The sequence below is a fragment of the Cnephaeus nilssonii genome, assembly GCF_951640355.1.
Source record: "Cnephaeus nilssonii genome assembly, chromosome: 13".
Taxonomy (NCBI): Eukaryota; Metazoa; Chordata; class Mammalia; order Chiroptera; family Vespertilionidae; genus Cnephaeus; species Cnephaeus nilssonii.
The window spans coordinates 32,440,247-32,584,425 of record NC_137084.1 but is presented as its reverse complement, the minus strand read 5'-3'; the positions used below and the strand labels follow the sequence as shown (position 1 = coordinate 32,584,425).

At 45.7% G+C, this 144,179-nt stretch overlaps 1 protein-coding gene across 3 annotated transcripts; it reads left to right on the top strand.

Moving 5' to 3' along the window:
• Positions 1-28,732: 28,732 nt before the first annotated feature.
• INSC (INSC spindle orientation adaptor protein) lies at positions 28,733-121,403 on the top strand (the record flags this gene model as incomplete). 3 transcript variants are annotated; one of them, XM_079789416.1, is made up of 12 exons in its annotated part: positions 28,733-28,803; positions 55,142-55,487; positions 56,472-56,524; positions 57,650-57,773; positions 71,254-71,367; positions 78,468-78,593; positions 96,470-96,641; positions 100,478-100,656; positions 110,082-110,148; positions 112,271-112,426; positions 114,288-114,364; positions 120,891-121,403. In XM_079789416.1, the coding sequence occupies 12 exons, from the start codon at positions 28,748-28,750 to the stop codon at positions 121,017-121,019; spliced, it is 1,599 nt and encodes a 532-aa protein (XP_079645542.1). In that variant the 3' UTR covers positions 121,020-121,403. The 3 variants fall into 3 exon arrangements, with proteins under 3 accessions (XP_079645542.1, XP_079645540.1, XP_079645541.1); XM_079789414.1 differs by having other exon boundaries at positions 28,748-28,803; positions 78,534-78,593; XM_079789415.1 differs by lacking the exon at positions 71,254-71,367 and having other exon boundaries at positions 28,748-28,803.
• Between the last annotated feature and the right edge of the window lie 22,776 nt (positions 121,404-144,179).

The following is a 144,179-nucleotide window of genomic DNA, read 5'->3' as shown; positions in this document are numbered from 1 at the left end:
CACTGTTACCTTATCCTCTCTGAACCTCACTTTTCTTGTATGTAAAATAAGGGGAGAACTAATTTCCCGCACTCATCTGTATTTTTTGAAGACAATGAAAGAGACTGAAGTCAGGGCTTCCTCCCTTGGAGGATGCAGAAAGTTCAGACACTGGTAGTCATGCTGCAAATATTAATTGAGCCCCTGTGATGTGCCAGGACCTGTGCAAAGCACGGGCTTACAGGTGAGTGGATAATCCCTGTCCTTAAGTAGCAATCAGACCCCTGTGACAAGACAGGCTTGTAAACAAAGAGTGGCCGGCCTGTCTGTGGGACAGGACCGTGGCAGGTCCTGGAGGTGTTGGTGTATCAGAAGAGGTGGTGTCATCTCCGACTGGGGTAATCAGAGAGGCCTTCCTAGAGGTGAACATTCTTGGTCTGGATCTTGAAACATAATAAGAAGTTGCCAGGAAGATAAGAGAAGGTCATTCTGGGCTCAGAGGCCAGCACATAGTAAGGCACAGAAGTGTTGCCTAGTGTGATAAGCTGGGGGATTGTAAACAGTTAGTATGAATGGAGCTTGTAGTGTGTGCGGTCAGTAGTGACGAGAAATGAGATAAAAGATGCTACAAAGTACTTTCAGTGGATGTCAGGCCTGGAAGGCTGTGCTGAGGTGTTTGGACTTTTTTTCATGATTGTTATGAGCAGCCACTGGGGTATTTTAAGCAGGTCGTGGTTGGATATGGGCTCAATCAGTCATTCAGCAAACATAAAAACAATACTCTCAACAATAAAGATTAAAAAAAAACATGAAAAAAATGAAGAATCCCCTTTAAAAAAAACCCTAAAAAACATAAAAACAAACCATTTATATGTTTCTTTTAATTTTGATATCAGACCAAATTGATGAAAATTTGCAAGACTGGTAAGAGAAATCCCTCTTTATCTATATCCCTTAATTACTTATAGAATACTCCATTTACTTTATTATTTTCATTGCCTTTCTCTCCAATGATTTAAAAATATATTAACTTTATTTTTTATATAATTGATATTTGTTGTTCATGCATTATTATATTTACTGTTTTTAGATGTACATATGTAAAATATTCATATTTCTGATTAATTGAAGAGTAAATTGGAGATGTGGTGCCTCTTTACCCCTGAATACTCAGTGTGCATTTCCTTAAAAGCATTTATTCTTACCACAGCACAATTCTGTCCCAACAATGTCTTTATAGCTCTCCCATCTCCCTCACCCCATTCAGGATCCAATCCACAGATTGCATTTAATTGTCATGTCTCTTCAGTTTCCTTTAATCCAAAGCAAATCTTCTGCTTTAGCTTTCATGACCTTTATGTTTTTGAATTGTACAGGCCAGTTATTATGTTGAGTGTCCCTCAATTGGGGTTTATCTGATGGTTCTGCATGATTAGATTCAAGCTATGCTTTTTGGGCAGGAATACCACTAAAGTGAGGTTATCATATCAGCAAGCACAGAATGTGGGCATCATCCCAATGCTGGCAACAGAAGCCTTCATCACTTGTTTAAGGTGATGCTCACCAGTTTCTCCACTGTGGAATTACTATTTTTCCCTTTGTATTTAACACATAATTTGTGGAAGGATACTTTGAGATTATGGAAATATTCTGTTCCTCATCAAAACTTTGCTCACTAATTTTAACATCATTGATACTTTTGGGTCCATAATTTCTTTTGTATTGATTAGTTGGAATTCTAGTGTAAGAAAGAACTTTTCCCTTTCCTTCCTTCCTTTCTTCCTTCCTTCCTTCCTTCCTTCCTTCCTTCCTTCCTTCCTTCCTTCCTTCCTTCCTTCCTTCCTTTTTTCTTTCTTTCTCTTTCTCTCCTTCCTTTCTTCCTATAGACTCACGTATTCTTAATTTATTTACTCAGTGTATTATAATCAATTAATATTTTTTATTTTGATGTTCAAATTGTCCCAGATTTGATAGTGGGAGGCTCTACCAACTGGCCTTTTTTTCTTAAAATTTTTTTTATTGACTTCAGAGAGGAAGGGAGAGGGAGAGAGAGATAGAAACATCCATAATGAGAATCATGGATTGGCTGCCTTGTGCATGCCCCCTATTGGGGCTTGAGCTTGTAACCCGGGCATGTGCCCTGACAGGGGATTGAACAGTGAACTCCTGGTTCATAGGTCAATACTCAGCCATTGAGCCACACTGGGGGAGTCCTAGATCCTCTGAAGACAGAGGCTTGGCCTGTTTCTCTTGACTTGTTCCCATGATTTTCTAAGCACTTGCTTACTATCTGCTATAGCAGGATGTCTCAGGCTCATTTTATTCTTTCCTTGCTCCAGCCCTGGAATTAGCCATAGATCCAAGAAGCCCTGGGTTCTTTTCGTGGAGAATGGTATTTAGAAACCAAGCTCTGGGGTTACATGTGTTCCTTGTTTTGGGTGTACCATTGCTTCTATGCCCTCTTAGCAAATGGAGCTGGTCATATATGTATATGTTCATATTTATTTCTATAATAAAAACACAACACATTATTATATGTTTTCAGAAAGCAAAAACCCCAAGAGACTGAGATAGAGAGTAATAGGGTAAAGGTAATTTAGATTGGGTAGTCAGGAAGGGCTTCTTGGAGAAGGTGACATTTAGAAAGACCTACAGTGTGGAATGGATGGATTGGAAGGAGAAAGAGCCTGGAGATTATTGTAATTATCCAGGAGATAATTATAAGGGCCTGAATTAAGACAGAATGGAGAGGAAGTAGAATCAGGTGTCTGACTGAATACAGAAAGTCAGGGAGACAATGGATTCAAGGAGACTTCCAGATCGACGTTTCAAAGGCCTCTCAAACTCAGCATGTCCAAACAGAATTTCTGCATTGTCCCTCAGCACTATCCTATTCATATGTGCTCCTCCTCGGGTATTTCATTTCTCACTGAATGGCTTTTTCATTTAAGCAGCTTCAAAAGTCAGAGAGAGATGGTGATCATCCTCAACACCTCTATCCCTCAAAAGCCCATATTCAATCCATCACCAAGTCTGATCAATGTTCTTTCTTTAAAATTTTTCAATTACAGTTGACATTTAATATTATATTAGTTTCAGGTATACATAGTGGTTAGACATTTATATAATTTACTAAGTGGTTTCCCCCATAAGTCTAGTACAGGTTGATGTTCTCTTGTAAATCTTCTCAAATCCATCACTTCTCCATCTTCATCAGCATCACTCTAGTTCAAAGCACCATTTTCATCTTTCTGGGGTACTGCAGGAGTCTCCTAACTGGTCCCCCTATATCCATGCTGCCTCTTTCCAGTTTGTTCTGTACTCTGTGTATTTCAAAGCACAACTTGATCATGTAATTTTCTTCCTTAAAATGCTTCAAGTGCTTCATATTGATCTTAACTCTTTAGTAAGTCCTGCAAGTGTGTCAGACCTGTGCTGTCATCGTGTATATTACCCTTCCCAGCTCTCCCCTGGCTCTCTCTTCATTCACACTGGCCTTGTCTCAGTCCCTTGGGCTTGTAATGTTCCCTTCTGCCATAGGCTTTTGCATTTGTGGTTTCTCTGCCTACAACACTCTTCTTTTATGTTTTTGCTTATGGAATTCCTCCTTATCTCTCAGATCACAGCTCAATTGTCACTTCTTGACCTCAATAGTTAGGTCAAATCCTATTTTATAAAGCTTTAAAACACCACATTCCTCCTTCAAGGCTTTATTATAGTTGCAAGTTAATATTTATTTGCAATTATCCTATGTAATAAAAAGGTAATATGCAATTAACCATCACTCCAACACACAAGATGGCTGCCCCCATGTGGACACAAGATGGCCGCCACAAGATGGCCAGCAGGGGAGGGCAGTTGTGGGCGATGAGGCCAGCAGGGAAGGGCAGTTGGGAGGGACCAGGCCGGTAGAGGAGGACAGTTGGGGGGGACTGGGCCTGTAGAGGAGGGCAGTTGGGGGGGACCAGGCCTGCAGGAGAGGGCAGTTGTGGGGGGGGGGACTGGGCCTTCAGGGGAGGGCAGTTAGGTGCAACCAGGCTGGCAAGGGAGGGAAGTTAGAGGCAATCGGGCCTGCAGGGGAGGGCAGTTAGGTGCAACCAGGCTGGCAAGGGAGGAAAGTTATGGGTGACTGGGCCAGCAGGGGAGGGCAGTTAGGGGTGACCAGGCCAGCAGGGGAGGGCAGTTAGGGGCAAACAGGCTGGCAGGGGAGCAGTTAGGCATTGATCAGGCTGGTAGAGGAGTGGTTAGGGGGTGATCAGGCTGGCAGGCAGAAGCGGTTAGGGGCAATCAGGCAGGCAGGCAGGTGAGTGGTTGGGAGCCAGCAGTCCTGGATTGTGAGAGGGATGTCCAACTGCCCATTTAGGCTCGATCCCACCGGGCAATCGGACATCTTTCGAGGGGTTCCAGATTGGAGAGGGTGCAGGCTGGGTTGAGGGACACCCTCTCCCCTTGCACGAATTTCGTGCACTGGGCTTCTAGTTATGTGATAATTAATGCTCGTTTTTCCTACTTGATATTGAACTCCATGAGGTCTGGGACCATATCTGGTTTTGCTTATTACTTTGTCCTAGCAAGGTAGCATGTTATTGATACATGCCACAGATATTTGTTGGATAAATGAATGAATGAACTTTTATCGGCTGAGCAATCAGATAAATGGTGGTGCCATTCAGTAGAATAAAAATTCTAAGGGAGTAATAGGAAGATAATTCATTTTAGAACATGTTACTTTTGAGGTGCCTCTCGGACACATGTTTGACCCCCAAAGTGCTTGCCATCTTCTGGGCAAACAAATTAGAATGTCATTCAAGAGCTTTAGGGGGACTGGTGGTAAGTGACATCTAATTCCTGGATGATTCTAAGGAGCTCCCTGAAGGAGATCGCTAAGTTACAGGGCACCCCTGAGCTATGGCTTCTTCACCATCCCCTCAGATTTGTAGAGGTTATAGGAGATCTGAGGGGCCTTCAGTGGTTTTGAATTGGCTCCTTGGCTGCTTGTATGAAGGATCTTTACAAACCCTTATGAAGGCTCCTTGGACCTCGAGAGTTACTTGCATTGCATAATTTCTATCAGTCAGGAGTTGTCAACCTCCTCCCCACCCCTACCCCACCCCACCCAATCTTCATCACTAGACATAAGCCTAAAAAGGAATTCAGAGAGAGGGTCTTAGTAAGCCCAGTGAGCCATTCTTGCAAAAATGCCATTATCAGTAAGACAAATCCTATTCAGTCACTCTGGCTCACTCACTCTTGCATTCCTAATTCACTCATTCAATTACCTATTTTGCCTCAGTCTCTTACCCATTTACCCACCTAGTACCCACCTTTTCATCCACAAACAGAAATTTTTGTTGGATTTATAGTGGGACTCAAGGCTGAGTCACCCTCACACCCCTCTCCCTTATACCTCTTTCATATGGTCCTCCTAACCCAGAGCCCAGGTGAGGAGACTATTGAGGTGGGGAGATGTCACTGTGCTGATTGAGTGCTAGGCCATGAGTGATTGCAGGGTGTTAACAGGAAGAGAGGGAGACTAGAAGCTGCCACACTGATTGCTCCTCTTATCTTGCCTTTTGCTTTCCTAGCTTCCTGTTCCCTCTTCTAGTGGTGATGAGAGCTGAGGAATTAGGCTCCTTGATCAGATAGGCACAAGGTGGTAGCTGCAGAGGGGCTTGGGGTGCAGGCCCAAAGAGCAAAGAGAAAACAGCTCCCTCTGAGCCCTATCATGAAAAAAAGGATACGTTTGTTTTCTTCATTTTCTACTAGGATTGCACTTTGAACCCTGTGGAATTTGCAGGGAGGCTGGGGGGAAGGGTGGGAGAATGGGATTTAAAAATGTGGCATTTAGAAACCAGTCAGTAGACTAATGCTGGCCCCGTCCCTCCAAAAGGGTTGTCATTTACAAAGAGCCCCCACCCCCCAAGAATGCATGCTGTCCATCTGTCACGACATCAGACAGGCTGGAATGGAGCAGACATAGGACAATGGCATCCACATCAGATAAGAGCATCTTGGAAAATTGCCCAAAGGTGCTAAAGATCTAAGTTACAGACTCATTCCCTCATTCCCTCCCTCCCTCATTCATTCAACAGCTATCTATATAGCACCTACTCTGTGCCATGCATTGTTCTAGGCACTGGAGATACAGCAGTGAGCAAAACTTGTGCCCTTGTAGAATTTGCTTTCTGGTGGGGGAAGATAGACAGTAAACAAGCTGATATACAGTGGTGCTGAGTGCTATAGAGAAATATAAAGAATGGTAAGGGGGTTTCAAGGGTGGGAGGGGGTTTGTACATTTATCCAGGGTCATGAGGGTCTCTCTGATTTGCAGATATTTAAACAGAGACCAGGAATAAGCAAAAGAGACATCTATGTTGATATTTGGGGCAGCGGGGGGTGGGGGTGGAGGGTGGGAGGAGAGCAATACAATAGAAGAAAAAAGGCAAAAGTCCTGAGGAAGGTTTGAGGAAGAGCATGAAGGCCAGTCAATATAACTGACGAGTGAAATGAGAGTCAAATGAGTTGAGGTCAATGCAAAAATGGGGGCCAGATCATGAAGGCTCTTGCAGGTTATTTGGAGAACTTTGGCTTTTAATTTGAGTAATATGGGTGGACACTGGAGGTTTTGCTTAATGTAGCTTCTTTTTTTTGCTTGACTAGTAGTGCTTTGAAGTTAATTAAAAGAAAACACGCAAGTTACAAAAACAGAAGAGCAACTTACCAAACCTGACCTAACTAGCACCCCTGAAATTTCCCTAAGGCCAGGTAGATTTCCTGTAAGTTGAGCCAACTATCTGGAAGAAAATGACTGAAACTGTCTGCATTTATTACCTGATGTAATAAAGCTTATTTTCATAAAAAATGCTCTGGCTGCTATGAAGGTAATAGATTGTTGAGGGGAGGGGAGAAGATAAGTTAGGAGCCTATTATAGTAATGTAGCTGAGAGATAGTGGCAGATGGAACCAAATTTCACTTATTTATTCATTTACCATCACTTTTTGTTCTACCCATTTCTATGCAACATTGCCTATGTATGACACCCTGCCTGTGTCACTATTCATCCACTGCCTCTGTCCTTCAGTGATCTGTCCAACTATCTTTACTGCCTTTGAACAAATCTTTCCCTGCTACATGTAGAGCATTGTGCCAGATGCTGGTTGATTTGGGCATATTTTCTGGGACTTTGGCCCTAGCAGGGGAGACAATAGGAGAACACCCAGTCAGTTACAAAACCTAGTAGTCCCTTGAAGGCACAAGATGAATGGTGTCAGCCCTTCAGTATTCTAGGTGCCCCGTGGTCTGGGGGTCAGAATAAGCTTCCAGAAAGAGGGTGAGTGGGGACAGCAAGCCAGTCTTGAAGAATGGCAGGGAACTTGTCTTGAAGCTTGAATATAAAGGGACATTTTTGGACTACAGGATGGTAATGCCAGAAGAGGTGGGGTGGGCTGGAAGCAGGGTCTTAACAATAGGCTAAGGAGTTCAGACCCGAGTGGAGAGACACTGGGGAAACATAATAGCTATTCAAGATGTTACAATGAGAGCTGTGTTTTAAAAGGCTGAAACTAACATTAGCACGAAGAGGGATAAGCTTGGAGCCAGGAGGCCAACAAGAAGACAATTGCTCATGTAAGCCGTCTTGGCCTTATTGCCAACAGGGGTCCTGAGTTGGTGGGATTGTTGGTGGCCCCCAGTTGCACACTGGGCCAGGATGCAATGACGTGGGAGTCTAATGGCTAGCACATGCAACAAGTTATTTGAGTGGCCGTCATCAGGACAAGCCACACATGTCTCCTGTAAAACTTGAAGCCGTCTTTGAGCAAAGAACACACAGCAGCCTGGGTTCTGGGCAGAGCAGAAAGGAGTTGGAGCTGGCCTCTGGTCATGAATGACTCTGCTAGGACCTTCTGGGGAAGGGGGTGGGCCATTGAATCATAGGAATATTAGAGTCAGATTAGGAGCTCATCTAAGCCAGACTTCTCCTCTTACAGAGGGGAAATTGGAATCCCAGCAAAAGGGCATAAATTGTCCAAAGCCAGATAGAGCAGTTGTGGCAGAGAAAGGTTAAGCATCTTATTTGTGCTCATGTTGGAGGAATTACTGTTTTATTTAATCATGTATTTACATATCTCTTTCAATGGAAGAGGAAATTCTAAGGAGAAAATGGTTTTTGTTGTCTACTTCTCTGTCATCTAGCTGGGGCCTGATGCAGAACAGATGCCCTGTTGACCCAGACCAAGGCTGATGTTAGACTGGTCTCCGAGTGGGCCAGAGGTGGGATCAGAAAGACTGCCTGTGGATGGAGCTAGAGCCCTGGCTCCTGATCCCTCATACAAATAATTTGTTTATACATTTCAGAATATTCATGGCCTGAGCTATGACCATTTCTTTTTTTTTTATTTAATAAATCTTTATTGTTCAGATTATTACAATTGTTCCTCTTTCCCCCCGCCCCATAGCTCCCCTCCACCCGGTTCCTACCCCACCCTCTGCCCTTACCGCCCCCCCCCCACTGTCCTCATCCATAGGTGTACGATTTTTGTCCAGTCTCTTCTCGCACCCCCAACCCCCTTCCCCCCAAGAATTGTCAGTCCACTCCTTTTCTATGCCCCTGATTCTATTACATTCACCAGTTTATTCTGTTCATCAGATTTTTTATTCACTTGATTTTTAGAATCACTTGTTGATAGATATGTATTTGTTGTTCATAATTTTTATCTTTACCTTTTTCTTTTTCTTCCTCTTCTTAAAGAATACCTTTCAGCATTTCATATAATGCTGGTTTGGTGGTGATGAACTCCTTTAGCTTTTTCTTATCTGGGAAGCTCTTTATCTGTCCTTTAATTCTGAATGATAGCTTTGCTGGGTAAGGTACTCTTGGTTGTAGTTTCTTGCTATTCATCACTTTTCTTGCCACTCCCATCTGGCCTGCATAGTTTCTGTTGAGAAAGCAGCTGACTATCGTATGGGTGCTCCCTTGAAGGTAACTAACTGTTTTTCTCTTGCTGCTTTTAATATTCTCTCTTTGTCTTTTGCTCTTGGCATTTTAATTATGATGTGTCTTGGTGTGGTCCTCTTTGGATTCCTTTTGTTTGGGGTTCTCTGCGCTTCCTGGACTTGTATGTCTATTTCTTTCACCAGGTGGGGGAAGTTTTTTGTCATTATTTCTTCAAATAGATTTTCAGTATCTTACTCTCTCTCTTCTTCTCGCACCCCCATAATTCGGATGTTGGTACGCTTGAAGTTGTCCCAGAGGCTCCTTACACTATCTTCAACTTTTTGGATTTTTTTTTCTTTTTTCTTTACTGGTTGGGTGTTTTTTGCTTCTTTGTATTTCAAATCTTTGACTTGATTCTTGTGATCCTCTAGTCTGCTGTTGGATCTCTGTATATTATTCTTTATTTCAGTCAGTGTATGCTTAATTTCTAGTTGGTCCTTTTTCATATCCTTGAGGGTCTCACTAAATTTATCGGCCTTTTCTAGGAAATTCTTGAAAAACCTTATAACCGTGGTTTTAAACTCTATATCCAGTCGTTTGCTTTCCTCCATTTCTTTCATTTGTGACCTGTTTCTTTGTCTCTGCATTTTGGCTGCTTCCCTGAGTTGATAGAGTGTCTTTGTGTGCTAGGTGTCCTATAGGACCCAGTGGCTCAGCCTCCCCAATTACCTGAGGTGGACACTCTTAGTGCACCCCTTTGTGGGCTGTGTGCACAGTCTTGTTGTAGTTAAGCCTTGATTGTTGTTGGTATCACTGGGGGGAATTGACCTCCAGGCTAATTGGCTGTGAGGATCAGCTGTGTCTACACTGGGAGAAGTTCTGTGCTGGAGACACCCTTATGAGACAAGACTTGCAAAAGCCTCTGTGCTCAGCTTGGATGGGGCGGAGTCTCAGGGTGGAGCAGACAGCATTGGCTTCCTGTTAGCCCTGCCCTAAGAGTCCACAAAGAGCTTAAGAAGCAATTACTGGATCTCAGTGTCCCATGGTAATTGCTGCAAGCACCTCTGAGAGAAAGTCGACCTCGAGTTTTGTCCGCTGCCAGACAGTCCAGTTTTTCCCTGAATGAGTCTGGGTCCCCAGAGTCTCGCCTGGAACTGGAGTTCAGTGCAGTCGGGAGCTTTTGTCTCCTTCCTGCTTGAGAAATCCAGACGCATACTCAGTTGCCAGTCCTCTCTGTGCGCGTGTCTCTGTACCTCTGCCTTCTGCAGATCCTCTGAGTCTCAGTGTGCTTTTCTCTTTCCTTCTAGTTGTAGAATTTCCACTCAGCCAGCCTTCCTGTGGTTCTGGATGATGTCCGTTTTGTCTTTTAGTTGTAGTTGTGAGATTGTTGTGCGAAGCAGCAGTTTAGGTGTTTATCTATGCCGTCATCTTGGTTTCCCCCCTCCCCCATCTCTTTCCTGAGCTATGACCATTTCTACCTCAATTATACTCACAGCCCTTGACAAAGGCTCACTAGGAGACATGAAAACAAATGAGTAAAGGAGGCTGTTGCCACAAAGGTGCCTGCTGAGAGGGAGAAGACACAGGGGTGGGTGAGGACTGGCATGTCCTGTACCTGAAGCCATAGCAGGAGATAAAGTCTCTGCCCGGTTTGAGAGAGAAGAGCAGCTCACAGAGGGTTTTACAGCCTCCAGATGAGCACCTGGGATGCATATTTTGAGCTTAAGTCCTATGCTTGGTCTGGCCTGAGGCTGGGCCCTCAGGGACCTCATCGGACCCACTTATTTGCTCCCCTGCTGTCCAGATGAGCTGAAGGCTGCTTCTTTAAGAACAGGTCCTGTTCTCTTCCCACTATCATGCAGTGCTCCATGACTTAACAGCAAGTTTTCACATGGAATTGTCCTTTGTCATGTCTCTGTCCTTGCATTCAGGATCCTAGTGGGGAGGGCTGAGATGGAGATATTTTCCTGAAAAGTCAAAGGGATTTGGGCTGTAGCTCCTGCCCAGCCCAGGCCCCGGGGTCTGTGTCAATACTGGATAGGTAATTGCTTCTCAAGCTCTTTGTCAACATGTTCTGTTTGTCTTGTGCTTTGGAGTTGGCAGAGGGATTTGTAGCATTATGGACTAGGCCAGGTTGTGGACAGAACCTGAGTGAGAGAGAGAGAGAGAGAAGGAGGATTTGGGTTCCAGTCTGGGTTCAGCCACAAATTTACTCTGTGAGTTGGGCAAGTCGTTGCTCTCTCTGAGCCATAGTTTCCTTTGTTATAAACCACAGGATTGGAAAAGAAATTCCTGAGAATTTGTCCTCTGTCTTCCTATAACGTTCTAGGTTCCTTGCTTACATTATGCTAATGGAATTTTGGTTAGGACTTTAACTTCCAGATTTCTGTTTTGGCTAAGGGCTCATTTTTCACTTTACCTGAAATTCCACCTTGATAGATTCATTTCTTTGGGTCTTTTCAGAGACTATTATTTCCGTAGACCATGTTCCCTAACAAAATCTCTCTTATTTTTATGACCTTATATAGGAATACAAAGCAGTGTCATCTCCATTAGTATATTTCAGTCTTTTAAAAAATATTTTTATTGATTTCAGAGAGGAAGGTAGAGGGAGAGAGAGATAGAAACATCAATTATGAGAAAGAATCATTGATGGCTGCCTCCTGCATGCCCCCTACTGGGGATTGAGCCCACAACCTGGGCATGTGCCTTAACTAGAAATCTCGAACAGTGACCTCCTGGTTCATAGATCGATGCTCAACCACTGAGCAACACTGGCCGGGCTATATTTCAGTCTTTATAACAACTGTGCCAGGTAATCAAAGATATATCCAGTCTGCATATGAATCACCCTTACATTCCAGGGACAAGTCCCGCTTGATCATTCAAACCGAATTCAAAAAAGCACATTGAAAGGATTATATGCCAAGTCTTCTTAATTAAACTTCCATTTCTCATTTTCAGAAACTTTTCCATCTGCTTGTCCTGGAGATGGGCTGGACTTTTCTCTCTGCAGAAGTGGGCTCTTAGAGCAACCCTGTTAGCAGTTTCTCTCTAGCTCAGACCAGTTAGATCTTTGCTCTGGGGCAAGAGGGAACCTCAGAGGCAGGAGTCTGTGGCAAGAAGGAGCTCTCCCCTCATACGCCAGACAGGAGCAAAGGTGGGCATCTCCTGCCCCTCACCCAATTCCCCTTCCCCTTCTGGTTTGGATGTGCACGTGCGTTCTGACTCTGTCTCCCTCTCACTGCCTCTCCTCTGTCATTAAGCAAGTGTCCTCATTTTCTTTGATCTATTTTGGGGCTCACTATTTAATTCTATATGTTTATTCCAGGATCAATATCACATTGTATTTACTGTTTGAAAATGTCATGTTCTAGCAGGAAAGTCCCCTTAATTTCTTTTCCTTTTTGAGGAATAATTTGTTTATATATTTTAGAATCAACTCATCTGGTTGCAGGAAAAAATCCTGTGGGGATTTGTCTGGGATTATATTGAATCTGCAGATGACTTTATTGTGGAATTAACGTTTTCTTGTCTAAATACATGCAATACTTCTTCATTTAATAATATTTTGTAATTTTCTCAATGAGGGACTTGCGCATGTAAAGATCCATTTTTATATACCTTACCTATATGTTTTGCTCTTATTACATTACATCCTCCCCTAAATTTCACTTTATGTTTGTGCTGGTGTCTAGGACTAGACTGTACTTGACTTTTGTATATTCATTTCTAGCCAACTTTCTAAGGCTTTTTATAAGTTAAAATAATTTATTTGTAGATACTTATGGGTTTTCTACATTGACAATGAGCGTGACTTGTTAGGTCATGCTACATGTTTATAAGAATTAAGGGAAGAAACCGTGTCTGGGAAGACATAGCCCCATGGAGACTTGGCTTGCCCAGTGGACTGCAGGTTTGTGCTGGTGGACTCAGGCCCGGGCAGGGTGTGTGGCTCAGTGGGCAAAGCTTCACTCACTTCCTTGGTTGTGAGCATTTGTGCCCAGGCAGATGTGGTAGCCCTGTGGAAAATCATATCAACTGCAAATAATGACAATTTTGTTTCTTTTCATTCTTATACATTTAATTTCTTTCTACACCAGCTAAGATCTGCAACACAATAATGAATAGACGTTGGGAGCTGAGCATTTTAATTTTATTTCTGATCTCACAGGAAATGCTTTCAACATGTCATCATTATGTATGTTGTTCTTGTTTCTCTCTCTCTCTCTCTCTCTCTCTCTCTCTCTCTCTCTCTCTCTCTCTCTCTAAATGCCCTTTAGTCCGTTTAAGGAAGGTCTCTTGTATTCCTAGTTTGCTAAAAGGTTTTGTTATAAATGGCTGTTGAATTTCATAAAATTATTTTTCTTCATCTATAGAAATGATCAAGTGTTTTATTCCTTAGTCTACTAATGTAGCAAGTTTCATTAATCTATTTTCTAATGTTAAAACAGCCATGTATTTTTTAGGCTAACTTATACCCAACTTGGCCATGCTGTACTATCCCTTTCATGTGTAGCTGAATTTTGTTTACTAATATTTTAATATATTTTCATCTATGCTCATACATGAGATTGGCCTATAAAGTTCCTTCTTTGTGTTCTTGCTTAGTTTCAATGTGAAAATTATGTCAGTCTCATAAAATGAATTAAAGTGTTTTTTCTTATTCTCTGGAAGAGGTTGGGTAAGTTTATTTTTCCTTTGAAAGATAGTAACTTACACTTTGTGCCTGGTGTTTTCTTCTAGGAAGATGTTAAATCACTGCTTAATTTATTCATTGGTTCTAGGTCTATTTCTTCATGAGTCAACTTGGGCAAATTGTCCTTTTCTAGGACTTATCTAGTTTATTTATGATTTCAATGATATTGCATAATATTACTTTATCTCTGCTGTATTTATAGGAATAGACTCCCTTTCACTGTTAAAATTATTGGTTTCCTTTCCTTTTATTCTGATTTAGAAGAGATTTATTTGTATTTTCAAAAACTAAGTTTAATTCTACTGATCATTTCATTTGTGTTTACACTTGTTTTGTTTTTGTTGTGTTTTGCTTAATATTTGCTCCTATCTTATTGTCTTATGCTATTTTCTTTGGAATTATTTTTCTCTTCTTATGTTGTTAGAAGTTAGACATTCTAATTTTCAGATTTTCTAATTTATGGCTATAATTTTTGCTATCAATTCTACTCATCTGTATAGGATATTATTTTTATGTGTATTTTCATAATTATTCAGGTTTATTTTCTAATTTCTGTTATAATATCTTCTTTGACCAATTATTTTTATGTTTAAGATATCCAAATGTATGGGGGTATTTATATTGGGGTAGAGATTGCAATCTGTAGAAAACCAATCATTTGAAATTTGTGGAAGCTTGCTTTGAGATGTAGGCACTAGCCATTAAAAAAAAAAATTCATTAATCCTTGAAAAGAATGTATAGTTCCAATAAGTTGAATGCAGTGTTCTACTCATAAATATTAAATCTAACTTAACTGTGTCACTCAAATCTCCTATATTCTTACCAATAATTTTTCTGCTTAACCTATTAATTAATGACAAAATGTGTTGAAATACCCATCTGTAATTCTAGATTTATTCATTTCTTGAAATTTTATCAGTTTTTACTTTGTACAGATTAAGACTATATTATTGTTATTAGGTACATCCTCATTATTATGTCTTCTTGATGAGCTGAACTTTTTATTTTTATGTAGTGAATCTCTTTATCTTTATAATACTTATTATCTTAAGTTTGTCTTATATATTTTTGAATACATTAGCACCAGAATTTTTTAGCTTTAACTTTAAGCTATTTTGCTTTGTGTCTTTTATTTTACAAGATTTCTTATAGCCAGCACATAGCACACTTTTTCTCTTCTCTAATGCATGCTTTGTAATCTTTGCTTACAATTGGCTAGGTTAGTTCATCTCCTCTTACTGTGATTACTATTATACATTGATACTCCCGCCTACACACTCATTTCTTTCCTCTTTTGTTTTTTTTCTTTATTACTTATTTCCCCCACACTCCTACATATTTGAAGGTTAATGTCTATTTCTTTCTTTATGTGTATTCTTTTCGTTGGTTTCCCTAGATATTGCAACCTTAAAAATAAACTAAGGTCTTGACCAGTGTGGCTCAGTTGGTTGAGCATCGGTCCCCAGTAGGGGGCATGCAGGAGGCAGTCAATTGATGTTTTGCTCTCACATCAATGTTTTTTTCTCTCCCTCTCCTTCTCCCTGCCTCTCGTTCTAAAAAAAATTAAATAAATAAAAACATATTAAAAAATAAAGTTAATTTTCCTCCTCCCAAAGTGAAAGAAATTTAGAACACTTTAACTTACTCTAGTCATCCTCTTCTAAATTTACTCACAATATTTTAGATTTATCTTATTTCATTATGCCACAAATGAGGTATTATAATTATTTCTTATAGTAAAGATTTGTTTGAATTTACTCACATAGTTACATGTAAGTATGCTTAGCATTCTTTCTTACATCTCATACCTTCCATTTGTTTTTCTGCCTGATATAAATCCTTTAGAATTCCCTTTACTGTGGGATTTTTACTTGTTTGAAGAAACCTTTATTTTATCCTTATTCTTGAAAGAGAGTTTCTCTTAGTATAGAATTTTAGGACAATCATTTCTGTAATAAAGTATTTTCTCACTGTCTGCTGACTTTCATCATTGCTATTAAGCAGTCACCTGTTGAACTAATTTCTCTCTTTGGTGTTCTTTAGTCTTGTGAGTTGTCTAAGGTGTGAATATCTATTGTATTTTTCCTGCTTAGGATTCATTGGTATTCTGTATTTTTTTAAAATTTAAATTCTTTATTGTTTAAAGTATTACATAAGTCTCCTCCCCCTCCTCCCCCATTGACCTCTCCCTGGTCACTCCCACCCCCTAGCACATGCCCTCACCCCCCTACTATCTGTGTCCATTGGGGTTATGCTCATATGCATGCATACAAGTCCTTTGGTTGACCTCTTACCTTCTCCCTTCCCCCACCCCCCTGCCTTCCATCTTCCCTCTTAGGTTGAATGGTCTGTTCAATGCTTCTATGTCTCTGGCTCTATATTTGTTCATCAGTTTATGTTGTTCATTATATTCCACAAATGAGTGAAATCATGTGACATTTATCTTTCTCTGAATGGCTTATTTCACTTAGCATAATGCTCTCCAGGTCCATCCATGCTGTTGCAAATGGTAAGAGTTCCTTCTTTTTTATAGCAGTGTAGTATTCCATTGTGTAGATGTACCACCATTTTTTAATCCACTCATCTGTTGATGGGCAGTTAGGCTGTTTCCAAATCTTAGCTATCGTAAATGTGCTGTTATGAAATATTCTTTTATACTAGTATATTCTTTCTGATTGGTATTTCTGATTTCTTGGGATATATTCCTAAAAGTTGGATTACTGAGTCAAATGGGAGTTCCATTTTTAATTTTTTGAGGAAATGCCATTTCTGTTCTCCACAGTCTGCATTCCCACCAGCAGTGCACGAGGATTCCTTTTTTTCCCACATCCTTGCCAGCACTTGTCGTTTGTTGATGATAGACATTCTGACAGGTATGAGATGGTACTTCATTGTCGTTTTGATTTGCATTTCTCAGATGATTAGTGACTTTGAGCATGTTTTCATATGTCTCTTGACCTTCTGTATGTCCTCTTTTGAAAAGTGTCTATTTAGGTCCTTTGGCTATTTTTTGATTGGATTGTTTATCTTCCTTTTGTTAGTTGTATGAGTTCCCTGTAAATTTTGGAGATTAAACCCTTACTAGAGGTAACATTGGCAAATATATTCTCCCATGCAGTGGATTTTCTTGTTGTTTTGTTGATGGTTTCTTTTGCTGTGCAGAAGCTTTTTATTTTGATGTAGTCCCCTTTGTTTATTTTCTCCTTAGTTTCCATTGTCCTAGGAGCTATATCAGTAAAGATATTGCTACGACGTATGTCTAATATTTTGCTGCCTATGGATTCTTCTAAGACTTTTATGGTTTCCTGTCTTACCTTTAAGTCCTTTATCCATTTTGAGTTTATGGTTTTCTGTATTTGTAAGTTGTTTTGTCTTTTAAAAATTCTTGGAAAAAATTCAGCCACTATTTCTTTATAATTTCCTCCTCTATTCTACCTCTTGTCTCCCTTTAGAAATCTGATTAAATACCTGTTAGACTATTTTACTCTCTATTCCTTAGATTTAATTCTCTCCTATTTTCTCTCTGTCTCTCTGGGCTGCTTGGATAACTTTTTTTGTTCTATTGTTTAATACAGCAATCCATTATTTAGCTGTGATCAATCTGTCCAATGAGTTTTTCATTTTAATTATTATATTCTTAATTTATAGAATATAATTTGGTTCTTTCTCAAATCTTCTTGGCTATATTTCATAGACGTTGTTCCTTGAAAATGTTTCCAAGATTCTCTTTTATTTCTTGAAACTGAAGTCTTTGAGTTTTTATTCCCTCTCACAGATAATGTGTGTTCAGGCCACAAACCTATATGAAGGTCATATTGCGATAATTCATTTTTAAGAGTGGTTTTTGTCCTTTTACCTAAGTTGGGACAAACAACTTTTGTTGTTTTGTACCTTCTGTATTGAAAATTTATTTCTCACTTACCCTTATACTGAGTTTCTGATCTTCTGGACTCCTATTTGATTTTTTCCCTATTCCCTAGGCCTTGTCCCTAGTCTGTCCTGCTCTATACACACATGAAACAGAAGCTTAGGGAATATAACATTCAGCAGATGTTCTTAGAATAAAAACTCCCTTCATTTATTGCTTATTATTCCTGGTTCCTGCTTTTGCTTTCCTTTCAGTCTCTTTAGATTTCATTTTCAATAGCTCAGTGATGCATTAAAAAACACACATTAAGATCATCTTTATCAATTCTTTAAAATTCTTCTTATGGGGGAAGTATTTTAGAATAATGGTCTATGATATTGCTGAATATAGAATATGCTTGTGAGCTTTCTTTATAGGAAGAAGAATCAATTGCCTAGTAAAAATCAGGTGCTAAAAAATAGTGGCATGGTGTGGAGTTCCTTAAAGAGAGGATAGAGTCTTTTCCCCCACTCAACTTACCAGCTGTATACCTTAGCAAATTATTGAATCTCTCTGCATCTTCATTTTAATGTCTTTAAAACTGGGTAATAGTAGTATTAATTATTTTGGATTTTTGAGAAATAAATGAATTTATTTATGTTAAGCCCTTAGAAGAGTGCTTGGTACACAGTGCCCAGAACCACATTTCACTGAATTTAAGATGCCACAGATTGTAAGCTTACCTGTTACTTCACAAAAAAGAGATTATGCTTCCAACTAAACTATGAAACAATGCCAAGATGTCATCAACTGAAACATACATCCCAATTGCAGATGTTAAAATATGAAAAAAATGCACCTTAGAAATACCTGTAATAAATTTTGGCTGTTATTATGAATGGATGCATAGGAACAGAGAAGGCACAGGCTGAGAAACAGAATCTTAGTCTCAGAAGTGATATGACTTCAAATGTTTGTAAGTATTTATTTCATCACACCCTCATCTTATCAACTTCTGGACCCTGGCTGTATTGTGCATGAACTAGTCGGTGTCCAGTAGACTGAACAGTGTCCAGTAATTGTCAGTAGACAAACACAATATTCCACCCTCTTCTCCAAGACTGTGGAAGAAGAGAAAAGGAACTTATATTTATTAAGATACCAGTATCTAGCATACTTATAGGTACCTTTAATATATCCTTTACTTTAATTCTTATAATTAGTCAGATTAATGAAAATTAGTTGCTGTAACAAGCAAACCCCCAAGCATCGGTGGCTTAGCACATTATGTTCATTTCTTGCTTACATCACAGACTGTTGTGGGTTGGGTGGCTCTACTCTAAACTGTGATTTGGGACTCAACTTCTTCCATCTTCTGGCCTTGCCATGGTGTGGCTTTTCAGTTGCTCTGGCATCATGCCGTAGGCAGAAAGGGGAAGAGAGAGGGACTAGGGAGAAAGCATGCTTTGTCTTATAATTTAAAATTGTTCAAGACCTCACAGTTTTATTTATTCCTAGGTAACTTTTTGAAGGGAGCAATTACTATAGGTTTAGGGTGATTGGGGAAGTCCTCTCAGATGAGGTAGGATTAAAGCTGAGTCCAGAAACACTGGTATCACCTGGAGATAGAAAAAGGGGATTGAGGAGATTTCAGTATGGATGTGCTGGGTGCAATGAATTATGGAAAAGCAAGGTGTTTTTGGAGAACCAAGGAATACTCTATTGGGGAATGATTAACATTTATTGAGCTCCTACTTTGTGCTGGATATAATGCAATGCACTGTTCAGATGCCACTGTGACATGTGGCACAGTGACATAAATGAGCCTTGATAAGATAGCAATCTGTAAAAGGACTGCTTGACCCATTCTGTGCCCCAGTTAATTAACTCAGATGGTTACTAGGATATGTTGACCATGTGGACCATGTTCCTGACACCAGGCTCCCACATAAAAGATTCTTTATCTGAGGATGTTATGGCAATGACAGTAGGCTTTGTTGAGATTGGTTGCGTTGTGTTCACACTTGAGGTTATTCCATTTGTATATACTGTGACCCTAGAGTGGGTTCTGGTTCTCTGTCTTTGGTTCCTTTTATTAATGAACTGGTGAGAACCCTTTGTCATTGTGGCCGAACCAAGGTTCTGGTTCCGTCTGGATTTTCCTTAGAATGCCCTATACTACTTAGGTCACAGAGGGTATGAGTAGGATGTTAATTATTTCTTCAGGGTCAGTGTTGCGATCACAGAAAAAGTTTTAGTATCAAATCTCTTCCATGGAAGGTTTTTTTCTTCCCATATATTAAATATATTTTGCTTTTTAATCCCCTAGTGGGTAGCAACTTTTTGGGCCTGATGTCTGGGTCGGAAATGGATCTTTTATTGGGCACAAAGATGGATATCATGATATTTCCTGTGTAGCACCATTAACTATCCTTCCAGGTCAAAGCAGCTTATTTTATTATCACTTGTTCTTGTAAGAATCATGCAAGATACATGATCTTACTGATTATATCCACAGCCTTGAGAATAGGTTCTATTCCTATTTTTACAGATGAGGAGGCTAAAGGTAGGAGAGGTCTAGAGGGAGACAGAACTGGGATTGGAATCTCAATCCTGAACTTTGGATTTCCATGATCTCATCATGCCATCTTCCAAATGTTATTGAGCAAACTGCAGCTTGGAGGATTTGAGAAGGAAATAAAATTGGAGATGAGAGTTGGATTATTATGGTTGTTAAAATAGCACTATCACCTACCTGCTCATGGCTCTAGAAATAAGAGAACATTATATTTGTGAAATGACAAAACATTGTACAGTTCTCTCTCCTGTGTTCACTTTCCCAAGGGTATGTGGACCCCCTCAACCTGGGTCTTCATCATGACTCAGAGAGTGAAATAGCTTGCCCAGTGACCTCTGGTCATGATTTATGAAACAGGATGTATCCAAATTTTCACCACGTTGGAGCTATTCAATTTTCTCTAATGGCCCTTATCTGAGAATTATGTCTATTCGTGGCAGCCACAACCAGTAAGTCATTAACTTAAAGTATACTTATTGTTAATTTTAGCACCCTGGGACCTGCGCCCAATGAGAGAGGGCTCTCACTTTTGCAAATCAAGGCTGATGGACATTTGAGCAGTTGGCTAACATTCACATGAGGAAAAGTTAGAAGTAAAAAGTGATAATTAAAAAGTTAAAGAGTAAAAAGCAGTTGACTAGCTGCACATAGTTCAGAATGGCCTCCTTCTGGCTGCCTCCCTACGGCTAGGCACTGTCCTCACCAGAAGAGAGATTGAACCAATCTTTATATCGAGCAGCCCTGTGTGCCAGGTACTTCCCTTATGTGATCTCACTGATCCGCACAGAGTGCCACGAGGAAGGAACCATCACTCCCATTTTACCCTTTATCAATCCTTTAAAATTCGTCTTGAACCTGAGCAGCCCTGAGGTCTGGGCAGGCCCCCTTCTCCCTGATACACAGTCCTTTTGGGCTGTCCAACCAGGGTTTTTAGTGCCTCAAGGGACAAGGCCTGGCTCTTTGAGGTCTGGTCTGCCAACTTGCTGGGCTCTGTCGCCTGGCAGCTGTGAGGGGCCACTGGGGCTTCCTCAAGGGAGCCAGAGCTGTCTATATTTCATGAGGTTCAGCCCATTCATCAGGGCTGGGTGACAGCTTGTGTCTCCCCCGGGAATGAGGGTTCTTAAAGTATCTGATTGCTGCAGGATGCTGGCCACCACACCTAGCAGTACTGAAATATCTCTGATGACTGTTGCCACCCCCCTATAAGTCAAACAGAGACCCCGAGTGGGGGTGAGAAGAGAGGCTTATTGTTGTTGCTTCCCAAATCCCATTTCAGTCCTCCTTGCCCCTCCAGGTCCCCACCTCTTCGGCCCCAGGCTTTTGTGGTTCCCCTTGGGGCTTATATCGTTCTCTTAAATAAACTGCTGATGCTGGTCTCATTCCCTGGAGTCCATCCACTCCACTGGTCACCATGCATGCTGAAATTCCACTTCGATCATTTCGTCCTCCCTCTCAAACACCTTCAGTGGCCCCCCTTACCATCCATAGCATAGAGTCCAAAGAACCAACCTTTCATGTGCAGGGCCATAGAGGCACCTTCTCTCCAGCCCCTGGGAGATATCTGGGTCTCTGGATGCCCACTACATTTTCTGGTCTCCTTGCCACGGCTCGAACTGCTCTCCTGGCACGGAATGTCCTTGTCCCATTTACATCTGGCAAAATCCCACCCTGCATGTAAGATCCAGATGTCACCTCCTCTAAGAAGTCTGCCTTCCTCCTCTAGCTGAAAGGGACCACTCGTTTTCCTGCATTCCCATGCCACTGGGGTAGTTTCCTCTAAACTCCACCCCCAGCCTAGCATGCTCCCCCCAGCCTTGTAGAATCTCTTCTGTACTCACGATCCTGTGCCTTTCACGTGCTCTTCCTGCTTCCTGCAATCTCTTCCCTCCGGTCCCCTCTCCTTCCTTCGCTTCCACATTCTTCCAAGTGGCAGCTTTGGGGTCAGGCCCTGAGAAACTTTCCCTGACGTCTTCTCCCCACCTTCCATTCTCACCTAGTACTGGTGGAAGCCCTCAGGACCTCTCTTAGCATCCTCTTGGTTACCTGTGGCTGTAGTTTTCATGCAGCAGTGGGATTGTCTGTGGAATGTCTGTCTGTCTGGAGAACGTGATGAAGACAGAGCTGGGAGTGAGGAGGGAGGCTGTCCAGCTGGGTATGAAAGACAGTGTAGACTATGAGAATACAGCAGGGACAGGGGCCTTTGTCTCAATGGATATTAGGATGCCCTTTCCAGGCACATGTATAGTCACAAAAGACCCTCCCACAATTGTCTCACCGAGTACTCATAACACATGCTGCGATAGGTACCTTCATCTCCCATTACCAGTGAGGAAGCAGAAGTTCCTTCAATAAGAAGCTGCCTGGTCAGTCAGCAAATGTTCATTGATTTGATCATTATGCACAAGGCACTGCGTCAGGAAGGTGGGCCTGGGGATACAGTAGTGAGCAGGACAGACCTCCAGTCCATGCCCCTGGGACCCTCAGCGAAGAAAGATGTAAAGCTACTAATTTCGGAGAGAAATGTTTAAATACAATTGTGAGGGCTTCTATGGGGTGAGAAATAAAGAGGGGTAGGGGATCATATAATGAGGGACCTGACTGCATCCCCAGGTCTCATTCTTCTCTTACCTCCACCCCTGCCTCCTACCTAGCATTTCAGCTGGAGCTTAACTGCTTTCCCCAATGTTTACCATCCTGCCCCCCCCCCCCCCCCATTGACAGCCATAATGGCTTCCGCAGATTAAACAATTTTCGCCTTGCCGTGAGCTGTACTCGGATTGGCCCATTAGACAACAGCAGAAACCTCCCTTTCTCCTGGTTCTAATTGAGTAATTTACTGTAAACAGGCTCCCTTTCCTCCAGAGCCCAGGCTGGCTCGTTAGCCAAATGGAGGTGAGCAAGCGCTGCCTCTAATGGGATGCAGGAGAGAAATGAGCTGTCCAAATGCGCGGCTGTCCCAGCAGGCGTTGAACTAAATCAGTGAACTTTAAGGCTTCAAGTCTTTTTTTGTAAACCAACCCCTCCTAGTGAAGGGGGCATAGAACCAAGGTTGCAGTTCCAAGGTGAGATTTTCAATGAGTTAGGGAGGCCTTTGAGGTGGGGTAGGGGTGATGGAGTTTCCTCTTTCCTGCTCACTCTGACATGTGTCCTCATCTCTTTTGTGGGCAAGGTAGCATTGCTGCCTTGAGATGTGTCTCAACTCCTACTGCCACGAGGAAGGACACTCCTTTTTTGAGGCTACCATGTGCCAAGCACATGATTGATATGATATTATATGATATACTAGAGGCCCGGTGCACGAAATTTGTGCACGGGGGTGCGGGGCGGGGGGTTGTCCCTCAGCCCTGCCTTGGCCTGCAAAGATGCCAGCATCCCTCACCCCAGCCTCTAGCCAGAGGTTCCTCCCCTCCTTCTGCACAGCCTCTGGGAAGATGCTTGTCCTGGGGCCTCCTCAGGGCCCTGGCCCACGACGCCCTGCAGTTCGGGTACTCAGGGGCTTGGGCTTTCAGGTCTGGCTTCCTCACCTGGCATGGTAAGCATCAGCTGCCATGGGAACCTTGCCTTAGGAGTCACCCCCTTGGACAATACTACTTACGAGTGTGTGTGTGTGGGGGATGGCCTCGGTGGCAGTGATTTGATGTCTGTAGCATGCCCGCTGACACCCACCACCGCGGCGCCACACTGGTCCCGTCTGGATTGCTGGCAGGGGGCTTCCAGTCTGCGACTGGGGCTGATGGGCTGTGACTGGGGGCTGCAGGTGGAGGACCCCGGCACCCATAGGGCTGGGCTGTCAGCATCAGGAATGGAAAGATCCATTTTTCTGGTTCCTCCCCTGCCGCGTGGATGCTGAGTTCTGGGCCCCACAGGCCCGTTCACTCCCGCCGCATGGCCGGCCGGGGCAGGGATGTGGGCGCGCGGCCCCGGAGGCCCCTTCTGTGCTGCAGCACAGCCATGGCGCAGATGCTGAGCTCACGTCGGTGGGAGGCACGGGGGGCGGGGACTCGCCGGGCCCAATCGGCCACCCCAGCCACCCTGAGTCCCCCCGCCCCCCGCGCTTCCCACCCAATCGTGAGCATAGCGAAGGTACGGTCAATTTCCATATTACCCTTTTATTATGTAGGAATAGAGGCCCAGTGTACGAAATTCATGCATGGCGGGGGGTGTCCCTCAGCCCAGCCTGCACCCTCTCCAATCTGGGACATCCCTCTCACAATCCAGGTCTGCTAGCTCCCAACCACTCGCCTGCCTGCCTGCCTGCCTGATTGCCCCTAACCACTTCTGCCTGCTAGCCTGATAACACCCTAACCACTCCCCTGCCAGCCTGATTGATGCCTAACTGCTCCCCTGCTGGCCCAATTGCCCCTAACTTCCCTCCCCTGCCAGCCAGCCTGGTCTCCCCCAACTGCCCTCCCCTACAGGCCTGGTTCCCCCCAACTGCCCTCCCCTGCTGGCCTGGTTCCCCCCAACTGCCCTCCCTTGCAGGCCTGTTTCCTCCCAACTGCCCTTCCCTGCTGACCATCTTGTGGCAGCCATCTTGTGTTCACATGGGGGCAGCCATCTTTTGTGTTGGAGTGACAGTTTGCATATTTGGAGTGCAATTTGCATATTATTCTTTTATTAGATAGGATGATATGATATATTATTAGGAACGCTTGTGAGTGGTTTCATTTAATCCTCATGAAACTCCTGGGAGGCAGGTATATCTGAAGAAAACACCTTCATGGGGGCTGATGATTTTCTCAAGTTCATGTACTAATGAGGCACAGAGTCTGGATCTGTCAGATTCCCAAATTTAAGTTTATGTTGCAACACAGATAGCTTGGGGCAAAGAGGGTGCCTTGGATCTATTCTTGGCTTCCTGACATGCTGTGTAGCTTTGGAGGAGTTCTACTCTGAGCCCCTGTCAATAGAATGAGTTCAGCCTAGGGCAGTGGGAAGGGGTGGCTGCCAGGGCAGCAGGCCACAGGGGTGTCCCTGAGGGCTGCATGCTTGCAACAGGTCTCTCTATAAACCTAGTGACACTTTAGGCTTAGCTGGGACTGCGGTGTTCCCTCCCCTGATCCCTTTACGCCCCATAACTCTGTCCATGTGACTGTCATGAAAGAAACCCACAGATGAGGAACAGAGAGATGGCCCCACTCTCTGTGCTTCTCTTCCTCCCACCATTTGGTTGCAGTTTTTGTGATTTGCTTCATTTTTCTGAGGACTGTTCTGTCCTCTCTCTGGCTGTGTTATTGAAGGGCCTCCCTAGATGGAGCTGGGAGACTCATAGTCTGGGAAGTGGGAACAGTGGGAGGTGATGGTGAGAGAGAAGAGGGCTTGGCTATGAAGGGTTGGGGCTGGAATGCAGTCAGGCTGCCTGTTATCAAATGCTGAACACATGTCACCTGTTCATTGCTCTCATCATCATCTGCAATCATAAAACTTGGATTCTAGTCCTCCGTCACTTACTAGCTGTGTGATCTTGGGCAATGGACATAATTCCACTGAATTTCAGAGGTCTCACCTGTAACAAAGGGATGATGATAATATTAAATGAGTTAATACTATATGAACCATTTAGAACAGGGCCGGGCACATAGTACCTAGTCAATAAATATTACCTATTGTTTTCATGATAGAGGTACTTTATAAACATCAGCTGGGTTAAAGTCTTTGATATTCCCTCTGTCACCTTATAGATTTCTCTCTAACCTGTTTCTTATTCCCATTGAATGTGAAGTGTAGCTCCTCTGAGATCTCATCGGAATCATAATCCCAGTTTGACTGAGCAGTTCATTGTGTAGGGTCCTGTGCCTAGTCTCACACTGAGCAAGATGTAGTTTCAGACATCAAGGAATCTTGTCCCATTGGGGAAAGGAGACAGGCATCAATAACGCAGTCTGTGAAGGCCAGTGATTTATATACAGTCCAGATGTGCCCAAGAGGCCTCCCCAGGTTTTGTTAGTGGGCAGCCTCCACCAGTATAACTGCTGGGAGACTATGAATGAAATGGATGAGCGAAGACATCTCACCAGGGTGCTTTGACAAAACAAATCTATCTTAGATTTAGTGCATTCCCCTCAGCTAAGAGCCCAGTGTCCCTAACGAAAAGGATGTAGATTTTGGGGGCATGACTTGTTCCTACTGTGCCTTTGCTGGCCTCTTGTGCTCTCTGCTTTTGTCCAAAAGGCCCCCTGATCAGTGATTAGGAATCTGTTCTAGAATTTTGTGCTCAGTAAGCTGTGTTCCTGGAATCTGCCTCTTAGAAATTCAGAACATCCAGGCTTCTGTGCCCAACAGCTCTCCCTCTGGGTCCCTCAGATATGACTCGATCAGATCCAGAGGTTCCTTCAATATTCTAGGGTGTGCTTCACCTAGTTACAGAATCCTGACTGGTTCATACTTATTTATATTTATATATTTTAAAAAATATATTTTTATTGATTTTAGAGAAAAAGAGAGAGGGAGAGAAAGAGAGAGAGAGAGCGAGAGCGAGAAACATCAATGATGAGAGAGAATCATTTATCGGCTGCCTCCTGCATGCCCTCTACAGGGGATCGGGCATCAAACCGTGACGCCGGCCTGGACTGATTGGTTCACAGCTTGAAGGACCTCAAACTTCCTTATTGTCTCTGTCTCCTCAGCTGCTCTGAGCTTTAATTCCCTCTTCAGCAGTTTTTCTCTGCCCCCCTTCCCTTCTCCATGACAACGATGGCGATAAATTAAGGCCTGCTTGTTCATGCACCCTGAACACATCATAACTTTTGGAGAAATTGGTATTACTTTCTGCTTCTTTAGTCAGACACATCACAAAGGGAATTTTGTTATTTCTAACTTTTTCTTTTGTGTCATACTTTTCAGGCGAGTGACTCACTGGGTTCCCAAAATACATTTTCTCAATAACGATGGTAATGGTAGAAATAACAATGCTGACACCAGTGACGCACATTGTCCCTGTGCGAGAAGCTTCATACACTTCATCTCATTTTCCTCATCACCTTTATCTGATCACGGGGCTGAGCACACAGCAGACTCCCAGGACACAACAATAATAACAGCTTCTATTTATTTAGCTCCCGTCTCTGTTACTTATCTCATGTCATTGTTATAGAGTTCTGTGAAATAGATATCAGTCTCAGTTATAGATAAATAATTAGGGCTCAACATAAAGGTATTAAAAATCCATTCCACCCCTTCTTTCAACAGGCAACATAGAGTGCTTGCAAGTGGTTCTTGCCCTTGAAGGGCTCACAGTCTAGTGGGGCCCACAGTGGCAGTGAGTCCCTGGAATTAACCAAAGCCTTAGTTTATTCTGGGCCCCTGCCTCCCCATACTTTTTAGATGGTCACATGCATTCTTTATTCCAAGCATCATAAGGGGTACTTTATGTCCAGCCACACCACTATTAATTAAAGTCCTCCTCTGCTCTTTTCTCATAAGGGTCACTGTAACCACAGAGTAAGAGTTTAATTGTTCTGGGCTTAGCTTGCCCACCTCCGCTGTATCTTTCCACCAGTTCATTCTTGTGTTTTCTCTGAATGTCTTGAAATCTGCTGTCCTCAAACCAGGGCATGTCAGGGGACAGCCATCCCTTTCTTTTGTTACTTTGCCCAGGCAACAGTGATAGAATCTCCATTTCCCGCAGGGAGGGCTTCTTTATTGGCTCAGAGAAGGAGTTGGCAGAGAGGGAGGATTGGGGAAGGGACAAGGCAAGGCAGGAGGAGACAGAGAGGTGGGCAGCTTGTTTTATGGGGGAAGAAGGATGCTATTGTCTCGATCCAACCTGTGAAGCACAGGCAAGCCAAGTGGGTCTTCAGTGCTGGGACTGGAGCCCCTGGGACCTGGTTCCCCTTTATCAGTTAGCCTGCTTTTGTCTGCAGAGAACCCAAATCCTCACTTAAACAACAACTTCATTATCTTACATAACAGGAAGCCTAGAGGTGGGCCCAACATCAGGTTCAATTATTCAGGGTTTCAGGGATCAAGGACCTTTCTTCTCCAGCTAGGTCCTCTCTTGATAACAAGATGGTTTCTAGCAGCAATAAAATGATATTCTTTCCTTGTTCAGGTTCAATGGGAGAGATCCAGTCTTACCTTGTAGTTAGGAGAATATTTTTCCTAGAAGCACTCTGAACCAATTACTGGCAGTCTGGGTGAAATTACGTCATCTGAAGTGGAATGGATTTTGGGAAGCAACCACCATGCCCATTACAGAGTCACATTTTCCAGGCATAATCAAAGTGAATAACCCAGTGCTGTGATGGTATACAGTTAGGGAATTAGCATGTAGAGTTGCCAGATTTAGCAAAAATATGGGATGCCCAGTTAAATGTGCATTTCAGATAAACCATAGACTTAAGTATAAGTTTTCCTCCTGTTATGTTTGCTGGTCCCTGTGGTCCAATATTTGGTACAAAGCAAAATGGGTCAGGCACATATTTGACAATGGGATAAAAGATTGCGGAAGTTCATAGTGGGCTAGGGACTTAGAACCAAGATCAGTGTCTTGTATTACTTGTGTGAGGACAGCAGAGCATAAACTGGTTCAAAAAGCAGAGGAGGGCTAGGGGGTCTTCCTCCACACCTGCCTTGACTCCTTGTGGCCAGGATCTGGGAGAGAAAGTAATTGGGTCTCCTCTCTCGGGGCCCTCATTGACCCCATCCTCCCTTCTCTTTCCAGGGTCCCGACCGCTGCGGGCAGGCTTTGCTTCAGATTGGGATCAACATGATGGCGCTGCCTGGAGGCCGCCAGGTGGACTCCATCACCCTCCCGGGTCAGCGGTAAGTCCCACAGCTGACTCTCAGGGCCCGACCTGGGTCCCAAGACCGCAGATGGTGCCCTCTCCATGCACCATCCTGGGGAGGAAGCTCAGGACAAGGTGTTGGGGATACCAGGTTCACTCAGCAGATATGCATGGAACTGCGCCCTGGGGCATGAAGGAGTCAGGCACATCCTATCTCCCAAGGAGCTACAGTCTAAGATCCAGGCAGGCAGTGAAGCAAAGAATCAAGTGGGGTGTGCTGCTAAGATAGGGGACCCCAGAGGAGGTTCCTGATCCTTCCTAGGCCAGGAGGCTGGAGTCACTGGGGGCCCTCAGGGTTCGTGACGGTCCTCTCTGAGCCTCTTTGAAGGGTCAGTCTACCTTTAAGTGTCTCCTCTTTCCCCCAGAGCTCCAGGGAGAGAAGTGAGCTCAGAGCTGGTCCTTGGGAAATGACTGTTGCCCTGAGTTGGGCAGTAGAGGGGCAGGGGGGTGATGGAGGGAAGAATGCACTGAACAGGTAAAGCCCAGATGATGAAGTTAGGGAAAGGAGAGACTCATGGCCCCAGAGGTGCCTTCTCAGTATCTTGGTTCCCTCATGTGTCAAATGGGGAGATAATAGTACTACTTCATAGGGTTGATGTGTGGATTAAATGAGTTAATATAAATAAGTGTCCGTCATACAGAGAGAGCTACACCGGGGGAGCTATGGTTTAATGAGGGCCTGCTGTATCTCAGAGGCCCTCTGTGGTTCCTTATGTAGGTGATCTTGGGGAGTTCTTCCAGAAATCCCTCCTCTGATCTCTCTTAGCAAGTGACCTCACTGAGAAAATAAGCAATCACAGACAGACACTCTCAGCAGCCTAATATTGTAAGCCAGGAGAAAGTGGAACTGATGTAGATGAAGCAGACTCTTAGTTTTACAGCTCCAGTGCCAACCAGGTGGGAGGTCCATGCCTATGGAGCCAGACGGGCGGTATCAGCTCTGACAGTAGTACTTTGGGACACCTCCACAGAGCCTGCTGGGTCCCGGGATGGTCAGATCAGAGCTTATGGGAGGGTGAGGAAGCTGTCCTCACAGGGCCGTTAGGACAGTGATTAGGAGTTGGGAGAGTCTCAACTTGATTCTTGGTTCTGTTACTTATTAGCTGTAACCTTGGGCTTTAGTTTCTTCATCTATGAAAGGGAGATATTTATGCTTACATCATCGGGTTGTTATGAGAGTTTAGGATAATTTGCATAAAGCACCTGCCTGACATGGGAGCTGCTCCATCAATGTCAACGTCCTCAGAAGAGGAATCGCTCCCCGGAGGAGGGCACGTGGGCCAAGGTAGATCAGCTCCTGGCGCCCTTCCAAGCCTCTGGGAACCACTGATATCTCTTTCTCACTTCCAACCTCCCCAGAAGTTATAAGGATAAAAGGAAATTAAATCACACAAAAATGATTTAGAAATTAGATTTCATTTACCCGTGGTCTTCCGAGATCTGAAAATATTAAATGGAAAGTTTCAGAAATAAACAATTCATAAGTTTTAAATTGTGTGATGTTCCGAGTATCGTGATTAAATCTTGTGCTGTCTTCCTCAGTCTCGCCTGGGACATGAGTCATCCCTTTGTCCTGGCTGGAGACGCTACCTGCCTATTAGTCACTAAGAAGCTGTCTCAGTTATCAGATTGCCTCCTGCGGTGCTTGTGTTCCAGCAACTTATTTTAATAGTCACTTTAAAAGTTATTTTAAAGCGAAAGAGTAGTGATGCTGGCAATTTCAACCTGCCAAAGAGAAGCCAGATAGTGCTTGTTATGTATCATCAGAAGGTTACTCTTAGCCTAAGGCCATGTCAATGCCTCCGTCATTCATTCACCTCATTTCATCTCATCACATAGGCATTTTATCATCTCACATCACCAAGGGAAGGGTGAGGTCAGGGCAATAAGATATTTTGAGAGACCACATTCACATAACTTTCATTACAGTATATTGTTCTATTTTATTATTAGTTATTGTTGTTAATCTCTTACTGTGCCTAAATTATAAATTAAACTTTACCATAGGTATGTATGCATAGGGGAAAAACAACAACAGTATGCCTAGGGTTTGGTGCTATTATTCACGGTTTCAGGCACCCACTGGGGGCCTTGGAATGTATCCCTGCAGATAAGGGGGGAATACTATATACTTTTAGAGGCAGGATAGGGCTTCTAGTTGATATTATATAGCAGATACCTTGACAGGAAAACTCTCGACTAAGATGACTTCATGAGTTCTGGCTGGCCACAAGCATTGCAACCTGAGAAAATGCTTTTTTAGAATGTCTTCATCCTCACAGGGTGGGCTGCAAAGAGAAGATATTATTTCCTCTAATATAGCCACAGCCTGAAATTGGCAGGCTTTCCCAGAACACTGGGGGAATACAATCCCTGTGCCTACCAACATATCAATCATGTGTGTTCTGGGGGCAGGTGCATAGGCCACAATCACAGAGAAGACTCATGTGTATTTACAGGATGTGGGAGGGGTTAATGCATTGAATCTGAGGCTGCACTGGGGGCAGACAATAGCAGCCACCTCTTCTTTCCTCTTGTTCCAAGTTGCGGAGGCCTCTGTCATGGGGAACAACACCATGATTATTGTGCCCAGATAAATAATTCATGTTAGATAATTGGCTTCTTTCTGTTGCGTTCCACTGAAACTCAATTTCACTCTGTGGTGCCAATGTTCACCTCAATATACAAAATAAACAAATGCTGCGAAGTTGTGTGGGACCATCCAGCAGCCTGGGTGAATCATATGGGTCAGGCTTTTGTTTTTGAGACCCTTATAAGTAAACTAGAGGCCTGATGCATGAAGATTCGTGCAAGAATGGGCCTTCCTTCCCCTGGCTGCTGGCACTGCCTTTCCACCTTCCCACACTGCCCAGAGGCCTGGAGCAGCTGGGGCACTGTGGAACGCAAGCGTCCTGCCCTGCCCCCGGCTGCTTGGCGCCTGTGTATGCAAATTAACCTGCCACCTTTGTTGGGTTAATTTGCATATTCACTCCTGATTGGCTGGTGGGTGTCACGAAGGTACGGTCAATTTGCATCTTATTCTTTTATTAGTGTAGATAGCATCAAAAGGGCTTTTCTAGGTGCAGGCTCCTGGGTGAGAGTAGAGGGCGAGGAGCAACAGCATCCCTGTCCAGGGCTTGGGATCCTATGCTGAACTGACATGGGTGTTAGGAGGGGATGTGACAGGCTTTATAACACTGACTGTATCTGAATCTCCTGGGGAACTTTCATATTTAAAAGCAATAAAATAAGGAAGCCAAAGTACAAAACCCTGCTCTTGGAAATTTTAATGTGGGCCTAAGTGGCGACAGCTTATAGGCCTTGGAATTGGACTTGGGCTCACCTCCCAGCTTTGCTTCCTACCAGCTGTGTGCCCTTGGCTGGCCCTAAAGCCATGTAAGCACCAGTTTCATCTTCTATAACAGGGTGGCATGATCGTTACTTTAAAAGTTTGCGTAAGTACTGGGGTTCAAGAAGGAAGGTCTCTCTAGGGTGCAGGGTGCTTGGCAGTGCACAACCCACACTTCACCAGCCGTCCTGGTGACAGAAACTATCCCTCCCTCCATCCCTCAGTAGTGGAAACCTTGCCAGCGCAGGTCCAAATACCTCCCTGGAGAGTCAAGAATTTATGAGTGGCAGTGAACAGGGCAGGAGATCAGCTCTCTGGAGAGCAGGAGACTGTGGCTGCTATGTGTCTAGCTGGAGGCTGTTTGCTAATGATACTCCCAGCAGCTAGAGACAACAAGTCCTTTCTTAAAGAGGAATCAGAGTGGCACGTACAACATTCACCTCATGAGGAAACTGAGGCTGGAAGCAGTGAAGTGACTTGCCAAGGACAGAGCTGGGAAGGAGCAGAGCTTGATACATGCTCCCAGAGGGAGCTTGAGCCTGAGCACTGGCCCATCCTCGATCCAGTCTCTTTTCCACAGTATTCCTGGGAGCATTACACAAGCAAATTGTTCACTCCTTTATTCATTAGCCTTCAACTAAATTTTTCCTATAAATACTAGTAATGTATTAAGTGCAGATCACATGCCTTGTGCATTGCTTATATTGTTAACCAAATAGGGCACGATCCCTTCCTATGGAACTCACTTGACTTATCTCTTGACCTGATGAGGCCTGGATATGTAGCCAGTGTACAACTTGGTTCTTTCATTTGGGACCCCTCACTGTCTGAGATGAGCCGGGACGGGGGAGTGCAACTGCTGGGTCACCACTGGCCTGCTGGCGAGGAGCCCTCCAGCTTCCTGAGCCAGTGGGGACCTTCGCAGGCCAGCCTGTCTCCAAGTAGATAATGGCTTGCATGTGTGTGCCCCTGGTCTGTGGCTGGTTTTCTGCTGCTGGGCTGATTTCTGGGCCTGCGGTGAAATGTGCAGACTGTAATTGTCAATGGGATAATTGGATATTTTTCTGTTGTTTAAACCAACAGGAAGGCCAATCAAAGTTAGAATCAAATTCCCTCCCTTCTCAACATCTCCCAAGGGAAATCCACAGAGACAAAGGGCGTGACCTGGTGAAGGCAGAGGGACAGTGATTCAACAGTTATTTTTAAGAAGAGAGGTTAGATTTAAGTTCAATACAGTGCTGGGAACTGGGATCATAGAAGCATGGAACATTGTTGTTGGACATGCCTCAGAGCTCATCTGTGTCATCCCTTCATGACAAGATGGGGAAACTGAGGCCCAGAGAAGGGAATAGAGCTGCCAAAATGCTCTTCAGGCTTCCTCCTGCCCATTGTGGAGTCCTGCCTTCTCTGGGCTGTTTCTTAAAGCTCATTCTCCCACCCAGCCTCCAGTAAGTCCTAGAAGCTCTGTGTCCAAGCCCCAGAGTAATTCTCATTAGCAATGATCTGTAACAGATACCATTTCATTCATCCACTCATTCATTCAAATGAGATTTACTTTGGGCTAAGAACTTTAGGCCAGGACCTGGGTAGTACAATAATGATTTATGTAAATATCATCTTTCCTACTCAGTGATAAATGTCCTGAGGGCTGAATTCATTTCTGATTCATATTTGTACTCCTGTGAGCATTAGAATACACACAGTAGGAGCTCAGTAAGTGGTTGAATGAATAAGTGTTTAATAAATGTTTGATGAATGAAGGACACATGGCTGATGGGTCTCAGGTGACTGTGAGAATTAGCTTGGATTTTGTTTCTTTCTCCAAAATATCCCTACTTCCAGCAAGCCGTTCTCATTCTTTTTGGTAGAAAACTGCTGCTTAGAGGGAAAGAGTAAGCTAGCGTTTTATCTTCATTAATTTAAATACTCTTTCTGAGTGAAAGCCAAAGGTTTAATTGCTTGATGGAGTCAGAGAGCTGGAGAGACATTTTTTTCCCTTCTAAAGAATAGTAATTCAGAAATATTTTCAGTCTTTAGTTTTAAATTCACTGGAAAAAAGGCTGCAGTTTTATTATGCAGTCTGTTGCTGAAGAACAGAATGCAGTGGGGAGCAGAGACTAAGAGGCAAAGACTCCCTCCCTCCCTCCCTCCCTCCCTTCCTTCCTGGCCCTGCTTTTTATTTACCTGCTGTGTGTCATCAGGCCAATCCTCCCCCCCCCCGCCCCCCCACCCTCACCCCCCGCTCAACGGCCCCACTCTCTGAGGGTTAATTTCTTTGTGTGAGGATGAGGAGGAGACAAGTTTCCCCAGGGACCCTTCCAGCCTTTACTATTCTAGAAGTCTGTGAGTGAGTTTTGGGTAGTCTGTTCCCTTTTCTGGAAAAAACAACAACATTCCACTTCAATGCCTCAGGGCTGGGAAAGCAATCCCATTGACCAAAATGAGGTCTTCTATTCCTTCCTATGACATGCACAGAGGTCTAGGGTTTGCCTTGTAGCTGGCATGGAAGTTGTAAGACCTACCGGCTTGGGAGTCCCTTCCAGATTCTGAGGCTGTGTCCAGTTCAGGTTTTATGGAAGCTTTTGGTATATTCAGGAGAAGTGTTCTAGGGGGAGGAATAGGTTGCCCTACTTTGTTGGGATACAAAACAGATAAATCTATAAATCCCAGCACTCCCACATGCTTCGTGATTTCAAGTCCTTGCTTTTGACTTCATCTTCACCCCTCTGACTATACTTAGCAACTTGCCATTTTCTCAGCGTGTGGTCTGATGCCATCACTCATTTGCACATGCTATTTGTTTCTTCTGTGGGAACCCTCTGCTTCTTCCGCTGGTGAACTTGAGGCATCCTTCCGTTCTGGCCTGGGGAGCTTTCTCAGAGAGTCTAGCTTGGGCTAAGCCTCCATTCTCTGTGCTTCCAAAATTGGTTGTGCTTACCTCCAAATGCCATGTGAAGGACAGTGAGCCACAATTGCTTATTTGCAGTCATTCATTCAGTAAATAGTATCCAGTGCCTATGGTGTACCAGGTGCTGTGCTTGGGGGAGGGAACATGTCATTTGCATTACAAGGTCCTGCCTTCTCGGAGAACATGTTTTCATCATCTTCCCTCTGTAATCCCAGCAACGTAGCCCAGTACCTGACACACTGGGGTGCCTAGTAAGGGTTGGGGGCCATTACAAAGTGTTCTCAGCATAGTAGAGTGTTCCCTTACAGAGAATTCACCACTTCACACAGTAGGTGCAATAGAGTGAGGCAGAGACATCCAAACTCTAGATTTTGAAGGAACAATTGAAGTCCATTTTAAGTGAAAAAAGACTAAAACGAATCAACAAGAGTGTAGGCATAGCTTTCCATAAACTATTGACCTCCAACATTTGGGGGAACACTGGATGCCAGGCCAGCAAGATTAGCTGGGGGTGATGAACTGGTACCAGCAGCTGGCGGGGGGCGGGGGGGGGGGGGGTTGGGGGGCAAGGTATGGGTCTGTTGAATTGGAAAATAGTGTTCCCTTTGGCATCTGAAGGATGAGGCACTATAACCTTCCCCCAGTGATGGGATTTGATGAATGAAGGTGGCAATCTAAGGACAGAAGCAGAGGCAGAGCAAGGCCAGTGAGGGCGTGGGGAGAACTCTCAGCTGGAGTCCTGAGAGGGTTACTTCCCACCTTGTGTGCATGGTCTTCCGGGCTCCCTGCTCTGGCACTTCTGGCACAAACTTGTCAGATGTGGATGGGGCCACAGGCATCTGACAAGTTTTGTCTTGACTTGAAACAATGTATAAACAATTCTCTCCCAGAAAGAAATGAGACAAGGGTTTGAAAAATGACTAGGTATACCGTAGTCTAAATCAGCGGTCGCCACCCGGTGGTCTGTGGACCACTGGTGGCCCATGAGGTCCGAAAGGTTGGCGACCGCTGGTCTAAATGATCACAAGTTTTAAATGGGCATTGATATGTCACATAGGGTGGTCTAGCATAGTAGAAAGAGCTCTGGCTATGGATTTGAAGGTGAGAATAGCACCTAAATTGCCAAAGAAATCAGAGAGCCTAGTATGATAGTCAAGAGCAAGCTCTGGTCTTAGACCTCCTAGGTTTTTTTTGTTTTTTTTTTTTTAATATATTTTAATGATTTTTTTACAGAGAGGAAGGGAGAGTGATAGAGAGTTCGAAACATTGATGAGAGAGAAACATCGATCAGCTGCCTCCTGCACACTCCCTACTGGGGATGTGCCCGCAACCAAGGTACATGCTCTTGACCAGAATCGAACCTGGGACCCTTGAGTCCGAAGGCCGACGCTCTATCCAGTTAGGGCAAGACCTCCTAGGTTCTTATTTCTACTTATCCACTGAATGACCTTGGTCAAGTCATTTAACCTACCAAATCTCAGTTATGTGAGGCTCGCGGAATTGTTTTGAAGGTTAAGTGAATAATTAAGATTGAATCAAGCCCTTAACACAGTGCCTAGTATGTAATAAGCATTCAATAACTACTTTTATTGTCACTATTGGCAGTGAGTTTTGGACAACTTATATAATGTTTCTAAGCCTCAGTTTTTAAATCTGTAAAATGGGATGGTAATCTCCAACCATCTAACAGCTATAAGGGCTAAAGGAGAGAATGCTTGATACACAGAGGTACTCTATTGTTGATAATCCTCTGCTTGCTGTGTGGGCAGTTAATTCCCTCTGACTTTAGAAATATTTTAGGGAGCCCATTGTTGCATACTGCAATTTCTTGGTCTGTTACTATGCCACTCCCTTCTCTTACACCAACTCCACCCTGAATAAATCCAGCTTAAAAAAATGCATCTGACCAGTAGCCTGGTATGTGGAGATGATTGTGGTCACATCTGGCTTTGTGTTTAGAATCTGCCAAACTCCAGAAAGCCCAGGTTTTGAGGCTTGGTCACCTCCTTCCAGATGTTCCAGGAAAGCTGCCATCAGAGAGCAAGGAGTGGGGTTACTCGGGGATTAGGCATTTGCTTATCTCAGGGGTTCTGCTGAGTACCTCACAGGAGCCCCACTCTGGGATCCCCTCCCTGGTCCCAGGCGTGGGGGCAATGTTTATAGCATCAGGCTCAGATTCTAGTTCACTGTGGAGACAGAGGAAATTCAACCCGGTCCCGGCCCCTGGCCCCTCCAGCTCTTTGGCTGGAGACCCTACGGCTCCACCAAGGGAATGTGATTCATTGCCAGTCCATCTGCTTTGACCTCAATTTTCAGTTTCCTTCCTCTGTGTGAGTAATCAGAGCAGTCGACTGTACTCGCAAAGGAAAGATTTCATGCACAGTGAGATGGCACCTTGAAGTTCATTGCTTAAGACAATTGAACCACTGGGAGTTGCGAGGTGCAGGGACAGCAAGCAGCCCCCACTGCACAGCAGGAGCTGCCCAGTTTAACCAGACTTTATATATTAGGGTTAATCAACAAATCCGATAGAAGAGGTGGAACCCAGAGGACCAGAAAGCTAATGACAGAGTCAGGCAAGCTATGCAATTACGGGATGCTCAACACGAACACGGGCCAAACCTTAATGAGCCTCAGTCCCTAGACTCTCAAATTGAGAAGAGCAGCTCATTATGTGGCGGCATGGTGACTGAGTCAGGGAGTGGACTGGCGAGTGGTGGGGCCAAGCGGGGCTCACCAGGCCTGGTCCCCTCCTTCTCCGGGAAAGTTTGGGGCCTCTTTGATGGACCTCTCTGCAGGGCCTGGCCCCTTCTGCTGTGACCTCGTATATCCCACTTGTCATGGCTCCTCACCCTGCAACCAAGCAAAATGAAGCCCCAGCTCCTCCCTGGGTGGGCTTCCTGTCTCGGCCAGGGCAGTGCCTTCACCCAGAGCAGAAACCCAAGGGCCAGCCTTACGCTTTCCTTCTGCTCACCCTCACGTCTTCTCATGTCCCTCCCAGGTCATCTGCTTTTCCTCTCCCACGTCACTGCCCTCGTTCCGGCTTCTGTCCTCTCTTTGTTTTATAACCGTCACCTCCCAGCAGGCCACCCTCCTATCTGCTCTGGTTCATTTTTCATTTTCTACTAACTCTCTGCATAGTTCTGTCACTGCCCTGCTCTAAGATGTTTTCCGTGCCTCCAAACTGCCTCCAGGGTTACGTTCAAATTCCGAATCATGTCAAGGTCTTTGATCCATGGGTCCCTGTTTTTCCCTTTAGGCCCCTTCCTGGCCCCTCCCTCACGGGCCCCCGACGCTTGCTTGAGTCCAATGAGACTTCTTGTGGTATTGCTATTTTTATACCTCAAGGCCTTTTCACATTTATGTGGAAATCGTTTTGTCCTTGTCATCCTGGCCAACTCCCCTCCTCTAAGAACCGGGCAAATGTCATTTCCTTTGTGTACACATTCCCAGGCGAAGTCAGGCCCTGTTTGCTAGGATCCTGGGCTCCTGCTCACAGCTTTGCGGTGGCCCATGGCCCTGCGGCGGTCAGTTGATAAGAGCAGAGACGCCGGACTCCAGAGACTGAGTTTGAGTGATGGCCCCACCACTTACTCACCATGTGACCTCTCCCCACAGAAGTCTCCGGGTCTGTAAATGGGGGTAATAATCGTCTTTCTCACTGGGTCTGGGAGCCCTTCTGGAGGGCCCAGCATGATGAGTCTTCCCACAACTGGGGGTAGAGAACCCTTGGTCAGGGCCTGAGGCTTGGGGATAGAGCGAGCGTGTGGTGGAGGAGAGGGGTCCAAGTGGTGGGGCCTGGAGGCTGATGAGGCTCCGCAGCCCTGCAGACTGGGTAGATTGGCTCTTGGCCTCCCTCTAGTGGTGGCTTCTGTATTCTCACCTGCATTTTCTAGAACCACACGGGGGTATCAGGATGGCAACTAGCATATTAGATCTGTGACTTCTCCTAAATGTTTCACTGCAGCAAATGAAAAGAATTCTCCTTAAAGTAAGGAGGAGAACAGAATGGGAAAGACAAAGCCAAACCCTTTTAGTTTACACACCAGGCCCCTTGTTTAGCCATGAAGGTTGAGGGCAGCTGAGGCTGACTTAGTGCCTGTGAGAATGCAGTTATAATTTCACCTGGCAGTACTAGCATGCCATTTGGACAGAGCACTTGGAGTAACATGAAGGACATGGGGTCCAGAGCCCGATGGGCTGGGTTCAGAGCCAAACTTGGCTACTCACAAGCTAGGTGATCTCCAAGCTTCCGTTTCCTCATCTCTAAAAGTGAGATACTACGAGGCCCCTCCTCACAGGGTCGTTGTGAAAGCTAAATGAGATAATATACATGAAGCCGACCACATGATTGCTGGCACAGGGCCCAGCCTCAGTAAATGTTAGCAGTAATGATTATGGATTTCTTTTCCTTGACCCTCACACAACCCAATGAGACAGACTGTACAACTGTATAGATTCTTGTCCTTCCCGTTTGATACTTAATTCAGTTTTATAAATAGACACTGAGCTAGAGGTGCTAGAGGTGGCATGTAGGAAGGACATGGCAGATACAAGCCCTCCTCTGCTTGTAGTCTAGTGGACACAGCAGATGTTAATCAAGGAGTTAAACACTTGAAACTGGTCTCCTGATGGGGGAAAGACAGGGTATTGCAGACATGTGTGGAACATGGGACATAAGTTCATGTCAGAGAAACCTGCTTCAGAGGAGACATTTAGGCTGGGATTTCGAGGATGCACAGGCATCAGCAAGGTGAAGGGGAGATGGAGAGTGAGGGGGGTCCGTTTGTGCAAAGTCTGGAGGCTGGAGGTCACAGCAGAGGGACTGAAACCGTGGCTGGCACAGTGGTTGGAAATGAGGGAGCAGGCAGGTCAGGGACTGGGGCTCAGAGCGGGCAAGCATCCTGTAGAATGCACAGTTAGCGAGGGGTAGCAGTGGGAGGGGGACCGGATGCTGCTTCCGCCTCAGGTGTCCTTGCTGCTAGCATCGTCATGCTGACTCTCATGCGTACATTGGCAACGCACAAGTGTATCCTTTTTAGATGTTGAAAATGAGTTGCTGCTGAGCTAATAGAGGCCAGGAAATGTTCAGAGCGCCCCCGCGCTCTCTGAGGGCATCTGAAATGCCAGTGTTCGACAGCGTGAGATGATGAGCTCTGAGTCATGGAGAGGAGGCGGTTGTCAAATGCACACACTGGCTCATTGGGCTGGAAAGTTACCTGAACTAACTTCATGTTTCTTAACTTTCTGAAACAAATAACAGCCCGCTGTCTCAGGGTGCCGGACAGACTGCGGAGGCGGCCAGGGCTTTGGAGCCAGGCAGACCTGGATTGAAGTCTGGGCTCTGCCATTGATTAGCCAGAGGCACCTCTCTGAGCCTCCGTTCTTTTCCTTCTCTGTAAAATGAGGATAATAAAAAGTCTTGCTGTGAATACAAAGTAGATATTGTATATGCAAGCACTTGATATGTGCCCGGCATACAGAAAAGTACTCAATAATGTTTTCTTTACAGCAAGCTTGGAAATGAGCTAGATTTTTTTGAATGGGTTTTCAGAGTGGTCGAACCTCTTCCTTAACCTTCAAACCCTTCTGTAGATTGATGGAAGGCCACAACCTGGAGAAATGGATAGGGCAAAGTGACATTATTCATGCCCCTTCACAAATGACTCCTGGTGTACGGTGGGCCCCATTGCCCCTTCCCCAGCATTCCTGGGGATATCGGAAATGTGGGATCAACCCACTACGGTGTTAGGTTGGGGATTTCTGGGGAACAATCAGGAAACTCTAGTGCTACAGCTTGGAGCAGAGGGTCGGTGCAGGAGATGGCCGAGAACATGGGATCACAGAGGGAAAGAGGCCAACCCCAGGGTAACAGGTGGATGCAGGAGGCTTTTTGCAGAATCCGTGGAAGGAGAGAAAGCCTCCTTCCTGGTTCTCTGGCTCCGGTGCTGCACAGATGGATCCGCAGCCGGTTGGGAGCAGGACTGCTGTGAGCTGTCCAACACCAGACCCTGGGGAGGCTCTGCACTTGAAGTGTGAACTCGGAGTGAGGCCTGGAGAATGGTCTGCTCCTCACACGGAAGCCCCGATGCACAGAGGCCCGGGCCGAGGCAGCTCAGTGTGGGGTTCGGAGGTGGATCAGAAGCAGGGTCATCCTGACAGCACTGGACGATTTGAACAAACTCAGAGAAGCGACATTTCCTTTAGTCACAACTGGCTGGGGCTTCAGTGCCTTAGTGAGGAGGGGCTGAACTTAATGCCCTAACCACACTGTAAATTATTTATAGCTTGTTGCATAAATAATTACGCTCAAGTTAACTGTTTAGTAAACAGTTTATACTTCACTGCATCCATCAGAGGTTAAGGCATTCTAAAACAACCTGTGTTGTTTCTATAAAGCCCTTCTCCAGAGAGCCTTCCAGGTTGGGTTGAAGAGAGATGTCAGGTGGACCCAGCTGCCATCTGGTGACATCAGATGACTCAGAAAGAATTCTCCCGTGTGTTCAGTGTGGAACCCAGCGTGCTTGCAGTGGCTTCCTACGTGGCCTAGCCCGAGTCCCTTCTCCGAGTGCACGTCCTCTCACCTTCCCCTTGCTCTCGGCACTCTTGCCCACTTCCCTCCATACCGTTTCCCCGAACAAACCAGGCGCACTCCCGCCGAGGGCCTCTGCCTGTCTGTTCCCTCTGCCTGGAATGTCCGTGTCCATATTTCGGCTTAGTTGGTTCTCTAACCTCTTTGACATGTTTACTTAAGTCTTACGTTCCCAAAGGCCCCACCCTGACCACTTATTTAAAGTGGCCATTACTTTCCTGCTTCCCACATCGACAATCTTTTCCCCACTTATTCTGACTCTACTTTTTTAAAAAAGGATTTTTATTATTGAAAGCATTACAGCTGTCCCCTTTTTGCTCCCATTGACCCCTCCACCCCACTCCTAACCTCTCCCCAGGCCTTCACTATTGTGTCTCATGGGGTATGCATATATGCATAGAAGTTCTGACTCTATTTTTTAAAAAAATATTTTTGTTGATTTTAGAGAGGAAAGGAGAGGGAGAGAAAGATAGAAACATCAATGATGAGAGAGAATCATTGATCGGCTGCCTCCTGCATATTCCACACAAGCCTGCAACCCAGGCATGTGGCCTGACCGAGAATTGAACCATTGACCTCCTGGTTCATAGATCGATGCTCAACTACTGAGCCATGCCAGCTGGGTCCTGATTCTACTTTCTAATAGAAGTTATTGGCTTGTAACATACTATATACTGTTAAATTTATTATGGTCTGTTTTCCCTTGCTATAATGTACCCTTCATAGGGACAGGGATTTTATACTTGTTTGTTTGTAATGTATCCCAAGCAGCTAGAACAGGTTTGGGCACATAGTAGGCACTAAGGAAGTATTTACTGAGTGAATGAATGAATGTTCAGGGTGGGAACTGTGAAAGCATGAAGGCTGCACATTCCGCGAGGATGCTGGGAGTGCCTGGAAGTTGTGGGAATGCAGTTTTTGGGGGGAGGTCCAGTCGGTGAGAGGGACTGGACATCCTTAAAAGAGGAGACAGTAGTCCCATTAGACTTAACCTGTGGGACTCAAAGCGGACTCATCTTCCTGTTTTTCCAAAACTTGTTTCTTCTAATTCACTCAGCAACTCAAGTAAAAAAACCCGCGTCACATCTTTATTTCCAGTTATTCATTATCCACATGAGTCAGTATCTGGGTCCTGCTGATTTTATCTTTTTAATTATTCTGGCATAATTATTCTCCAGCGTCACCGCAATCACCGCCAGCATTCAGAGGGAGGCAGGGTTCAGGAAAGCTGCTCTACATACACAGAGCTTCATCATTTTTTTGTTTTGTTTTTGCGTAGGATTCAAAAATATGGTGCGTGCCTTCCGAGAGTTCCCCCAGCGCTGCTTCCGCCCCTCGCACCGAGGGCCTGAGCATCCTTTGTCTCCGCCGTCCCTGCCCTGCTCATTGCCATTCTAACCCCAGAAGTTTCTTCCCAGTGTGGTACTTGGTTGTAGGGTTGGATCGGCTTTGAGAGGATGTCTTGCTTTCACCAGACATCGGAGAGGCCGCCCTCCTCTGAGTTTCAGTTACTGTTCTCAAATTGTCCTACTCTGCTTCCCGGTCAATACCTGGTGGCTGCTTTGGGGTCCTCCGTTCTCACATGCATCAGATGCCACCTTCTTGCTTCCCTCTTCTTCCTCTCCTACAGAGGACACCAGGCAGGCCTTGCAGCTGTAGGGGGCTTGTCCCACCTGCCTGTATTTTGAGGTTTGCGGGGCTATTTGACCATCTAGTTTTGTTGTAAAATATTATCCACGGGGTTTGGATAGTGTTAGCTAATGGTTCTGTCAGTTCTTATGTGGGGATTTGGAGAGACTAACTATCTATGCTGCCATCACTGCCATCTTTCTAGAATTTTTTCCGATTTCTCTGACTTTTAAGTAACTAAGCTCTGAGGATACAGCTTTCTTTTTTAAAAATAGAATTTTATTGGTTTCAGAGAGGAAGGGAGGAAAGAGAGATGGAAACATCAATGATGAGAGAGAATCATTGATTGGCTGCCTCCTGCATGTCCCACACTGGGGATCGAACCTGCGACCCAGGCATGTGTCCTGACTGGGAATCAAACTTTGACCTCGTGGTTCATGGGTCGATGCTCAACCACTGAGCCACACCACCTGGGCGTCTTTTATTAAAAAAAATATAAATTCTTATTGATTTCAGAGAGGAAGGGAGAAGACAGAGGCAGCTTCTTTAATTTAAATAGTTTCAATAATCATAAGCACACATAGCACTGCTTGTCAGGGATGCTTATTCTAAGCAAATGTGTATGTAAGTGAAATGGTGACTGTGACAGCCAGAGATGTCTAGTGGAGTCCAGACAGCATGGCACTGCCCAGAAGGCAAGGTGGTTATGTGGGGCGGGCCTGGCAGGGCCTGGCAGCTAGAGTGATACCCAGTGTGAGGTGCTGAAGGGAGAAAGGAGGACAGTTGTCCAATGCCACTTTGTGGCTGCCTGAACTGGTCTTTTTTTGGGTGTGTGTGTGGGGGTGGGTATACATGAGATGAACTCTAGGGACTCCTGGAAATACTTGAGACTTCTGGCTGTTGTTTTGGGATGAGGGTGAGGTTGGGTTACATCTCTTCTCTGGGACCACATGAGCTTTCCAAGGGCAGGCAATGATCACCAGCACAAGGCCTGGCACACAATTAGCATCAAACGTGTTCCGTGAAATCAGGTGCATCAGGGATTGACTGAGAGACACTGCTTAATGTTTTAAACCTGGTTGAACTGGTTGAGAGTATCATATGTCTGTTACAGTATCATGTGGGGCAGACACTTTCCCGAAGAGCTCAGATCTCCCTTCAGCCTCTTCCCCTGGGCTTGAGGAAATATACCTCACCTCACCAGAAAACTGTCTAAGTTCTGAGAATTGGGACAATGGTTACTAAGGGTACAAGCTCTGCCCAGCCACAGCATTGCTTTAGTTGAGTATAGGAATGTTTAGAAGATCCTATATAATAAAGAGGTAATATGCAAATTGACCCTCACACTATCACAAAAGATGGTTGCCCCCATGTGGTCAAAGATGGCTGCCACAAGATGGCCGGCAGGGGAGGGTAGGAGATCAGGCTGGCAGGGTAGGGCAGTTGGGGACGACCAGGCTGACAGGGGAGGGCAGTTGGGGGTGACCAGGCTGGCAGGGGAGGGCAGTTAGGGGTGACTGGGCTGGCAGGGGAGGGCAGTTGGGGGTGACCAGGCTGATAGGGGAGGGCAGTTGGGGGCGACCAGGCCTACAGGGGAGGGCAGTTGCGGGGGACTGGGCCAGCAGGGGAGGGCAGTTGGGAGTTACTGGGCCAGCAGGGGAGGGCAGTTGGGGGTAATTGGGCTGGCAGGGGAGGACAGTTGGGGGCAATTGGGCTGGCAGGGGAGCAGTTAGGTGTCAATCATGCTGGCAGGGTAGTGGTTAAGGGTGATCAGGTTGGCAGGCAGGTGAGCGGTTGGGAGCCAGCAGTCCCAGATTATGAAAGGGATGTCTGACTGCTGGTTTAGGCTGTGGGATCAGGCCTAAACCAGCAGTCGGACATCTCCCAAGGGGTCTCAGATTGGAGAGGGTGCAGGCTGGGCTGAGGGACACCCCCCAGTGCATGAATTTCATGCACCAGGCCTCTAGTTACTTGTATAAAAGGCATCTCTGGTTCTACTGATACCTGCTTCAAGTATTTCTATTTAAAACAAAAATTATATTATTGTCTTCTGTTACTTGCCCATCTCTCACACTTTTACCACAGTGCAGGGAACTCACCTATATTTTGCCTGAGATCACAGCCAAAGACAGAATCTGAAAATCCTGAAATCTAGTTCCAGAACAGAGGAGGGAGTGAGTTCTGGGGGTTCCTATGTGCCAGGCCAGGACAGTCATGCTCATCTTGAGTAACACTCTGCAAGTTCAGAAAACACTTGCAGCTGCTGTAGCAAGGCTCACACGATGTTTGATGTTTCCCAGGCAGTCTTTGGTTTACTTGATTCGATTAAATATTTATTGCTGCCTACTATGTGTCAGACTCCATGCTGAGTGCTGGTGATGCTGAGATAAATCAGACAGTGCTTGTCATTGAGGCTCTCTCCAAGTCTGCTGGAGGAGCGAGACCGGTGGAGAAACTCGGTGGTGTGGTCGGTAGGTGCAGTCTTTGGAACCAGGCTGTTTGCATGGAGTGCTGGCTCTCTTCAGTCACGTAAGTCTCCTGTACCTCCACATTTTCACCTGTAAAATGGAGACAATAACCGTGTGCACTTAACCAGGTTACTGTGCAAATAAAATAATGCATGATGAGTGCACAGCCTTGGGGGGTGCTGTAAGAGTCCAATAAAACTTGGTTATTATTATGGGTGGCTTTTGTCTACTTTCCCTTTTCCTGTGATTTCAGAACTGCTTTCCACCCTAATCTCCATTTTTTAAAAAAGCTAAACACGGCTATATTATTATTGTAATGGTTTAGCTGTAACTTGGGCAGTTTGGGGGCAAAACATGCTGGGAGAAGTCAGGCGGGATGGGATGCCTTGACCGGCCAATCTATTGTTCCCTCCACCTGCTGGTGGGCCAAAGTCCCTAATGTCCTCCTGTGTCTTGGGCAGAGTTGGCCTTGGACCTTGCAGGAGCTGGGGACTAGCCACTGAGTAGGGTTGAGAGGAGGCAGGGATCAATGGCTTTACTTGTTGGCTCGATTTAATCTTCTCTGTGTTTGGTTCCTATTGGGGAGGAGAAGGTATCTGTTTAACGATCTCTAAAGAGAAGTTATTTTAAGCTCATTCTTAAAGAAAACCAGATTCCTCTTTCCCCACAGGTGTGCACCATCTGTCCTCATTTCGGAGGCTGTCACCCTGGAAGTGGCTCCTGCCACTGGACAGCCAGGAGTGGGTGTGGCCTGAAAGCAGTAATTACTGCTGGGCCCCAGATCCTGGTCTGCCCGCCATTTTTTTTTGTTTTGTTTTGTTTTGTTAATCCTCACCCAAGGATATTTTTTCCATTTATTTTTTTTAGAGAGAGTGGAAGGGAGGAGGAGAGACAGAGAGAAACATCAGTGTGAGATGTTTCTCCCACATGTGCCCTGACTGGGGTCAGGGATCGAGCCTGCAACTGACGTATGTGCCCTTGACCAGAATTGAACCTGAGACCCTTCATTCCATGGGCCCATGCTCTAACCACTGAGCAAACCAACTAGGGCCATGTGGCATTTTAGGCAGAATCGGGCTCACAGCTTCCCTTTGTCTTCCTATTGCTCATAAGCTGCCCTGAAGTGCTTGCTTGGAAATGGTCCTTCCTGTCTCCCTGTGTTAAGGCAGCCTCATCTTGCTCTCTGCCCCTCGATTTTCCTTTTTTGAGGGGTGGGCAGAGAGGGAAGCAGCAAAGCATAGAGGTGAAGAGCAGACTCAAGTCAGCGAGACCAGGGTTCCAATCGCAGGGCTACTACTTTCTACCTGGTGATTTTACTTCTCTGCATCTCAGCTTCCTCATCTGTAAAAATGGGGATAACAATGGGACCTAGCTCAGAGAGTTGTCCTGAGAAGTAAATAAAATAATCCATGTGAAGCACTTAGCACAGTGCTCACCACGTGGAGTGTGCTAAATAAATGCTAGCCCTATGATAGTTATTATCATAGGTGCTAACGTGTTACATATGGGAAAGGGCAGCAAAGAGAACTAAGGTTTTTGAGCATCTCCTTTGTGCCAGGCACTGTTCTAGGCCCTTCACATTCACCATTTAATGATTCCGTCAACCTGGTGTGGAAAGTTCAATTACTCTGTTTTATAGATGGATACATTGAGACTCAGAGAAGTTAAGAATCCTACTCAAAAGACTAAGGTATCCTGTCAAAAGTCAGGATACTGGTTGTCCTGGTTGGGGAGTGACCAGCCGGCGGCACAGGGAGACTTCTGGGATCTGGTACTATTCTGTTTCTTTATCTGGCTCCTGGATACAGGGGTATGTTGACCTCATGAAAATTCATTGAGCTGCAACTCGAGATTATGATTTACTAACTGTTATTTACATATGTTATTTCAATAAAAATTTCCGAAACAGGAAAACATAAATGGCAGCAGCAGCAGCAGCAGGAGGCTGCCCTTGGCCACAGATTATGGGGAGCACAGCCAGCTCTTCCTACCCCCGCACACTGACGGGAAGCCTTGGTCTGCCGAAGCTCCTTGTGGGCTCAAGGCCCTTACACAATGGGCTGTTCCGTCCCAAGGAAGCTCTGGTTCAAGGCCTGTTCATGTAATGAAGGAAAAAGCTGGGTTATCATGAGCCAATGTGAGCACCTGACTCTGCCAGAGGGAGGCCTCTCTGAGGCAGCCAAGCACAGAAGGTGCGGATCCAAGAGGCTTGCCTGGGGGTCAGCCACTGGTGGGCTCCAGGGCAGCTAATGGGCCGACTGGAAGACGAACCCAGCTAGGCTTGCCATGTTTCTTTCTCCTTAGAGAACAACTTCTATTCGTTGGCCCACCTGGGGACCCCCTTTTCACCACTTTCAGATTAATATATACTTAAATTAATTTCAGAGAGGAAGAGAGAGATAGAAACATCAATGATGAGAGAGAATCATTGATCAGCTACCTCCTGCATGCCCCCCTCCCTGCCACTGGAGATCGAGTCCACAACCAGGGCATGTGCCATGATGGGGATTGAACCATGACCTCCTGGTTTATGGGTCAACCCTCAAACACTGAGGCACGCCAGCCGGGCACTTTCAGGTTCCTTGAGGAAGCTTCCACTCCTGCTCCATAGCCAGGTCCCTCCTACCCATGCACTGGAGCTTGGTTTCTCCAGGTCTTCCATCCACGGGGCACGTGACACGAAGTCAGAGAGATAGTCCGTCTCAGCCTGTGCTTCTGGCTGGGTAAGAAGCAAACGAAGTGAAATTCTTTCTGGGGGAATGCAGTGAGACATCCTCAGGCCTATCCTCCAGACTCCACCTCCTCCCCCAAGCCCTCTATATTTTTAAAGAAACTTTTTTAAAATTTGAAAATAGTGTTAGATTTACAGAAAGTTTCAAATGTGGCACAGAGTGTTCCCCCACACCCCACACCCAGTTCCCCTGATGGTTCACGTCTTATACGAGCAAGGGACATTTGTCACAACCAAGGAACCAGCACTGGTCCGTCACTATTAACTAAATGCGAGACTTTATTCAGATGCCACTAGTTTTCCATGAATGTCCTTTTCTCTTTCAGGATTCCATCCTGGGCGTCCTATTGCACTCAGTCATGTCCTCTGGCCTATGACAGTGCCTCATTCCTCCCTTGTTTTTGATGGCCCTGGTCACCTTGAGGAGTCCTGATCATGAATCTTGTAGAATGTCCCTCAGTTTGGGTCCCTGATGTCTTTCCCATGATGAGACCGAGGTTGTGTATTTTGGGGAATAATGCCTTAGAAGTGAAGTGTCCTTCTCAACACATTGCATCAGGAGCACGTGCTATCAACAAAGCTTATCAAGTGGCGAGATTCAGTTCGATCACTTGGCTAAGGTGGTGCCAGGTTTCTACACTGCAAAGCTACCTTTCCCCTCCACTTTCTCAACGCTTTTCTCTGGAATTGAGTCGCTAAGTACAGCCCACGCTCAAACCCCATTCCATCTGTTTGTAATCGGGTTTATCTGATGCAAGGCCTGTAAACACACACGCATCTGAGTCCGAGAGATACACAGACTCACACCCAGGCACCCAGACTTGGGCATACAGATCATACAGACATTCACCCAGACGAGTCCATATCCACAAACAGATGCTCACAGGAACAAATACGCAGATACTGAGAAATCCATAGTTTTGTCATCCCATTTCTCTGACCAGCAGAGTGATAAATCAATTAGGATTTTAATGAACACAGCATCTGAAATCCCACTTCCTGTCTACTTTGTAAGTGTCTTAGAGAGCGAGAACCAGGCATGCCTCCAGGGAGTTGGGAGTGGAGGGAGGGGGGGGGGGCAGAAATTCGGGTTTTGGATATAATCAGGCCTCTGGTGGCTCCCCTTTCTCACTTCCTGGCTCTTCCGTGGCCCTTTCCCACCCAGGCCAGAAGGAAGAGGGTGTGAATGTCTCCCCGAGCTCTTCCACAGGGAGACGCGCTGAGACCCCACCCCAGGACTGGTTTCCTTGGTGCCAGGTGCTGCGAGGCAGCAGTCTTTCAGCCCCACTAGCCTCTGCCTCTGTTGCCCTTCCCTGTCCTCCTTCAATAGCATCTCAGAACTTTCAGCATAAACCTGACTCTGGCTTTCAAAGCTTCTAAGATCAGGGTCCTGGCCACCTCTCCTGCTTTCCCTCTCACTGCTCCCTCTTTGCCAGCCCAACTGACCATCGTCCCGTTGTCTGCCCCCTGGAATATGCTCCCACTTCTTCATGTGTCCAACCCTCCCCGGCTCTGAAGCCACCTTCTCCAGGCACCTTCCCCTGTCCTCCAACTGGTCGGGACAGCTCCCTTCTTTGCATTTCCAGAAAACCCTTTCTTTAAGGGATGGCACGCACTCACCTCTGCTCAGTTGTTTGTGTACTTGTGTTGTAGAAAGAGTTCTTTTTATTAGAAGCAATAGAAGTGGACTCTTGGACGTACTGTGTAGTCCCTCACTGAAGCTGCTGTTGTGAATGTGACCCACGTTCAACAGCTCTGGTCTCTGTGACTCTTGGTTTTAAGTTTCACAGTTTGGGGAGAGGAAATTGGATGAGTGCAGCTTGGTTCGGGAGCCCACCCATGGCTCAACCAGCAACTATGGCTGAGGCGGGGCAGTGTGTGTGTGTGTGGGGGGGCGTTCCTGTATTTGGAAGGAGAGATCTTTCCCAAAGAGAAGGGAAAAGCGGAAGCCTCCCCAGGAGGCAGCTGAATGTAACGTGTCTTTGCTACTGAAAGAAGGAGGAAGGAGGCTGGGAAGCCAAGAACAACAGATGTCCACTGCAAAGTGTTTATGGAGCGAATGCCAGTGAGCGAGTGATGAGTTCATTTGTTGCCTTTTAAAACGCCAAGATCAGGTGGTCTCCCAGTTCTCTATCTCTAGAACATGATGATCATATGCTTTTCCATTTTCTGTCTCCCCTTTTCAGTCCTGTGGTCTTGGGGTAGCCTGAGTGGTGGAGGCATAGGGAGTCCTCTGCAGGGGAAAGCATTACATGCCTGCACTCTGACACTCATTTGCTGGAGTATATTTACTGAGTAGCTGGTATATGCAGGGCACTGGCAATAAACCAGATACGAGGGATTGTCCCTCACAGGACTTGGAAAGTTTCAGAAAAACACCAATTACGATAGAAAGTTGTTAGTGCTTCAGTGGAGGATGCATGAAGGGGTATGAGGCCCTTGGGAGTAGCTGGGGAGCTCTGGATTTTCAAAGAAAGTAACATTAGAGCTGGGTTTTGAAGAGTGAGTAGGAGCTTGCTAGGTAGAGAGGAAGGAAAGGAGGGTCTGTAGGAGAGAACTGTGCAAGGCCACAGGGCTTTGTAGAAGAGAGTGGTGTGGTTGGGAAATAGGGAAGTTGATTGTGCAGAGTGTACTTCCAGTTAATAATAGCGGGTTTTGTAATCAAAGAAAACACTATAATTTCAAGAGAAACATCAAAAGTGCTTTATTCAAAGTAATGTCCATCGCTAGCTACACATTTCCCCCATCTGTCAGGTAATTTGTGGATACTGTCCCAATAGAATTTTTCTTGTTTTGAGGCAAACCATTCAAAGACCCAATTTTCCACTTCTTCGTATGTTTTTAAAATGCTGCTCAGAAAGTGCATGTTCCATCAATCGAAACAAGTGGTAATCTGAAGGAGCAAGGTCTGGTGAATACAGCGGGTGGGTTAATACTTCCCAGGCAAGATCTTTTAACGTTTCTTTAACTGGTTTTGAAGTGTGTGATGGTGTGTCATCATGAAGCAAAATTTCTTTGCCGTGTCTTCTGGCACATTCTGGTCACTTTACAATCAAAGTGTGGTTCAAATTGATTATTTGTTGTTGGTAGTGATCAGTACTAACGGTTTCACCTGGTTTTAGAAGCTCACAATACACCACACCTTCCTGATCCCACCATATGCAGAACGTTGTCTTCTTTCCGAAGCGATTTGGCCTTGCAGTCGATGTTGATAGTTGACCTGGATCAACCCATGATTTTGTGCATTTGGGATTCTCAAAGTAAATCCACTTTTCATCGCCAGTTACTATTTGATCCAAAAAAGACTTTCTTTCATGCCATTGAAGCAACATTTTACTGATGACTTTTTGGTTTTCCATTTGTCTTTTGTTCAGTTGATGTGGCACCCATTTTCCTTCCTTTAAAATCTTTCCCATTGCTTGTAAATGATCAGAAATTGTTTGCTGAGCAACGTTTAATCTTCTGCAAGTTGTTTTTGAGTTTGACACACATCTTCATCTAGTAATACTTGTAATTGTTGGTCTTCAAACTTTTTCGGTTGACCTGATGTTCTTTGTCTTTCACATCGAAATCATCACTTTTAAAGCATTTAAACCAGCGTTCACAAGTATCTTGAGATGGAGCATGTTCACCATAAGCTTCCCGAAGTATTCAGCAGCACTTTAATTCAAAATAAAGTAATGAATTATAACTTCCCACAAATGCTCTTTTTTTTGGGCACAAAATTCAACATTGTTAAGTGTAAAAATATCTATGATGTTAATACCTTCAGTAAATTGGACATATGAAGTTTTGAAGCTTATTGTCAATACAACAAATAGCATACATATCAAATTGCATATATATCAACATATGTGTAACTCCATCTATTGAAAAATATCCGCATTATTAACCAGTACACCTATAGTATGTGTTTTTGGCAAGGGTGCTAAGAAGTGGAGGAAGATGGAAAAGAGAGAGGCATGGGAAGAGAGGATGGAGTTAGATCTTGGATGCCCCTGATCTGAGCCTTATGAATTTTAGTTATGCAGGGGGGCAGTGGTGGTGGTAGGGGCACACAGGGAATAATAATAATATATATATTTATATATATTCCCACTTACATAAAACGAGAGGCCCGGTGCATGAAATTCATTCACGGGTAGGGTTCCTAGGCCTGGCTGGCAATCAGGGCCAGTCGAGACCTTCTGGTTGCCGGCCGGGGCCTCCCTTCCCCAGCCACTAGCCGGGGCCTTCCTTCGTTCTGCGCCACCCCCTGGTGGTCAGCACACATCATAGCGAGCGATCAAACTCCCGGTCTCCCAGTTGAACTCCCAAGGGGACACTTTGCATATTAGGCTTTTATATATATATATAGATTAAATATGAGTTCATAAAGATAGTGTGGACAGCAGGGCACTGTGATTTCAGGCTGTTCGCTCTATTTCATTATTCATACATATATATTTATATAATCTTTATAAAACATAATAGCTATTTTTATAAAGGGAGAGCAAAAAAGAAAGGTCATTGGTGAGTTTTTGCTTTTAACAATAGTCTAACAGTTACACCGTTCAGAAAGTCCTGCTCCTTCTCTATAAATAACAGTAAATATGAAGGTATGGTTTAACTGCAATAAATGGAGCATGCCTTTATAATTCTAGTTCTGCTGGGTGCATTTGCCTCACCTAGCTGGCCTCATCAGTGCCCTCTGGGTGCTGTCCTGACTCAAAATAAAACCTATGTCCTCACCAGTGTCCCACACAGCCTTACAGAAGCTGCCTCCCTGCCCCACCCTCCCTGCCCCCACCTCTCTCACCTCATGTGCTCCATCCCTCTCTCTTCCTGGCTGACACCGGCATCCTTGCTATTCCTCACCCATCTCAAGGAGACTCGTGCCCCAGAGCCTTTGCACTTGCTGTGCTCTCTCCCTAAAACAGTTTGCTCCCAGATATCCACGTAGCTCACTCTCTCATATCCTTCCAATCTTGGCTCAAATGCCCCTATCTCAGTAAGCCTTCTCTCACCCACCTATTTTAAATCGCTATGTCTACTGCCCCTCCCACTCCCAACACTCTCTACTCTCCTTCCCCGTTCTCTTGTCCTTCACAGCACGTACCACCTCGAACATATTACATGCGTTGCTTATTTATTTTGGAAGTTGCTTAGAAAGTTGACTGTCACCTCACTTGAATGTAAGCTTCCCAAGGGAAGTGATTTTATGTATGTGTTTGCTGTTACAGCCCAGGGCTTTGAAGAGTACTTGGCACATATTAGGCACCAAGTACATATTTTTAAAATAAGTGAAAGTGGGAGGCAGGTGGGGAATGGCTTGAGGCAGCAAGATCAGGGACAGAAACACTAGTTAGAGGACTGTTGCAAGCCAGAGACAAAGGGGCTTGAGCCCGGCCTTTAAGATGAACTGTGCACGTCTTCTGTCCTAATCTTCAGATGATGTTGAAATCTGTCATTGTGAAATTTCTTCCTACTTTGTCTCGATGCTCTAGGCAGATCAAAAGCCCCAGGAGAGTGGAGGCTTGGCATGTTCATCTCCATTTTCCCGCAGTGCCTGGCATTTATATGATATTAAATGTGAGGCACTCAACAAATGTTCAGTGCTTCATTAATGATGTTATTACTGAACTGTATTTGACTTAGTGAATTTCAGAGAGAATTATATTCAATAAATATCTTGGGATCTAATCTACATTCTCATGCTGTTATACTGGAGTTAATTTTGTTTCATTAAAAAAAAACAGCATACATGCTGATGATAGGAAATTGATAAATTAGGGAAATGTTGAAAAAAATAAAAGCCTTAGTTCCACCACCCATAAAGAACCATCAACATTTTAATCTTTTCTTTAAATAATTTTTTTCCAGACATAGTTTTTTAAAACACAATTATAACAATTATGTGTTTACAGTCTTGCATACCGCTTTCCCTACCTTATTAGTGCACACATTTTTCTTTGCTCTAAACTTTTGGAAAGCATTATTTTTTAAATAAATGCATACTATATAACCAAGTAGTTGTACCACAGCTTACTTAACTAACATTTGATAATTACACTATTTCCAGTTTCCTCTTATTGCAAAGATCATGTGCTACTCTGCAAACTTATTGCTTATTATTTGTCTGGTCATCTGCCCCTGAAACTTCTGTGACTGTCTTATTATCTGTTAAATGAACATAATCCTATATAATAAAAGGCTAATATGCAAATTGACCGAATGGCAGAACGACTGGTTGCTATGACATGCACTGACCACTAGGGGGCAGATGCTGAATGCAGGAGGAGCACCACTCAGCCAGAAGCTGGGCTCATGGCTGCAAGCGCAGCAGCGGAGGCGGGACCCCTTCCTGCCTCTGTGGCAGCACTAAGGATGTCCAACTGCAGGCCTAAGCCGGCAGTCGGACATTTCCTGAGGGCTCCTGGACTGTGAGAGGGCACAGGCTGGGCTGAGGGACCTCCTCTCCCCCCGAGTGCACAGATTTTGTGCACTGGGCTTCTAGTGAGAAATAAAAGGATTAAGGTAGGCAAATGCAAGACACAGTGATGAGCACATAGGTGTTCAGTAAACATCAGATGTCTTGGAGTTGAAACCTTTGGAAATTGTGGAGGGTTGATAGCCACTGCACTGTTCCCCGGCTGTAGGCTGCACCTGATGCAGGTGGACTCGGTCCAGCGCTGGATGGAGGACCTGAAGCTCATGACCGAGTGCGAGTGCATGTGTGTCCTGCAGGCGAAGCCCATCAGCCTGGAGGAGGATGCACAAGGTGACCTCATCCTGGCGGGCGGCCCAGGCCCTGGAGACCCCCTGCAGCTGCTGCTCAAGCGGGGCTGGGTCATCAGCACCGAGCTGCGCAGGATCGGCCAGAAGCTGGCCCAGGACCGCTGGGCACGTGTCCACAGCATGAGTGTGCGTCTGACCTGCCACGCCCGCTCCATGGTCAGCGAGTACAGTGCTGTCAGCAGGAGCTCCTCGCAGGAGATGGGCCAGGTCAGTTGCCCTGGGTTGGGTGTGGGAGGGCATGCTTTCTAGAAGAATGGGTCTAAATTCTGGGGCATCTGAACTCTCCCTGCCCCAGGGACCTCCTTCCTCTTCCAGGAAAGCAGGGAAGGCAGTAAGGACATTTGTTGAGTGTAAACGCTGTGCTAAGAATTGTGCTAGGCCTTTTTACACACATCTCCTTTAACTTGCACAACCTCTGAAGCAGATATAGCCATGATGAGAGGCTGCGCAATGATTAAGTATACCACTTTAACGCCAGACTGCCTGGGTTCAAATGTCAGCTCTGCTGTGTGACGTTGGCAAGTTACTTAACTTCTCTGTGCCCTAGTTCTATCATCCTAATGAGTATAATAACAGTATTTGTTTCCTAGAACTGTTGTGAGGACTGATTTGTTACATGTAAAACATTAAAAACAGCTGATTAAGAATATTAGCTGGTATGTAGTATTGTCCTCACTTTATAGATGAGAAAACAGAAACTCAGAGAACCCAACTAACTTGTCCAAGGTGATGCACTAAATGGTGTAATCAGGATTCAACCTAAACCTTTCTAATTCCCAAGCCCATGACTTCTTCTTTTCCAAGACCAAGGTGAACCATTGGAACCTCACACCTATTGTTTCTCTTTCCACTGGCATTTACTTTCCACCTTAGTGCTTTACCTTCTCCTGGCCTCACTTTGCAGGCAGTAAACTTCTATTCAGGCTTGGAAGCCCAGCTCGAATGCCTCTTCCTCTCTGAAGCGTCCCAGATTGCCAGGCATAACTAATTGCTCAGTATTCTTTTCTTAGTGCTCCCCATGCAGCTGGTGATGATCTCTTTTGTCATATCACACTGTATTATAATTTATGTGCCTGTTTCCCAAATCGGATGACTCGATTCTTCATCTTTATGCCCCACAGGGCCCGGTGCAGCAGTTGGTCCTCAGTCAATGTTTATTGAATCGAACAAAATTGACCTATTTTTCTACAGGTTGAGAAGCTGCTAATGGAGAAATGCTCAGAGCTCTCAGCAGTCACAGAGAGGTAAATCTGGGTGCTGGGTAAATGTGGACAGGGGGTGCGCTGTCCTCAGGTGGTGGAAGGGGCTGGCATCTTCTCCCAGAGGGAGAGTGGGAGTGGGGGCGCTGGTGATGGTCTGGGAATTTCCTTCTGCTGACTTTTATCAGCAGCACTGAAAAACTCCCTTGGGATTTTCTGTCCCATTTTCAGGCCTTGGGTAGAATGTAAACGACAGAGGAGAGGCCTGGGCATGGGAAGAAAGGATTCTTGAGGGTTGGTTTTAAGGAATAGGTTTCCCACAGCTTTGGGAAGGCCCTCTGGCCCCCGGGGTCAAGGCAAGGTGAAAGCAGACACTCACATTCTTACATTCACATACACCATAGACACGGATTTCACAGACACTCACTTGCTCATACGCAGATATATAAACACACACTCATGCAATCTCAGAAATACACTCACACCCTCTTCTCTGTATCTCACACACATACACATACATCATTTATACTCGGATCCCCCCCCCCCACACACACACACTCAACCTCACATGTATACACACCCAGTTATGTGTTAGCATTCTCCCTCACCCCTTCCGGCCCCCATGCCTTGGAAGAAAAACCTGGAACTGGGGATCCCCCAGGCCCCCATGAGGCCCTGGGCCTCCCAGTGTAGAACATTCTCAGGACATAGGGATACATTTGAGCCTCATCCCCAGAAGGTTTTCCTGTCTGGGGTGAAAATCCTCAAGGCTCCTCTCTGCATATTGTAGGCAGCAATGCCTTAAAGGGCATTGCCATACACCTGCAGTGAGCACCAGCGAAGCTTCCATTCCCCCTTCCCCTGACCCTGGCTGCGGCGATGGCAGATTCTCCCAGGTAGGATTTGGCGGCTTTCTGGTGGCCTTTCTTTCTGGTGCTGTGGACTGTTAACTCCCACCTCAGGCCAGCACTTACCTGATCTGAACACTAGGAGGCCAGGGGGTGAGCTGTCTATGGAATGTTCCATCTTAGACTCCCCAGGAGTTGCTGTGTCCTCCCCAGGCCACTCGTGCCCCAGCAGGCCTGCAGCAGGCGCACATCTGGCCCCTGCAGCACTCTGGGTTGACTGCCTGCCCCTGGCCGTGGCCCACCCATGTTGTGTTTTCCCCAGGTGCCTCCAGGTTGAGAATGAGCATGTCCTGAAGTCAATGAAGGCCTGCGTGAGCGAGACCCTGAGCACGCTGGGCCAGCATTTTGGCCAGCTGCTGGAGCTGGCCCTGACCCGGGAGGTGCAGGTCAGTGCAGGCTGGGCTGCAGGGGGCGGGGTGGGCAGAGGAACTGGGCCAGGCTGGGGGAAGCTCCGAGTCCCCTTTCTTGGAGGACATCCTCCTTAGACCTCCCACGGGAACTCCAGCACACGAGAGACAGGGCTGTCGGGGCTGAGCAGCCTTCTCAAGCAGTTAGCTCAACCCTGCACTTCCAAGAGGTAAACACTGCAGCCCAGAGAGAGAAGACACTTACCCGAGGTCACACAGCACGGCAGTGGCAGGACCTGACGTGGTTCAGTCTCACTTTCAGAATGGCTCCCACCACCCTAGCTCTTCTCTGCTGTTCCTGTTCACAGTGCGCACACTGGATTTTTATCGTCCTGAAACACTTAAGGCACCTGAAGAAAACAAGCTGATTCTTGGCTATAGATAAGAGTCTAGAAAGGTCATACAGTCCAGTCCGGCCTCTAGGCAGACTCAAGCTTGGTTCCAGAAAGGGTGAGGGTTTCTGGAGCCAATAGGTCTATTGCCAACCTGTGGTTCACCACGAGACCTTGGCACATGAGCCTCTTCAGCCTCCTTTTCCTCATCTACAACGTGCCACCCTGCGCTCGCTTCGGCAGCACATATACTGAAATGGGAGCAGTACAGAGACGACTAGCCTGGCCCCTGAGCAAGGATGGCCTGCGACTTCACTAAGCGTTCCATATTTAACAAACAAATAAATCAAGGGCAGCCCTTTCCCTGAAGGAAAGTGAGAGAACTAAGCAAACAACATATGGAAACTGCTTAGCACAGAGTACGGGTTAAGTACATGTTATGTCTCTCTCTTGCCTTTTCCTATTTTAAAAGCCTTCCATAAGGTTTTCATTCCGATAGGTATTTACATGTTATTTATAGTTACAGGAAGATTGTGTTACATATTTGCCATTCTTTTCCCACCGCCAAATAAAAGCCTTCCACAAATAACAAATCCCTCTCCATGTCGGCTTTCCTCCGAGCTCAGCCCCTCTGCTGAGGCGGGACTTGGCTTTGTCTCTTTCCCGTGATTGGCTCGTTTTGCACGGGCACCGGCCCTGCTGGCCCGGCTCACCTGCTGGCCAGCGAGGCTGGCCCCACGCATCCTCACCCTCCCGACCCAGAAAGATGAAGGCCGCTCATCCTGCCTCGAGAGTCTGGGGCAAGGGGAAGAGAGGGCCAGGCTGGGGTGCTGGGGCCGGCACGTAGAGCTGATGAGCCAATGCTGACAGTCACATGTAGGGGCAGGCGGAGGTTCCAGCTGGGGTCAGTGTCCCAAACTGAACCATGAAGTCCCAGAGGGACCCAGTGGAACATGAGGGCCAAATGGAGGAGTGATGAGTGAGGATCTTGAAGTTAGTGGTGGGGAGGAGGGGGGCCTGGAGGAATGTTTGAGCAGGGGCTCAGGGGCCGCTGATGCTGTTTATGCCATTTTTGGGTTCTCTTGCCTAAAAGTACCAGGTTCAATGAAAAGGGCCGAAATGGAAGAGTAACGTGGGATTGTAAACAGAAGCCAGCTGGGTTTGGAAGCAGCCATCAGCTCTTTTACCCAGGGGCAAAGGGGAGGGTGTCTTTTTGATGCTCTAAGTCACAGAATCCTGGGAAAAGGTCCCTGGGTTGCAAAAGCCTACTTAGGCCCTTTGGACTTCGTATCTAATTTCTTCTAAAAGGTCTTCACACATTCATAGTATTCCATAGATAGGGATTTTGGTGTGTTTTGTTCATGGATATATATCTAGTGACTAGAACAGTACCTGGCATACAGTAGGCAGTCAATAAAGATTTACTGCCCAGCCAGCATAGCTTAGTGGTTGAGTATTGACCTACAAACCAGGAGGTCGTGGTTCAATTCCAGGTCAGGGCATATGCTTGGGTTTTGGGCTCCATCTCCAGTGGGGGCCATGGAGGAGGCAGCTGATCAATGCTTCTCTCTCATCATTGATGTTTCTATCTCTCTGTCCCTCTCCCTTCCTCCCTGAAATTAAAAAAATATATATATTTAAAAAATGTTTACTAATGAACAAATGGTAAGCAGTATATTCCAAACTTACATAGTCACAGATCTTTTTTTATTCTTAAAAAGTATCTATTCACTTATACTGGGATGCTGGTGCTTTAGAAAATACAATTTGGGAGTCCCCCCCCCCCTTTTTTTTTTGCATCAGGGAGCCACACAGACTCTTGAATAGAGGAACAATGCTCTTCCCACTCCCCCCACCCCACAGTGCTTACAGAAAGGGCAGTGATGATTTAGCACTACTCTGCACTGGCCTGGTCTATCCTGGAATGTTACCAGACCCCAGATGTGTCACTGGCAATGATTGTGCTCAGAGGTTCCTGGAAGGATAGGGTCAGGCTGATGATCAACGTACGTGGAGAATAGGCGGAGGAGCAGGGGATGTTTACTCTAATGATGGGTATTCTGCTACCTCCAAAGTTCTGTGCTTTGAAAGGAAAGAAGGACCTCAAGCCAGTGGAGTGAAGTTACAAGACCTTCTATGTGAAAAGTTTATGAAGCAACTAGAGGCCTGGTGTACAAAAATTTGTGCACTCGTGTGTGTGTGTGTGTGTGTGGGGGGGGGGGGCGGTTCCTCAGCCTGGCCTGTGCTCTCTTGCAGTCTGAGACCCCTTGGGGGATGTCCACCTGCCAGCTTAGGTCCACTCCCCAGGGGATTGGGCCTAAGCTGGCAGTCAGACATCCCTCTGGCAGCCGGGAGCCATCAGGGGATATCCAATTGATGTCTTAGGTCCGCTCCCTCGGGGAGCAGGACTAAGCTATCAGTCGGACATCCTTAGCACTGTCGAGGAGGTGGAAGAGGCTCCCGCCACTGCCGTTGCACTCACAGCCATCAGCCTTGCTTGTGGCTGAGTAGAGCGCCCTCTGTGGGAGCACACTGACCACCAGGGGCATCTCCAGAGTTGAGTGTCTGCCCCCTGGTGGTCAGTGAGCATCATAGTGACCGGTCATTCTGCTATTCGGGTCAATTTGCATATTACCCTTTTATTATATAGGATAGGGCTGCTTCACAATGGAAGGGGCCACTTTAGGAACTCCCCACCACTGAGACGGGCAAGGCATGCCTGGGAGGACATCAGCAGGGGATGGAGGTTAGGCTGAGTGACTTGCAAAGGTTTTTCCAATCTTGAGAGTATGCGATTCTATGAATGCGGGTACTGTAGGGTTGTCTGAGCATGGAATTTGGAGGTACATCAGGGTTCAAATCCTGGCCATGCTACTTACTGGATATGCAAACTTGGGCAAGTTACTTAATTTCTCTGATCCTCAGTTTCCTCACCTCTACAGTGAGACTTAAATGAAATAACACGTGAGTATTGGGTGGCATTCTTCTGAATGTGTCAACTGACTTATTCACTAGAAACCAATAGCAAGCTTTGCTAAAAAAAAACAACAACTCCTAATCACCTAATTAATTATTAAAATAATTTAACTACTTAGTGGTCATGGAAAAATTTAAGTCTTAAATTTTTGGAGTCATGAGTGGGAAATTAATGAGCATTGATGCTTAGTCTATCTGGGAATAAAGGGTTAGCCATGTGGGAGGTAAGGGGAAAAGACTTGACTTACAAAAACCTATCTATTTGAAGATGACTTCTAGGACTCTCTCCATTGAACCGCTGGCTCAGCTTCATGTGGATAGATGTTATATTTACTCATCCTTTCGTTCCGTTAATCCCTTTTTCTTTTAGTTTAAACTAGCACATTGATGCTAATAAAACTGACTGGAAATGCATTTTAAAAAATTATATATATTTTTAATTGATTTCAGAGAGGAAGGAAGAAGGAGAGAGAGATAGAAACATCAATGATGAGAGAGAATCATTGGTCAGCTGTCTCCTGCATGCTCCACATTGGGGATCGAGCCCACACCCCGGGCATGTGCCCTGACCAGGAATTGAACTGGTGACCTCTTGGTTCCTGGATTGACACTCAACCACTGAGCCACACCAGCCAGGCAAGGGGAATGTATTTTGGCTCTGTGGCTAAGTAAGCTTGTTAAAACTTTATCTCACAAATTTCCCCTTCATGGCCCAGGCAGAGCTGGACAACCTTGGGCCTCACCTGAGGGACAAACACCTATCCTGTAACAAAGGTCAAACCACAGGGACACTTTCTAAGTGAAGAGGGGTGGGCACCAAGCTGAACATATCCAGTTCCTTCTTCCAAACTCACTCAACTCATCCCTAACCTCTCAGCATGGTGACATGAAGGGGTAGGGAGTGAAGCCAACAGATGGTGATGCTGAAATCCCAGCAGGGGAACAGGAGAAGTGGGAACCAAGTATTGCTCCTTAGTACTTCACAGTTTTGTCCTATTATATCATTGGATTTATCCATTAGGCTATGCTGAGGCCGGAGTGTGGCTGTGCCCCTTGGAGAAGGAGGTCAGCTGCCCGTGGAGCAATCTTTTCTACCTTTATGAGGCCATTTCACCAAATAACAACTCCTACTCCTTTGTAGACTCTTTGGAATCACAGTGGGCAATTTCGACTTTGCTCCCAGCAGGCTCGGAAATGACTAACAATATTACCTTCATTAAATTAACTCTAAGGAGGCTTTGTAGCAAAAGCTCAAAATTGCTTTTCTGTTTTATTCCCCACTCTCCGATTTAGCTCAGCTCCGTTGTCTAAAATAGGTAATTAGCCTGGCCGGTGTGGTTCAGTGGTTGAGCATGGACAAATGAACCAGGACGTCATGGTTCGATTTCTGGTCAGGGCACGTGCTGGGGTTGTGGGTTCCATCCCTGGTAGGGGGTGTGCAGGAGGCAGCCGATCAATGATTCTCGTCATTGATGTTTCTATTTCTCTCTCCCTCTGCCTTCCTTTCTGAAATCAAGAAAAATCAATCAATCAATCGGCAATTAGAGGCTGCAATGTGATTAAATGACAGCACAAAGATAATCCAAACATAATGGCCAGCTGAGAAAGATGTCCAAAAAAATTAATATAGTCTCCTATCTCATTTTAAAGATCCCTTGGAGAAAATAAAGTAAAAGAAAAAAGAAAACCGAACCCCTTTACCCTTAGGAGTATTTCAAAGCACCAAATTCTTAGGTTAATATAATTCTTTTCAACTTTCTTGCTCATCTCAGCCAGGAGGGTCTCATTTGTGTGTGTGTGGGAGGGGGCGGGGGGGGGGGAGAGTCACATTTCCTTGGGCAGACAGTCCAGGCTGTCTCTCCAGCAGTGGGAGGGAGATCCATCAGAGCTTTTCAGTTTTTCTTTCCCCACCATCGGTGAAAGGGCCCAAGAGTAAACACATTGGATACACAATCTTATCACAGCCTTACCCCTCCATTGGCAGTGTTTAAACAGGCTAACCCTCAATTGCTAGAGTAGGGACTCCAAGCATCATGTTATCCCAGACTCCACTCTTACAGCCAGACACTCTGTACCTGGGAGAAGACGGTGGTGGTGACACCGTATTGGTTGCAGCTGCAGCAGGTTGTCACTCAGTTTATTTCACTTGTCCATAGTCCACAAGGACGTATCAACATACATTCCCTGGGGGGAAGCATCCTTTCTCTTCGAGGGTGTTGGTAAGTTTTCATCTTCCTGCAAAGTCAGGCATTTGCTTCCCAAGGACTTACTCATTTGTATCCTGGCCTATCCAGCATTTTTAACATTCTTACTTCCTAGCTCCCCTCTAAATGCTGTGTTCCTGCTACCTTAGGCTGTGTTGATCTGGGCTTCTTGGAGTGATGTAGGCCAGTGGTCTTCAAACCATGCCAATGCACTGTTCTCCAGGTTCCCGAAGATTTCCCTGGGGAAATGCAAGCACATATAGTTTTAAGGAAATGAATTTCCAGATCTCCCATTTTTATTTGTTCCTTCCCTAAAATGATTCTCCCAATATTATACAGAGTTTATAGTGTCCTCTTACTTTCCAAAAGAAAGGCATACTCAGACTCATCCCAAACTTTACAGCACATTGCCTGGCTGTGCAGAAACCTTGGGACGGTAGTGGCGAGATCAAGCAAAGGAGAACTTTCATTCATGAACCATAAAGCCCTTTGGCCTCCATGAATTGCTTTACATATATTTCTGTTGAGCAAGGCATTAGAAATTGTGTCTTTTGCCCAGTGTGGGGCTTTTCTGAATTCAGATACCTGGGGGGGGGGGCGGGGGGGGGCGGGGGAGGGAGGGAGAGAGAGAGAGAGAGAGAGAGAGAGAGAGAGAGAGAGAGAGAGATATGGAGGGGAGGGTATAAAAGTTTCCCATTTACCTTATCCCTTTCATCTCCATTTCATCTCTAATGTGCATGGCTCTTGAGGGACATTCTCCTTAGACAAAGGAAAGAAAGCACTGGTAGGACACACAGAACCCTAAATTTTTTTTTTTTTTGAGAACATAATTAAATGCAAACAATTTTTTCAGCTATATTTTATCCTCAGTCCTATGTCATTAACTGTAAAGAAAAGTATCTTTGAAAACTCCAAGACTCTAAAGGTTAATGAGATTGACTCTTTTCAAAGTAATTGAGATATTTTTTAGAACAACCACATTTTTTCAAGCTATAGTGGTTAGAATCTACAGAGATAAGTTTTACATGATTTTTTTTTTCAGATTTGGTGCACATTATTTAAGAATGCAGTTAAAGCCTATTTTGTCAAAAACATTAATGACATATTTATAGTAATTCTACTTCCTGTTAACAAAAGATAAAATTAATTTTTAGCAGCTGAACTAATTAGTTTAAGCAGTAAATACCTTTTTTCCTTCTCTAAATACATGAAGTGTGATCATGAGAGCTACTAAATATAATCAGATGCTTTCTGATTTGTTCTCAGATCTTATTTCATTGTTCTGTAAAATGAACAGCAGAGTTTAATACATATACACACCTATTTGCTGAAGGAACACAATGCCATTTTATCATCTTTTTAGGTTTACAATGAATTTACAGTGTTAGCTGCATATTACTTTGAATTATTAAAATACTAGTAAATTGTTTTATTTTGGCTTTATAACATATACAAATAAATAAAAATTTATTTTTGGTATACATTATTTTAATATTGACAGTTTTTAGTATTTTCTCTTAGAGAATGATTTCCATTAATTATTGTCAGTGGATTTTTTTTTTTAGCATCTTTTGAAACACATATCAACACATTTTTAAATTAAAAATGAAGTCAGGTCTTAGTTAGAGAAAGTTAAGAAGTATCTTTGCCAATTAGTTTACAGGGTGGGTATTTCCCACAAATTAAATAAGCAAAAGCTATAGCTTCAAGGTTTTGGTGAAACATATTTGAAACATCCAAAAATATTTTATTTAAAAGTTGTATTGGCAATGATATTAATAATATTTTGAGTTTCCTAATTCTTTTGGAATAATTTGGATAACCCAAGAGTCTCTTAGTGAAAGAGCAGTGGGTATAATTAATAGTTCCTTGATAAGCCTTGGTAAAGTACTTTTTGGAATTTTTCCCAGAAATTGAAATAGTGAATGAATATCTGTAATGACTGGGTAACAAATGCTTTTGCAAATCAAATGGTTTCCAATTCTTTGCTTTTTACTACTGTAAAGGAGGACCAATTTAGAGGAGTTATCAGCTGGCAGATCATTAAAAATCGTGTTTGATGATAGATCACTATGTGATTACATAACTCAGAATGTGCTCAAAGGGCTGAATAACTTGGCTATCCAACTTGGCTATACAACTCCCATCCCTCTCTATAGATTTATGGGAATAAGCTTTTTCAGGGTTTACATCTAAAAATATAACACTAAGTCAATATTCAATCATGGATTTGTGGATGAATTAGAAAGTCTTAAAAGAATAAAAAGACTGGCCAGGCTGGTGTGGCTCAGTAGTTGAGCGTAGACACATGAACAAAGAGGTTACCAGTTCCGTTCCTGGTCAGGGTACATGCACGGGTTGTGGAATTGGTGCCCAGTGTGGGGTATACAGTAGGAAGCATCGTTGTTTCTCTCTCTCATGGATGTTTCTATCTCTCTATCCCTCTCCTTTCCTCTCTCTCAAAAAACCCCAAACACCTTATTCATCTTATTAAGAGATCTATTTATTAATATTTTAAGCTTTATGATTTATAATCATTTATTAAACTTATAGTCTATATTGTTTTGACCTTTAGTACTGATGATAACTAACGCTAACACAACCAAGAAGAGACTATTTTTAAACACTTATTGCCTTAGAATCAGAGGAAATAAAATAAAATTTCAGTGTGAAGTATGATAAGGGCGAGCAATAAAACACTTTAACACTTAAATGTATGACATAAGTATAAAATTCTGAGGGAGAATTGGGATGTAAATATAAGTATGAAAGGGAAAATGCAAATTGTTCAAATGTTAAAGAGATTATTCATGTATTTTTAAATGGATGATGATGGCATCAAGTTGTTTTCGTATTTAGATTTCATTGACTACATCTGTAAGAGTAATACAATGGTTATATTTTATGTCAATATTTACAATCTGTTACCTCCTTCTCTACTTTGTTTTTTTAAATATATGATGAAAAATTTTCCCTGTCAAGTAAAAAATGATTTTTTAAAAATTCTTTTAGGGCTTAATGAGAGAGAGAGAGAAAAAAAACATGACTAGGATGCACAAGCGCTCTGGTTCCTTGTCATGATGGCTGCTGGCCCTGCCCCATGCTGGAGAATTGCTCAGGCCGTGAGCAATCTTCAAGGGAGAGTATTACTCCTGATGTCTGGCTTTATGCACCTAGTGAGTCCGTTGGTCATGTGATTCTCAGACCACTGTCTTTCCATCTCTTTTGAACATTTTAGCCTTGAGTAGCATTTCTTTCTGCTACATCTTTTTGTGTGCAGTAATAAATTCTGCCTCCAGCGTTCTCTTGCCTTCTGTTACTCCCCTCCTGTTTTCAGGGAAACTCAGCTGAATTTCTAAGTTTGCCCTGCATCTCATGCGAGTTTGTTTCATTCTCTAATTCATAGAATGAGCACCAGTTGCTGGATCTGATTGGCTTTCCTGCTTTGATTTCTCTTTCTTTTCCAGCAAAATTTTTTTGTTTTGTTTTTGTTTTCCCAAAACTTTCTTTTAGATTTGGGGATGTGCCTTATTGAGAGGAATGAAATAAATTGAGGTCTGGGTCTGCCCCAAACCTCCAGTTTTAAGAGATCTTATCTACATTTGCCTCCCTCAATTGGATGTTCTCACCCAGGAGATATTTCTCTATCAAACCAATAGCTAATCTGAGCCTGGATGGAATTATTATTTTGTCTGTCTCCTACTGAGTATGTCCAATCTTTCTGTGTCTTTCCTCAGAGTCCTAACTTAGGCATTTCTCCAATATGTACTCTTAGGGCAGAGCCAATACTATAGCCACATATTCAAAACATTTCACTTAGAAATTTATCCTTTGAATATTTCATGCTGATCTCTGATTCTTTTTCTGTGCTCCAGAACTCCATTAATGCCCAACAGCAATCATTTTTATTCTGTCTTATAATTTTAAGGGTCAAGAATTTGGTCCAGCCCTAACCGGTTTGGCTCAGTGGATAGAGCGTCGGCCTGCGGACTCTAGGGTCCCAGGTTCGATTCTGGTCAAGGGCATGTACCTTGGTTGTGGGCACATTCCCAGTGGGGAGTGTGCAGGATGCAGCTGATTGATGTTTCTCTCTCATCGATGTTTCTAACTCTCTATCCCTCTCCCTTCCTCTCTGTAAAAAATCAATAAAATACATTTCTTTAAAGAAAGAATTTGGTCCAGGCTTGGCTGAGTGATTCTTCTGTTCCACGAGGCATCAGCAGAGCTCACTTGGTGGTATTCAGCTGGCAAATGGTTTACAGAGTCTTAGAAAGCATCATCTTGTGTGTGGTCTCTTGGAGGGGATGACTGGAAAGTGCGTCTCAAATGAGAGTATTGATCAGAGATCCTACACATGGCTTCTCCAGCATGGCAGTCTCAGGGTTATCACACTTCTTACATGGTAACTCAGGACTCAGACAAGAATATCCCAAGGAGTCTGAGTGGCAGCTTCAAGGCTTCTTATGACCTGGTCTTGGACATCCTAGAACATCATTTCTGCCAAGTGCTGGCTTTTGTTAGTTACTGAGGCCATCCCAGATTCAAAGGAGGGAAATTAGAACCCACATCTCTCTGGGAGGAATAGCAAAGCATTTGTGACCATCTTGAACATACTGCCCCCTGTCCAAACAGCCCACATTTATGTAGTCCTTGTGCATAGCTGGGCCGCCCTAACCATGCCCAACTGTGGATCTTCCACCTGAAGCTCCAGGAAGAGGCCTCCTAATATTTTCCTGGCTCCTTCTGAGAACTCATTCCAGGCGGTTGTTTGAGAGTTTACCTCTCTTGATAAATATCACTGAGCTGCAGTCGTTCTTTCTGATTGAAAAACAATGAAAAATCTATCGTCCTTTTCTAATTTCTTATTTAGAGCAGTTAAGTTGCATGCATCCCTTTAACTCTTTCTTATCCCTGTCTCTTGCTTATATCTCATTGTTGTGTTTCACATCTGCATAGTCTATCTTTTAAGGAAATATATCTGTCATTCAGCCTAATTGGTTTACTTTCCTTTATTTTGTTTCTATTTTTTTTCAACACTCTATTCATGATATAGGGTGAAGCACATTTTTGAAACTTACCCAATTCCTCATTGATTTCCTGAAAAACAAATTGACTTCAGAGACTGTGTGAGTTTAAAGCTGACACCCAGACAGAATTTGATAAGAAATGCCTGTGACAGATAAATGGAAGGAAGCAGGAGCGGGGATAGAAAATTACGTTGCTGTTTTGACAACTGAGAAAGAGGAAGAAGGAAGAACTGAGTAGAAAGAGACTCAGAATTTTCAAGTCAAAGTCACCCATTAGAGGAGTCTCCTGTCCCACAGTCATGGGCCTGCACTGCAGTCAGACACAGCTGGGCGTAGCTCAGGGGAAGGGTGACCTTGGCCAGAACATGGGTGGTGGATCCCGAGGGGCAGCAGCTGGGACTCTGTCACCTCTGCCCCTGCAGCAGGAGCCCTGGCCACCAGAGGTCAGAGCATTGTAGATGCTTATGGAAGGCAGGATGGAGGCTGGATACTTTCATCTCTACTGGTCCGGCTGAGGTCCCGCTGACAATGAAGGAGGAGTCACTAACTTTTGGAAACAGGAAGTCCAATTCACGTGGTTAAGATCCAGCTTCACTAGGTACCACACGCCAGATTTCTGAGTCTCAGTTTCCTCAATTGTGTAATAAGGTTTGGACTACTCTTCTGAGGGCCCATCCAGCCCTGACGTTTTATGATACTTTGGGCCTTGACGACTTCAGAGGAGCCTTTGCACTCACGTCTTTCCGCATTTACTAATGTACCTGTGAACATGATGCTAAATGCTTTTCATGGTCAGAGAGCTGGTTCACTGAGACATAGCTGGGGGGTAATTACGGTAATACGCACATGGACATTAAAAGAAATTATTCTTAGACATAAATTGTCTCACAGTCTCAGGTGATTGCACAAGACATTGGGTTTGGATTGTTTAATGTAATGCTAATTTGCTTCAAGTGCAAACACTAATCAGGAACATTAGGTAATTATCATTTAGGTAGAGGACCCCGTATATGACATCTGCATTTTCATGTGAGCATTAGTATCACTTATGTAACTGCTTACGGTAACGAGAGGGGAGGCTTCTAAGAAATAGGCTCATTATAGAGATTTGTAGTGACAAATCTTGATTATTAATTTTACCTTTTGTTGAATATCTTACAAAAGGCATCTATCAGATCTTAGGGGATAATTTTTATATTTATGTAATTTGATTAGATACACACTGAATCTTAGTGTGAAGAACCCTATGAGTTTGAATAAAGAAGAAAAAGAGGGAGAGCCATTTATGTGGAGCCTCAAACCCCCTTAGTTTCAATCATGTTACAAAAGGGGAAACCGAGGCCTAGGGAGTTTATCTCAGTTGCCCAAGATCACAAAAACAATTTTATTTTGCTTCTCAGTGCCAGGTACCTTTAAAAGTTCTTTATATGTTTTGACAACCTTAATAGATGGGTATAATCACCATAATCACGATACACATTGTTATTGCCACCATTTTGCAGATGGCAAAACTGAGGCAAATAGGGCTAAGTTACTTGCTCTAGGGCACATACACAGAAGTTGCGTCAAGATTTGAACCCAGGCAGTTTGGCTCAGAAATCCATGCTTTTACCATACACACACTTCCTGATCAACATAGTGTGTTAAAAAAGGCAAGCTGGACTAGAACTCAGATCTCATTAAGTATCTTTTCCATAATACCAGAGTTAATAAAAACTAAATCCGTTTCATATTTTAAAATAAACATGGCAACTGAAAGTGCAAAAATGGCTGCTCAGAGCACCCATCTCTGAAGAGCTTACTTTCGTGCATGAGGCCCCCCAAAGGCAGCTCTCCCCCATCTCCATCTCCACACCTCTCAAATAAAAACCCTCAAGAAATTAGTATTAATTAGCAGGCAGGAATCATTTATAAATGAGCAACGTGCTTTAAAGCAAATGGCTGAGTATGAAGTAGTTTCAAGATACCTGAAAAGGTTTTACTTAGAAATAACCTAACTCTTCTAGGAATAATGTTCTTACCTTCTTGATAATTTACTATTTGTTTCCTTCCCGGGCCTCCCTGGGTCCTGTGTTTAATGTTCCCAGACCTCTCACCACTAGCCTGGGATTCCTCAGCCTTGATCAATGCGACATACCCACTTTTGGACAGGACCAGAGCTGCTATTTTGGCCTGGCTAGAGACCCAATGCAAGCGTGCCCCCTCCCCCAACCCCCCCATTAAGCTACTGTAGAGTAGACTGCTTCTTTTCACTTAACCCCTTACCCAGCTGGGGTTCTCTGTTGGCTAATAGCCATCCAAAAATAAGAAGCTTCTTTGGTCACCACAGCTCTGTTTTCAACGTGATGGTTTATTTAGTAACTGATGTTTTCTGTTCTCTTAGGAGTCAGTAGCACAACAAAATGGTACTCGCTGAGACCATCAGTATTTCCTGATCCACTGGAGCAGGGCATGTTTGTCATCTAGGCCCCAAGGATTCGAAATGATCCCACGTTTCTAAAATGTAGCTCCGATTTCATGCTGGCTCATGTCTTTCCCAAAGTTAGAACCTCATCACCCCCATAGTAGGACTATGGATGGGACAGGATTATAGATTCCAGAGGGCCCTTAAGAGCATGAAACCACTGATGCTTTGTTAAGGAAGATGAACAGAAGGTAGATGGGGGTGAGCAGTGGTCGGCAAACTCATTAGTCAACAGAGCCAAGTATCAACAGTACAATGACTGAAATTTATTTTGAGAGCCAAATTTTTTAAACTTAGACTATATGGGTAGGTACATTGTTATTAACTTAATTAGGGTATGTGGTATTTTGTGGAAGAGCCACAGTCAAGGGGCCAAAGAGCCGCATGTGGCTCGCGAGCCACAGTTTGCCGACCACTGGGGGTGAGTAACTGTGAACCTCTGCTCTCTTTTCTTAGGCACTGGTGAGAAAAATTGATGCCTCGGACAATATCTACACCACGGAATCCACCACAGGGAACCTGTTTAGCCTGACCCAGGAGGGGGCTCCCTTGTGCCGCATAATAGCTAAGGTGAGGTTCATGGTTAGGGGCCAACATTGACAGGCTGGGGGAGAGTGCAAGGAAGCTAGTTTTGGGGAATAACTGGCTCGGGAAGTTGTCCTGCCTCTAGCATTTGCTTGCTGTGTGACCTTGAAAGAGACACCTCCCCTCCCTGGACCTTGGTGTCTCCATCTTTAATAGTGGCTTGCCCCTCTGATTCATTCCCTACTTGATGTCTCAGTGCCCTCAGACCCTCTACCATCGTTCTTCATGTATGGTGCCTATTATAAAAACCAACCCTCTTTCCTCGTCTCCACATATCCCACCAAACCCCAAACCCAAACTCAGGTTGCTGGCTGGATCCCCAAAATGTCTGCAGCCACAAGGGGAAGACACACTCGAAAAGACAGTGGTTTTCAGCAATTACAATGGGAGTTACAATTCATTAGCTTCATGATCAATATGCTCGTGCCCTAAAGGTCCAAACATGTAGGGCAAACATAGGTAATTGGTAACCTTTGGACCTCACCAGGGCCTGCTTCATTTGTACTTTTCTACTTGAGAAATGACATCCCATTGGGGATAGAAGCAGTGGTCTCATTGGAAGCAAAGTAATGCCGTTCAATTGACTTAGGATGCCAGTCACCGGAAGATGCTCCAGCGCTGGGGTTTCCAGGGAGTTTTGGAAAACACAGATCCTTTTGCTCCACCCCAAACTTACTGAGGTCCTGGGATAAGACTGGGCATTTAACAAGTTCTATGGGTGACTCTGAGGCATGGTCAGATCCTCAGATTCAGTGATCTAAGCCCTTGAGGACATCTGGAAGAGTAGGGTAAATGCTTATGAACCCTGGTCAGGGAGCAGTAAATTCTATAGAACAGCAATAGCTGACATTTGCACTGAATGCCTTGCACACATTGTTTCTTTTTAATCACAAACCATCCTATGAAGTAGGCGTCATGTTGTTTCCATCTCTAGTTGAAGAAATGGTTTGAGGGATTTGCTCAGAGTCCTACAACTGATAAAGAGTGAAGTCAGAATTCAAACCCAAGTCTCTTTACTTTAGAGCTCATGGTCCTAGAACCCACAATGGTGACTTCTGGTTCAGTCTTTGGCCTTTCAGATTCTTGGACCAAAGCGTGACTCAGACGTTCTCAACTCTACACATTAGAATCACTGGGGAGCTTTAAGAATGTTCTGATTCAGACTTAATTGGTCCAGAATAGGATCTGGGGTGAATATTTTTGCATTCTGCGTGACTCTAATGTGCCTCTTGGGTTGGGGACCGTCTCTTAGAGAGTGCTTTGGTTGTGATTTGACTTGGAAAGCTTGTGGTGTTGATGGGCAAAGGGCACAGTGAGGGTAGCATGAGGTCTGTCCTCTCCAAGGATTCTGTGACCCAGTCACTCAGCTTTGTCCAGAGTGTTGACTCTGCAGAGGTCTGCTCAGTGCTCAGTGCTATGGGGACTGGAATTGGGGCTGGAACTGACTCAATGGCAGTTTAATGATTAACTTCAAACAGAAATTAGCTGACTGTCTTTTAGAACGAGAACTATTTTCTCCTTCAAAATGAGTTGCAAATATTGGCTGGGTTTGATCTGAGGCATGGAAGGGGCAAGGAACTTTTCTGAATGGCTCCATGGGGCCTGAAAAGTGTTTGTTGTTGCTGCTGTTAATCCTCACCAGAGGATATTTTCCCCCATTTATTTTTTTAGAGAGAGTGGAAGGGAGGGGGCGAGACATACCAAGGGAAACATAGACGTGAGAGAGACACGTTGATTGGTTGCCTCCCACATGTGCCCTGACCAGGGCTGGGGATCGAGCCTGCAAGCAACATGCATGCCCTTGACTGGAATTGAACCTGTGACCCTTCCGTCCTCAGGCCAATGTTCTAACTACTGAGCAAAACCGGCTAGAGCCTGAAATGTTTTTACACTTTGGAAAGAACAGGCCTTAACATTTTTCTGGGAAGGAAAGTTTGCCAGCGCTCTTATTCTGTTTCAGGGCCTGGGCGCGCTGAGCTCTGTCTCCATGCACTGCAGATGGCCCCTACTGCCTACATTTGTACTCCACTTTCAGAAGCAGAGAGGGATGTAAGCTGAAGATGGCCTTAGTCTTCTCTGGGGACCAGGGTTAACTCTGGTTAAATATCCATCCCAGATATTTTCTGTGTTAAGAAAGCAGTGGGCCTTTGCTGGGACCCACTCCTCAGCTATTTAACTACTCTCAATCCCAACATCGGCCCTGGGCTTTCAAAAACTATGACCAGTAGTTGTTTAAAGATTTGGATGGTCCTTTGAGTGTGGACATTATCCACATGTTATATCTTGTCTACACACATACTTCTGAGATGGGTATCAGTGACCCTGTTTTTTTAAAAAACATTTTTTTTAATTGATTTCAGAGAGGAAGGGGAGGGAGAGAGAGATAGAAACATCAATGAAGAGAGAGAATCATTGATTGGCTGCCTCCTGCACCCCCTCTACTGGGGATCAAGCCGAAACTCGGGGATGTGCCCTTGACCAGAATCCAACCTGGGACCCTTCAGTCTTCAGGCTGATGCTCTATCCACAGAGCCAAACCGGCTAGGTAGGGCTAGTGACCCTGTTTTATAAAAAAGGATATAGGACTCACAGTGGTTGAGTACCTGGAGCAGTTGACTACCTGGTATACCCTGCACAGCACCTCACTGTCCATGTTCAGGAGATGTGCTCAAGATTGCAACACTGTGGGGCAGCTCCCCCACTGGACTTCTCCACCCACCTCTTTGGGGACCAGTGTGATCTCTCTTTGGGTCTTCCATCCATCTGAGCTGCCTCCAGGAGACGATGTAACAGCCTGCCTGAGATCCATCATCTCAGCTTCTTGGGTTCTTCTGCAGACCACGGAGCAAGCCCAGTCTTCCCCATCCCTTCCTGAGTGCAAAGCACAGAAAACTCCACTGTGCTCTGTCAAGATTGCCCTGCACCCCAACTCCTCTATTCTTCCCACCACCAGTCTACACACCCCAGAGCTTTGGTAGCTTATCCCAAGTCTGCCTGAATCACGCATACTATATACAACTGGGCTCTGAGCCCAGAGCTTTCTATAAAATTAAATAAGCTCCAGCCAACAGTGCGATTCTGCTGGCTCCAGCGATTCCCGGCTCCACGCGAAGATGAGTGCTGCTCTTGGGTCCTCGGCGGGCACTTCAGGGTGGTCCCTGCCGCTAATCCATCTCACTCGCTCACTGTCTCATTCCTCCTCACCCTCCCACATATTCCAGCACTTGAGACACCATCCTTCATGAGGTTAAGAGACACCCTTCTAACCAGGATCCCTTCCATAGCATGCCATCACTCAGCTGTCCAGAACTGGGTGCTAGGCCCTTTCATTTACATGAACTCATGGACTCCCCCCAAAACCCCATCATGTAGCTGTATCATGACCCCATTTTTGGCCAAAGTTAACCAGCAGTAGAACCAGGATTTGAAGAATCCCCTCAGTTTGGGGTCAGAATTGCCCCCCTTCCTCTCCCAGTAACTAAAAATGCTAAGAAGGCCATTTTTTTCCCCCCCACAGGCCTGGGAAAGGATGTAATGAGAAGCAAATGCAAATGGGAACAGAGGCTTAAATATATGCTGGGCTCAGTGCTTCCTGAGCCAAAGGAAGGCGGCCACATTGATCCTGGCTTTCGGCCTGCATTTTTTGGCACCATTTCTTCATTGGCTATTCCAGATATAAATGATCTACAGCTACCTATCTATCTATCATCTATCTATCTATCTATCTATCTATCTATCTATCTATCTATCTATCAATCATCTATCTATCTATCTATCTATCTATCTATCATCATCATCATCATCATTTATTTCATGTATGATTAACAATCAATCAATCTATCTATCATTTATCTAATGTATGATTATCTATCAACCTATCTATACTAATAAAAGGGTAATATGCTAATTAGACGAGGTTGACCGGACATCTTGTGGACGTCCGACTTCCTTCTGGACAAAGCCACAGTGGTGGGGGCAAGGCAGAGGCAGTTAGGGGCGATCAGGCCGGCAGGGGGGCAATCAGGCCAGTGGGAGAGCAAGCAGTTAGGGGTGAGACCAGGCTGGCATGGGGGAGAAAGCAGTTAAGGGGCGATCAGGCCGGCAGGGGAGGGCAGTTAGGGGCGATCAGGCCAGCAGGGGAGGGCAGTTGGGGTGATCAGGTCGATAAGGGTGGGCAGTTGGGGCAATCAGGCTGGCAGGAGAGCAGTTAGGGGGCAATCAGGCTGGCAGAGGTGCTTAGGGGGAAGGAGCGATCAGGCTGGCAGGCAGGCAAGCGGTTAGGAGTCAGCAGTCCTGGATTGTGAGAGGGATGTCTGACTGCCGGTTTAGGCCCGATCCCTGCAGGATCGGGCCTAAACCAGCTGGACATCCCCCGAGGGGTCCCAGATTGGAGAGGGTGCAGGCTGGGCCGAGGGACACCCCCGCCCCCACATGAATTTCATGCACCAGGCCTCTAGTCTATTATAATTTATCTATCTATCTATCTATCTATCTATCTATCTATCTATCATCTATCTCTATTATGTATATAAAATAATATTTATATAATATATACATGATTAAGTATAAATACAGACATATCTAAATGTACATATCTATGTAAACATGCATATATAAATATTTAATCTGGAGGGAGGTAATTAATGACCAGCAGGGCTGGCTGTTTCTTTCTTCCCACTTTAAAGGATAATTTGATTTTACTTCAGTGGCTCTCTGAGTGAGGCCTTTAAGTGGGCCCTTCATTAGATGTCCCAGGAACTGTAGGAAAGCAGGAAGGCAGGGAGGGGGATGTGGAACACGGACTCAGAGGGGGTGCTTGTCCTATATCAGAGCAGGTTTTCATCCGAGTAAGGCTGTGCGTCTGAAATCAGAGTTCTTCACTTTGACCTCAGATTAGGACAAGAGTGCCTGCTCCATGCCTCTTTAACCCTGCACCCCCCTCCCCATGTCACTGCACCTTTACCCAGGCTTCTTCCTGCCTTTAACGTGACCTGCCTTCCCCTGACTCATCGTCCATCAGACCATGAGCTCAGTGTGGACAGGGACCGAGGCTGTGTGCTCAGTGCCCAGCACAGAGTCTGGCACATAATAAACCATTCATGTTTTTTGGCTGCTTGAATGAATGTACCAATCCTAAGATAGGCCCTTTCCCAACAAATGAACTACCTCAGAAGGCAGTAGGAATAGAAAAGTTAAGAATCACTGTGAGCTGATTCTAAAATGCCAGCATTTATAAACTCCCCCGCAGTGAGACACTTTCATCTGGGTCCCTGCAGTGATAAGCCATAAACTCTGAGAATGAAAAGGGCCCAGAGCCTGTCTTTATGATGTGCCGGGGGAGGGATGATGTGCGATGACTCATTCCGATGAGTCTGTGTGGGAAGTCTTCACAAGTTAAAGGTGTTTGCGTGAGCAGCTCACAAAATGAAAAGTACAGGCTCATCTCAAGAGCCAGGCTGATGGGTCCTAAAGGTTGTTGTTTTTGTCCTTTTACAAACAGGAGTGAAGGAGTTAAAACAAGGATAATGTGAATTATTCCACCCATCTGGACTTTAGTTGTTTCATTACAAAATAGGAATAAATGATAGTATTAATATAAATAAAATCCCTTTTCTTTTTTCTTCTTCTTTGTGTGTGTGTGTGGTGTGTGTGTGTGTTTGTGAGTGTGTGTGCCCTTGACCGGAATCAAACCTGGGACCCTTCAGTCTGCAGGATGATGCTCTATCCACTGAGCCAAACCGGCCAGGGCATAAAACTCCTTTTCTGCCTATTGTGGTTGGGAGGACCTGAGAAATAATGGGTGTTTGTGGCAGGGCAAGAACCAGCAGTGGGCCTCTCGGCTTCAGCTCCCTCCACCTGCTTCAGACTTATTTCTAGAAGCTATTTCAGGTGACTGCAGGCTTGCTCCATGGGGGGAGTTACCAGGTACCTGGGAGTAGTGTTGAGTGGAGTTGAGCCTGGTCCTAGCAAACATGCCTGCCCAGGTCCCTGGCACTTGAACCCCAGAGCATTTGGGGACTCCTACCTCCAGTTTAGACAATCAAGGGCAACATTTTACTGCAGCATGCATGTGAGCCTGGGAGTGTGTATGTATGTGTGTGTGTGTGCAGAGGAGAAAATTATTTTATCCACCACCTTCCAAGGTTCTCTGTCTGGTGCCCTGTGAAATGGGCTGACAAAAGACAGATTAACAAGAGAAAAACAAATAGCATTTTATTAGCTCGTACACATGGGAGCGCTCAGAGATGATTAACTCAGAGTTGGTTAGAACTGGAATCTTAGCAAAGGAATAATGTATTTTTAAAGAAGTGACAAGACAAAGAAAAAGGACCTTGAGTCTCTGGGGCAGCAAACTGTGGGAAGGCAAATATCTGGGGAACCAATTGTAGATAAAGGCCGGTAGGAAAGTTTGTTGTGTAGATTCCTCTGATGCCATTCCAGGCTGATAAAGGTCTAAAGTTGTCTCTGGTGATTAACTTTGTCCTTCCTGGTAGAGAGGAGAAGGGGGATAATTCAATAAATGTACACTAAGTGGCCAGATTATTATGATCTCTGAACGCATAATAATCTGGCCACTCAGTGTGTGTGTGTGTGTGTGTGTGTGTGTGTGTGTGTGTGTATGTGTGTGTATATGTTAGAGGCCCAGTGCATGAATTCGTGCATGGGTGGGGTCCGGCCAGCCTGGCCAGGGGGAGGGGACATGGGCAGTTGGCTGGCCTGCTGGTCGAACTCCTGGTTGAGGGGACAATTTACATATTAGCTTTTTATTATATAGGATATACACTGAGTGGCCAGATTATTATGATCTCTGAACGCATAATAATCTGGCCACTCAGTGTATGTTCTGTTTTTAGGCAAATAGAAGGCCGGCAGATATATATTTTTTTTGTATCTGCTTTTTCCCAATGTCTTCAGTTCAAAATAATCCTTATGCCAAAGTGGCATATTTTGGGGTGCCATCTTCTGCCACCCTACAGACTCAAAACATCCCTGCCGAGTGAGGAGAGGTGTCAATTATTTATTTTTGAGTCAGCCCCAGGAAAGGTCACACGGTAAGGTCATGTGCCATTTTCTTTTCTTGGCAGGAGGGTGGGGTCGTAGCACTCTTCAAGGTCTGCCGACAGGACAGTTTCCGGTGTTTGTACCCCCAGGCGCTCCGCACGCTGGCCTCCATCTGCTGCGTAGAGGAGGGTGTCCACCAGCTGGAGAAGGTAAGAGTGCAGCTGGCTGGGCGGGGCCTGAGGTCCCAGGTGGGTAGATGGGAGAAAAGACCTCCCGGTGGCCACCTGGGCCTCTTTGTGGAGCAAGTCCCCGAGTCCCTCCTTTTCTGAGGCATCATTCAGATGGGGCTGCTGGGATCTTGGCGATGGGAGATGATGAAGAGGTAAAGAGAATAGAGACTGAGGAGCTGGAGCAGGAAAGGCAGTGCCCACAGGGGCACTGGGCACTTCCTGGGTGGAGTGGGACAGAGCCAGTGGGTAGAACAGAACTGGAGGCAGCAGGTTAGGTGGGAGTGGTGTCCAGGGTCAGGGGGTTGGTTCTTCACTCATGGCAGGACCCTAGGAGAAGAGGATCCAGCTCCTCAGGGGACAGAATGGGCAAGAGCATGGTGGGTACTAGGTGCCCTGGCAAGCAGGTGGGGCTCCACCAAAACTAGAGACCAGACAGTTTGGGTAAGAGAAAGTGAAGCCCAAGTCCAAGCATATGCCAGGTCAACAAGGCACAGGGTTGGGTGGGATTAGACAAACCTAGGCAATGTGACCAGTTCCGGCCACTGCACTCACCCCAGTTTGTAGGGCTGGGCTGCTCCTCCCGGGGGACCTGAGTGGGTCTGAGCCTGCAGAAAGGTCCTCAGGGACTTTAGCCAGGAGGGGAGGGGGGGCTACTTTCAAGGAAAGATGCTGAACATGTCTGTGGAAGAGAGGTAGCAAGGCCTGGTGTGTCCCGGTGACAACTGTGCTGCTTGCAGGGTTGGGGGTAGGGACCTTGAGTCTGTTCCTGTGACTGGTCTACATGGGGATGGGCAAGCAAACTGCTTTCCTTTCCCTGCGTCGTGTCCCACAGACTTGCATTCTCCTCCAGCTTCGAAAGTTTGGTCTGGACTCCTGGACAGATCCTCCTGCTTCTTTCCAAACGGACTCAGATTGTGGGGCAGGGTCCCAGCACCACGGGCCCGGAGATGCTCTTAGCTGAGGCTGGAGGGCAGATGGGGAATCTGCTCGCTGTGTAGATGAGAATGCTGTGGCTCAGAATGGGGAAGTGGTTTGTCTGAGGTCACACAGCAATGTGGTGGAGGAGCGAGTGCCAGCCCTCTGGGCAGAGCGCCCCCTTCCCGTGGGGCTGGAAGCCTTGGTATGTGTGTGCTTGCTGAGATGGCCAAATGGAGCAGGGGGCGGTGGTGAGGGAGACAGACAGACATACAGAATCCATGGCATAAACACATCAGGAGTCTCCGGCTTCGTGTGCTGAATCGTCCTCTCTTTTTTGTAAAGTCTTCCCTTGAGCAGTGGTAAAATGGCCCATGGGGTATTCTCATCGTCTTTCATGCTGGTTGGCAGGATAAGAGGAGAAAATAGGACAGACTAGAATCACAAGTCCTCCGGTTTCTTGGTTATCGAGAGTTTGAAAAGCAGCAGGAAATGCTCAGTCTGGGGAAGAAAAACAGCAGGGCATTTTGTTTAGAGTGGAAAACCTTTACCAGAAGGCTGGAAGCTGGAGGCAATTTAATATATATATATATATATATATTTTTTTTTTATTGATTTCAGAGAGGAAGGGAGAGGGAGAGAGAGATAGGAACATCAATGATGAGGGGGAATTACCGATCAGCTGCCTCCTGCTCGCCCTCAGTGGGGGTCAAGCCCACAACCGTGATCTGCTGGTTCATAGGTCGATGCTCAACCACTGAGCCAGGCTGGCCGGGCCAATTGGCACAGGAGAAGGTATCCCTCCCTGGACATTCCCCTCTCCAGGTCCGATTTCTTTCCATACACAGGCAACTGTCATTCCCACTCGGTGCCTGGCAGAGAGGGGATGCTTCAGTAGTGTCTTGAAGGGGAGAGAGTTCCTTGAGAAGAGCCCCCGTGTGGTCAGAAACAGCAACTACATTGTATGGCAGCTGTAGAGCTTGCCAAGTGGCATTCTCCTTTCATGTGATGTTGGCCTCAGTGTGCAAACATCCCCATTGTACAGCTGAAGACACCAAGGCCGAGAGAGGTTAAGTGACTTAGACAAATCGCACAGCTCCTAATTCATATTCAGCAAATATTTATTGACTATCTGCTATCTGCCAGGCGCTGTTGTAGGCGCTGGGAGAACAGCAGCGAACCAAGCAGACAAAAGCCCTTGTCCTCATAGAACTCACATTCTAGTGCACGCGGTGGCAAGTGACGGACGTGGGCCAACGTCAGCCTGCTGCCTCTTTTGCTATTATCTGTATGACCTATGAGCTAAGAATGTATGTTCTTTCATTTACAAACGGTTGAAAAAAATGAGAAGAATAACATTTTGTGTCACATGAAAAGGATGTGAAATTCAAATTTTTTGAGTCATAAAGATTTGTTGGAACCCAGCCGCGATCCTTTGTATAGGTGTTGTCTTTGTCTGCTTTTGAGTGACTGAAGAGGCATGCGGCCTGCGAAGTAAAGCATGTTTTCTGTGAGGCTCTCTGCAGGAAATGAGATGGACCCCTGTGTTATCAGGTCATCAGGGTATCATGACCACTGAAAACGACAGTAACTCATGCGTATGGAACACTGGCTTTGGGCAAGCGCTTCGCTAAGCCCCTCCTTTCATGTGTCACTTAACTGTGAACCCGCTGGTGCAGTTAGAAGAAGGGGAGACTCAGAGAACTGAGCAACTTGCTCCAGAACACACGGCGAATACACGGCCGGGCAGTAATTTAATTCCAGCTCCGCTGAGCCAGAGCCAGCCAGGCTGGGACCCACTCGGTGGACAGGACTCACATCCCATGTCGTGAGGCCCGTGTCCACACTCATCTCCCACATGACGCTGCTTCTGAAGCTGTGGGAAGTTCTAGACACCCAGGAAGGGCCTGAGAGTCCCCTGCCCTCTGCCTCTGTCCCCCTCCCTTGCCCGGGCCCTGCCAATACCCCTTCGTGACCGGGGCTGCCGAGTGATGGTTCCGGAGGTTTGGCTGAGGCCGGCTGTTGTCAGTGTTCAGGGTAAAAGGTGAAGTCCAGGGACAGGGTGGGGCAGTGGGGTGCCCAGGGGCTCTCGCCAGCCCCCCACCCACCAGGCACAGCGTGTGCCCTAATTAGATAATGTCAAAGTCCCAGCCTTCCCCTGATTTCCTGGCCTGGCCTCCTCAGTGCAGCTCAGTTAATTCACTGGCAGCAGGAAACTGTGCTGGACCTGGTGAAATTCATCTCTGTCGTGCAGCTCCCCCACTTCCCCCCAACATTAAATCACACACAGACCTCGCTGCGGGGGTGTGGGTCTCGACAGGTCGCCAGACACCCCCGTCCATCTCCAGGCCTGCTGTGTGACGGGTCGGGGCGTTTGCACGGTCATAATTCCATCCACTCACGTCAGGTCACTTAGTCATCTGCGCCTTCATTCTTTCTGTCGCCCGCCCGGTCAGTCGCTTTAACTCGCTCACTTACTCGCTCACTCACCCGGGCAGTCACCAGCTGGTCACGCTGCGGGTTCATCCCTTCACCATACCTTCGTGGGAACCAGGCTCTCCATCTGTGAGCTTGGACATGTATCCTGGGCGAGCGACTTGCCTTCCCAGAGGGTGGGTATCTTCATCAGGCCAATGGGCACGATGAACCCTCCCCGCAGGGCTGTTAGAGGAGGGACGTGCAGTAACGTGGTGCCCGGCACGCACTGGGCACAAATGAATGGTAGCCATTATGATGGTGCCAGGGACGAAGCGAACCGCTGGGGTTAAACAGATCAGTGGCCTGGGGAAGACTCCAGGCTGGTGGAGAAGGGAGCATTGGGGGTACCAGCAGGAGGGGCTGGAGGGTCCCAGACACCGCCCAGGGCGCAGTATGGAGAAGTCGGGTGGGGCTTGAGCCGGAGTCCTCACGACGTTTCCATTTTACAGATGAGGAAACTGAGACTTGGAGGCGGTGTGCCCTCAGCTCATGCATGTAGAGCTGAGATTCAAACCCAAGTCTGGCTGGTTCTAAAGCCCGTGTTCCTCTCCCTCTGTGGCCTGGGAAGAGCTGGCCTTCTGAGGCGGGGACTGCAGGGAGGGCTCCCTGGCGCCAGGCTCTGAGTGTCGGCCTGGCTGGCGGCAGAGGTGGAGACTCCCCAGGGGGGGTGGGGGTGGGGGGCAAGATGTGAGACACAGCAAAGTCCTCTCCAGGGGTGTCTGAGGGTCGGGTCTTCCATTCTTTCTTTCTGGAGGCCGGTCATCCTGGCCACAGATTCCCCACCATCACATTCCCTCTGGAACAGCGAGGTTCAGGAAGCCTGCCCTACCTCCCCTGTGTCCTGGGCCAACAAGCCCCCCGCGTTCCCCAGTCCCCATGCTGGGCTCTGGGGAGGAGAGACAAGCAGCTGTGTCCCCTGCCTCCCGGTGGCCGCGCGGGAGAGGCCCAGCTGTGCAGACGGGGGGAGGGCTGTCCCATGGCCCTCAGAGGCCACAGGCCAGTGGCACCACCTCTGCCAGGAGCTGGAGGAGGCCACCCGATGAGGCCGTGGAGCTGGGCCCAGAGCGTCACGGAGGAGCTCCCTGGCAGCCCAGGGGAAAGTGACCTCAACCGGCCAGAGACTCCACAGCTGCCCAGTTGGCCGGTGGGGCGCTCAGTCCTTGGAAGCTCTGTGTTCAGTGAATTGGGGGAGCACAGGAGAGGAGGCGGTGTTCTCTGAACCACACCTCGGGAGGAAGAGGCGAGGGCCAGGACCAGGATGGGATCGGAGGGGGCTGGGGACCAGAGCAGGACTGGGGGCCCTGGTCCAGGGGGGAGGCTGGGGATCTGAGGGGCAGGGATCTTCACATCTAGGGCCATAAGGGTGGGGGGCTCTCAAAGCCCAGTGCTCAGAGAGCCTCAGACACAACCTCCAAGAGTCCCAGGAATTGCTTTCTCCAGCCTTGAGACCAGAGACCATCTTGCTTTCAACAGAGCGACCTTCTATTCCCCTCCCCCGCTCCTGTTTTAGTTTTTCAGATAAGGAGTTCACTCTGTGCTGGAGCCAAGGGGAGAGTTTAATGAAAATCGATGAAGAAATTAAAGACGAGCAGGGGGCAGGAGGGGAGGGCTACATTTAATGTCTGAGGAGGAAATCATTAGAGGGGCGGGGAGCAGAAACTGCTCTGTCTCCATGCAACTCCCTCACTGTTCCCCTCCCCTAGTTTCCAGGACAGAGACAGGGAGGCCTGGACCGGCTACTGAAATCACAGAGACCCTGGGCAGCAGGGAACGGGGTGCAGGGGGAGGCAGCAGGGAACGGGGTGCAGGGGGGGGGGCAGCAGGGAACGGGGTGCAGGGGGGGGGGCAGCAGATGTTCAGAAATAGGTAACATTTGTAAGAAAATAAAACAAAACAAAAAAACCAAAATAGTTAACTAGTTTTTCTTACCCTTTTGCTTATTTGACTCTCAAAATCGTTTTGCAAGAAGGGAAGGAAGGGATGGTCATGGCCATTTTATAGAAGGGAAAGTTGAGGCTGGAGGGCATAAAGACACTAAGAGAGGCAGAGCTAGGCTGGGAATCCCATGCTTCTGTTCCCAGCCAGAGGCTCAGTTTGCTTTAACTGCCCCGGGCATGGGGGGCAGTTATGCAGACCCAGGGCCAGACAGCTGCTTCATGTTGATTGAGTCAGCTCTAGTCTGTAAGCGAGGCTGGGTAGGGAGACAGGAGCTGTGAATGCCCGGCAAGAAATAGTTTCTCAATTTGACTTGCAGCCCTTCTTTACCCAGGAGTGAGAGAGAAGGAGAATGCCTTTGAATGGAGATCCCAGCTGCCTCCTCACTTCTCTTTGGGGCCTACCTCACCTGGACTCATCAGCCTCTTCCACCCCTCACACCCCATGGCACAGGCCTTCAGCCGCCTGGGAATGGGCTGGGACTGTGCAGAGAACCCCAGGGTGCCAGCTGTTTGTGCTGTGACTGGCCAACAGGCAGATTGGAGTGGAGACTGCCACTGTCACCTCACCCAGCCCTGCAAGTGGGGCTTTCTAGAGGGGGTGTGGTTCATTCACTTCTCCACTGCCAAGCCTCCCTACTTCATCCCTCTTTCTTGAGGGGCGGGTAGTATTTGAAGGAGGCCAGGATGAGAAGTGAGAACAAAATTAGGCACACTGCCCCGCCTCTCCCCGCGAAGATTCACGCTGAGATTACTGGCCAATATTGTTCAGACAGAAGGAAGGCCCAGGTGTTTTAGGGGCTGCACCCCAAGCTCAAAGTGCAACCTGAGCTTGGAAACGGCATGGCGCCATCTGGCGGCCTGAGTCAGAAGTGCAGCAGCAGGCGAAGGCTGTGCTCGGTCAGGACCTGAGGTCCCCATATGCTGTGCAACGGCGGCCTCTGGTGGACAGAAGCGGCAGTAGCAGCCCTGCCATGCTGCTTGGGGTTGTTTTCTCCTGAACTAGCAGGATGTGGACTCTGGTCTGGAACCAAGGTCAGGGCCGGTGTGTCCTGTGTGTGTCCTGCATGTTGGCGGGAAGAGTTACAAATTCAGGGCAACAGGGGATTCTTCCTATGGAGCCAGTCTTTTTCAGGAGGATGATGTGGATACATCTTGTAATGTAATAGGTTTCCAACTTGTCCTGGGCCTCTCAGATCAGAACCCTTAGCCCAAATCCCCCACTTCTCACTGGAAAAAAATCCAGATCCATCAGCCTATGAAGGTGCCTTAACACATTGTGGGCAGATCATGAGCATTCTCGTGTTTTCATATTACACAGTGTTTTACATAAATGTTAAGGCACGCCTTAAAATTAAATACCCATTGCATTTTGAAGTTATTTATTACATGTCATTACAAGCTAATATATTTTAAAAGTATGATATTTTGTAAAACTTTTTTGTACTCATTCAATAGAAACTTATCTGGCCACTGAGTAAAGCTAGCAATAAAACTACTGGTGAGTATTAAGAACAATCCCCCAATTCTGACCTGCTTGGGTGTATAGTAATTCCTCATGATGGTTTTAATTTTCTTTTTTCCTGATGAGTAATGATTTTGAGCATTTTCCTTTATTCTTATTGATCATTTGGTTATTGTCTTTTCTGAAATGTTGGTCTGAGACTTTTGCCCATTTAAAAATTAAGTTGTCTTTTTCTTATTGAATTACAAACTTTAAAAAATATATTTTACATGTGAGTCCTTTGTAATATATATTTTCAGCCAGTGATTTGATTTTTCGAAAAACATACTTTTAAAGAAAATATATACTTTTATTGACTTCAGAGAGGAAGGGAGAGGGAGAGAGAGATAGAAACATCAATGATGAGAGAGAATCATTGATTGGCTGCCTCCTGCACACCCCACACTGGGGATCGAGTTCACACCAGGCCCAGGATTTGAACCATGACCTCCTGGTTTATAGGTTGATGCTCAACCACTGAGCCATGCCAGCCAGGCTGCTTTTTTGCTTTTTCACTTTCTTAATGGCATCTTCTGATGAGTAAAAATTCTTAACTTTCATAAAGTCCAATTTACTGATATTTTCTTTTTTTTTTAAAATATATTTTATTGATTTTTTACAGAGAGGAAGAGAGAGGGATAGAGAGTTAGAAACATCGATGAGAGAGAAACATCGATCAGCTGCCTCTTGCACACCCCCTACTGGGGATGTGCCCGCAACCAAGGTACATGCCTTTGACCGGAATCGAACCTGGGACCCTTGAGTCCGCAGGCCGACGCTCTATCCACTGAGCCAAACCGGTTTCGGCTGATATTTTCTTTTGTAGTTAGTGTTTTTGTGTCCATTTAAGAAATGCTCGTTTTTACCAACTCATTGATACAGACAACAGAGGGGAGGGGGACTGGGGGCTGGATGAAAAGGGGAAAGGATTAAGAGGTAAATCTTGGTAGTTACAGAATAGTCACCAGATGTAAAGTACAGCAGAGGGACTATAGTCAATAATATTGTAATAAGTATGTAGGGTGCCAGGCAGGTAATAGACTTATTGGAAGGATCACTTGTAAATTATGATTGTCTAACCACTATGCTGTACACCTGAAACTAATACAAAATAATATTAAATGTAAACTGTCATGAAAAATATAAAAATCATGAAGGTAAGACTCCTATTTTTTTTTATTCTAGGAACATTATTGTTTTACCTTTCACATTTAGGTATATGATCCATTTAAATTAAAAATTTTCAATGGTGTTCCCAATTTAACCAGCACCATTTATCAAAAAGACCATCTTTTTACCATTGAATTAAAGTGGCAGCTTTGTTGTAAGTAAAATGATTACAGATGCATGAGTTTGTTTTGGGTTGTTTTTTGTTCTATTAGTCTTTTTGGCCATCCTTTTGCCAATATGTCACTGTTTGAGGTCCTAAATTACTAAGTAACAAAACAATACATTGTGTTATTTAGTAGTATAAATCCTACAACTTTGTCCTTCTTTAAGATTATCGGGAATTATATATATACTAGAGGCCTGGTGCATGAAATTTGTGCACTGGGAGGGGTTCCCTCAGCCCGACCTGAGCCCTCTTGCAGTCCGGGACCCCTCAGGGGATGTAGCAGCGTGCCAAGTGGTAGGCGGCCAGGGAGGAGCTCAAACCGGGGCCAGGCACCGGGCTGCTCATGCTCATACTGGCCCGCTGCGCCTGCTGCCGCTGCTTGGTAGTGCTGTCACGGAGTCGGGAGAGGCTCCCCGCTGCCACAGCTATGCTCGCTAGCTGTGATCTCGGCTTCTGGCTGAGCGGCGCTCCCTCTGTGGGAGCGCACTGACTGCTAGGGGTCAGCTTCTGCATTGAGCGTCTGCCATCTGGTGGTCAGTGCACAACATAGCAACCGGTCATTCTGGTTGTTCCACTGTAATGGTTGCTTAGGCTATTATCCTACCTAATAAAATAGTAATATGCAAATTGACCGCACCTTCGCTACGCCCAAACCATGCCCACCAGCCAAAAGCCACGCCCACCAGCCAATCAGGGTGAGTATGCAAATTACCCAACCAAGATGGCGGTTAATTTGCATATGCGGAGGGAGGGAGGAGTGAAGACTGAAGACAACCTAGAAGGAAGAGGGAGGAAAAGCGGAAAGCAAGGTGGCTGCCAGAGGGAAAGCCCGGGCGTGGTGGAGTGGGGCGGAGCAGGGCGGAGTGGGTGGGTGGCAGCGGCGCGCGTGCGCGCACATGCGCACGTGGGTGCAGGCACAGCGGCTGCAACTGCGGCGGCAGTGGCAGCGCACGAGGCCGCAGCGGAGCTTGCAGGATTCTTCCTGCAAATGGGCTACTAGTATATATAGATTTCATTATTAAGTGTGATATCATTATCACTTTAGGAATTAGAATACCGAGACTCAGACAATGTCAATCACTTGCTCATGTCACCAGGTCAGCAGGTAGCACAGCCGAGTTGTAACCCAGGCTTTCCCCACTCACTGCTAAGACTGTGTCACTTGCACTGCACCACAGGTTCTCCAGAAGCCAATGTCCACCCAGGATCTCCTCTAACATTACTTAAAGGACTTTCCAACTTCTGAGGCCAAGCCTCCACCTCAGACCAATTAAATCAGAATTTCTGGTGGGGAAGCCTGGGCATTCATATCTTAAAACTTTCCTAGGTGATTCTAATCATCTGAGAACTAGGCTGAGAACCACTGATCTTCTATTTTTGGTACAGGGCAGATCCCAGCTGCACCCAGTGGTACTTTGCTGGAAACTTGGTATTTTAACATCTGCGCATGCCTAATGGTTCTAACCCAAAGGGAGATGAACTTGTTCTTATGACCTTCTGCTGCCTCCTCATGATCTCCACTCCTCTCCCCTACACATGCCTTCAGAGCATCTTTGTGATAATCTGCTATAAGGAAATACCATCTGCTTGATGGGGAAATTATTTTCTATTTATATTCTTAAGTGATTTAATTCTTGATTTCTTTCCACCTCAACGACTCAGCTCTTTCTACCTCGCTGACTTGCTTGCCAGACAGGCTATATAATCTCTCACATCCATTATTTCAGTCCCTATTACATATTAATATTTGTATTTATCCATTTTGGCACTTAACTTTTAATCAAAGATTCTTGTTTGACATAGCAAAACAGGTTGAGAGGGGCTGGGATATATTAGTTTGGGAGGAGGATAGAAGGCTGGTTGGGCTTTCTGTCACTTTTATTGAGCTACTAGAGGCCTGATGCATGAATCTGTGCACGGGTGGGGTCCGGCCAGCCTGCCCTGATAGGGGCCCATTGGGCTGGGCTGGCAGGGGTTGGCCGGCAGGGGCCACAGGTGGTTGGCTGGTCAAGGGGAGGGGCTGAGGGCAGTTGGCTGAGTGGGCCCTGCCCCCAATTGGGGTGTTGGGGGCCAATCAGGGGTGTGGCCAGCTGGGGAGAGGGGCCATGGGCAATTGGCTGGTTGCCCCACCCCCAATTGGGGTGTTGGGGGCTGATCTGGGGTGGGGCCAGCCAGGGGTAGGGTCTGAGGGCAGTTGGCTGGCTGGCCCTGCCCCCAACCAGGGTGTTGGGGGCTGATCAGGGGCTGGCTGGCGGGGGGCAGGTTCCGAGGGCAGTTGGCTGGCTGGCCCTGCCCCCAACCAGGGTGTTGGGGGCTGATCAGGGGCTGGGCTGGCGGGGGGCAGGGGTCGGGGCCTGGATCAGGCTGGTTGGCTGCCACAGTGAGTGTCATAGACAACCGGTTGTTCTGGTCATTCCGCTGTTCTGGTCGCTGGGCTTTTATATATATAGATTAGCTCTACTATCACTCCTTAAAGTAAATACCTCATTTATAAAGCAAGCGTTTAGCCCCTTCCGTTGTCCACAGACTTTGTCCTGAACCGTCCCTGATCTGGTTTACGTCCCTCGTTCAGATCGTGCTTCTGGCCCACAGGGTCCTGTATTCCACATGAAGCTTTCCCTGCCCCCTGACTGACACTTGGCTTTGCTTCCTGGGTGTGGCCGTTGCTCCCCTCTCAATGATTGGATTTTCCCTCTGGCTCTTCCCGGGGCAAATAGGTCGGTCCTGCCTGGACCTGTGAGAGGCAGTCCAAGGGCTTCGTGGTTCCCACTTGTCTGTTTTCTTTTTTGTGTGCAGAATTGAGGTGTCTGAGTGAACAGAAAGGAGGAGGAAACTTGGGGGTTTTAGGTCATGCTCCCTTCCCTGCATTTGCATGATTCTGTTTAACTGTCACAACCCAGCAACCCACTTCTCTGCCTTTCCAAAACGCTAGGCCTCTCAGAAGGAACTGGAAGTGGGCAGACAGCACCGGTGATATATGATGGGCCTGTGCACCAGCCTGTGTCCCTGAGATATCGCATAAAAGCCACCACGGATGCGTTTCCAGTCATCAGCAGAAAAACGTCGCCCATAAATCTCAGCGGTGTTTACTGAATATTTTAGGTCCCTCAACTGTGTGGGTTCCGTGCTCCTTCGCCCACTGCTCAGGGAGACCCTCAGCGTCCACCAGCTCTGGACACCCTGTGTCTGAGCTCCGGGTGCGTCGTCCTGCTGCCCAGGGGGTGGCCAGGCCAGACCATCCTCGCCACCACTGGCCTGCCCTCCCATAAGGGGAGCTTGGCCTCAGGCCCAGGCCCATCCCACTCCACGTAAAAGCTAATTACCTAGAAGTGCTTGCAGCAGCAATTTCTTCAGGATGTGAAAGTGCTTTGGTTAGATTGTTCTCTTGGCATCATTAAGTGTATGGCTGGGGACGGGTCGTGGGTGCTTTGGGGATGGAGGCAGTCCATAAATGGGACCCGTGTCTGAGGAAGCTGGCCTCAGGCTGGGTTACTCCTAGGCCCACAGTAGGCGCTGAGCTGAGCAGCCCCACCGGTCTAGTCCTCTCACCCCCTCCTCCCTTCATTGCCTTTCCCAGAGGCCACACTTAGGGGGCACAGGCCAGGAGGGGGGCCAGGATGAAGTGCCAGTCCTGGCATTAATGTGCTATGTGGCTTAGACGATCTCTTCCCTGCCCGGGGCCTCTGTTTCTCCACCATTCAGCCCACCCTTGACAAGTGAACTGCTATGTGTCAGGCCTCAGCTGGGTGCTGGGACCAGAGAGGTTTTAATACGGAAGCTGCCCTGAGCAGCTCAAATCTGGTGCAGAGATGAGCGTCCAAACCGATAAGGATAGCCCAACATAAGTGCTGCAGCTGTGGTCAGACCAGGTGGTTAGGAGGACAGAGACCCTCTGGCTGGGGGTGGGAGTGGGGGGGAGTAGGTGCATGTTCCCTGAGGAGGTGGCTTCTCACCTGGTCTGAGAGGACAGTGAGGAGGGAAGACAGGGACGATGGACCACTTCAGGGTTAAGTGAACTGGGTTTGAGGTGGCCATGAAATATCCAGGCAAATTAGTTTTGGAATTAAAGAGACCCAGTAGCAGGTTTGAAATGTGGGCCTTAGGAAAGAAAGTCAGGGATGGAGGGCTAGACGTGTGTATGTGTGTGGGGCCATCGTAGTGAGCCACTGAGGCCACTTGGGTTTGGGTGCTATTGACTGAGATGGGACAAAGTGGGCTGACAGCAAAACTTGGTGTGAGTCACCTTAGGATGCAGAGGAGAGGCTAAAAGAGATGGTAATTAGTTAGCTAGGGAGCCCCCTATATATGATATATATAATATGATAATTAGTTAGATAATGGTAGTTAGCTAGGGAGCCCCCAAAAGTAGAGTGTCAGGGAGTCCCAGGAAGGAAAGAAGGCCGAGATGGAGAGTGCTCAGCAGGAGGAGGTGTTACAGAGAGGCCAAGTAAGACTGCCAGGCTGGGCTCCACCCCAGACAAATCCCCACATCCTTTTAAGCATGCGCTGCGTCTGTCTGTCTCTCTCATGTTTTTGTTTCTCTGTGTGTCTGTCTGTGTTTCTCGGTCTCTTATTTCTTCCTGACCTGTGTCAGTGCCGAGGTCAGCGCCAATCACAAGGTAAGTGCTCCATTCATGTTGGACTAGAAAGAGATGCAGGGATAAGACTATTTGTCTCTCTGGAGGGACTGTAATTATTCATCTTCTTGGTCCGGGTCAGGAATTAAAACAGGACTCGCTCTGCTTTTTAAAGTTCTAGTTCTGGGCTGCAGGATCCAGGGAAGTCCCAACAAGTGGGTAAACTTGTGGGCCCCAGGTTTCAGTGGGGCCTCAGTTCCAGATGAACCTGCAGAAAAACCAGGCAGGACCAGGGCCCTGGGTCTAGAGGAGGTGACTGCAGCCACCAGATGGGAATGAGCCGGGATGATGGCGCCACCTGTGGCAGGCATTGTACATGCATTATCCCAGTTACCTCCCAGTGTCCTCCGAGGTTGGGATTTTTATCCCCATTTTATAGATAAAGGCTCAAATTGTCTAGGTCAGTGGCCGGCAAACTCATTAGTCAACAGAGCCAAATATCAACAGTACAACGATTGAAATTTCTTTTGAGAGCCAAATTTTTTAAACTTAAACTTCTTCTAACACCACTTCTTCAAAATAGACTCGCCCAGGCCGTGGTATTTTGTGGAAGAGCCACACTCAAGGGGCCAAAGAGCCGCATGTGGCTCTCGAGCCGCAGCTTGCCGACCACGGGTCTAGGTACACAAATTGTCTAGGTAGGGAGATACAGAGGCAGGATTTATACCCAGGCATGACTCTAGAACCTGTGCTTGTTCTGATACTACCAGAATTGGTTCAGGCGCCAGGGGGCCCAGAGCCCAGTGGTGTGGGGCCCCTCAGGGCCACCCGTTGTGATGAGATGGAGCCACTGAGATGGTGATGGACACGATCAACTTGAGCGGGTGGTGGCTGGCTGGCCGCAGGCTAAGTGGCAGGTCAATAACATCAGAGCCAAAGGCCTGAGAAACAGACCCACAGGATGACGCACCAAATAGAAAAATGAGCAAAACGCACGAAACACACTTCATAGGAAACCCAGATGTCAAAAACCAAAGGAAAGCAAAAACAAAAACATATGAAAAGACTCTTAGCTTCATTGTAGTAAGTGGAGACATGCATATTAGAATAAACATTTTACACACCCACCCAAATGGCAAACATTCAAAACCCGACAGTACCCAATGTTGGCAGGAATATGGAGTTAAATGAGTTAATACTTTGCTGGTGGGACTGTAAATTGCTACAGCTGTTCTGCAAAGCAATTCAGCAACACCGGTAAAACGAAAGGTGTGTAGACTCTATGAGCTGGTAATCCCACTCGTAGGCTGAGACGACCAGAGAAATTGGCCCGTGTGTAGCAGAAGACGCTTAGAAGAATATTTATGGCAGCATTGTACATTGTAGCAAAAACTGGGAAATGGCTCAAATGGCCTCTGACTGGAGAATGCGGAAATGAATTCTCTATTCAATTGCAAATGATTTACGCAATGAAACACCGCACAGCAGTGACCTCAGCCACATGCAGCAGCAGGAAGGAGTTCCCCAAACGTAATGCTGACTGAGGAAAAAAGCATATTTCTACGTACAGTAGGATCCCATTTATGTCAAGTTCAAAACCTTGTAAACGAAACAATATACACATGCAATACATCTTTAAAGAAAACATGGGAAAGGCAAGCACACAATTCAGGGGGGAGAAGCAGAGGTATGAGATCAAGAATGGTGTCCAGGGGGATTCTGGTGTTATTTTATTCCTAAGAGTAGATTTCCCAGATATTAGACACATAGACATACATAGAGTATAGGTGTTTATGTTATTACTAGTAGCCCTGTGCACGAATCTGTGCACCAGTAGCTCTCTGCAGGGCCTGGTCGCTCCACCCCCGCTGCCCAGAGGCTCTCCGTGGCCCAGAGGCCCATCTGCAGCCGGGCGCAGAACGCTTGCCTCATCGACAAAGCAAGCATTCCGCCAGGCTGCTCACACTGCCCCGGGACTGGGGGACTCTGGTAGGGCTGAGAGGACTGGGCGCCATCTTGTGGCTATGGGCGCCACCATCTTTGTGATGGAGTGATGGTTCATTTGCATATCACCCTGTTATTCGATAGGATTTTGTAATGCCTAATAAATTTGCAAATGCTCTCTTTGGAAGGGACGACATGTTTCATAATAACAAATGAACAAAAATGGTCTGAGGCATATAAAACAAGTCAGAAGGAAAGCGAGACAGTGGTGGTCAGTTGCCTGGACAGGACACCAGATGCTCTTCTCTGGGAAACCTAAGGCAGGGAAGAGATCGGGATCTACATCAGGGTGGGGTGAGGGTCAGTAACCTGCAGAATCCCTGCTTCTGAGCGGCCTGCTTCTCCAGAGCTGCCCTTCCCTGCAGCGGCTGTCGCCCCCGCCGGGCCCTCCACCTGCATGGCGGTTCCTCCACCTTTGCTTGTCTGAGGTGTGTCCTCGGGTCTTCCGTCAAGTTTTACTCTCTTGAATTTATTCCCCATTTTCTGAGAGCCTGCTATGTGCCTGGCCTGGAGCAGCCGCGAGTGAACAAGCTGTGGTCCGCAGGCTTGCAGAACTCCCTGCGGAACAGGGACAGACAGACAGACAGACAGACAGACAGACAGAGCCACGTTACACGGGGCTTCTGGCGCACACAGTTCGCCGCAGACCTTGTTAAAAGGCAGATCCCGGGTCTCCCCGGAGTCCAGTCGAGTAAGTCGGGGTGGGGCCCCGGAATGTGCTTTGAAGAAACCCTCCGTGGTGCAGCTGGCCCACACCTTGGAGAAACAGGACTGGTCCGTGCGGGAAACACGGCGATGACAGCAGGCGTGCTGGGCTGTGGGTTACGAGGAGGGCCACCTCCCGCAGCTGGGCAGTGGGCGTGGAGTCAGGGCGGCCTGTGGGAGGCCGCCCCTTCCTCACGGGAAGTCATGTTGCAAATGGTTATTGTGGATGATGCCCCATGCCCCTCGGCCCCTCTGCTCCAGCGTGAGGGCTGGCACCCATACGCGCTCAGGGACACGGTGCTCAGTGGGTTTGCCAAGCAGCATCCTGGGCTGGGGAGCTGGCCTGGCCTCCAGGCCCCGGGTGGCGCCAGGCCCGTGGGGACCATCGACTCCTTGGCCTCTCTGGTGTTTTCCAATTGGCCCATCTCCAAGCACGTGTTGGGGACTAGCTTGGGGTCTGACCTGTATTCCCAGCTGGGTCAGGGATGTAACTCCCATCAGCATCCCAGGTGAGATTAGGGAAACTGGATGATTGACACATCCCCTCATCGGAGACCCCTTAACTATAGCCTTGGATGGTGCTGGAGGGAGGGAAGGGATGAAGGCCAGACAGGCCTGAGAGGTTTCTTGGGTTGGCAGTAATAGGGCTGTTTCCTATTTCGAGGCCCAAATGAGGCCTGGTCTCTCAGGGCCTGTTAGTCAACACCTGGCATGAACTCAGTCCTGCGGGCGGGGCAGCCGGGTCGCTGTTTGTTCTCTTTTATTGAGCACACCCAGGTGAGTTTTATTGAGGACAGTTCCCCCGGGCCCTGGTTTCCACATTTGTCTCTTTGGAGTCTGAGATTGCCAAGGCTTTCAGAGCTAATGGACCTCATAGCTCCCAGGAGCCACTTAAGGGAGGCTCAGAACTCCCTGGTGGTAATTAGTCAAACAAGACGTGGGCCTCCGGGGAGCTGGGGTTGAGTGGCAGGAAGTCAGGGTGTAGGGACAGGAGCCCCAGGCCTGCGGGCAGGTGTGAGGAGCATCTCCTCAAATCACCTCTCCCTGGTTCTTCCCCTGCCTCATCCCTACCCCGCTGCTCCTAACAGGGAGGGCCTCCTTGGTTCTCAGCTGCAGGGGCCTCAGGCAGGCTGGTGTCCTGGGGTGTCTGAGGGGCGGCAGCGGCACTGCTGAGTAACCTTGACAAGTTACTGTCCCCCTCCTCCCCCCAAATTCTCATCTGCTGCCCCTTGGTGGAGGCACAGGGTCTGTGCTCAGGTGGCCCTTCTCAGAAGGCAGCATAACGTCCTGGTTCTTCCATGGGCTTATGGACCTTGTGGGTTCAAATCTCAAATCGACTGCTTTCAACGTTTGTGATCTGGGGCAAGTCAGTGAACCTCTGTGTCTCAGTTTCTTCCTCTGTAAAATGGGGATAATAATAACACAGAGGGTGATTGCAAGGATCAGTGTACTAAGCATGTGCACTGCACGTCGAGTGGTAGCTGGAACATATAGAACATTCCATAAGCAGAAGCTATTATTCTGATGCCAAGAACAGGTCTGACGGGGGCAGAACTGGCAGTGAACTCTTTTTCTTTTTTAACAAATATGTTTTTACTGATTTCAGAGAGAGGAAGGGAGAAGGAGAGAGGGATAGAAATATCAGTGATGGGCGAGAATCATTGATCAGCTGCCTCCTGCATGCCCCTTACTGGGGGATTGAGCCCACAACCCAGGCATGTGCCCTGACCAGGAATCGAACTGTGACCTCCTGGTGTGGTTCATAGGTTGATGCTCAACCACTGAGCCACACCAACCAGGTGGGAAGTGAAGTCTTTATCTGACATTCACGTCCCATCGTGCCCAGGTTTGTTCCTCTGTGGCTGGGCAGAGAGAGAGAGAGAGGCCTCCAGGACGCAGCCGGGCTGTCTGTGGGAGAGGATGGTGCAGAAGGTGGGAAAGGAGAGATGTTGAGCTCAGCCTGCTGCTAACCCAAGGAAGGGAGGAGAGAGCCAACATGTGACGAGCGTCTCTTCAGGATCCAGCATCACCTGCTTCATTTTCTTAACCCCCCAACACCCTGTGGGTGGGTGAGAAAACAGAGCCTTAGAAAAACGAAGTGACTTATGCCAAGTCATACAACATATGCAAGAGGGCGCCAGGTTGGGAGCTCTGGGAAGTGAGAGCTCTAAGTGGCTTTTTTCTCTGGTAGTTTGCTGTGGTGGAAGGCCAGGGCCTGCTCCCTGGATGCCTGGCTTGCTGCCTTCTCTCGATGAAGCCCAGGATTTCTGCTGGAGCCAAAGGATAGGCCTCCAGAGTCGCTGGATCCAGGGCTGGGCCATGCAGGGCCTGGTTCTCTGTCTCATTAGGGTCACGAGCCGTGGTGCTCCCGGGTGCACAGGATGTCCTCTCTCCATCTGCAGGTGGATGGCGTTCTGTGCTTGGCCGACATCCTGACTGACGACAGCCACTCAGAGGCCACACGGGCCGAGGCCGCGGCCGTGGTCGCCCAGGTCACTTCCCCACACCTGCCTTTCACGCAGCACCTCAGCAGCTTCCTGGAGAGCATGGAGGAGATAGTGACTGCTCTCCTCAGTGAGTCATCCTGGGGGCGGGGACGCTGAGGGAGGGGCTTTGCCACATCGTCTTCAGGGAGGGACAGTAAGATCAAGCTGGCCCCACATGCCTTCCGCAAGGATAATCATTGTCACCACCGAAGCGTCAGTGAGGCTTGGCACAGCTGTGTGGTGGAGTCTTCTGTTAAAATGCATGCAGCCCTTCCGGAAGCTCCTTGAATGGAGGTCAGATTGGGATTAATTGACCTTTCAGATCAGAGACCAGGACTGACCCCAGAGAAGAGGGGGGCCTCAAATTTTGAGGTTCAGATACTTGACTAGAGAGACCCTGATGGGCTTTGCTCCTGAAATCTCAGTTGATTGTAGCCAATAAATATAGCAGCAATGACTGGGGACAACAGCCTCTCAGAGAGCACCGGTTCACCCCATGCTACTCCCTGCAGCCCCTCCATTGCTCTCCAGTCATGGGGCCTCAAGGCATTGACTCTTCCAGGTTCCCCTGTTCAGACAAGTGTGCTCCTGGCAGGAGAACCAGAGCCCAGTATCTAGAACATCCCCCCCGCCCCCCCCGAGCTTTCCTGTGCAGAACTGCAGATTCTAGAACTCATCTGGATAACAATCCTCAGGAAATTTGTTTTGCAAACCACGTTCTTTCCTTTAGAGTGCTGGTGATAACCTGTGTTTTTGCTTCTATCTCCCTGTCTGTCACTGTTTTAGTTCCATATGTTATTGAAACTGAATGAAAATTAATTTTATCAGAAAATGCAGGGTTAGCACCAGAGCTGGGAATATCTGGAACAGCACACATTTAGGGGCGACATAGAACACTGGACTTGGAGTCAGAGCACTCGAGTGTGGATTTTTGCCTTTTCATTCATCCATTCTGCAAATAGCTACAGTGCAGGTGCTGCGTGAGATCCTGCCACTCACTGGTCCTGTCACATTGCAAGGCTCACAGGACAATTTTCCTAACATAGAAAGCAAGGGTTTGAAACCCATTCCCCCCAAGGGTCCTTCTAGCTCTACAGTTTGAAGATACACAATTACTTTGTACAGAGGAGGCATCAGTTAAGTTGACTTTGTGGCTGATTCCATTCACTGGGGCAGGGGCACCCACAGGCCAGGCTGGGAGAAATCAGTTTGCCAGCATGCACATTTATTCAAGGTTGGGAAAATGCAGAAGCCCAGTTGTTGAAAGTCTTAGCTGGAGGGAATTCAAGAGATCATGAACTTTAATGCCCACTTTATAGGAGAAGAAACCCAGGCCCAGGAAGGCTGAGGGACTTCTTCAAGGCCACACACCAGAGTTAGGATTTACGTCTGCCGGGAGTCTCATGTTCAGTCACTCACCAGAGCCAGGCAGGAAGCAGAAATGAGTTGCAGAGACCAGATGGAAGGAGAAAAGAAAAGGTGATTTAAATCCTGCATTGAATTGAAAACCACAGCTGTGACTAAAGGGGTCAGTCACTGATAAACACCAGTTGATTTTTGCCATGTAGGAAAGACTTATTTTTAAAGATAAGACAAAAATCCTAAGTTTTATAGAAAATCTCCTTATTTATAAATGATAGAATATCATTAAAAAATCATATATAGTCTGAATGACCTTTCACTATTGCCACATGTCCATCCCTACTTCCTTGGCCGGGGTGGATTTCTGCCTGGAGAAGAGGAGTCTCCCTATGTACTGCACTCTGATGAAGATGTATTGTGGAGTCGGCCCTGAGCGTCAGCAGATGGAATATATCTGCTGGGCAGGACGCCAGGGCTCTGTTCTTTGGTGGGAAATAGCCCTCCAATTTCTTGCCATTCATTGGAAACATTTATAAATGAGTCACTGGAATCCTCCATTTAATCTTCCTAACACATCCCAGGTGACTCAGACAGAAAATGTGCACAAATAAACGCGCACCCAAATTAAAAGGCACTTAGGCGGCTGTGTTCATTGCTGTGTCTGCAGCAATGGTGATTGCATATAAATGAGGGTGGGCATTTAGACCTAGAAGAGAACTCGAAGCAAAGTGGGCCACTGAGTCCTAAGGTCTCGCCTAAACTCTATATGTAGGCAGGTGGTGTGGAAGGGGTTGGTTGTCCTCAGTGGTTACCCAAAAATCAGAGGATAGGGAGTCACTGGAAAAGGGGAATTATAAACTTCTTGACTCCTTGGTTAAGCCACCGTCACAACCATGGGTGGTTAGGTCAAGATTCCGGGTTGTGTAGTGGTCACACCTGGGCTGTGGGGAGCAGGGATGCCCAGAAGCAGACATTGCCTCCTGATAGAACTGAAACCCAGATCTGCAGGAGCATCAATGGGATGAATCAAAGAGGCCGAGAGAGGAGAAGCACCCTGGGGTACAGAAAAATGGGGACTTTGGGGTCAGGCAGCCCTAGTTTTGATTTTAGGTTTCAGCAGTTACCAACAATCCTCACTTCCACTATTTTGGGAAAATCACTTAGCATTTGAATCCTCAGTTCCATCATCTACAAGTAAACAACCGAGATAAATGGTGGCTGCTGCTGCTAGCTTCTCTGTCTCAGCTTCTACAGCTGTAATGGAGGCAACATTTTCTACTTTAAGGGTGCTGAGAATTTAATGGCAAAGTGTGAGGCACACTTCAGGAGGTTGAACTAATGTTATTTTCTGTCCATTTGTAGTAAGGGACCAGGCCCTGGAATGTGCCAGATGGTGCCAGTTTCAATATCAGAACCTAGAAGTACAGACTTTTTGTCTGGAAGCAAGAACTAGGGATCAAGATAAAACATAGTTCAGTCTGTCTTAGAAATTGTGTTTCTCTCCTGGGACCATATCCCCAAAGTGTGGCTTCTCCTCCTGTATTTTCATAGAGGTGTTATCAGCAGGAGAGGGCCTGGACCCAGGAGGCATCTTGATTGATGGTCAAGTTGGAGCTGAGAGTCAGAAGTCAGATCCATTGGGATGGGTGGGCAGCATCATGGACAAAGTTTCCCATGCCTTCTCCTAAGGGAGGAGTCCATTCTCGGTCCAGTGGGGTCCATGGGGGAATGTGTTAGGTGGTTATGGGATACTGGGATTGGGGAAGGTCTTCCCTGCCTTGGAGAACCATCATACCCATCTACTATTATAGATGGTTAGGTCTGGGTTATGACCACTAGTATTAGAAAGAACCCAACATTCAGGGTCTTAGTGTAGGACTTATTCTGTGACCAAAAGGAAACACTGAAGCTCTGCTGATGGCAGCTGGAGAGGTAGAATCTTTATGTTTTAACTTCAGCCTTTTTGTCAAGGCAAATGCAACAACAGTAGGACTAGGAGCTGTTTTCTGCCTCAGGACCTTTGTATATGCTGTCCCTTTGGCCCAGAACATACTCTTCCCTCAAATATTCTCATGATTGTCCCGTTTTATCCTTAAGGGCTAAGTTGTCATATTCTTCAGGAGACCTTCCTTATGCACCTCATTGGGCTTTTAGTTTTTTCCTGTCTTAGCATTCGTTTATTTTCTCTCTCACATTTATTAGAATTTACAATTATTTATATTAATTTTTTAAAAGCTCATTTTCTCCTGCCCACTACTAGTAGGTGAGCTTAACAGGAGCAAAGACCTGATCTATATTGTTCACTGTGTCATCCCAAGACCCCAGTAGTGCCTGGTACATAGTGGATAAAGAAGTGAATAGGAGTCACATACCAGGATTCAAATCCAAGCTGTGCCACTTATACAGATACATTTCCCTCCTTCGTAACACTTTCCTTATCTGTAACGTGGGTGCGATAACACTTGCCCAGATTTTCCCCCAGAGCTATTGTGAGAACCAAATGAGAACACTGATGTGAAAGCACTTTTCAGTGAAGCTATTTTCTCCCTCCTTGCCATCCAGAACTGTGCCAAGAGGCCTCGTCCGGGGAAGTCTTCCTGCTGGCCTCTGCGGCCCTGGCCAACATCACCTTCTTTGACACGATGGCCTGCGAGATGCTCCTGCAGCTGAATGCCATCCGTGTCCTCCTGGAAGCCTGCGGCGACAAGCAGAGGGTGGACACGCCTTATACCCGGGACCAGGTGAGAAGCTGGGGAGGGACCAGGCATAGCACCTGTCACCATGAAGACAGGTCAGGGGGTCAGGGCTTAAGCCCTGGTGGCGGGGCGGGGGCGGGGGGACAGCATGGCCTGGCAACACCCGGTCAGTCCTGCTAGTTGCTCCTGGAGGAAGGTAAAGGGAAATGTTTTCATCATGCCTCCTTGCCCCTGGAGCATCTCCACGAGCCCACTCTCTACCCCTTTTCTCAACCCAACCACCACGGGCCTTGCTCTGTCTCCATTCACACCTGTCCATTCTAGGAAGCAGAGCATCATGGGAAGGTCCCTGGACCTACTCTAAAAGTCCATGTCCTGCTCTTATTGGTGCCTATCTGACATTGTGCCCTGCAGTGAGTTTTGTCCCTTCCCTGCTTCCATGTAAACAGGGGTTTGCTTGGGTCAGAACCTGGATTCTGGGCCTCAGCTCTTGTATCCATCTCAATGTTTTTGTAGATTGAGATCCATGTAAAGTTTTTTTTTGGGGAAAAAAGGATTTTACTCTCAAACATGTTAGAAAACATTGAGCGAGGGGATTTTAAAAGGCCTTGAGTTCAGAGGTTATGCTATTCTGACCTGTCTCACCTCTGCCATACTCAGCCTCCCATTTCCCTACCAAAAGGTGTGTGGGGCGGTGGATCCAGTGGGTTTCCGGTCTCTGTAAATTCCATCAGGTGCCTGAGCTCTAAGTTAGATGATCCCCAACCTCCAACCCAGCTCATCCCTGTCTGCATCTTAGCCTCCAATCCCCACCTGTGTCTTTCAGCCTCATTACCTAGTAAAGCTGCCATAGATTCTTATTCCAGCTCCCACCCAGCAACCCTGCAAAGCCTTCCCGGTGGCTCTAGGTCTCTGGAATGCCCTCCCACTTTTGGAGGCCACACCTCACAATGCAGTGGTGACTGTTCTAATGGTATTTATTCCTTTCTAGTTAGTTCATGTCAGCCCCACTCCCAAGCCCATGGGGCATGGTCCAGGTTTATATTTCCCCAGGATTTCTTAGGCCTCTGCCCAAAGTTGGCCCCGTGATGAAGTTCTCTAAGTGCTTCTTTAGGGCATAAAAAGGAAGAAGGAGGACAGCACTGTGTTAGTTCTTCCTTATCCTTAGAATTACTGACCATAGAAACTCACATTCAGAGAGCATTTTCTAGTATATATAAGCATTTTCATATGAGGGTTCTAATAATTCTGTGAGGCTGGTAATATTTGCTCCATTTTATAGATAAGAGTATTGAGGCTCAAAAAGGATTTCCCCCTATCATAGGGTTGGCAAGCAACTGCCAGTATTTACCTCCTGGCCTGACTTAGATTTGGGTCTTTGATTCTCACCTGCTGTAAACATGAAGTGGAGGCAGTGTAGCTGTGGAGTCAGAAAAACTGAGGTTGATCCTGGCAATTTATTCATTGGGTGGTTTGGACAAGTCACAGCCTCTTGGGTGTTGATTTTCTCACTATTAATTGGGACATGAATGCCAAACTCACAGGGTTATTGTGAGGGTGGGTGAGATAATACATGTAAAGAACCTGATACAATGCTTAGCTCTTCTAAATCCTCAATAAATGATGAATATTATTATTACCAGAGGCCTGGTGCACGAAATTTGTGCATGGGGGGTTTCCCTCAGCCCAACCTGCACCCTCTCCAATCGAGGACTCCTGGGGAGATGTCTGACTGCCAGTTTAGGCCCGATCCATGTGGGATTGGGCCTAAACTGGCAGTCGGACATCCCTCTCACAATCTGGGACTGCTGGCTCCTAATCACTCACCTGCCTGTCTGGTCGCCCCTAACCACTCTGCCTGCCTGCTTGATCACCCGTAACCCCTCTGCCTGCCTGCCTGATTGCCCCTAACCTCTCTGCCTGCCTGCCTGATCTCGTCCTCAACTGCCCTCCCCTGCTGGCCTGATTGTCCCTAACCCCCTGCTGGCCTGATCTCACCCCCAACTGTCCTCCCCTGCTGGCCTGATTGCCCATAACTGCCTCGGCCCCCACCACCATAGCTTTGTCTGGAAGGAAGTCGGATGTTCGGAAGATGGCTGGTCGACCTGGTCTAATTCGTATATTACCCTTTTATTAGTATAGATAGATTATATAGGATAGGATTGCTTAAATGGAGGGGGGAGCCTTTTTCAGAAGAAGGAGATGCTCTAGGCAGACAAAAATACATAATCCCTATATCTGGACTGATAGCCAGCCATATGCACCACTATACTGCCAAACCGGTCATTAAAAAATTGAACCGCTTTCTTACACCTTACACCAAACAGCTGTTGTCCTTAAAATCCCTCCTCAGCCCCCACTTTAGGTTCTATCTTCACAGTTCACCCAGATTAGATTCTGATTGATCAGTTTCTATGCCAGTCAGTGTCAAAAGCTCCGCCTTCTAGGCAGCCATTGGCTCCTTGCAGTTCACCCAGATTTGGTTCTGATTGGTCAGTTTCTATGCCAGTCAGCATCAAAGGTGGCTTTGGATCAGGCCCTGCCTCTCTTTCTGGGCCTATCTCTGGGCCTGATCCACAGCCTCCCTGGCAGCTGCTAATCAGGCCCTACCTCTCCCTCTCTCTGGGCCTCACCAGCAGCCATGATGGCTGCGGATCAGGCCCTGCCTCTCTCTCTGGGCCTCTCTCGGGGTCTGATCCACAATTGCTCGCCGTGCCCGCCTTGCCCCGCCCACCCCCTGCTGCCCCGCTCACTGGCCACCAGCCTTGCTGTGATAGGAGCCTGTAGGCCGCGGGGGAGGGACTGAGAGGTGCTCCATGCACTTCCTGGTCATCCGTCTGGTCGTTAAGGTTGTGACGGCCCCTGGCCTTTTATAATGTAGATTTTTAAACTTGATGCTCCAAGGAAGAGCATGGATCGTGAATTATTCAAAGTCCTCAACTTGGCTTCCCAAGCCATGTATGGTATGGTTCATGATGTCCTTTCCAGTCAAATCTCTCACTTCTTAGAGTTGGACAAGTTTCCCATAGAAACAAGGTGTGACAGTACAGACAGAGGGACATTGCAGTCATAGCCCTTGGCTGTGGGGAGTGGGGTGGAGGGCACACTCTGTGTGATGTGCCTTGCACTTTCTCTTCTTCAGCTAGATACCTCCAGTTTCTGGGTCTGTAATCTACCTGACAGTATTAGGTCCCTTCACCTTCAAGTTCCTTCTTGTGGCCAACTCTGGTCATTTCATAAAAGATCTAGTTGTAAAACAATAAGAACAGGAATTTTGGGGGCCAGATGACCTGGGTTCAAAACTCCTCTATTATGATAATCATATAACGTAAGATATTTTACTTCTAGCCTCACTTTTCTTATTTGTGGATGTGGTTGAATAAGAGATACTTCAGAAATTTGAAATAAGAATTCAATAAATGAATGATTATAAACTCTTGCTACAATTCTTGGCACAAAGAAACTATCAAATAAATGGAAGCTCATATCAATGTTATTATTACTATTAGCCTTTGAATGTGGCACACAGCCCTGAGTGGGGGCATCTCTGGAGTGGGATTTTCTTACCTGTAAAAGGGGCAAGACCCCTCCAGCTCAGACATCTCCAAGCTCTGTGCAGAGACCCTTGTTTCAGCACGAGCATTATGAAGGAGGAGGGGGTTCAGGGTGGGGAGAGAATGTGGTCAAGTTCTAGCAGATGGAAACTCTTTCTGAATCTGGAGTCAGGAGTTTTTCTGCTTCACTCCATAACCACCCTGTCCCCCAAATCCCATCTTCTCCACACCCTTTTCCCCACACCCTTGAAGTCTGAGCCAGGCACGGCTCCCACTATCCTCAGGGTGGCTTAGTTTTCTGCTCTGAGTCAGAGCAGCCACTTAGCTAGTGAGAGTGCATCCATTAAAGAAACAAATGGCCCTTTCCTGTGGCAGAGGGAGGATTAAGATGACCAGAGAGCTCTGCGCAATGAAGACAAAGAAGATGAATTAGACTCTGAAGTGCTCACCGCCCCCTGAAACACTTAGGAGATTAAATGCCCGTGAAGTTTCCAGTAATGCATCTGCCAATGACGCCAATGCTGTGCGGAGCCTCTTGGTCTTGGATGTGTACTTGGTCCACCTCCATTTGGACATCTCGATGAGAACCTCTCCATCATCTCAGCAAGCTGAGTCCACTTAATTTGTCCAACAGAAGCCTCGACAGCCAGGCCTATCCTGGACCCACACTTGGGGTGTGGATGGGGTAAGGGCAGCATTGTGTCTGGTTCTTCCTCCCCCTGCTGCTAATCTAGGGGAGCCATTGTGGTCAGACATCCAGAAGAACCCCCTGCTAACAAACCATCTGTGTGGCTCAAATTTTAATCCCCAGGAGGTATTTCCTAGGGGTCATGCTGGGCAGGGAATCCAGCTACAGGTGTGCCACGGGCAATGGGAGAGGGGCTGCCTCATGCTTACTCACCTCTGCCCTGCTTGTCAGGCAGTGACAGCCGTGGGTGAGAGACCCTGTTATCTAACCCACAACAGAGACTTCCACGGAGCAGGACTTTGTGTGGCCTTCAGAAATTAGTGGCTTTCATGGAGGTGGAGGGTGCTGGTATACACTTCCCATGAAAACGCATCGTCTGCTTTGCATTTTAGAATGTCAAGATTTTGTAGCATTTCTGAGACCTCACTGTGAATACCATTATCAGGAGTCCTTTTATTAGAAATGCCAGTTACTAGGGTTTGTAATGTTGACTCACATTGAAAAAGACCTTTATAGTTTATAAAGTCCTGTCATATGCACATGTGACATAGTAGAAACTGCATGGACTTTGGGTTCAGACAGACCTGAGTTCAAATCCCAACTCTGCCATTGCCTAGCTGTGTGACCTTAGACAAACCGCTTGATCTCTCTAAGCCACACTTCCCTCATATGGGTAATGGGGATAATGTTTTCTCCCTCCTGTGACCAGATGGCATAATGCTTGTAAAGTGGTTAGCACCAAAGTGTATGCTCAAACACGAGCAGGGCAGGGGTCTGTGATAGAACCAGGAATTGGGGCGGGTCTGAGATAGGGAAGGTCAGCTTTGAGGCAGGAAAGTAGGTCAGGAAAGGTAGTTAATGAGGTGGTGAGTGTAGTGTGGTATAAGGCAATGTGTGGTGTGTGTTGTTTCAATCTGTGTCTGGGAATATGCAAGTTGTGGTGTGTGATAAAGACTATAAGCCATGCAAAAGAGTGGACACAGCCCTGGCCAGTGTGGCTCAGTTGGTTGAACATTGTCCCATGTACCAAAAGGTTGCTGGCTCAATTCCCAGTCAGGGCACATGCCTGGATTGCAGGCTTGATCCCCAGTAGGGGGCGTGCAGGAGGCAGCTGATCAATGTTACACTCTCACATCGATTGTTTGTCTCTCTCTCTCTTTTTCTCCCTCCCTCTTCCCTTCTCTCTCAAATTAATAAGATCATATATATTTTTTTAAAAAGCGTGGCCATAGTATATAAAGAGAGACTACATCCTTCTTCTCTCAGACCCCTTCATTCTTCAGACCAAATCCTGGTCTTGATTCTTTCAGATCTCTGGTGGAAGAAGTGGTGTGGAGGGAAGAAGGCAGGCCAGAGAGAGCAGTGGGCTTTCGCTAGAGGCTGAAAGGGATTTTGCTGGCTGGTCTCAAGGCTGCAGTTGACATGGTTGATAAAGCTTTTAGAGAGCTAACACAGGGATAACAGAAATCTAAATATTCCATCTAGCAATTAGAGAGCAATTCTAATTACAGTCATATGAACTGTTGGCCTTCTTGCCCTAATTACTGCACAGCATAGAAGCAATTGTAACTTCTTATTAAATGTATGTCAGATATTCTGTGTGGTAAGTTCTATTAGACCAGAGCACTTGCCTCTATTTGGGTGTCCTGGGTAACCCTCACTAGGGTTTTATGTGGTATGGTCTTCAGGGTTAGTTTACACATAGCGCACAAAAGGGACAGAGGCAGAGACCGTGTGTGATCACAGGCAGACATTGGTGAGGATGTGAGACAAGCCCGGTTCCTGCCTTGGGATGGGCTGTGGACAAGTGTTCCCAGGGCATCTGCCCTGGGCCAGCACAGAGTAAACCTCTTCCTCCACATCCATGCTGACATCAAAATGCTTTGCCAGCCTCCTTCTTGCCACACAGGGCCAGTGACACGGGAGGTCCCCTGCCTTTTGATTCAATTTGCTGTTCACCTCGATTTTCCTAAAGTGGTCAGTCAGTTTTTGGGATGCCAAAGGGAAAGTGATTTCAAAATGTGGCAGAAAGCAATAAGCGCCAAGTTTGTTGGGCTCTCTTCTGGGAAGGGTTCCTCCTGAGCTGGGACCTGGCCTCCCTTTGGGAATATCTCACATCAACAAAACATGTGCCAACACTGGGGATTGTGTTGGTTAGTGCTCCCTGACAGTTGTTCACAGTCTGGGTGCCTTCTGGTTGTTTCCCTCAGGCATGTCATACTCATCATTTTGTTTAACAAATGTTCTGGATGCTACCACAAGAGCTCATAGTATTATAATTAATAAGACTGTGATGAGCATTAAATGAGTTACTATTTTGCTCCCCCCAAAGATGTCCACCTCTGAATCCCCAAATCTGTGAACAAGCTTCCTTACATGTCCAAAGGGAATTTGCAGATGTGAAAAGGTTAAGGATTTTGATGTAGGAGTATTATTCTGGGTTGTCCATATGGGCCCAGTGTAGCCACAAGTGTTCTTATAAGAAGGAGGTAGGAGGATGGGAGTCAGAGACCGAGATGTGATTGAGGGACCAGAGGTCAGAGTGATGTGGCACCAAGAGCCAAGTACTGCCAGCAGCCTCTAGAAACTAGAAAAGACAAGGACATGATTCTCTCCTAGAGTCTCCAGAAGGAACACACCTCCATCCATACCCTGATGTTCCCTCCACTCGGCTCACGTAGGACTTCTGACCCCCAGCACTGTGCAATAAGATTGTTATAGCAGCAACAGAAATCTAATACACCTTCATTAACGAAGGCACAGAAGGTTAAGAAATGTGGCCAAGGTCACATGGAAAATGATGACAGAGCCGAGACTCGGAACTAGTCTGATCCTTTGCGCAGCCACTACACTTCATAGCTTCTCGCCTAGGGCTGCCCCAGAGGCCGGTGTCCTCTCTGTTCACCAGTAACCACACAGGGAACCGTGCCTTTTTGCTCGGGGGGAATGGAACTTAATTGAAAATCACCAGACAGGATGGAAGTAGCCTGGGCCAGGGGAAACTACCTGCCTGGCTCCTGCACTCTGTCCCCTGACACCATCACCACTTGGTACACAACAAGGTGAACCAGTTGTGCCTAAAATCCCAGCCCTGGGCTCCACTGTGCAAAGAAACCTGGATCCCCCTTCCCCTCTACATGGCGATGCATGTAAGGATGTTTTAAAAGGGGGACTCAAAGCAGGGCCTAATTGGCATTTATTCAAATTGTGCTTAATTGAATACGTTATCTGCACCTCGAAAACCACATGGGGTACAGGCTCTGTAAAGAGGAAGTAATTTTCATTAACACAATCTAAAACACCTACCTAATAATTGCCATGTGTTGAACCTGATGCTGCAGACAAAGGTTTCTTATTCTGTTTAAAATTTTGTCCTTGCTCCCTCATTTCCTCCGTTCCTCCATCCCTCCCTTCCCTGTTGGATCTGTATGTCAAACATGGGTCTATTCAGAGAGGCCAGGCTGGTGGTGGCTGGAGGGTAGCGGCCACTGTGTAGCCGGAGCAGGGGTCCTGCTCTCAGCCACTACGGACAGCTCAGAGAAAGCCAATAGCCTTGTCTCCTTCCCCAGAAGACTGCGCACCCTGTGCTTCCTGGGGAACCTTCCACTTTTAACTACATCTTCTACCCATATTTTTCCTCAAACTCCTTCCACTTAGCCCACAAACACTATCTTAAAAGGGGGGGGGGGGAGGGCGCGGGCAGGGAAGGGCTTCCAAGGACTAACTCTCCTTTGGTCACATTATCTTTCTAAAATGCAAACAGGAGCTTGTCACCCGCTTCCCAAAACGTCTGGTGGGGCAGACTTGCCTTGGGATCAGCTCTTGGGTGATTCTTCGGTCTCTCCCCTTGCAACCCCTCCTGGTCATGCTTACCTCGCCCCACCCCTGCCCAGATCTGAGCTGGAAGGGCTGTAGGCACGGGGGCCACAGCACCATAAGATGAGTACCAATGTCTGTGTAATGGGGAAGTGGGGAGATAGATATTCTATTAACATGGCAAACTTACTTTCTGTTGAAAAGAGATTTGTTACATACATTTGTTATCCAGAGTAATATGCCAATATTGAGCCAATTAAAATCTTGCTAACACTCTTTCTTGGCAAATGCCACATTACTACCTAGTAATAGTCGAGTTTCAGGTTTTAAGCTGCCTAAACGGTCCTCAGGAGACCGCCAGCTGCCACCTGAGAGCGGGGCACGACCTGCAGTTATACTGCGCCCCAAGCTTTGGAGAAACCTTTCAGCAGAGATAGGCCTGCACCGGTGAGAAACCCTATCTCATTTTATGTCACTACTTATTGTAACCACCACATGAAAGGGTTGTCTGTTTGCATGGACGTGGTTGGATAGTCATTTTGCCGTTTATGTCAGGAGCGGTGTCGTGGGTGGTACCTGAGTTAAAAGGTGCCAGGTGGTGAACATTTTCCAGTGGTATTTTGGCACCCTGTCCAGGTTGGGGGTCTGCAGGGGTCCCTTGGTGGTGCACTCCTTAATCCAGTTTTGCGCTGTGAGTTCTCTCTGCAACCTTGACTAGGCCGGGGGTGGACATTGGTGAGGCTGTTGGCTGCCCAGCCCGCGAGGTTGTAACCACGGCTCACGGTCCACCTGATGCCAGCACCCCTTTACTATAGGCAGGGCCCTCAGCGATGCCCAGCAAGCAAGGCCTGCAGGCCCAGACCTGCAAAGTGTAGCTGAGCATGACCTTTCTCATCAGATTCCCCAGAATACCTGATACTTGGGGTGGAATGCTGCTTTCTATCCCACTCATGTTCTCTAACTTGACCTTAGTCTCCGTTGATTTCAAGTTGAAAGTAGGTGGGGTTCAGGATCAGGGCAAAGAGCTAGGATGGAGTGAGCCTAATCCAGGGCAGGGGATAGCCAGGAACTTGCCAGTTCTGTCTGCATTTCAGGGTCTGGGACCAGAAGGATCCCGTAGAAAGATGATGGGACCCGCTCTTGGCTCAGGTGACATTGTTCTCTCCAGTGGAGTCCTGGGTTCCACCTCAGGGTCACGTGCTGATGAACAGGCATCCAGGCACTGGAGAAGCACACCTGGGTGGCAGGAGCCCCCGGGGCCAAAAGAAAATACCCTGGAAGTATGGGCCAGGTGTGCAGGAAGGAGTCACAGGCTAAAGGAAAGCTTTGTAGCCCCTGGCTCAGCTGCTTGTAGGGCGCACCTTTTGGCTCAGGTGTGCCCACTTTCTTAGCTTCTCAATCCTCTTTTCCAGATTGTGACAATCTTGGCAAACATGTCTGTCCTGGAGCAGTGCGCCTCGGACATCATTCAGGAGAACGGTATGCGTTTTCAGCGCGTGCATGTTGTGTGGGTGATGTGGCCATACAGAACTGCGGGCCTTTGTGTTTGTGTGAAGGCTAAGTGGAGGCAAGTGCATTTGTACATGTAGGTCTCCACAACTGCATGGGCGTGTATATGTGTGCTTGTGTGTGCAGCTGGGCCAATGTGTAACTGTTTGCTTGCCTTCATGAGGCTTCAATTCCAGTGGGAGACAGTGAACAGGAGATAGAGAAGGTCAGATGATGGTAGTGACATGAGGAAGATAAAGGGGGTAAGGGGTAAGGTAGACAGACCCAAGGGAGGAGGGTGGCAGTTGCTATTTTCACTAGGATGGTAAAGAGAAGACAAAGATTTCATTATGATCCAAAAAGTAAAAATCCATTCCTACCAAAGGATGTATTCCAATTTTCAATCATTCTGATCTGATTGGCTTTGGCCTCAGTAGAATGCTGAAGAGCCTGAGGAGTGGGGAGCAGGTCAGGGCAGCCGGATCCCTCAACACCTCACCTGAGAGCATTGCTTTCGCACTTTCTCCCCCTCCCACCTTGTTCTGGGTGTGTCACCAAGGTCCATGTGAAGTGGGCCAGGTTTCAGTGCCTGGGTCCTGTAGAAAGATGATGGGACCCCCATCACCTGGGAACAAAGTGGTGAGGGCTTCCTGTGACTGGAAAATAAGGCAGCAATTAGCAACGGGTTGGAAACCAGAGATGCTAATGAGCCCACCAGTTGCTTCTGCTCTTGCTAAACCCCCTTTTCCCAGGTTGCCCTGTGGTTTAAACAAACATACACGTTCCACCCACCCCATTACTCTATTACTAATGGAAAACATCATTTTGTGTTCATTCTATGTGATGAGCTAATAATGAAAATCTTTCCTGAACCAGTTGGGAAGCTGGGAGCCCAAGGGGTGTCATTGTGGCCTATTCCTTCAGTACTTGGAGCCTTAAGTTCAGCTGGTCAGCAGGAGTGTAATGCAGAGGCCCGTGGATTTGGGATTGGATGATCTGGCATCTGTAGAGGGTTTTATGGTTCATAAAGGGCTATGGATGGGCTCAAGCAGTCAATAGTTATAGAGATCTACTGTGTGCCTGGCATTGTGCTAAACAAATAAACACAGACATCAATAAATCCTTGCCTTTGTCCTGGAGGAGATCACAGTCTAGAAAGAGAGGCCAATTTGATAAGAGTGACAACGTGACAAAAGTGTGACATCCACAATAAGACAATGCAGTGGAGGGAGGGTAACATAGCAGCTGATACCATAAAAACTGGAAACAGCTCTACTATTTACTAGCTGTATGACCTCTGGGCTTCCATCTGCAAAATGGGTACAATAGTAACACCTACCTCATAGGGCTGATGGGAGGAGAGCATGTTAGAAGTGTACCTGGCACAGAATGAGCACTATGCCAAGGGTATCTGCTCTTTCAGGAAACAGTGGCAGTCCCCATGGCCCAGTTGAGGAGAGTTTGATGAAGAGACTATTTACCAAAGTGGGGCAGCACCTGAGGGATCCACAGTAATGATGACACAGACAGTAGGCCTCCTGGGCTGGACAGGGCAGGCCCTGTTGCACAGGTTGGACTTTGAAAGGGGTCCTCTTCCCAGGGTGCACTTGACTCTGATGTCTTTTGCCCTGCAGTCTGGTGCTGTCATCTCTGTCCTGTCCCAAATTATGTATGATATTGGTGATGGGGTGGTGGGAGGTCAGATAACTGCATGACCCTGAAAAGACACTTCACTTCTCTCTGGGCCTCAAAGGGAATGATACTAATACCAAATTCAAGACGACTGGAGGTTTTAGGGGATCATGTACTTACTATGCATTTGGCACGGTGTCAGACATGTAGTCATAAAGCTCAGTAATAGCATTTAAAAAGTAAAAAAGAATGTCCTCCAGAGGTTCTTTCCAAGTACAGTGACTTGGTTCATGGAACCAGAGACACCCCCAGGGCAGAAGGAGTAGAAGAGGTGGCCTTGTCTAGCTTCCTTCCAGTGCGTGATATCCCCTCAGTCATTCTGACAGCCTCTACTCCAGCCCTGCAGCTATCCATCCAGCAGGCTCCAAGGAGAAGGCTCCCCACTGAGATGGGTGCCAACTATTCATTGCCTTTTGTCCAGGGGTCCAGCTTATCATGGGCATGCTGTCTGAGAAGCCAAGATCTGGGACCCCTGCTGAGGTGGCAGCCTGCGAGCGAGTCCAGCAGAAGGCTGCAGTGACCCTGGCCCGTCTCAGCCGAGACCCAGACGTGGCACGGGAGGCAGTGCAGCTGAGCTGTAAGTGGTACTGGCTGTAGCAGGAATGGAGTTGGGGGTTGGGGGAGCAGCCTCGATTTCACGGTGGCAACAGAGGGCTGGCTGGGGTGAGCCCCACTCTCTGGGTGCTGGGAAATGCTGGCATGGAGGCCCGGGGTGCAGCCCCTAGTCTAGCTTGTAATTTGGGGCTGAAGCAAGACCGAGGAAGGGCCTAGGGAGGTTTTAATTGGCCAGAACAATGACTCACCTGCAGACTTCCTGTTAATCAGGACTCCATTTCTTCATCCAACTAGTGCATTTCCTCATTCAGTTATTCACTTACTCATTTATGTACTCCTTTGTTCATTCACTCATTAATTCATCCTTTTGCTTATTCATTCATTAGCACATTTATTACTTTATTTATTCACCATTAACTCATTTATTAATTTACTCATTAAATCACTCATTCCTTCAGTTAGTCACTTATTTACCAAACAAATGCTGGGCTCTGTTCTGAGTGCTAGGGATATAACATCAACTGTAGCATTGTCCTGACCACAGGCACTTACACACCTATGGCGTGGCAGGTGTGAAAAGAAACATTTGCACTTGAATGTCATAGAGCAATGCTCAAAGCATGTCCATAGCACATTTGCTACACAAGGGAAGTAGCCCACATTCATCTGGGTGGGTCAGAGAATATTTTAGCAAGGAGGTGAGTCATCAGCTGTGGTTTGAGGAGTTATCCTGGTGTTAAGGTTGAGAAAGGACTCTCCAGATAGAAACAGTATCATGTCTGTCCTCCAGGTACAACAAGGTTGGCAAGAGGTGACCCAGAATGTGTCACATACCTTTTATCACTATGTTATAATGAGGTGGTTTTTTAAGTTTGAAGAAAGTCAGTTTGCACTGAAAAGCAGTTATTTATTTAACTTTTCTTCTCTAAAGGCCTAGGCCAGTGGTAGGCAAACTGCGGCTCGTGAGCCACATGCGGCTCTTTGGCACAAAATACCATGTACCCTAATTAAGTTAATAACAATGTAGCTACCTATATAGTTTAAGTTTAAAAAATTTGGCTCTCAAAAGAAATTTCAATCGTACTGTTGATATTTGGCTCTGTTGACTAATGAGTTTGCCGACCACTGGCCTAGGCAACATTAACCTACTCAATCTGTATTTTTCTACAGTTTCAGCTACAATATATACTTTTTCTTTTTTAAAAAATATGTTTTTTTTTAAATTGATTTTTTAGAGAGAGAGAAAGGGAGAGGGATAGAGAGGTAGAAACATCAATGAGAGAGAAACATCGATAGTCTGCCTCCTGCATGCCCCCTACTGGGGATTGAGCCCACAACCCGTACATGTACCCTGACTGAGAATCAAACTGGTGACCTCCTGGTGCATGGGGCGAGGCTCAATCCACTGAGCGACACCAGCTGGGCATCAACATCTTTTCTGATAGACAATTGAGAAATGAAAGGTGCTGACAGTTCCACTGATAAAGATGTAAACACTAAATGTGGCTCTGGTAAAATCAGAGGTACCTCCACAGAAGTAGCTCTTCAGAGAGACCTGTACCACCTTGGCTACAGTTTTAACCAAGTTCAGTCCCAGCCAGGGTTCTGGCACTTAGGGGTTTGGTTTTGACACCTCAGCCCATCCTGGCCCTGACAAGGGTCTGGTCACACCTGAGGAAGCAGGTCTCCACCATGAGCTCCTCCAGGTGGGTTCACTCTCTTTCCCCGGCTGATTGATGGGCTGAGAGGGGTCCTGGGAACCACCTGCTTCCACAGGCCCCACGTGGAGAGCTGAGAGAGAGAGAGAGTGGAGCACCCCTGGCTCAGGCCTGGCCAGGCTGGTCCCCACCCAAGGCTTGAGGTTTTCCATGTGTTTCACGCAGGTATGTCCCGCCTCATTGAGCTCTGCCGATCGCCCTCGGAGAGGAACAGCAGCGATGCCGTGCTGGTGGCCTGCCTGGTGAGTTCTCAGTCTTTCCCCATCTTTCCCGCTGGTCAGGGTAGCTGGCTATGCCATGGTTGGCTTGCATAAGCCACGAAACTTCTCTGGGCTTCACCTTTTCTCTTTAAAATGGTGATAAGAGTAATACTTGTTCACTTAATTCATGAAATTGTGAAGAAAATGATATGAGGTCATGTATGTGAAAGATGGGAGGCTGGGGAACCACAAACCTTTAGGTTCTAGGGAATCTGAACAATGATCAAGACTGAGTGGCTGGCATCGGGATGCTAGGTGGTGTTAGTGATGTCACTGTGCCTGATGTACGTGGGAGCTAGGGTATGGATGTCCCCTGCCTCTTCCAAACTGGCATAGTGAGAAAGCTTCCCTCCCCTCCTTGGAAGGAAGCATTGTGGTTTCCTTCTCTCTTTTTTGGAACAGGACTGGAGGCAATAGGATGGGACAGAGAATATTATTCAGCCAGCCACCAGGACCTTCACCTGAACCAAGCAAGTGCATCCTGGGAAGTTCCCACCCGACTTCTCCTTGCTGCTTGGGTCTCTCATTAATTCATCCTGTAACACCAGATGGGGAATGTATGCTTTGTCTCTGAACTCCTCCCTGATGGAGTGTAACAGATCCCAAAGCAGAGCAGCTTCCAGTTGGAAGCATGAAGGAGCAGGGAAGCCATTGGATAAATAGACCCATTTAGCTTCCAGATCCTTGATTGGTCCTCAAAAGATGCAAGGGAGAAGGGATGAATTTAGAGATCCTTCAAGCTCTTTCGCAGTAAAGCCCCCTCTCACCAATCTTGTTTTAACTGAGTTCATCTCATTTCTGGGAGCTCCTGATGGGCACTGTAGGGTAGCAACCGCAGGGCCTTACAGTCAGACACACCTGTCTTGGTTTTGCCATTAATGAGCTGTGTGACATTGGGTAGGTCATTAAATGCTATACATTTTATTCAATAAATATTTACTGAGTGATTCTATCTGAAAATGCACTCTTCTAGGCTATGAGGATATAGCTGTGAAAAAACAGAAAAAAAATCTATGCTGTCATGGGGCTTTTATTCTGGTACATGTAGAACAACCTTAATCTTTCTTGCACCTTGGTGATCTGGTGAAGCTTATGGACCCCTTGTCAGAATGATGTTTTAAACATATACAATAAAATATGAATTTGTGCACATTGAGAGGTAATTAATTAGAAGAAATATTTTAATATCGCTATTTGCCCTTTCTCTATAATAGAAGTGTCAACCAAATTCACAATCGATAATGACAGATGGAAACACATGCATGCGATTGGTGCCAGCAAGAGCTTTATATATATCGCACCTGTGCTAGTCAACTTAGCCTTTTATAGATATAGAATAAACTTGCTTAATTAGACCTGCTTTCTGATGTAGCTAAGCTTTTTCCAGCCCAGTGAGGTACCCCAACTTCTCTTTCAGGTAATTGTCAGCAATACAGCAGTAAATATCAACACGAAGCAGATTATTATTGTAGATCATGCAGGGAGAACAAAGGGTAAAATATTTAACTGCAGCAGTGTTTGATGATATTTTGCGCAGTGAGAAACCTGAAGTCATTTTCAAGGTCCACCATTTCTTACTTCTTTTCAGTCGGGTCAAGTTTCTAAGCTTTCTAAATCTCCATTTTCTGGCTAATGAAAAGAAAATAGGATTCCATGGAGTCTCCTATCTACCTACTCCAGGACTTCTGTGAGGATCAAATGAGATGAGACATGGGAAAATGCTTCACAGACATTTGGTTACAGTGTAAAGTGTTTCCACCTTGGCTATAAAGCAAGTTGTGTTCATGGGCTGAAGAAATTGCAAGGAGGCTAGTCGCTAGGGAGAGGAAGCCAGGTGTTACTATGTGATGTCATTACCTGGACAGACATTTAGCATATTTGCCTTTTGTATATATATATATATATATATATATATATATATATATATATATATATAATTATAGAGTATTTAGACATGTGTACTTTTAACTAATAACTTAAATAAGATTGAGCAGTGAATCTAATAAGCATTGTAACCTGCCTAGCAACGTGCATCAATGGTATTTGAAGCTACCTACCACAATTGTGAGATATGAAAGTTCCTGGGATTTCTACTGGTGAACAAATCTCAGGGCTTGCTGAGACTTCATGGTTTGTTGCTACATCCACAATAGAAGGAAAGGCTAAGTTTCGATTAGAGATTAGTGAATGTCAAGATGTGATTTTCTGGGTTCATAGAGTTTCTTAATTCTGCCGAGTCTAGTGAGTCAAATGGAGAAGATTAATACCTGGCAAACATAATAATTGCTCCCAACTCCCATTATCTTCACAACTCAGGCATCTAGCAACTGCTTGACACTAACCAGGCCCTGAGGAAGTGTTGGGAACCTATAAAGCTCCATTCAGATACATGGGCTTGCTGTGATTCCTTTTTCATTTATGCCATTAGTTTGAAGAAGAGCACACAGAAAGGCTTAGCCACTACCTTCAATCTCCTAAAGGGGTTTCCAGTAGAAAAGGGATTACATTTCTCCTTGTGGACAAGTTGCTGGATGCAGAGGGGAGCCCCTCTCTTCCTAATTCACCCTCCATCTGGCTGCTTGGCTAATTTTCCTCATGACAGTTTACAACCATGACACTCCATGACCAATCCTTTCATGGTCCCCGTTATCTACAGCCTGCTGTCCATGTGGTTCAGCCCTTCACAGTGGGAATCCCACCCACCCTAGGCTCTGGAGGCCTCCCACTGCCTCCAGGCCCCGTCCTCCTGGCTAGGCCAGAGTGCTATGAGCCGCCCGACACCACCCTTGTCCCTTGGCCCAAGCAGATACCCTTTCTACAGCTCTGCCAGCACCTCCTTCAAGGCTTAGATCAAAACACCTCTCCTCCAGGCAGCTTCCTGGGAGCTCTCCATGCTCAAGATAGGAGCAACAGCATGCACCTGGGCCTGCCTGCTCGGATTTTGTTTTCCCCGGTAGGAGGCAGGTTGAGCTCTCTGGTGTTCTGGGTGCTATAAAGGGAGGCTCTTAAGAATTCAAACACAGGCCAGCCTGATGCTGAAGACCTTGACTTCTGACCACACCATCTTGTCTCCAGCCATGCTTTCTCCCCCAGGCCTTCTGGTCCTGGTCTTGTCACCTGGGCTCATGAGGGGATTTGAATTTCTCCCCTTCTAGCCTGGGGCCTTCTTGTGGCCGGGATCCTTTTCCGGTTCTTTGTTTCTCCATAGGACTTTGGGTTTGGTGACTGTTTTTGGCTTGGCTGAGGAACTGATAGACTTGCCCACCCTCAGCACCCCCTGTTGGTGAGTGTTTGTGGTTTGGCTGCCAGAAGGGCCTCCCTATTTGAGTGCTGCCCCCCTGGCTGGTGAGACGGAGTTACTAGGTGCCTTGCCTGGTGGGTGGAGTTGGAGACTGCCTCTCCTGCCGGTCCTCAAGGTGTTCTTTCCAGCTTTACAGGCTCCTTTCAGGGGGATGGCAGACATTTCAATCACTGTTTCCCACATCTGCGAAAGGGGCAGCACAGATTGTCTCCTGCAAACAGGCTTGATTTTTTCCTTAATGAAGCAGCTGTCAGTGGGCTGCTGGGCTTGTTAAATACTTACGTGTTTTCAGACTGTCTGGGAATGAGATCCTGAGGTGACTGGTTGTTAACTCTCTGAGGAAAGAGGAAAGCAGAGGCTGAGAGAGAAAGGCTTTGGAAGGGTCCTTTAAGCCCCCAGGGGCTTTCTCAGGTCCTTTAAGTCCCTGGGCCCTGAGGAGACAGTGCTCCCAGATGGTTTGGGTTCATGCCCTGTATACTTTCTAGGGACCCTGGGTATCTATTTGCTTTTGTGTTTTTTCAGGTCTGTTTCTAGTTCTCTCTCTTGTGTTTTGGTTTTGCTTTTCTTTCCTTCTAGAGCAGTGGTTCTCAACCTTTCTAATGCCGCGACCCTTTAATACAGTTCCTCATGTTGTGGTAACCCCCAACCATAACATTATTTTTGTTGCTACTTCATAACTGTAATTTTGCTACTGTTAATGAATCGTAATGTAAATATCTGTGTTTTCCGATGGTCTTAGGCGACCCACAGGTTGAGAACCGCTGCTGTGGAGCCTAAGACCATCGGAAAACACAGATATTTATATTACGATTCATTAACAGTAGCAAAATTACAGTTATGAAGTAGCAACGAAAATAATTTTATGGTTGGGGGTCACCACAACATGAGGAACTGTATTAAAGGGTCGTGGCATTAGAAAGGTTGAGAACCACTGATCTAGAGGTTGCCTCCGCTCTTAGAGGTTTTTCTCTCTCTCCTTTCCCTTTCTTTCTTTTTATTCCCCCTAGAACTCTCTCTCCTCTTCTTCCTGACTCCTTATCTCTTCCTACCTCTCTCCTGTGCTTCCTGCCCCAGGGTGTGCTCTCTTTCTTTTTCTTTCTTTTCTTTTCTTCTTCTTTTTTTTTTTTTTGTCATCACTCGTCCTCTTTCCATCTCCCTTTCATGCATGGTTTCATTTTTTTTTCATCAGTTCATCTCTGTCTCTCTGTTTTAATATTACCTTTTGTTACTTTTTTTTCTGTTGTCTCCTTTTCTCTGTCTCTGCTACTTTCTTCTATCTTATTTTTCTCTGTGTGGGTTTATTTTCTCTCTTTGTCTAGTTTTTCTTCCTTTTTTCTTTTTGCTTTATTTTTATCCTTGTTGATGTAAAATACATCGATGGTCTCACCTCTTCTGCTGAAGATCCTGGCTTGTTTTCACTGTGATAACTCAAGGGTAATGGGGTTATTTCTCTTTGTTGGATCAAGAGCAATCAGAAAGTGTTATGGAATCAGCCTGTCTAGCCCTTAGGGAATCATACCCCAGGGCAAATAGGACACACTAATAAGAGACAGTCTCCTGAAGCCTCCTTCCTGCCACTAGTGTCTCAGACCCTGTCCCTGTGCACAGAGGCACATGCCCCTCTTAACCCAGTGAACATGGCAGAGCCTGTTAGTCCCACAGCCAACTAAAGCCATCCTCTCCTTCCACCGACTTGGTGATTTCTCAGCCATAGGTTACCTCTCATGTCTAGGTAATAAGTTCTATGCCCGCCTTAAACGCAATATAAACTAGTGTCCTGGGCTTGCCGTATCCTGCTGTGTGTGTAGGTATGAGAGCGCTGGAGTTGAACTTCTGTGTGATCTCAGGAAGGCCACTTTCTCTCTCTGAGCCTTAGTGTCCTTATTTCCAAATTGGGGATCACGATACTTACCTTGCAGTATCCTGTAAGGATTAAATGAAGCACTAGGTTCTTCCTTTTTTGCTTCTTCTGCCACTCCAGATATTGCCCTCTGTCTTTGTTTCCCAGGGGAAGGACATCCTTAAGCTCCCACCTTGTTTCCTGATGTGTACAGGTTCTAGAAGAGGGAAGGAATTCGTATTTATTGAGCACTTAGTATGCATTACTTCAGCTCCCTGATAAAGAGGTCTATATAGATGCACCACTCACATGTGCAGCTTCAGGTAGTTTTAGCAGTAGACTCAATTTTAAAGCACTTTATTTGATCCCTTTTCTCAGCAAACATTTATTGAGTCCCATGCCAGCCCCTGTTCTACCTGCTGTAGATAGAGAAAAAACAAAACAAAACTAAAAACCCCAAAAAACAAACAAACAGTCTGTACCCTTGATGAGCTCAGAGTGTAGTGTGGGAGATACACACTTAAAAGACAATTGCAGTCATGTATGAGAAGGTTAAGATCAGTGCAGGGACTGTGCATGCACAGGGGAGGGAGGAACTGTCTCTGCTTTAAGGAATCAGCGGAGGCTTCTTAGAGGAGATGGCAGTGGGACAGGCCATGAAGGATGAATGCAACTCCTGGCTAGAAAAGAGTGGGGAGCGACTTCATGTCATAGAGCGGAGCTGAGGAAAGGCACGTGGGTGTGAAACAGGATAGCATACTCAGGAAAGTGAAACTCTCAGTTTGTGAAGATCTGAGCAGTGATTTCATTCTGCTTGCACCTATCTTTCCTGTTCATCCACATCTTAGTGGCAGAATCTTCACCTCCTTCAACTTTATGAGCTTCCTTCCTCTTTCTTTATTTCTTCCCTCCTTCTCATCTCTTAATGCTTTGCTCAGAACATAGCTGAATGTATGGATAAGTGAATAGCCCTTGCCATTCTAAGGTTCCTCTAAGGATCTGGAAGCATCTACTAAGCACTAAGTTGACCAGATCCCTAAAATGACGGATATTGAAAACAACCAGGTTCCTAGGATGGCTGAAAAACCAAGATGGCAAGACTATTATTAAGATCATGAAGACTTTCAGATGACATCCACCATGGTGACCAAGGTGCAAATGAAACCAGGGGACCAAGTGATACGATTGCTATGATGATCAGGTGACCAAAAGAACCAGATGACTAAAGGTGTTAAGGTGACAATCAGCTCAAATTACCTGGTAAACAAGCCACTTCCTGAAATGCATCTCTCTGGGAGTTGAAGGAAATACATGCACCTGAGCGGAGCCCAGTCCGACTCGTGTCATCTCTTCTGTTTTCTTCCCAGGCTGCTCTGCGTAGATTGGCCGGGGTCTGTCCTGAAGGCCTCCAGGACTCCGACTTCCAGCAACTGGTCCAGCCCCGGCTTGTGGACTCTTTCTTACTCTGCAGCAACATGGAGGAGAGTTTTGTGTAGCGAGTGTGGGAGAGGAAAGGCATTTGGCCCCATTCTCTTGCCCCTCTGAGTACACACCTGTGAACACACCTGAGTACACACCAGCCCCCTCACCTCATTATTTATACTTAATTTATTTTTTACATGAAGTGGACATAGGGCTAAATATTCTAGCAACATCATCAGGCAGTCTGTGTTCCTTGGGAGTCTTTTTTGTTTTTATTTTTTGACTTCTGTGACTTTTCAGTTGCAGATGTTGAAATGCATAATGGCTAATATGACAGATTGTCATGGGTGATTTCACTTCATCTTGCTTTCTATACTCTCACTATATAATCTTGCCTCATTTTTTAAAACTTGGCAACCAAAGTATTATAACTACCTAGAATTTTTTTAAAAAGTGGATTTGCTCTTTCTAAAATATTTTAAATGAAATTCATAGTTGGACAGAACATACTAGAAGGAAACTTTTATCCTTTAATAAATGAAATCATACTAAATTTGTCTTGGATTTTTCTGAATAAATTATGCCTTAGACTAACTTCTTGCTTCCCAAGGTTTTATGCCACAAAAATTTCCCACTGTTAAAACTGCATAGAGCGTTGTATTTTTTTCATAAGTACATAAATGGGTAAAGTTCTAAGTTAGTGGGAAATAAAAAATATTTCCAAAGTCTCTAGAAACTCAGTTTCCCTTAACTTCTTCGCTTTTGTGTAACCTTGTGGTGAATAGTACTTCTTCAAAAGTATACTTGAAAGTAGTGGTGTGCTGGATGATGCAACCTTTGCGGCAGGGTTCAGGATCTAAAGGAGGGGCCAACGTACAAATGAAAATGCTATACAAGAAATATGAGTTTAGAAGGCATTGGGGGCCAGGTGGAGCCTCTTTCTTGAAGAGACACACTGAAACTGGGTCCCGTCTGCTTTTATTCAGTTTTAGATACACATCTTGCCCTCAGTCAAGCCCAGCAAACAGGTAGCAGACAGACCATCTCTAAGGTCAATAAAGACCAGTAAAGATCAGTAAGATCTCGTAAACATTTACTTGGAGGCTATCAGGTCAGGAAATTGCTTTGAGCCACCACTAACAACACGAACAATCAGTGCTTAGCGTCAGCCCTACTAATGCTCAAGGTCCATTGGCCTTCAACGTTCCTTGGTGCACTCTCATGATAGTATTGCCAAGTGGTGGCTTCCCGCAGCTGGAACTTGCAAGGAACTATTGGGAGGATTTCCTCTCGATTCCACATTCAGTGACCGCATGTTGGTAGCTTGAAATTGGCAACAATGAGAATATTTACACTGTAGAAATTGGAAGATGCTACAAAGCAGAGATTTAAAAAATATCCTCAACCAAGGGCATGCTAAGAGAGAGGAAAGAGAGAGAGAGAGAGAGAGAGAGAGAGAGAGAGAAAGAGAAGAGAAGAAAGGAGAGAGAAACATCAATGTGATGAAATCCTCAAAGCACCCTTGATCCCCCTCAATTTTACAGTCTAGAGGTTGACTGTGTGCTTGGCTGTATCTGTGAGCAGCGTCTGGGCTTTCAGGAGCTGCCTTAGCCAGGCTTCAGGCCAGAGAATTGCACTCTAAGCTCAGAATAAGAGCCCTTCTTTAGTTCAGTGGCTTCATTTGAAGTTTGCCTCAGGATCAGTCCTAATGCTGATCCTGTTTAGTGACTGCCTCCTACATGCAGTCATTTTACCATGTATTACGCCTCATAATTTTCACAATTGTGAGTAATTAATATTCCCACTTATACCCTCCATTACAGATGGGGAAACTGAGTCTAGGAGAAGTTAAATAATGTTGCCAGAATCAAACAGTTAATGCTAATGTGGAGAGTATATGAACCCACATGTTTTTGACTCCAGTGGCCAATTAGGAAGAAAGCAGGACCTTTGCACCAGACACTTACTAGAAGGTAAGTGAGGCTCTGGACCTATGCAGAACATTATCCTCCAGCAAATGTATCATGAGGTTCTATTCCGGGCCCAGGAAAGAAAAGTAAAAATAACTACTAAGTACTGGGTTACCTGTGAATTTGAACTAGAGGATGCTGGGTTAGTTGTCAGTAAGTCAATCCCCTTAGAAAAGTTATAAAGCAAAATGGTTTAAACAAATAGGAGCTCTGTAGCCTATCTTGGTTTGAATCTTGGCTCTGCACTTACTGTGCGACTTTGGGCAAAGTACATAACCACTGTGTGTCTCAGTTTCCTCATCTCTAAGATGGGATTAAGAATATTGCCTTCATCATAGAGTTGTGAGAATTAAGTACACTAATACATGGGAAAGGCTCAGAATAGTCTCTGATGACAAGTGCACAAAAAATGTGGCTATGAAGACAACCAAATCTCACTTTTGCATCTCTAGGTCGCTTGGTCCTTCTTGATGGTGCCTCAAATGTAGACTCATAGTGTGTTAGAAACGAAGACTTATTCTGTGAGGAATGGAGAGACCATCCCATTCCATATCTAACCCCACACTTAGGAGTAACGAGTCTTGCCTAAAATTACACAGGTAATTAATGGAAAGGCTGGGATTTGGATCAAAGAAGTAACTACTACCCCCATAGCTGCCATTTTTTATTTATTTATTTTTTTTAGCATCTGCTCTGGCTGGGAACTGTAACATACACCGCTTCATTCAACTTCTAAAATGACAATGCTGAGTTATTATTAATCCCTTTTTACAAGCAAGGAAACTGAGGTTCAAAGAGACTCTCTATCTTACCCAAAATCTCACAACTGGTAATGGAAGACCAGGATTTGACTCCAAAATCCATGATCCTTCCACTTTGGTAAACACACATTTGACATGTGTATTCATGTATGTATAAGCCCAAACACGATGCTTGAGCTTAAAAACAGTACCATAGCACTTTGGCAAATTCTGAACTTCCTTTATATTTGAAAACCCCACACACACATTTGAGTTTTAACTATCTGATTTTAGGAACTGATACCAACCTTTAGTTATTCATTTGTTAAAATTGCAGTAATAGACATGGATATTACTTCATTGAGAAAGGATAGGAATAAAACAATGAAATATACAAAATAATCAAAATAGAAATCCTATATAGTTTATGATCAATACCATGAAAATCTCTAAAATAGCTACTCCTTAGTCTAGTTTCAGAGTACAGCCTCAAAGACAAATCAAAATCAATTCTGAATATTATCAGCTCCGTTTAAAAATCAATACCAGCCTTTGGGAACAATTGTTTTAAAACTGTCTTTTTTGTTAGAAATGTCTGATGGTCCCTTTGTAGGGATTCCATTTATGTCCACAATCTTATAGCATCCTTCCCCATGAATTTTATTCATGGTTTATCATACAGCTTTTGGGGCTATTCATGACTGACAGCAGAAATGAGAGGATATTTGTGTGTGTGTGTGTGTGTGTGTGTGTGTGTGTGTGTGTGTGTGTCTCAAACTTGAGGCCCTCAAGGGAAACTATAGAGTCCAAATAGAAGTTCTTAGAAAAATCCATAAAAGGTTATTTGTATATTTTCAAATTTTGGAATCATATAGAAACAAGAATCTTGTCAATTTATCTATAGCATTTATATGGCATTGAAAACAAAGTCAATGGCCTCTCTCTTCTCCACCCTGAGACTTCGTCAGTCCCACCGCAGGCTTTTCCCACTGTCATACTTTAATGCAGAATCATTTCTCACTTTGGTGCACGCCGGTGTGGCGGGGATGACAGCTGGGACAGGGGAGTCAGGCTCCTGGGGCTTCGGCCCTTAGGGAAGGCAGGGAGAGGGAAGCTTTCAGGGCATTTCAGCCCCATTTTTTCAGGCTGCTTCCAGTTGTGTGTGCTTTCTGCTGAATCCAGGTGTGCCTTGAAGTAGGAGGTGGCAGGAGGCACACGCTCATTTTTAACAGTCCTTGAAAAATTTAGTCTTTAGATCGCACACATGTTAAAATTTAATAATAAACTTACCTATACTTCTAAAGTACTTCTAAAGTTAAAAGTTCATCTGGGGAGTTTCATGTAGATGGTTTGTCATAAGAAATGCTTCGTATGACCCATCTCGAGGTCCTTTCTGCCTCCCATAGGGTGGCACTTTCCTTATGGAGGATCTTGGGAAGAATTAACAAAATTTGAACATTACATTGCAAAGGCCCATTCAGCAGACAAAAAAAGTGGAGATCTTTCCTTAAAGCTCATATCCAACCTCATTTCCCACCTCCAGAAGACAAAGCTCATCTGATTTCCCAGCATTTTCGTCAAGGGCCTAGTATTTGGAAGTGACATGGGGCTCTTCCATAGGGATTCTTCAGGGAGTGATAGCAATGGAGGGACACAAAAGCAGAAGGTGCTCACTGGTGCCAGATGTGACGCCATCCAACAGGAAGAAAGTGGCCCGGAGCAGAGGCAGTCAATACCTCTTCTTTGGAGCCTCCTTCTCAGGAAGGCTCCCATCACACCATCCGTGCTGGTGACTCCGAGTCAAATGACCAGTGGTCCTTTTTACTTTTTCTAAGAACTTGCCCAGGATGGCCATCTCCTTGTCTACCTCTTGGCACCTGAGTTTGACAGCTTTGTGGAGTACCTGCACGTGCCGGTGGGCCTTCCTCTCCTCCCCGCGGTTGGCTACATGAGCCCACCTCAGCTGTGCTGTATCTTCCACCTTTAAGATCAAGCCGTTCTTCACCTTACTGAATCCCAGGTCAGCCATGGCTGAAACTCTGGCCAGGGGCGATCCCAGATAAGCAGGCTGTGCACTTGCAAGAATGTCTGTGAGCCTTTCCAAAGCTTTCAGGTTACTATTTAACTCCCCTTTGCAGGGTTGACTGCTCACTGTGACTTGTGATCAAAAGACATTGGGGTCAACCTCCTGCCCCCAAAGACCTGTCCAGGAGACTCAGGGAGTGGGGCACACACCTCATCTTCAGCTTTGCCTTCCTCCCACGGGCATATCTCACAGGCAGGAGACATGCGGCTGTCATCCAGAGGTCTCTCAAACCAAACTCCAACTTTTAGTGCTTATTCATCTCTTCAAATATCTTCCTTCTCTTCTTTGTTGCTTAGTGATATTCCCCAACAGTTAAGTGGCCCTCCTCCTGCTGCCCGAAATGTCCTCAACAATAAAAACTGCTGAGGCCTGAAATTATAAGATTGCAGGGTCACAAAATGCAATTGAAGATCCAGGGGGTCTTGGCAAGGACTGGAACCAGAGAGCTCCCAAAGTCTAAGACTAAGACTCATGTATCTGTTATTATTTATGGAATGAATGGCAGTTTAAACTTTGTCGATATTTCTAATTTTAGTGTAGAGAGGATAGCTGTACATTCATATAGTGAAGTACTATACATGAACTAGTATACTAGTAAATTTGTCTCATTAATACAACTCAAGAAGAGAGTGCTAGATAAAAAAGATACAAAGGATACATATAGTATAATACCACATTTATAAAATTGTTATGAACAAAATAATATATGTTTGTGAAAAAAATCAAATGAAGTAAAAGTATTAATACATGGATAATGTTATGGGTTGAGCTTTTGTCCTTCTAAATTCATATGTTAAAGTCCTAAGCCATAGTACCTCAGAACACAACCTTATTTGGAAGTGGAGTAATTGCAGGTGTAATTTTTTAAGATGGATTCACACTGGAGTATGGTGGGTCCCTAATCCAATATGACTGGTGTCCTTATCAAAATCAGACACATGAACACAGAGACATGCACATAGGGAGGACGCCATGTGCTGCCACAGCCAAGAAACTACCAGAAGCTGGGATGCCTGGGTGATATCCAGCATCTAGAAGGGTTCAGGAGTCTGGAGAAAGGCTGCGTGTAAATTAATAAAGAGGCTAGAGAAGAAATATGAATTTGGAAGGCATTTTGGGGAGCCAGAGGAAGCTTAGCTGTAGTAGCTAAGTTCTCCCTATCTAGGGACCCAGGGCTCTTTTTATTCCCACATTTTGCCCTATAGCAAAGCAGATATACATATCAAAGGTAAGGTTTAGTATACAGTAGGCATTGTCAGGTTGGGGAAAATGCCCTCGGCTGTTCAGCTGTTTGGCCAGCAGGAGGCAATAACATGTAAATTGAAATGCCCTCAGCTGTCTGGTAGCAGGCAATAATATATGCAGATCTTCAGGTTTGGGGAAATGCTTTGGCTATTCCAGTAGGCAATAACATGTATTCAGCCCTGCTGAATATAGAAGCCCATCAACCTTTTGAGGACTTCTTGCATTTATTATGACATGCTGGAATTAGCCTCCAGCACTGGGAGAGTCATGAAACAGATGCTGCCCTAGTGCCTTCAGAGAGAGCATGACTTTGTCCTCACCTTGATCTCTAACATCCAGCCTCCTGTGAGACAATACATTTCGGTTGTTTAAATTATTCAATCTGTGGGACTTTATTATGGCAACCCCAGAAGACTAATATAAGTGGAAAAGATACACATGAACTTTAAAATAAAGCTTATCCTGGGGCATGGATTGAGGAAGTATATATGAGACCTTTATTTCATGTATAATAATAAAAGCACAATATGCTAATTAGACCAGGCAGCCGAATGACCTTCCAGATGTCCTTCTGGATGAAGCCTCAGTGGTGGGGACAGAGGTGGTTAGGGGCAATCAGGCAGGCAGGTGAGCAGTTAGGGGCAATGAGGCAGGCAGGCAGGTGAGCGGTTAGGAGCCAGCGGTCCCGGATTGCAAGAGGGATGTCCAACTGCTGGTTTAGGCCCGATTCCACAGGCCTAAACCAGCAGTCAGATATCCCTGGAGGGCTCCCAGATTGCGAGGGTGCAGGCTGGGCTGAGGGGCTCCCCCACCCCCGTGCATGAATTTCGTGTACCGGGCCTCTAGTTAATAATGAAAAGATCTGGCCCTAGTGTGTTTGTCTCAGTAGATAGAGCATCAGCCTGGGGACTGAAGGGTCCCAGGTTCGATTCTGGTCAAGAGCACATGCCTGGGTTATGGGCCTGATCCCCAGTTGGGGGTATGCAGGAAGCAACCAATCAATGATTCTCTCTCATCATTGATGTTTCTCTCTCTCTCTCTCTCTCTCTGTCTCTCTTCCTCTCTGAAATCAATAAAAAATGTATTTTAAATAAAGATCTGTAATATGTAATAACAACTAGCAAAATGTTAGTAGTTGTTAAATCTGGGTAGTTAATACAGGGCACTTGTATATTATTCTCTGTACTTTGCTTCATATGCAAAGAATCCCAAAAAGAATCACAAAGTTATTCAGGGGAGTGTTTCAGCACACCCAAAACATGGTATGTTTTCTTTGGTTGTTGACTCTAAATGCACAATAAACCTAAAGCCCGGCCTCATCTTCAGTAACAAAGGGCGAGCCTGCTGAATTAGTGACTGAAGATGCTGAGAATCAATCCAGATGGGCTATGCAGAGAACACCAGGTAGCTGGCCTGGACTAGATTCATTTTAGAAGCAGCTACTTTATTCACTTGTTCAGCCCTCATCAGTTCTTTATAGTTGAGACTGCATCATTCATCCAACTTTGGGGTTGAGATATCCTCTCTAATAAAATGGTAATATGCAAATTAACCATCACTCCGCTACATAAACCACACCCGCCATCCAAGCCACACCCACCAGCCAATCAGGGCGAATATGCAAATTAACCCCAATCCAAGATGGCTACAGCCAGAGAGAGCAAGGTTTCCCAGGTAACAGAGGAAGCCAAGCTTTCCATAGCAGTTGCAGGCCTAAGCCTCCACTCAAGCTACAAAGTTTCAATTATAGAAGGTAAACAAATTCAAACAAATGGTGGCAGAATGGAGCTTGAGAGAGCAGGCCAGGGTTGCTGGCGGCAACAGGGGAAGCAAAGCTTTCCGCACACCCTGGCAGGGCTCACCCACTTAAGGCTACAAAGTTTCAATTGTAGAAGGTGAATTAACTGCCACAGAAATGGCTGCCAGAGCCCCAGACTTGGCTCCGCTCCAGGCTACAAAGTTTCAATTGTAGAAGGAAAATAAATTCCAGATACCAGGGCCTCTGCTTGGGTTGCCAGGGGGAGTGGCCGGCCTGCAAACCACCACAGGCCCCTTGCTCAGGCTGCCCCACACCCCAAGGGAACCCCCACCCTTATCTGTGACACCCTTCAGGGCAAACCAGCTGGCCCCCACCCGTGCACCAGGCCTCTATCCTATCTAATAAAAGAGTACTATACAGATTGATCATCACTGCAACACACAATATAGCTGCTCCCATGTGGTCAAAGATCCTGCCCCCATGTGGACACAAGATGGCCACCACAAGATGGCCAGCAGGGGAGGGCAGTTGGGAGGCACCCAGCCTGCAAGGGAGGGCAGTTGTGAGGGACCAGGCTTGCAAGGGAGGGCAGTTGGGAGGCACCCTGCTTGCAAGGGAGGGCAGTTGGAGGTGATCAACCCTGCAGGAGAGGGCAGTTAGGGGTGACCAGGCTGGCAGAGGAGGGAAGTTGGGGGCAAACAGGCTGGCAGGGGAGCAGTTAAGCATCAACCAGGCTGGCAGCGGAGTGGTTAGGGGGTGATCAGGCTGGCAGGCAGAAGCGGTTAGGGGCAATCAGGAAGGCAGGCAGGCAAGCAGTTGGGAGCCAGCAGTCCTGGATTGTGAGAGGGATGTCCGACTGCCCGTTTAGGCCCGATCCCACCAGGATCGGGCCTAAACGGGCAGTCGGACATCCCTCCAGGAGTCCCAGATTGGAGAGGGTTACAGGCTGGGCTGAGGGACAACCCCCCGCCGTGCACGAATTTCGTGCACTGGGCTTCTAGTAAGATAATAATTTTACCAATTAGAGGTGAGTAGATCCTTATGAAAAATATTGTCTCTGATCCTTATGAAAAATATCGTCTCCTGTTTAAAGACAGCTCTCCAGGGCAGTGGGTAATGTAATCTGATGTGTTAATACTCAACCTAGAGAGACTCAGAAATTCATACTGACATCTGCTGGACCCTTTGAATACTTCTGGTCTAAGTTAGAACCAGAATTCTGGAGCAGAACTCCCCAAAGCCACTTCTCTGCCCTGGGCGGGTCTGGCAGCATGCTGAGATATGCAACTTGAAATCAAATTTAAGATATTTTGCTCACTGCACACATTTAGCATAATACACCCATGGCAGAATGCGACAGGGGACGTAGGGTGTAATTAACAATCACTGTTCTACGGCAGTCCCGGCAACACAAATGCCAATTTGCTTGTCAAATTCCAAAGAGCGTGGCAGGGTCCATGTGGTAACCATACAAAATAGTGCTTGTTTTCAGGGCCCAACTCAGCAATTGCTCTGTCCTTGTGCAGCAGGAAAAAAAGAAATCTTGTCAGATTCTGGTCCACTGGGCTCTAGATGTACTAGTAAGTTCACAGCCTGGACATCTCTCCAGAGTCACATTTCAATCCAACTGGTTTCCATGGATCCTTAGGGGAGTCAGTGAATATGTAAATGAACCAGGAAGAGGCAGTTCAAACCAAGTTCTCTTGCTTTGGGGCATGCTGATACATGCCAATTGAAAGCTCTAATTGTCATTTGACTTTGTTGTTGCTTAATCAAGACAAGAAAGTGAATTACTATCTAATATCTGCAGTTTATTTTACAGAAAATTTTTTCTAAGAGTGGGGTTATCGTTAAAAAATAATGAAAACAATCTAACAATCTCTCGGGGCATGAATGTTGAATGCTATCTTTGTAGATAATAATGAAATTACTTTTTTTTTTTTCTGGAAAAGGAACTATTTTTTTTTGAAATATATTTTTATTGATTTCAGAGCGGAAGGGAGAGGGAGAGAGAGATAGAAACATCAATGATGAGAGAGAATCATTGATTGGCTGCCTCCTGCACACCCCACACCGGGGATCGAGCCCACAACCCAGGCATGCGCCCCCAGCCGGAATCAAACCCAGGACCCTTCAGTCCACAGGCTGATGCTCTACTCACTGAGCCAAACCGGCTAGGGCTGGAAAAGGAACTATTGATCATAACAAATAACTATTTTTTTTAATCTTTTCCAAACTATGCCTTCCCAATATAAGAAAGTGTTGTGTGATGAGAGTTGAAAATTGGATTGTAAAGCAAATTTCACTCCTATTTGTCTATTGTGGGATAAAAGTCAACTCTTAGATTCTTTCTGTTTAGGAGACAGGATTAAGGAAGGAGATAAGCATTTATTAAAGTGCTAGACATTTTACATGCCTCCTTACATTTCATTCTTACTAGCTATTATTATGCCCACTTTACAGATGAGCAACTTTGTGTCAAAGAAGTTAAATTTTACCCCAAATTTAATGACTAGTAAGTAGCAGACCTATAATAGGAACCTGGTTTTGTCTGACTTGACAGCCCACTCTCTCTCCCTGTATAATATTGCTTACTTCCTATTATAATTGCTGCATGTAAATGACCTGATTCTACTTAGGTCTCTTTTGTGTGCCTAGGCAATAGAAAATATCTATAATTCCAGCATTCAGAGCTGAATCTCTGCTCTGTGCTCCAACGTGGGAGAGAATCAGAAAGCAAAAGTGGCAGAATGACCAGTGAGTGAAGGCCACACAGGTGGAGCTTTAGTTTTACAGCCACGATAGGCAAGGATCCAAGAAACATGGGACAGTGGGAGGACTCTTCCCAGCCCAGCCTGACTGGGGAGACGTGGCCCACACCCCCAAAACATCGTGCTGGGTCCTAGCACCTCAGAAGGTGTGTGTGTGTGTGTGTGTGTGTGTGTGTGTGTGTGTGTGTGTGAGAGAGAGAGAGAGAGAGAGAGAGAGAGAGAGAGAGAGAGAGAGAACGAGTTCAAGCAGGGGGTAGCTTGTCCTCCCCTTGGAGAATTCATCTTGCAGAAGAAAAAAACTCTTGGAACTTCCATTTCTAGCAGTGTGCCAGATACGAGGTACTCTGACTGGCCCTCACTGAAAACAGTGAATAAATTATAGACAACATCTTATTAAAGGCTCTAATGAGCTGGCAAGAGAATAAGAAGCTATGAACCAAGGGAAAGTAGAAACCCAAGAGGCAGGCTTTACCAGGAGGGCATTTGCTAAAGCAGATGAAAAGGAGCTATAGCTTTCAGACCCTTGCATGGTATTGCTGAATGGAAACTAAATCCAGAGCCTGCCTGAAGTGGAACCTGCCAGCAAAAAGTCGAGGCTCTAAAGGATTGCATTCTCAGGATAAGGGTGAGCTAGAAATAAGCCCAAATCTCCCCAGGAGGTAGAAAGAAAGACTGCCTGCCTTGATTCTTGGCACCAATACAGAGGGAAATTTGTGCTACAAGATGGCTTTCATATGAATTTGCAGCCGCCTGAATTCATGTTATTTGGAAGATTAAGAAAAAAATCTCCAGGACACGGGTTTTAATTAAAGTGGTCATTTAATCAGATAAGAATACAATTTTCTCTCAATGTCCTCAAAGCATTTCCACAGAAAAATTCCAAAATATATAAATTCAGAAAAAAAGCATGTGAAACAAAAGGAAATAAAGTATTTTGAGAAAGGCTGAAAGAAAAAAGAAATAGAAGAATGATTTCTACACTAAATATAGAGAATTTAATAATCACATAAAGAATATAAGTAAGGATATTTAATTTTTAGAAAAATAAAGAGGATTCACAATATTTGAAAAGAGCAACACTACTATAAATGACCAAATGGATTTAAAATAAAAGCAATAAAATTTCTAAAAATAATAAAAAATAAAGTAATGAAAACAAGAATTCAATAGATGGTTTTAAAAGCAGATTAGAAGAAGCTGAGTAGTAAATTAATGATCTAGCAGATATATCTGGAAAAAAGTGTACATCTAAGAGTCTCTCATGAAAAATATGAAAGAGAGGTTAAGAAAAGTTAGATACAGAGTCCATAGGTTCAACATATGTTAACTGGAATTCCAGAAGAGGAGGAGAGAATGGGGCAATGATCATATTTAAAGATATCAGAGCTCAAAATTTCCCAACACCGATAAAAGACAGCCCAGTGTATTCTAGCAGGACAAATAAAAAGAAATACACATGTTTTGTATAGGTATGTAAAAGTGAAACCACAGAACATTAAAGACAAAGATAAGATCTCAATGGTAGGCAGAGAAAATATTACTTTAAAAATTGCATTTTTGCTGGTTTCTCAACAGCAAAGATGAAATCCACAAGTGGAGTGATATTTTAATGTACCGAGTATTAATTTTTTCTATTGCTGTCATAACAAATGACCACTAGTTTAACAACTTAAAATAACACAAAGGTACCATTTCACAGTTCTGCGAGTCAGAAGTCCAATGAATTTCTGTGCTCTGAGGGTTACAAGACTGAAAACAAGCTGTCAGCCCGCCGGTCTCTTTTTGGGAGACCCAAGGAAGAAGCCATTTCCAAACTCATTGAGGTTGTTTCTATAATCCAGTTCCAAATATCTGTAGGACAGAGGTTCCTGATTCTTTACTGGCTTCAGCTAGGGGCTGTCCTTAGATCCTATGAGTCTCTCTCTGGCCCCTGTGCCCATATGAGTCCCCGTATCCCAGAGCCATCAAAAGAACCTCAAGTTCTCATGCTTGGAATCTTTCTGTCTTCCCCTTTGCCACATCTCTCTTCCTCCTCTTCTGCTGCATATCTATGACTTTAGCACAGTAAATTCTATGCTTTTTAAGGCTCTTGTTGGTTAGATTGGACTCACCTGGATACTCCAGAATACTCTCCCTTTGTAAACGTCAATAACCTAAACCCGTGGTCGGCAAACTGTGGCTCTTTGGCCCCTTGAGTGTGGCTCTTCCACAAAATACCATGACGTGGGCGAGTCTATTTTGAATAAGTGGGCGAGTCTATTTAGAAGAAGTTTAAGTTAAAAAGATTTGGCTCTCAAAAAGAAATTTCAATCGTTGTACTGTTGATATTTGGCTCTGTTGACTAATGAGTTTGCCGACCACTGACCTAAACTACATCTGCAGACTCCCCTTTGCTATGCAACGGAACCTATTCCCAGGTTCCAGGCATTAAAGTGTGGACATCTTTGGGGAGGGGACAAGATTCTGCTCACCACACACTAAAATAAAAAAAAAAAATATTTGGAAATCCTTTTCAAGAATAAAGAGAGTAACACTTTTAGATAAACAAGCAATAAGAGAATTTGTCATCACACAGTTCTTACTAAATGAAATTTTAAGGAATGTACTTTAAGCAGAAGAAATATATGATCCTAGAAGGAAGGTCTAAGGGGTGAAGGATTAAAAAGTAAAGTGGTAAAATGTGGGCACGTCTTAGTGAATATTGTATAAGTCAGTAAAGAATCAGGAACCTCTGTCCTACAGATATTTGGAACTGGATTATAGAAACAACCTCAATGAGTTTGGAAATGGCTTCTTCCTGGGGTCTCCCAAAAAGAGACTGGCGGGCTGACAGCTTGTTTTCAGTCTTGTAACCCTCAGAGCACAGAAATTCATTGGACTTCTGACTCGCAGAACTGTGAAATGATACCACATGCGGCTCTTTGGCCCCTTGAATGTGGCTCTTCCACAAAATACCACGGCCTGGGCAAGTCTATTTTGAAAAAGTGGCCTTAGAAGAAGTTTAAGTTTAAAAAATTTGGCTCTCAAAAGTAATTTCAATCGTTGTACTGTTGATATTTGGCTCTGTTGACTAATGAGTTTGCCGACCACTGGTATAAGATAATAGTAAGAACGCTTAGTGGACTAAGCAAACTGAAGTTAAAATATCTGTCAACAGAAATGTGTAAGTTAGGTGGAATGAATATATTCTAAATTCTTTCTATGTGTTCTTTGAATGCAAATAGCTCTACTTCAGGCAGAAAACTTCTGTAGTGTCTCTTTGTCACCAATCAAATTTTTAAAATCTGATTAGGTTTTGAAATTAAGATTATGCTATTCTCGTAATAAAAGTGATATAAGTTTCTTTCTGGAATATTTTTTAAGATAAGAATAATTTTGAATAATCAGTAAAACAAATAATAAGACCAACTAGAATTCTTTGTGGGAAGATTATTTTTAAAAGTACAGTTCACTTTATTTAACTATTATTGGACTATTCATCTTTTTAATTTTTTTCTAGAGTCAATTTTGATAAATTGTATTTTTAGAGGATTTTGTAATTCATGTTTCAGTTATTTATTGGCATAACAATTTCAGAATATCTCTTTATTATCTTTTAAGTTCTACTCAATCTGAGTTGTGTCCCATTCTTCATTTCTAGCATTTTTGAGCTTTTATTTTTTTGGATTGATCAAGCTTGCCAGAAGTTTGTAAATTTCATTAGTCCATTAAAAAAGCGAATGCATAGTTTTTTGTATTCACTCAATTTTATGTTTATATTATTGATAGATCCTTATTATGATACTAGAGGCCCTGTGCGTGAAATTCATGCTCGGGGGAGTGGGAGGGAGCAAGTGTGTCCCTCATCCCAGCCTGCACCCTCTCCAATCTGGGATCCCTCGAGGGATGTCCGACTGTCTGTTTAGGCCTGATCCCACTGGGCAGTTGGACATCCCTCTCACAATCCAACTGCTCGCCTGCCTGCCTGCCTGATTGCCCCTAACCGCTTCTGCCTGCCAGCCTGATCACCCCCTAACCACTCCCCTGCCAGCCTGATCGATGCCTAACTGCTCCCCTGCCAGTTTGATTGCCCCTAACTGCCCTCCCCTGCTGGCCTGGTCTCCTCTAATTGCCCTTCCCTGCAGGCCTGGTCACCCCTAACTGCCCTCCCCTGCAGGCCTGGTTGCCCCCAACTGCCCTTTCCTGCTGGCCATCTTGTGGTGGCCATCTTGTGTCCACTTGGGGGTAGCCATCTTTGACCACATGGGGGCATCCATCTTGTGTGTTGGAGTGATAGTCAATTTGCATATTACCTCTTTATTAGATAGGATTTATAAGGTATATATTTTTCTTTCTTTAACTTTTAATCTTTCTGTGTCCTTGTATTTTACCAGTAGTTTTTTTTCAGTCATCATTGTAAAATTTATCTAAAATCTAGAAGTCAATTATAACTTGTATCTCAATAAAATTTCCCAAGCGGCTTGTGATTCTCTCAGGCTGAAGTTTCTGCAGGTACTCAGGAAGAGCATCCATAAGGCCTGAGACCACAGGTAGATGTTTGTCTAAGTTCTGACATGATTTTTAGGAACAGGGGATGGTCCACCTGATTATAATGATAAAGTCTCAAGATGCTTCTTAGACAAAAAGTCAGAATCTACCCAAGAGTTAATTTTATCCTAAGAAGCATATTATTTATATTTTTGGAGAAGGGAATAAAATAAGTTAAAATTAAGACCTGTATAGAATGAGATAAAAATAGGTTCAAAAGTTATTTGTCTATAAAAAGGTGGAGTCCATAGTCTCATGGTAAATACAAAGTTTGCCCTTTTGTGTCACAGGAAAGAGAAATGTCACACATCTTTACATCATTCGTGAGGGGATGAGATACCCCAATACTAACAGAAGAAGGAATGAGATATTAGCAACACTGCTCTTCAATGAAATATCATCTGATGTTTTTAAAGGCTCACTATGATATTTTTAAGGCTAGATGCAAGCACTTTCAGGCACATTTATACTATTAAGAGAAGAGAAAAAAAATCACAGTTTTACCATGTATCACACTAAACCAAGGCCAAAAGCAGCATCTTGCCAACTGTTCATCTAAGAGATATCATCAGGGCTCTCATTAAAGTAAGATGTTTATGAGACAGATTGGGTATCTCCACAGCACCAGTAGAAGATCCATATAATGTGTCTAGAACATTTTTTGGATTTTTTTCCCAATTAAGAGAAAGTGAGACTTCACAGTTATTGCATCAATGATATGGAATTTTGGAATACTGTAAGGTAAGTACCCTTAAAAGGAATATTGACAATTCTTCATTAATGAGACTACACCTAGGTAAGTCTAGATAGGATCTAGATAAGAGGCAATTTTTAAAAGACTTTATTAAAATACAAAGAAGCCCTTGTCCAGCCTTTATTTGGGGAACATATATATTAGAACAAAAGTTTGGAGTTGGCTCCTGCTTCAATGAGAGATACAATGGTCATTCACAGGGAGTGTGCCAAGTAAGGTATGTGGACAATCGTCATCCAGGAAGCATTGATACAGACAAAGACAGCTGTGAAATCATATTGTCCAGATGTTCCTTAGGGAGGAGTAAAGGCAGCCTTCATTTTCCAGATCTTGTTCTGACCAACATTTTAAACTACAAATTGAAGGAATATGTCACGTTTGCAGTCACTTTTGGCCAGGGATGGGATTCAGTCAATGAATAACATGATGTAATCTCGAAGAGCTCCTTTGCACATTTTTCAACATTGGAATGTCAGGGACACACATCAGAAGAGAAACTTTTAAATATGCCTTAGGAACTGCACTGGCCTTCATAGGGGTCTGTTAGCAATTTTCAGATCATTTATTGTTACATGTCTTTAATTAAGTAGAGACTTCCTGGTCATATCTATAATCTGTGAGGAATGGATCATTAAATTTTATAAGAAATGAGCTAAGTAGGAGCTTTTTGAAATGGGTGGAACTAAGGGCTAGAAGAAGATCAATATACAGGGCTGGGCAAGAGTAAGTTTACAGTCATGAATATGCAAAACAGAGTTTATTCTTGTATTACTAATTATGGTATTGCTAGAGGCCCAATGCACAAAATTCGTGCAAGAGTAGGCCTTCCTTCCCCTGGCTGCTGGCACCTGGGACCCAGCTTCCCTCGCAGAGGGAGGCCCCGCCCACCCGCTGCAGCCCGCCTGTTGGTGGCCTGGGCCTCCTTCTGCAGGGCAATCATGGGGTGATGGCGGGCCCCCGACCAATCACATCGCACGCACTGTGGCTGGCCTGGTGCTAGTGGATGTCATAGAGTGGTCCTGGATGGTCGTCCAGATGGTCTATTTGCATATCACGCTTTTATTATATAGGATTTATTTGTATTATAACTGTAAACCTCCTTTTGCCCACCCCCGAATTTCCTACATACCTTGGTTGCTATTGCAGACTGTATTAAAATCCCATGTCCAACTTACAAGTTATCTCAATATACACATCCTTTTGGTATAAGAGTCCACTGTCTCAGGTGCCACGATTAGTGGAGCAATGGGATGCGCCAGCACACACAGCAAATAGGACCTTTTCTGCACTCTGTCATTCTGTTCTGGGGCTTCACCCTGACCCTCTGAACAGTGGTCATGGAAGCTGAAATGCAAGATTATATGGACAGATATACTCTATGATGGTTTTTTTGTATAGCTTTAGTTTCTTGGGAAAAAAAAAGCTATTTGAAAGTAAGAATTACCTTCAATACGTATATTACTAACTTCAAATTGGTACAGAAACTGTAACATCTGTTAATCATAGAGCGATACAGGGTAATCTGCAATTTTTACATTTTTGCATTCATTTGAATCTGAATTCCTTGTGATAAAATATCCCAATTAACTAGCAGCCACTGCTTGTGAAACAATGATTCTCTACTCAGTATGTCAACAATTTTGTCTTCAAAGGTATAGCTATTTCATTAGCAGTTATTATTATATCAATACTGCAATACTTTTCCCTTCCAGGTGCTCAAACATTCATAAACACCTACTTATCCTTTTGGAATGGGTACTTTGATTAAATCGTTGTCTATTGTATATTAAAGTAACCTATTGAATATTCAATTAGCCACAGTTTTGAGATGATATGGCTTTTGCTACATGCTCTGAGCCTTCATTTGAGGCACTAATGTCTCTTTTTCTAATCTGTGATCAAATGGACAAAGTCTCCCAACTGTATTTAGGCACTTACCATGCAATGCTTGTGGCTTCTCCATTCTCTGGAGGTCTTTTTCTTCTACCAGCTGTGACATGGTGCTCCTTTTCTCCATCCACAGCTGTTTGGAATTCCTGGTGTCTTTTGGATTTTGTTTCTTTTTCTTCAAACCTCTCATGGAAATTCCTTCATTAGAAGTGGTGAGGAAGATCCTACTGTGAAGTGTTTATAATGGATCAAATAGACCTTTGAACAGCATCCCACATGACATCTTCTTGTCTTTTTTTGTGTTCAAATCTTCATCATTGTTCAGCTCCATGGGAATCAAAGCTATGCCCATATATAGCTAAGATTTGTGACTTTCTAGAAATAAAAAAGCAATTGTTTCCATATTATCAATCAGATTGGTTTTTTACGCCAACCCCAGATTTGGCACGTTCCAGTACATGACATGGCACGTTCCAGTACATGACAGCTCACTGTCACCCAGGAAGTTTTTCAAGTACCTCCTGCAGAGGTTCACTCTTCTTTCTATCCTCAGGCTTCTTCCAAATAGAATTAGATTGGTCAAGTCAAGGCCACGTTGCACAGTTCCTGGGGGCCACTGTTCACACGGTAGCATAGCTAAATGGTGCACCCCTAAGGTTATCCTATACTGCATCCTTGGGCCAAGTCATCCTCAAATTCCCCAGGGCCAAATTGTTGATGGTATGCTTACATTTCTGCAAATCATTACAGTTATTTTGTATAATTAATCAACCCTGAGGTCTTCACGAGGGGTGATCTGGATTTTCACAGCTTTTTCATTCTTTTGAAACCCTTCACTAAAGATTTATATATGTGTATACTTTTCATGAATTGGAAGTCTTTATATCAGATGGCCTGGATGATTTTCCATATCCAAATTGTCCTGGCTCCTGTAGTCACCTTCATCTCAGATGGTGACAAATCCTTGTTCCAGGTGCTCAGGCTGAAAGGCCTCGATTGATATCTATTCTTCCTTTTTCTCACAACCCCTACCAAGTTTAACAGCAGATCCGCTCATCTACAACTTCCATTTGGACATACATCTTACTTAGTTCTTCTGGGCATAGTTTTCCTTACTGCTTCCATGAGAAAACTTTGTAAATCACAAAACAGATTGTTTGAGAGCTGAGTTTGAGCTAATATTTAAAGAAAAAGTAAGTACTAAAACTATTCCAGTCTAGAAACAAACATGGAAATGTTGAAATTTATTTTAAAAAATCAATATAGCATTAATACAAACTCTGTCCATGGAGCCTTGAACCTACAGCTGACGGCATACACCTCAGTTCTAGGAAGCCCTGTGTGGGGACTTATGCAACTCTTGGAGGCACCTCCTACTTAAATGTGGCTGTTTGATTTTATAAAAATCTAGTCTGACAATATTTGTGTTTTAAAACACCTGGTCTGTTTACATTTATTGTAACTATTCATTTCTACCACTTTATTTTGTGCTTTCTAAGTGTCTTAACTTTTCTTTATTACTCTTTCTTCTTGCCTTTCTTTTTTGAATTATTTCCCCCCTTTTTGCATTTTTAGCTTTATTTATTTCTCTTTGTTTAAGGGTTACCCTAGATATGTACAATGAATATTTAACATGTCAAAGTAAAAAAATGAACAATATGTTTACCACCCTCCAAAACATTACAAGGACCTTAACTTCAATCAGTTCTTGCCAGAAGGTGTTGGGCATATTTTGGTATATTTATCCGTGTGTATTTTTTTTAACCCATATGATATTATTATATTACTTTACATAGTTAAAATTTATTTAGATTCACTTCCATCATTTTTACTGGCATCTCAGACATTTCATCTTAGATAACTTTGGTAGAAAAATTTTTGCCCAAGACTATTAGGAGACAAGTACAAGAATATATATAGCAACACCTTCCATAATTCCCAAACTGGAGACAAGTTAAATGTTTATTTGATAGTATAATGGATAAATAATTTGTTATATTCCTTCAGTGGAAATCTATACAACCGTGAAAAATGAATGAACTCCAGCTATGCAGAAGAAGGAATAAATATTAGTAAAATAATATTGAGCAAAAGCAGTAAAGTCACAAAATACCTGCATCCATTTATACAAACTTTTGAAAATGTATAACTGAAAACTATGTTGTTTATGGCTATAATCATAGGTGGTAAGACTATAAAGGAAAAACAGAAAATAATAAACACAAAATTCAGGATGACAGTTACCTCTGAGGTGGGAAGGAAAGGGGCTGGCACCTGAGAAGGGCACACAAGGCACCTATAACAATAATGATCTTTTTTAAAAAATATATATTTTATTGATTTTTTACAGAGAGGAAGGGAGAGGGATAGAGAGTTAGAAACATCAATGAGAGAAACATAGATTCAGCTGCCTCCTGCACACTCCCTACTGGGGATGTGCCTGCAACCAAGGTACATGCCCTTGACTGGAATCGAACCTGGGACCCTTCAGTCCGCAGGGCGATACTCTATCCACTGAGCCAAACCAGTTAGGGCTAATGTTCTTTTTCGTAACTTTGTTGATGAGTACAGAGGTGCTTTCTCTAGAGAGAGAGAGAGAGACTTGTGTACCAAAGGTCAGTGTGACCTCCAGCTGACTCTCTCTCATGACTGTATGTTGAGATGAAGGAGACACAAGATCAAAGCCTCCTGAATCGCTGAGTTTGAGTTTCACTCTCGTAGAGAGTTACTCTGGAGAGGTGTCTGGATCCCCAGTGGGTTTTGCAGAGGAAATAAATCACGTTTGTTGTGTGAAGCCATTGGCATTTTGTTTGTCCCTGTGAGATACCCTAGCTACATGGACTAATACACATATTTTAAAAAAATTCTTTTGTGTTTACTAACTATTTAGTAAAGTCAATTTAGAAGGCCCACATTCAAAAATTCAAATAATATAAAAAAATAAATGAAGAACAAGCGCGACCCAAGACTAGGTGTAAGTCAATCATAAATATTTCCAAATTCTTCTACTTTAGAATGGTAATGAAAATGAATATGCTGAACTTCTGACCTCTTGTTGGGTCCAGAGAAGAGTGAGTGGGGCAGAGACCAGAGGGTGCTCACTAGAACCAGCTGGATGGGCTTGGCCAGGGCTGACCTTGCTGCCTCCAGCCTGCTTTGCATCATTATTGAACTTGGCCACATGGGTAGGTTTGGGCTCCACAGTGAAGTTGAACATTCCTTAAGGCAGGGACTATGGTGCGTCTTGAATCTCCCTGCCATCCTCGTTCTTGTTCCAGGCCTGTAAGTGGCCCAGAAGTACTTGTTGCATTGAGCTCAGGAAACCATCCTACCTCTCCTCTCCAGCTGAAATTCTTGACAGCCGCCTCATCCTCCCGGCTTTCTCTAACCTTACTGCGCACCTCTGGCCTGGAGGCCTGCCAGACAAGACCCAGGGGACACAGTTTTCTAAGAAAAGCTGACTTTTCCAGCAGGGGAGATTTGCCAGCCGGTGGATGTCATGCGAGACAGATTGCAGATGCCTCGCCTCCGTGGCCATCGGAATCAGAAATGCTTGCCTGCCAATCAGCATTACGGTGAAGAGCTGTGACATGACAGTTGTCTGACTTGTGTTAATACGTTCTAATCTTGCAAACTAATTTTGTTCCCCAAGTTGTCCGTCCCCACATTGTGTTTGGCCTGCCAGGGCTCGCATCATCCATCAATCTTAGTTAGTGGCCTGCTCCTTCCACTGAGTGTGTCCCTGGTCCCACTGAGATGCCTGTAACCCCCTCGACAAAGCGTCTTTGCAATCAGCCCTGTAAGAATGCGTCATCTGGTTCAGAACAAAGAGGCGTGTCCTTGTCTAGGAGGACTGACAAATGGCCATTGTCTAGTAATGTTTTTCAGGATAGCTTTTCTTGTGGGGGGGGGGGGGGAATTCTCCATGACTTAAGGAGAGCATAATGGGCCATCATTTATGAACCAGTGGAACATGTTAAATTTGTTGGAGTCAAACGCACTCAACTTACTTTGGACTTAGTTTCTCCATCTGGACGTTGAGGTCTGGGCTCCAGGCTCTCCCAGGTACTTCTTGTCTTTGAAATTTGATGACTTCAACCTGACATTCGACGCCTGTTGATTCTCCTGTGTCTGGTAACAGCGATTCTCTCAGGTCCCTTTAGGTTACTGGGTATGGGGAGTTATAAACCCCTTGAGAAGCTGAGGAAAGATATAAACTTCCTCCCTAGAAAAGTGCACTAACACAGAATTTGTACTTAAAATTTCCTGAGGTTTGTAAACCCCCAAAGCCTACTCATGATGCCTAGCTTGAGAGACTAATTTTTATGTGTCTTCATTTTACTTCTCACTCTGCCATTCACTTTATTTTTAAACTTGCAAAACATTTTAAAGACTTTTGTGTGCTTTCTCCAAACTTCTTATTTTGAAAACTTTCAAGATTACAGAAAAAAAAGGAAAAAAAAAAGGTACAGTGATTATCCATATACCCTGCAGCTAGTTGCCAATGGTGACATTTGCTATCTTTCTGTTCTCTTTCTTTTTGCCCTCCTCCTTCTCTTCTTCTTTTTTCATCTCTTCCTCCTCTTCCTCCTCCTCTGACTCCTCCTTTCCTCTTCCCTCCCTTTCTTTTCTTCTGAATCATGTGAAAATAAGTTGCAGAGATCATTGAACTACTTCTGGAATGCAGGTGTGCCACACATTTGAAAAACAGACATAGGTAACCGGAACTGTCGTTGTCTGGGAAATCCTCATGGAGAGGAATGAATACACTCTGGGACTACTGTAGCCTCACACCCAGTCTCACCTGGCCCCTCTGTCATGGGATGGAGACACTCATTGCTCATGGGTGAGGTCACTTCCAAGTCCATGACCAAAAACATTCACTGAATGTTCCCTAAGCACCTCCTATGCAGCGGGCCATATGCTGGAGGCTGGGTCTTTGAAGATGAACAAAACCCAGCCTTTTCCCTGTCCCCATCACTCTCTCATGGGATGGTAAGACAAGGACACTTAAAATTGCAACAGAAAGCAGACCTGACCGATGTCATATTAGAGCCCTCAATAAGGTGCTATAGGGAGAAAACACTTCTAGAGGGGTTAAGGGTCTGGGGAGGGTTTGGTAAGAATATATGAAAAAAGTGACATTAACCCTGGCTCTTGAAGGATGGGCACCTGGTGTAGGTTATAGTCAGCAACGGCATGGAGACGGCTTGGAGCAATGAAGGATGCAGTTCTCTTTTAGGCTTGTTCTAGTCTGTCCCCAAATGAGTGTACCTTCCTCCTCTCCCCAAAATAGCCTTTTGGGAGCATTCCTGAGACAAACTGGTACTCTTTCTTGGAGCTTCTTTTTCCCCTTTAATGACGCAAGAGAGCAGCAGGTTCTTTCTCTCATATGACCCTTGGATAAGGAGCAGGTGATGTGTGTGACTACTGCCCAGCCTGGCTACCTCCCCTCCCAGCTGCCTTGTCCAGAACGGCCAGCCTTAAGTGCT